Source organism: Musa acuminata, chromosome BXJ3-7 (genome assembly GCF_036884655.1).
Source record: "Musa acuminata AAA Group cultivar baxijiao chromosome BXJ3-7, Cavendish_Baxijiao_AAA, whole genome shotgun sequence".
NCBI lineage: Eukaryota > Viridiplantae > Streptophyta > Magnoliopsida > Zingiberales > Musaceae > Musa > Musa acuminata.
Genome location: NC_088355.1, coordinates 37647529 through 37782472, shown reverse-complemented (window position 1 = coordinate 37782472; position 134944 = coordinate 37647529). Strand labels below are relative to the sequence as shown.

The following is a 134944-nucleotide window of genomic DNA, read 5'->3' as shown; positions in this document are numbered from 1 at the left end:
CTAGCGAGTACCATTATTATGAAATTTTCATCTCTTAGACTCACCAACATAAAGGGTGTGGTGAGCACATAATGCAAATGCGAGATATTGCGGCTCAACTTAAGAAACTTGAGGTTAATATGTTAGAATCCTTCCTGGTGCACTATATTCTGAACACCCTTTCACCTCAATATAGCCCTTTTAAAATTTCATACAATACACATAAGGACAAATGGTCAAGCAATGAATTAATGACCATGTGTGTTCAAGAAGAAGATGTTAGGATCGAGAGCACTAAGAGGGGGGGGGTGAATTAGTGCAGCGGAAATCTTACAGCGATTAAAAAACCAAAAGCTGCGTTCGTTCAAAAACTATTATGATGCAAAAGCAAATTCTCAGTTTGTATCTAAATGCAGTTTGCGTTTAAGCGCAGATTGCGTCTAAGCGTAGTTTTGCGTCTAAGCGCAGTTTACGTCTAAACTCATATTTACGTCTAAACGCAGATTTACGTCTAAACGCGGATTTACGTCTAAACGCAGTTTTACGTCTAAACGCAGATTTACGTCTAAACTTTGAAACTTGTTTGTATACTCGCAGAAGGCAGTATGCAGTTGAAATCAAGACGTAAACGTGAACTGAGATCTGATGATTGAGCGAGGAAAGCCGATTTACGTCTGAATGCAGTTTTACGTCTAAATGTTGAAACTCGTTCGTAAAATTGTAGAGGACAGTTTGCAGTTATCAATAGGATCAAAATGTAAGTGTAAACTGCAAAGAAGCTCGTTCGTAAAAGCATGGAAGATAGTTCTGCAGAATCAAACGTAAACGTAAACTGTAATGTATGGAAATACGAATTTACGTCTGAATGCAGATTCGGAAGAACAGCACTTAGAACTTGTTCGTGAAAGCGCAGAGAGCAGTAGTGATGAAGGAGGTTTGCAGTAATGATAAAGTGCTCGAAAATAAACGCAAACCAGAGATTTAGAGTGGTTCGGTCAGCCTTGACCTACTCCACTTTTGGCTTCCTCCACCGACGAGGTTGCCGACGTCAACTAGGTGCCTTCCTTCAATGGGCGAAGGCCAAACTGCCCTTTTACAATTTCTCTCCTTTTGACAGGCTCAGGAGACAACCTTTACAGACCTTTCTCTCCTCACTTTACAACTGAAAACTTGAAGAACAGAAGGAGGAGACTTAAAGGCTTTACAACACTTTTGAGCTCTTAGAATCACAGAAAAGATCAAGATTTCGGTGTAGGTCTGTATCTTTTCAGTGCTGAATGGGTGGGGTATTTATAGGCCCCAACCCAATTCAAAATTCGAGCTCAAAACGATCAAATCGATCAAATCCCAGAATTCTGGGATCAAGCGGTTGCACCTCTTGACTGGAGAGGTGGCACCGCCTGGCAGAGCTCGAAGACTGAGCTCAGGCGATTGCTTCTTTCTGCCAGAGCTCGAAGACTGAGCTCGATGGTTGCATCACCTGGCAGAGCTCGAAGACTGAGCTTGGTGGTTGCATCACCTGGCAGAGCTCGAAACTGAGTTCGGTGGTTGCATCACCTGGCAGAGCTCGAAACTGAGCTCAGGCTGATGCACCTCTCTGCCAGAGCTCGAAGACTGAGCTCGGTGATTGCATCACCTGGCAGAGCTCGAGACTGAGCTCAGGCTGATGCACCTCTCTGCCAGAGCTCGAAGAATGAGCTCGGTGGTTGCATCGCCTGGCAGAGCTCGAAACTTGAGCTCTGGCGGTGCTACCTCTTGGCAGAGGAGGTTGCACCGCCCAGTCTAGCTCGAAGACTGAGCTCTGGGCGGTTGCACCTCTTGGCTGGGGCGGTTGCACCTCCCAGCCTCGCAGCCCTGGCGGTTGCACCTCCTGGCTGGGGCGGTTGCACCTCCCAACCTCGCAGGAAGACATAGCCTGGGCGGTGCTACCTCCAACCCTGGCGGTGGCACCTCTTCACTATTCCAGCTCACTTGGTTTGGCTCCAAACTTGGTCCAAACCAGTCCGAACTTGGGCCTAATTGGCCCCTACTTGGGTTATAGGATTAACACCTAATCCTAACCCTAATTAACATGCTAACTATGAATTTAAAGACATTTTCTAAGCTATTACAAAGTCCGCAAGTCAAGACTTCTTCTAGCGAGCTTCCGGCAAACTTCCGGCGGTCTTCCGATGAACTCTCGGAAACCATTCTGCGGACTCCCGGCAAGCTCCTAGACTTCACGATTTGTTCTTAGCGAGTTCCAACGAGCTTCTTCGGCAAGCTCCGATCTTTCTCGGCGAGCTCCGCGAACTCCCAACGAATCTTCGGACTTCCGTCGAACTCTCGAACTCGCAACAAATCCTTCGCGCTTGACTCCGACACTTTGTTTCGCTTTATGTCTTCATCGTTATCATAGTTAATCCTGCACAACAAAACTTCGATCGAGACAATTAATCCTAAGCAATTAACCAAGTTGTCCGACATGTCATTGGTCTCTCGACGTTTCGTCCGATTCTTCGGCGCATCGTCCTCTCCTGCAGCCTATTGCCCAATCGGCCAGTTGACTCCGCAACTCCGATATCCTTGGTACAATACCTGCTCTTCTTGGCCGAATGCCTGAGTTCATGGCCCGAAGCCTTCTGTCGATACGTCGACCGATCCACCGGCCCGACGTCCAATCTTCTGACATGTTCCTTCGGCACAACATGATTATCCTGCTTTAATTGTCTCATCCTGATCAAGGCATCCTGCGTCACTCAAAACGCAGATTAAATCATAAACATATATCAAGTAGTTTCATCATCAAAATACGAGATTCAACAATCTCCCCCTTTTTGATGATGACAACTACTTGATGACGGAGTTAACCTTAACTCCCGGAGTTTAAACAAACTCCCCCTATCAATATGCCATATTGATAGAACCTTGAATTCAAACTGAATTCAAGTCATTGCAATATTCATCATGAATACTTGCAACACGTCAACATGAACATATGCATAAACTTTATGCATCACATGTCATGTCATCAACATACTTTCATTAACATACTTCTCCCCCTTTGTCATCAACAAAAAGGAGAAGTACTACAATCAAGTGTGTGTGATATTGGTTCAACTCATTGCATGAAAAACATAGTATCAAGTTTTATCAACATGCAATCTTGGAGCTAGAAGATTTAGCAAGTGTTACATCATGCTTAGAACATTCATGCTATCAAGTTTTAGATATGCAAGTTTTATAGCATATAAGATAGCACTTTTGGTAATGTTCAAGATAGTAAGTTCTACATCATGCAAGCTAGCAAATTAGAGATGTTCAAGAAGGCAACTCTTGCTTCTTGAAAATTTTGCTCACTTTGCTAGATGCGTAAGTTAGCATTTTTGCCTCTTGAGATAGGCAAGATAGCACATTTGCTTCTTTTGAGATAGCAACTTTTTGCTTCTCTTTAGACCAACAAGCTAGCAATTTTTACGATATACAAGTTTCACAATATATAAGCTAGCAAAAATTTCGAAAGCAAATGCAAGATAAATTTCTTGTGTAAGCTCATGATTCTTGCTTCCTATTGCAATGTGCAAATTGCAAGTTTTGCTTCTTGAGATATTCAAGATAGTGATGTTCAAGAAGACAATTTTTCTTCTTGAAATAAGCAAGTTAGCAATCTTTGCTTCTTAAAATAGGTAAGCTAGCAAATCAAGTTTTTGCATCTTCTTGACTTGTACAAGCTAGCTATCTCCCCCTTTGTCATTGTAAAAAAGAAAGAGAGAATACAGTTTTGTAGTTCTCTTTTCCTTTTACAACGATTTCAAAATCATGACAAATGATGAATAATCAAGTTATGAATGTCAAGATAATTTTTCATCATGAATATTTTATCATAGCATGCATCATTATCATAAATTGAAGTATTACATGCATGATATCATATCACCATTCATAATTACATTAATATTTCAATATAACAATTTCTTCTCAAAATGTGTAACTTGGCACTCATAGCATTTTAAATCATGATTTACATCATATGCAATACATCACATCATAATTAGAAAGCACAAGTATTGCATGCATAATTGTACATTATAAATGTTTCATATCATGATGGTATCAATTTTGTCAAATTATATCCTACCATGCATGATCAAAACTTCTCCCCATTTTATCATTGAAAACAAGAAGAAAGTAGGGGGAAGAGCATAAAAGTGTTAAATATTTCAATCATTTCAAGGCATTTATATCATAGATCAAGTCATGATTCGTAATTCATCATAAAGCAGATTAGTTTTCAATCATCACATAAGGCATTTAAGGAATTTTTGAAACATAGGAGAATGATTAAATTAAGCATACAATGTTTCAATCCATTTTAAGTCATGAATATCAATGTTTTCATATTGTGAGTATCAATTCATGACTACCACAAGATATTATTTGTGACTTCAATTTTGCAAGATCAAGATTATGATTTAGATAAAACTTATTCAAATTAAATCATTAACTTGAAGTTCATAATCAAGTCATTAAAATTAATTTCGAGATTCATAAAATATCATGAAATCATTAATCTCGATCAAATGGGAAAAGCATTTTTTAAGAGATTCTTTTTTATCTAAGCATGCCTTAGTCTTTATATGCCAAATTAAGATAAGCATAAGGCAAAGAAATCTTGTATTATAAGATATATGATATCAAGGCTTATGATTCATTTGAAAAGATATAGTAAAAGGAGCAACTTGAAACATTCTTATCAAAGATCACATTTTAAAATATTCCAAGTTTCAAGATATCAAAATGACACTTCATTGAATTGCATTTCATTTGAAAAACTCCTTTTTGATAAATGTAGGGAGCATAATGAACGATCTTGATTTATAAAGAGCTTCATGTTATCAAGATCATGATTTTAATAATTATTCTCTTGAGCAAAGAATCACAAAAGCACTTTATTTTTGCATAAGAAATCACATTGTGTTATGATTTATAAATTCTTTTTCTGTACACGAATCATAGGAGATATGAATGTGAAACAAATCTTTGAACGCAAAAACACTATCATTCATATTTCAAGATGGAGTTTATAAGCATGAATCATTTTATCAAATCCATTTTAGAAAAATATTTTTCATAAGTGTAGGAGAAAATCCGATTGTTAGGATACCAATTGTTAACTGAATCCGAAAATGAAATTAACACTTTCATATATTCAAACATGATTTTTGCTATAGATCTTGAAATTAAGTCAAGAAGATCAAACAAGCTCATGATCATGGATAACTTAAAATCACATGCATAAAATTGTTAATAACCATTTCATATTACATCTTTATGCATTACTTTAAGTCAAACGTGATTTCATTCAACAATGTTAATCAAACATGATACACATTATTACTTCTTAACCATGATCAAAATCATTTTGTTTGTTTATCATAATATTATTTTCGAAATTATCAGCATGATCATAATTTCTGTATTTTTATTTTTAAACATGTAATTTTCAAGAAAATTAATTCTAAACTAAAAAGAAAATATATCATGAAAGCATCAAGTAATTTCAAAATAAACCAAAGGCATTTTAATTACCTCAACATCGTAGGCTGGTAAGGCGTATTTTGTCGCATCGCTTTTGTTGACTTTCTCGTCTTCAGATGAGCTCGATTCATCCCAATTTTTGTTCTTCTTCTTGCGTTTAAAGCAAGTAGATCCATTCTTTTTGCTTTTTAATTTTCGTTTCATTTTAAGTTCACCATCACTTGAGCTTATGCTCGAGTGGTCTTCAAATGTTCTATGTCCCAAATCCTTCCTGTTCTTTGGAAGGTTGGTTTGTTCATCATTGTCCTCATCACTTGAGTCATCGCTCAAGTGGCATTCATTTGTCCAGAGTTCCAAATCCTTCCTGTTCTTTGGAAGGTGGTTCTCAAGTTCTTCACGTGCATTGCACGTCATTTCATATGTGATCAATGAACAAATTAGTTCTTCAAGTGGAAAATGGTTCAAGTTTTTTTATTCTTGAATAGCAGTTACTTTTGAATCCCAAGTTTTAGAAAGTGAGCGCAAAACTTTGTTAACGAGTTCAAAATCCGAAAAGCTTTTACCAAGTGATTTTAAACCATTGACGACATCCGTAAAACGGGTGTACATGTCAACAACGGTTTCGCTTGGTTTCATATGAAAAAGCTCGAAATCAAGCAGTAGAATATTAACTTTCGAGTCTTTGACTCTACTAGTTCCCTCGTGCGTGATTTCAAGAGTGCGCCAAATATTGAAAGCCGTTTCACACGTAGAAATCCGATTGAACTCATTTTTGTCCAATGCGCAAAATAAGGCATTCATAGCCTTTGCGTTTAAAGAAAAATTCTTCTTCTCCAAAACCGACCATTCGTTCATCGGTTTGGAGGGAAGTTGAAAACCGTTTTCAATGATATTCCATAAATCCAGATTTAGAGAAATTAAGAAAACTCTTATTCGAGTTTTCCAATAAGTGTAGTCCAATCCGTTAAAGAACGGTGGACGAAAGACCGAACAGCCCTCTTGAAAAGTCATTTCTCTCGGGTGTAAATCCGAAATGAGAAATACCCCGCTCTGATACCAATTGTTAGGATCGAGAGCACTAAGAGGGGGGGGGGGGGTGAATTAGTGCAGCGGAAATCTTACAGCGATTAAAAAACCAAAAGCTGCGTTCGTTCAAAAACTATTATGATGCAAAAGCAAATTCTCAGTTTGTATCTAAATGCAGTTTGCGTCTAAGCGCAGATTGCGTCTAAGCGCAGTTTTGCGTCTAAGCGCAGTTTACGTCTAAACTCAGATTTACGTCTAAACGCAGATTTACGTCTAAACGCAGATTTACGTCTAAACGTAGTTTTACGTCTAAACGCAGTTTTACGTCTAAACGCAGATTTACGTCTAAACTTTGAAACTTGTTTGTATACTCGCAGAAGGCAGTATGCAGTTGAAATCAAGACGTAAACGTGAACTGAGATATGATGATTGAGCGAGGAAAGCCGATTTACGTCTGAATGCAGTTTTACGTCTAAATGTTGAAACTCGTTCGTAAAATTGTAGATGACAGTTTGCAGTTATCAATAGGATCAAAATGTAAGTGTAAACTGCAAAGAATCTCGTTCGTAAAAGCATGGAAGATAGTTCTGCAGAATCAAACGTAAACGTAAACTGTAATGTATGGAAATACGAATTTACGTCTGAATGCAGATTCGGAAGAACAACACTTAGAACTTGTTCGTGAAAGCGCAGAGAGCAGTAGTGATGAAGGAGGTTTGCAGTAATGATAAAGTGCTCGAAAATAAACGCAAACCAGAGATTTAGAGTGGTTCGGTCAGCCTTGACCTACTCCACTTTTGGCTTCCTCCACCGACGAGGTTGCCGACGTCAACTAGGTGCCTTCCTTCAATGGGCGAAGGCCAAACTGCCCTTTTACAATTTCTCTCCTTTTGACAGGCTCAGGAGACAACCTTTACAGACCTTTCTCTCCTCACTTTACAACTGAAAACTTGAAGAACAGAAGGAGGAGACTTAAAGGCTTTACAACACTTTTGAGCTCTTAGAATCACAGAAAAGATCAAGATTTCGGTGTAGGTCTGTATCTTTTCAGTGCTGAATGGGTGGGGTATTTATAGGCCCCAACCCAATTCAAAATTCGAGCTCAAAACGATCAAATCGATCAAATCCCAGAATTCTGGGATCAGGCGGTTGCACCTCTTGACTGGAGAGGTGGCACCGCCTGGCAGAGCTCGAAGACTGAGCTCAGGCGATTGCTTCTTTCTGCCAGAGCTCGAAGACTGAGCTCGATGGTTGCATCACCTGGCAGAGCTCGAAGACTGAGCTTGGTGGTTGCATCACCTGGCAGAGCTCGATGGTTGCATCACCTGGCAGAGCTCGAAACTGAGCTCAGGCTGATGCACCTCTCTGCCAGAGCTCGAAGACTGAGCTCGGTGATTGCATCACCTAGCAGAGCTCGAGACTGAGCTCAGGCTGATGCACCTCTCTGCCAGAGCTCGAAGACTGAGCTCGGTGGTTGCATCGCTTGGCAGAGCTCGAAACTTGAGCTCTGGCGGTGCTACCTCTTGGCAGAGGAGGTTGCACCGCCCAGTCTAGCTCGAAGACTGAGCTCTGGGCGGTTGCACCTCTTGGCTGGGGCGGTTGCACCTCCCAGCCTCGCAGCCCTGGCGGTTGCACCTCCTGGCTGGGGCGGTTGCACCTCCCAACCTCGCAGGAAGACATAGCCTGGGCGGTGCTACCTCCAACCCTGGCGGTGGCACCTCTTCACTATTCCAGCTCACTTGGTTTGGCTCCAAACTTGGTCCAAACCAGTCCGAACTTGGGCCTAATTGGCCCCTACTTGGGTTATAGGATTAACACCTAATCCTAACCCTAATTAACGTGCTAACTATGAATTTAAAGACATTTTCTAAGCTATTACAAAGTCCGCAAGTCAAGACTTCTTCTAGCGAGCTTCCGGCAAACTTCCGGCGGTCTTCCGATGAACTCTCGGAAACCATTCTGCGGACTCCCGGCAAGCTCCTAGACTTCACGATTTGTTCTTAGCGAGTTCCAACGAGCTTCTTCGGCAAGCTCCGATCTTTCTCGGCGAGCTCCGCGAACTCCCAACGAATCTTCGGACTTCCGTCGAACTCTCGAACTCGCAACAAATCCTTCGCGCTTGACTCCGACACTTTGTTTCGCTTTATGTCTTCATCGTTATCATAGTTAATCCTGCACAACAAAACTTCGATCGAGACAATTAATCCTAAGCAATTAACCAAGTTGTCCGACATGTCATTGGTCTCTCGACGTTTCGTCCGATTCTTCGGCGCATCGTCCTCTCCTGCAGCCTATTGCCCAATCGGCCAGTTGACTCCGCAACTCCGATATCCTTGGTACAATACCTGCTCTTCTTGGCCGAATGCCTGAGTTCACGGCCCGAAGCCTTCTGTCGATACGTCGACCGATCCACCGGCCCGACGTCCAATCTTCTGACATGTTCCTTCGGCACAACATGATTATCCTGCTTTAATTGTCTCATCCTGATCAAGGCATCCTGCGTCACTCAAAACGCAGATTAAATCATAAACATATATTAAGTAGTTTCATCATCAAAATACGAGATTCAATAGAAGAGAGGCTAGTGATGGAATTGGGTGAGAGTGCATTGGTAGTAACCACTCGAGGGAAGAACAAAACTGACAAACATCAAGCCAATCAGAAAGCTTATCAGCAGGGAAAAGGTAAAATACCACCCCAAGCTGATATCAAGAAAGAAGTAAGGTGTTTCTTTTGTAAAAGAAAGGGACACGTGAAGAAGGAATGCACGAAATTCCAACAATGACTTGAAAAGAAAGGTAAACCAACCTCATATGTATGTTATGAATCTAATATGGTCAATGTTAATATTAACACATGATGGATTGACTCTAGATCAACAATCCATATTGCAAACTCTTTGCAGGGTATGCAAAACCTAAGGAAGCCAGTGGGAAGTGAGCAAAGCATCTTATCAGGAAATAAGATGGGCTCACATGTGGAAGCAATTGGAACATGCATTTTAACTTTAAGTAGTGGTTTTGTTTTAAAATTGGAAAGAACCTTTTATGTATCAAGTTTCTCACGAAACTTAATTTTTGTTTCCAGACTCGTACCATTTGGGTATTCCTTTAATTTTAAAGACACATTATTTCGTTTATTACATAAATCTGATTGTGTTGGGAATGGTATTTTATCTGATGGTCTTTACCGTATTTTATTACAAAATGATAATACTAAAAGTTCAATGCATGTTCACGTTGGCATTAAGATGTGTAATATTAATGAGGACTCCTCTATATTATGGCATCGGAGATTAGGACATATCTCCATAGAGAGAATTAAAAGATTAGTTAAAGATGAGGTACTTAGTACTCTTGATTTTACTAATTTTAAGACTTATGCAAACTGTATTAAGGGAAAGGAGACCAATAAGTCCAAAAAGGGTGCTAATAGGAGTTCAGACTTATTAGAGATAATTCATACTGATATATGTTGTCCAGACATAGACATACATGGTCAGAAATACTTCATCTCCTTTATAGATGATTACTCACGATATATGTATATATATTTGCTTCATAACAAAAATGAAGCATTGGATGCCTTCAAAGTCTTTAAAGCTGAAGTTGAGAATCAATGTGGTAAGCAAATTAAAATTGTGAGATCAGATAGGGGTGGAGAATATTATGGTAGATATACTGAAAATGGACAAGCACCTGGTCCTTTTGTTAAGTTTCTTCAAGAACATGAGATTATTGCCCAATACACTATGCTTGGTTCTCCAGACCAGAATGGTGTTGCAGAAAGAAAATTCGAACATTATTAGACATAGTGCGGAGTATGCTTAGCAACTCCAGTCTTCCTAAGTTCTTGTGGACTGAAGCACTAAAGACGGCTGTGTATATATTAAACCGAGTTCCAACCAAGGCTGTCCAAAAGACACCATTTGAACTATGGAAAGGTTGGAAACCGAGTTTACGATATATGCGCATTTGGGGATGTCCGTCTGAAGTCAGGATATATAATCCACAAGAGAAGAAACTGGACCCGAGGACTGTTAGTGGGTATTTCATTGGATATGTCGAAAAATCCAAAGGTTACAGGTTCTATTGTCCATCTCACACAACTAGGATTATGGAATCAAGAAACGCTAAATTTCTTGAGGATGATGTGATTAGTGGGAGCGATTATTTCAAGAACATAGTTTCTGCACATGATCATATAGAATCTCAACCTTCCACATCAAATGATAGATTGGTTATAGTTCATAGCACTCCTCAAGTATAAACTAGTGCTGAACAACCAATCATTGAAATTCCACAAGTTGTTGATAGTATTCTAATAGATCAAGCAGTTCAGGAATTACAACAAGCTCCTGAATAACTAGTTGAACCATAAGTTCCTCAAGGAACCATTGGTACAACATTAAGAAGATCTACTAGAAATAAAAGATCAGTAATTCCTAGTGATTATGTTGTATATCTACAAGAATCTGATTATAATATTGGAGCCAAAAATGATCCTGAAATATTTTCACAAGTCATGAGTTGTAAAGAGTCAAATTTATGGCATGATGCCATGAAAGAAGAGATGAATTCCATGATGAGCAATGGAGTTTGGGATCTTGTAGAGTTGCCTAATGAAGCAAAGGCTATTGGTTGCAAATGGGTCTTTGAAACTAAGAAAGATTCGTTAGACAATATTGAGAGATACAAGGCAAGACTTGTTGCAAAGGGATTTATTCAAAAAGAGGGAATCGATTATACGGAGACGTTTTCTCCTATATCTAAGAAAGATTCTCTACGTATAATTTTGGCATTAGTTGCTCATTTTGACCTTGAATTGCAACAAATGGATGTGAAAACGATATTTCTTAATGGAGATCTAGAGGAAGAGGTTTATATGAAACAACTTGAAGGTTTCTCCTCTAGTGTTGGTGAACACTTGGTTTGCAAGCTTAGGAAGTCTATATACGAGTTAAAACAAGCCTCCCGCCAATGGTATTTTAAATTTCATGAAGTGATTTCTTCATTCGGATTTGTTGAAAATCCCATGGATCAATGCATATACCAGAAGGTTAGTGGGAGTAAAATATGTTTCCTTGTTTTATACGTAGATGATATTTTGCTTGCAACCAACGATAAGGGTTTGCTGTATGAGGTGAAACAATTCCTTTCTAAAAATTTTGACATGAAGGATATGGGTGAAGCATCTTATGTCATTGGCATTAAGATCCATAGAGATAGACCTCAAGACATTTTAGGTCTATCATAAGAAACCTATATTGATAAACTTTTAGAAAGATTTCGAATGAAGGATTGTTCACCAAGTGCTGCTCCCATTGTGAAAGGTGATAGGTTCAATTTGAACCAATGCCCAAAGAACAACTTTGAAAGGGAATCAATGAAAAACATCTCATATGCTTCTGTCGTAGGAAGCCTTATGTATGCTCAGGTCTATACAAGACCTGATATTGCATTTATTGTGGGGATGCTAGGTCGATATCAGAGTAATCCAGGTATGGACCACTAGAGAGCTGCAAAGAAAGTGATGAGGTATCTACAATGAACCAAAGATTACATGCTTATATATAGACATACAAACAATCTAGATGTGATTGGTTACTCAGATTCAGACTTCGCCGGTTGTGTTGATTCTCGTAAATCAACATCATGATATATTTTTATGATGGTCGGTGGAGTTATTTCTTGGAGAAGCACTAAGCAGACCTTGACTGCTACTTCTACCATGGAAGTTGAGTTTGTCTCCTGTTTTGAGGCTACTTCACATGGTGTATGGATTAAGAGTTTCATTTCTGGGCTTAGAATCATGGATTCTATTTCTAAGCCATTAACAATTTTCTGTGATAATTTAGATGCTGTCTTTATGGGTAAAAACAATAAAAGTGGAAGTCGAAGTAAACACATCGACATTAAGTATTTAGCCATAAGAGAACGTGTAAAGGAAAAGAAAGTGGTTATTGAGCATATTAGCATTGAATTAATGATTGCTGATCCTTTGACTAAAGGCATGCCACCTTTGAAATTCAAGGATCATGTAGAGAAAATGGGACTTGGTTCCACTTTGTAATGATATTGAAACTCTTATATATTATGCAATTTTCTCAGTGCACATTATTTTGAGAAAATATATTATTATTGGACCAAGAATAGACATAAGGTTTATTCATTAAGTAATATTATCATATTAAGATTAAGAAACTAAATACATCATGATACATGGATGATAATACTCGCTCTTAGAGGACTTATCGCTATGATTCGTGTATTTATTTCTTAAGAAAGTTGTTCAAAAAAATTAATTCAAATTATTAAGATAAACGTATAGACCAAGTGGGAGAATGTAACCGTTATTATTAAATATCTAATATAATAATAATATAATTATTATCATTAAGATTCATAATTCATTATCATGAATTTCTTCATTAATTATGGTTTAAATGATTTCAGTTTTTTATTCTTTATACATGAAACTATTATTATTAAATTAAATATTTAATATCATTAAAGTTCTTCATTATGGTTCAAACGTTACAAATTTGAATTAATTCTTGAACGTTATGAATCGGTAATAATAAATGTTCTTGATGGGAGAACATCTATATATATGAGAATTTTGGTCCTTGGGCTCAATCATCTCTTTGAAGCGAAAGGCTTTTCTACACCATCTAAAGCGAGAGTTCTGACCCTACTAAAGTTCAAGAAGAAATCTCTGTAGAAATTCTTTGCGACAATGGCTAGAGGTACGTTATTTTGTTTCCGCATCAGTTTTTATTGTGTTTCTATTATAACAATTTAGAAACACAAGTTAGTTTAAGTGATTTCTAACGTATTTGAGTGTCATGCACTTGATTAAGAACAGGAGTGTGATATGCCAACGAGTACGTTGGAACGAGGGGCAGCAATATATGAACATTAGAGTATTAGTTGCGAAGATGAAAGGTTAATTCGGAAGATAAGATTTATGAGAGATCGTGGAAGAAGATTATGATGATATTCGTTTCTTCCACCTTATTCTCAATGTGGGCAGCCTTACATATTCGAGATCAAATCGAACCGTGCTGACTCTTCGACCATGGCATAAAGACTCATCGTCAATACCAACGATTATGGGTGATGTCTATTTTGATGTAACTGAGAGAAAATGATCAAGTAAGGCAAATTGAGCTCAATCTTCTCTCTCTCTCCAACTACTACTACTCCGTGCGCAGAGGGTATACAGCCAATAAAGGGGGTGAGGAATTGGTTGGGATGATGCAGGAACCATCACTTGGCTGTAACGGCGAACGTGAAGCATATGAACTGGAACAGATAAGGTTGGGTTCCATTAAAGAACAAAGAAACAGTGGTGGCTTGATGCCTTGGGTCCCACTCCTTTCCTTTTCTGTTTCCTTGGATTAGGTTGAAGACACCTACGCCTTGCTGTAGGTAGATGATAACCCTAATAATTAATGGCAGCCAACAGCTATCCTTTATGAAATAGGGAATCACAAGCAAAGATAGGATTCGTGCATGTCAAGATTGGCACTCATCCAGAGAAGTGAGATGAAAATGAAGATAATGTTGAGATACATACATTGCCAACCAGCTGTTAGGGTGTGTTGTGCCCCATATATTTTTGTGTCAGCAGATGCTGCTTCAGAACAAAAGAATCATGGTGTCTATCCAATCTGTAACCAGCTTCAACAAGCCACCAAGCATGAAGACAATTGGGTTATTACAGACCAACTCATTGACCTCTTGTGCTGTGTTATCCATGGAAAAAAAATAAGACCAACAAATAGACAGGACCACAACACAACACCGACTGCTTCAGAATACAGGCAACGACAGCTTCCTAAGTCCATTCTGATCTTCTTTCTCTGCTTCGTGTGTTTGAAGGAACTCATTCTTCCGCAGAACTCCACTCTACTGCCATCATGACACTTCCAGCTTCCAGTGGAGCCTCGAGCTGATTTCGCTAAATAGGATCATAAGAGGTGCTTTCTTCACCAAACAACTCACATCAAGCTTTGTCTCGGCTTCACTTGCCACTTCCTGTATCAAAATCTAAGGTGCCAGTGTCAAAACCAAAATGACAGCACCTTCAGCGATATGACAGAATAAGATTATCTGCAACATGACATCCGAACAAACTACTCCATTCTTCAAAGCTATCTTGGGCCAAAGTCTAGATTCTCCCACTTGAATGGCTCAATAGAACCAATCTGTGGTGAGCCTCGGAAAAATAAGCAGACACAAACACAAACTGCAGCAATTGCAAGCATCGAATGGACATAAGGGCGTTGAAGCAGCCCCCTAGAGTATGTCGTTCGTCTAAGAGGTCGAGCCCCCATTAAAGCGCATTGTGCACAAGATGTTAATTGTGAAGTTTGAGAAGTCCCATGCCTATTCAGTCCTACCCATGGCTCGTCCATGGATATCTCTCCGCCTACAACCGATATGGTCACTTGACCATTTGTCCTGTCAGCAAGCTTCCTGGCCACCAGTCTGTTATAAGAAAGATTGTTCCTCAAAGTAGCATACATATAGGGGGACTGATCACTGTCATCCAGTATCGAGTTCCAGCAATTGATCCCAACCTAACAAATTAGAGATAAATAGATTAGTGAAATTCCATGCGAACGGTTCAAAAGTAACTTAAATGACGACATACACAATGGAACAAATGAGAAAAAAGCAACCTTTAATACTGCATCATTCCAAAATTGGCACACAATTGCAGTTATTTAGTTCATTTGCAGCATGGCACGTGCTGTTGTATCTAAAAATACAAGTGCAGGAGAGGATTTATCTGGCTACATAAGAATTAATTTTACCTCTTGTGGATCATTAGTGAGTGCATCAACAATGTCCTCTGCGTCCAGCATAGATGCAGCCATATGCAATGGAGTCATTCCACCAGGGCCAGACATGTTTGGAGGAAATAGATACACCTTCGTTGCATCTTTTCCATGGCATACACAATAATGGAGAAGCAAATCTATCATTTGCTTGGACTTTCTGTTAACTGCTCTGATCAAGAGGTGAACTTCTGAAAGCATTTCCAAAGACTCTTGCTCTAAGGCATCATTCCTCATGCTTCTTTCCACTAGAATATCTAGAAGAGTTTTGATAAGATTACACCAATCTCGCTCAACTGAAAATGTAAATAGGTACTTAAACCGTGTGATGGAGAAATCCAGCAAGGTCACGCTCGATGGTGCATTAGTCCTCTGGAACAGCCAACCAAGTTCATTTAGGAAATGCATAACATCCTCTCTCGACCTGGGTTGCACACTACTTTGAACTTGTTCCTCTGGGATGGCATCTGCCATCTGAACATCTTCATCAATATCTGATTCAAGGGCTCTCAATTCCTGACAGATACTAGCATCGGCGATGATAACAGGAAAGCTGTTCCCTTTGAAACCATTTTCGACCTGAGTATAAAATTCAAAACTTAGTCTAGAGCAAGGGTTATTGAACAGCATATTCCAAAAAGCAGTAAGGTCATGTTTTGAACAATTTACTGCTATATCATCTAGACCCAATTGAAAGTGATCACCTCAATAAAACATCGACCAAAAACCCTTGGAGATCCTCCTGGAAAGTCAAACCTTTCCACACAGGAATCATCATATATGGTGCCTGGATATGCTGAGCAAAGAACTTTCGAAATGTATTTACCCATATAAGCACAGTGGATCCTGCATAATGAAACTAAATTATGAGCAACATGAATTGGGTAGTACAAGCATTTTAATGGACAAACAAGCATTGTGAAGCTCAACTCACTTGGTGCCAGGAACAGTCAAGTTGCGACCTTTTAGAACAAGGGAAGTCTCCTGCCCACCAACAATGGCAACAGGTGATATTGATGTCAGCTCTGGAGCACTCCAAGCTCTCCAAGATTTAGACAGGCGAATCTTCCCTGTAAAACATACCAATTATATAGTTATTTAATTTTGACAATTTAACTATCATGGTCATATTTTTAATCTGACAATTAGAATACTTCAACAAAGATGGTTCAATGAGCATTACAATACTTGAAACTAAAAAAAAAAGATGCTTGAATAAAGATGGATTAGGGAAGCATACCATCCTTATGTGACACCAGCTGTTTATTTGTAGAGACTAAAAACCTCCCATTCCGCCAAAACTCAGTATCAGAATATTGAACTAGTGAAGTGACACGCTGAAGAAGATCATCATCAAGCTGAAAACCAACTTAATCTTTAGAACACTAAAGGCTGAAGTAAAGTGTGAAAACAAATGAATCATGAAAGAATAAGACACTGACTTCTTCCCATGCAATCGATGGCATTGATAAATAAATAGATAGAACCACACAACCAGGCCGAATGTAGCTCTCCATCTCTGATGGGCTGTTTGAGAGCCAACTAAATACCTGCAATAACAGGAATTATAAGTGTTTACTTTAGCACTCAATAGAGGCATGTTCATGGGAGACGTATGTAACATCGCCGTACTGTGACATACCACCTGGCACGGGTGGTATGTACCGATCCGATAGGGAACCGATATAAACAGTACATACTGATTTGTCAGTACATACCATACCATGTGTCAGTACATACCGTACCAACGGCTGGTCAGTACATCGGTACACAACGGTAAGACGAACCATGTTTCAAACTACCTGAGTACGAAGTGTATCCGGAAAACAACTCGGATCCTTGCCGAAGAGCTTAAATGTTATTCGCCCAGTCCGATCCTGTTTAGCCACGTCAGTGCAAATATGCAAATTAGATGGAATAGTATAAACATTCAAAAATGCATTTTTAGAATGTATGTTACCTGAGCATCAGAATTTGAACTAGAGGGAGAGTGATCTGAACCAGAAGACTTGTAACCTGCTCGATGCATGACACTTGGAACTGCCCCATCTTCAAGTAGTGTATCTGACTCCTTAAAGAGCTGAAGCTGTGCACTTCGACCATGGCTAACACTTAGCTCAATGGTTGCATTGTCTTCCTGACATTCTGATGCTTCTGCATATTTCTGCCTTTCCATGGTTGAATGTAAAGGGAATAGCTTCTTTGTAACTGGGGGAGAAGATGAAGGAGACCTCTCCTCCATAGGGTTGCTACTTTCAGAGGAAAGATATTTAACCATAGATCCCAGTTCTGTGGGACTCTCATCATCAGCAGGACCAAAAAGCTGCAAAGGTAAACTTTGACGGGCTTTATGAACAACCCGACAAGGCACTTCCACCCCAGACCGATCAGTGCATTTTTTTGTAAGGACCCCCGCTGAAGGATGGATATGAGTTGATTTATTATGTGAATTAACATCAGTGGGTGGTTCGGCATTTTGGATCTTGGCCTTATTATTGCCACTACTTTCACTACTCCCTTGTGAGAGAGAGACAGGGTCATTAGGAGCAGATGCTGCTAGCGCGGCAGAGAGGGCTGTCAGCAGGTCCGTTGTGGATGGTGCATTTTCTTGACTATTTTTCTTCAGTGATTGTTCAAATGACTCCAGTGCTGGAACTTGAGATACATTCAAATCAAAACTTCCAACAGGTATAGATGATCTTGAGGAAGGGTTCGCATTGTTTGGAGCACTTAGTTTACTAATTAGTTGGACAAGACGATCTTGATCAGGCAGAGGAGGGATGCTACCTGGTTTAACTTGATTATTACCTGCAGTCAGAATACCAAAGATGAAGCAAAAATCTCAGCATGACATGGAATGCCTATCTCCGAAGCAACACAGCATACCTTGCAGGTGTGCAAATATCGCTAACAAGTTGACAATATCAAGATTTCCATTTGTCGTACTCTCTTGGATTCTAGGAGGCAATAGTTTAGAAGAAGCATCCTCTGGTTGTGTCTTCCTTCTGCGACGATTGTGTCCTGCTAGCCGCCTCCTACAGCTTCTCTTCCCCTCATCAAACTCAGAAAGGGGGTGAAATCTAAAACACATAATATCACAAGATCAGATGTCTACAGATGGTAAAACTGACAACTTATAAGACATATATATAACTCTATGGTCGCATAACAAATGATGCAAATTCCAACAATCTTATAAATGCCAACAACTTCCAAAGGAGCAAAGGAACAATCGTGTCAATCCTATTTCAGAAACTTAGCAACAGGCTGAACAAGTTCCACGGACACCAAATATCCAAGTTCATAGTTCAGACGAGCCAGATACACCTGATATGAATTACAATGATAACCAGAGAAAACGCAAAGTTCGAACGGATCCATCTTACCTGCTGCACTGCTGGCAGAACCTCTGCATCTGCTTCCCCACAAGTGCCTTGGCAGTCTTACTGTGCACCTCGCACACCTTGTGCCGCTTATGGTAATCCTTGGCGCTCGACAGGTCCGCCTTGCAATCATCCACCTGGCACATCGGATAGTTGCCACTACTCCCTGGCAAGCCGGACCTGACCCTCTTGTTTGGCCTCGCCGCCGGCTCGTCTCCCGTGTAAGCTCCGCCTCCCAGCTTCAGCGATAGGTTCTGGTCATCCTCTGCCAAGTTCCTGCCAAAAGTCGAATCTTTCGGGCCCTCATCCCCTTTCCTCTGGTCGACCACGGCAGCAGCCGCATGTGACGGCTGGGACCCCAGGTGGAGGACCTCCGATGCATCGGTCGAGGGCTGCGCCGTGAACCTCACGCCATCCCAATCCCACATCCTGGGGTTCCAGTTACCGCCGTGGCTCGGAAGAGAAGAGCCCAACAGCCGATGCCGCTGGATCTCTTGCTCCTGGCCGTGAGGAAAGTTGGGATTGTTCTTCCACGGGAAGTCTCGCTTCTTGGCGAGCAGTGGCGCCTCATGGAAGGATCCAGGGAGGGCCTGGTTCTGGCGAAAGAAGACGGAAGGTGCGACCTGCGCACCGACCTCTCCCTCCATTTCCCGCGACCAAATCAAACCCTAAGTTCCTCCTCGATCGCCACCCAATAGAGAGCAGGAAGAGGGCAAAGAGAAGGACCTTTCCTCGCCTTCGCCTCCGATCCAGACTTCCTCCGCCAGATTCCGACCTAAGCAACTGCAAGAAAACCCAGCAACGCATCAAGAAAAGGATCATCTATCTCACAAAACCAACCAAATCCTCCCTCCCCCAAAGATCACCCTTCACTTACCGAATACTCTCTTCTGCCCCATAAATTCCAGAGAAGCGCCACCAAATCTACATAGATCGGTCCGCACAGCCCGAACTCTCGACCCACGCGAAGGGGAAACAAAGAATCGTTCTTCAGTTACTCTTTCTTTCTCGCCGCGGGGTGGCAGAAGCCGTAAATTGGGGAGGAGACGAGGGCTTTCGGCGAAGGCCCAGAGGAGTGGAGCGAAAGGTAAGGAGTACGCGTATTACTGCCGCTATTTGCGTGTCTATTATTTGGGTGCGGTCCCAACATATATGCTTTTACCGATCAGCCCCTCTTCGTTTTTTTAATTATTTTTTATCAATTAAAAATAATAATATTTCCCTCCACATATTTTTCAAAATATATTTTTAAATTTATAAAGAGAAATAAATTAAAATATGCATTTAACTTAGATCACACAATAAATATATTAATAAATATTTGATAAATAATATAAATTATAAATATAGATTCTATAAATTCTGAACATGATAAAAGGATCAATCATGATATTCTAATTTTATATTATCATATTTCAAAAATAAATATTATGATATATTTTTTTCAAAAATTTTAAATGATGAAGATTAGATTTAATCTCATTACTTTATAGCCCTTAATAAATGGTGAAAAAATTTGATAAATGGATTTGATAATGGATTTAGAATATCATCGTTAGATCAATATTTTAGATTAAAAAATTATTAGATAAAACTTGAACTCAGTCTAAATATTATGATTTTTTACCAACTTGATTAGATAAAATTTTTATAATAACTAAATCTCGTAAGTAGATTCAGTATGTCACAGACAAATCAATATAAATGAGATATCGACTAAGTTTAATACACCAACACCAGCAAACAAATATTGTAAATAGATATATCTAGATTTTTATTTATCTTACTTTAATTGTATTTTTCTCTTTAATATTTCTCTCTTTTAATTTTAATCTCATTACCATTGTGTGCATATTATTTTTCAAAGTCTTATGTAATCTTTTTTATTATTTAGATTTATACATTATTTTTATATTTTATATTATTTGTTTTTTTTTTTAAGAAGGGTCTTACTAAATTTATGATATATTATGTTAATTTTATGAGTTATTTATGATTTTACCTAAATAAATAAGCTTTGGAGTGTTAAATTATGTGACATTTTATATAGTTATAATTAAGTTAGATATATTACGAATATGATTCGATAGTTATCGACTTTGATAGAAAGAACTCTCATAATTATTTATCCTAAATTCTCTACTCTCGTTTATAAATAGATATGACCTCCTATAAACTAAAACACAATGTACAAATACGTATATACACATATAATAGGAGATGGGAGTACATGTTATTATTGAGAGATTATAGATTTTTCTTTATCTCCATTTAGTTATGTGAACTGATCAATGAGATATTAGATATTTTCTCTTATCTCTCCTTAGTCAGGTAAGTCAATGAGATTATATATATTCTCTCATATCTCATTTGTTCTTAATCTATTGTTTATAGTAGTTTTGTGAAAAATAGAAAGAGAGGAAAAAGTGAGTCTAGTTCTCGTTGTTGATCGACATTACTATATATTTCATATCCGACGATGGTGCACCCACAAATCAAATAATAACTTTCTGAATAGCATCCAAAGGTATGTATCATAAACTTAGATTTATTGTTATTTGATTTCATATTTTGATATTAAAATTTTTCATATAACAATAGCATAAGGATGGTTTTTATACTTATAATTAGTATAAGAGTCAGGTTTGAAATCAAATACTCTATATTTATTTATTAGCACCTTTCGTTCATCTGTATTATCGATCTGCTTTTCTATCTAATATGTCCTGTTATCTTCTTGTAGGCAATGCAAGGTTCCTTGTATTTGATCGATGGGCCACTATCGACAGTATGTTGTTGGTGATAGTATTATTGAGGGTGCTGGCCTTCGATGATCGTCAGCCCAATTGCAAGCAATGGTTACATACCTAGTACAAGCATTGTGGGGTGTAACAGCATTGTGATGATTGCACAACATCGCTTTATGTGGCGACTGTAATGGCTATGTGCATCAGTGCTTGTGGCAGCTACACAGCACCACCATGTGCAACAGCAATGGCAATGCTTGCTGGCTGCATTTAACATCAACTAGATACCGAAGGTCGTGGTTCCCAATGATTATGCAATAGGATGTATAAGCACAATCGCCCACAGCGACGACCATAGAGGTTGCTAGTTAGAGACAAGGGCATTCGACTATCGAGGAACATGACTGTGACATGTGGGCATGACAATAGCTACGAAATAAAATTAAGATTTTTTTTAAGAGAAAAAGATATTTTTACCCCAAAAAATTATGAAAATTACAATATGTGTCTTTAAATTTAACTTTAACAATTATGCCCTCCATAAATTAAATATTTTCATTATACCTAAGATAAAATTATAGTTTTACCCTTCAAAAATTAAAATTTTCTAAATTGTGTCCTCTTTTATAAAATTAATTAATTTGTTTTATTTTAATAAAATACTTTAATATAATTTAATTAAGATTATATTTTGATTACTTGATTGGATTAGGTTCGATCAATTAAGTTTTGATCAAATTCGAGAAAAATCAAATTTATCTTAATATTATTTGTAACTTATATCCCTATGTTTTATCTAGTTAGTAATTGTCAAAGTGGCTTAGAATGATAGATTTATGGAATATAAATTATAATAAAAAATTTATAATTTATAAGATATTTTAAATTATATTTTATATTATTGTATTAATCTTGTAACCATCAAAGTAGTTTAAATCAATAAGTTATAAAATAATATTAAAAAATTATTTCTTAAATAATATTAAAAATAATATTCATAATGATACGTATAATTATGAGATCTAAATAATATTAAAGAAGAATTTACTTTGAATAATTATGTGATAAGATATGATGATACTATTTTGAATATCCTTATAGTCCAGGATTACATACCCAAAGGTAAGGTAGTAATACTATTCCACCATGATGATATCAGTTCTCTATTAATATTTTTGTATGAATAGTAGATATGCCAATATTTTATCCAAAAGTAAAATATATATGATTTTAATAGTTTAACATTTATTAAAAACTAAAAATATTAATATTATTTTATTTTATTATAGTGATATTTCCTTCATTATATTCTAATTTCCTTCATTATATTTTGATAAATGTTCCTATATTTTCTATATTAAATCAAGATTTAAAATTTCATATCGTACTGGTATACTGAACTTTTGTTGGTACGGTAGGATACGACGTGCCGAGCGGTACGCTAAATTTAGACATAAAATCCTCCAAAAATACCTAAAAAATAGAAGAAAACAAAGTTAGGATAGAATTTTTAAGTTAAATATATATATATATATATATATATATATATATATATATATATATATATATATATATATATATATATATAGTAAAAGTAATGTAAATTAGGTAAGAATAGTATTACATATTTTTTTCATGAGGAATAGTCTTATGTAAGATTCACAATTTTAGTCCATTATGGATCATGATTATGTTAATATTAGATTATTTTGTTACAATATAAATTTTAAGATTCAAATAAATTAAATAATCATATATGTAAATATACATGATTATTGATTGTTCTACTAAAACAAATATATTATATTGATATGTATTTGTATATTAATATAATATGTTTATTGGACTAAATCATAAAATTGATTTCACGACATAGTACATTGATACACCGCATGCCATTGGTGTATCAATGTGGTGATGATTGTAAGTTGATCGTCATATATTGCATGTGTAGGTGGCTCCTAAGGTATATATTGGTGAATATTAAAATTTCTACTTTCGCTACTAATCTAATGTTCCATTTTGTATTATTACTCAAAGAAGTATGACTAACTATCACATACTATTGTTGGTCATAAGATTCTCCATATTATTACTTTGTAAAGTTTAGGAGAGTACAAAATATAAGAATAAAAAAGAGAATATAAGAAAAAATGAGTTTGAGATAGTTTAAGAGAATGTGAGAGTGAAATGGAATAAAATAGGAGGAAGGATGAGCTTAAAAACTTGTGAGAAATAGCTTCAATAATCAAATTGATCGTTAGAATACTATTATAGATTGGTAACGATCGATTTTGATTGTTACCGCTCGATATAGCCCCATATCGAACCAAGCATATCACTCAAATTTTAGATATTTTATTAATTATCCAAAAAATTTTAAATGGCTATAGATTTTATTATTCGAATTATAATATGAAAATAGTTAAATATAGTAATATAGGATTTCTATAAAATAACTAATCAATATGAGTGAAAAATCTTAAAATTTAATTTTAATATTCAGGAAATACAGGTTGATATTCCTTTATCATTTTATATTTGAGAGATTGTTATTTCTTAAATTACTAATTTATAATATAAATTATAATAAAAAATTTATAATTTATAAGATATTTTAAATTATATTTTATATTATTGTATTAATCTTGTAACCATCAAAGTAGTTTAAATCAATAAGTTATAAAATAATATTAAAAAATTATTTCTTAAATAATATTAAAAATAATATTCATAATGACACATATAATTATGAGATCTAAATAATATTAAAGAAGAATTTACTTTGAATAATTATGTGATAAGATATGATGATACTATTTTGAATATCCTTATAGTCCAGGATTACATACCCAAAGGTAAGGTAGTAATACTATTCCACCATGATGATATCAGTTCTCTATTAATATTTTTGTATGAATAGTAGATATGCCAATATTTTATCCAAAAGTAAAATATATATGATTTTAATAGTTTAACATTTATTAAAAACTAAAAATATTAATATTATTTTATTTTATTATAGTGATATTTCCTTCATTATATTCTAATTTCCTTCATTATATTTTGATAAATGTTCCTATATTTTCTATATTAAATCAAGATTTAAAATTTCATATCGTACTGGTATACTGAACTTTTGTTGGTACGGTAGGATACGACGTGCCGAGCGGTACATTAAATTTAGACATAAAATCCTCCAAAAATACCTAAAAAATAGAAGAAAACAAAGTTAGGATAGAATTTTTAAGTTTATATATATATATATATATATATATATATATATATATATATATATATATATATATATATATATATAGTAAAAGTAATGTAAATTAGGTAAGAATAGTATTACATATTTTTTTCATGAGGAATAGTCTTATGTAAGATTCACAATTTTAGTCCATTATGGATCATGATTATGTTAATATTAGATTATTTTGTTACAATATAAATTTTAAGATTCAAATAAATTAAATAATCATATATGTAAATATACATGATTATTGATTGTTCTACTAAAACAAATATATTATATTGATATGTATTTGTATATTAATATAATATGTTTATTGGACTAAATCATAAAATTGATTTCACGACATAGTACATTGATACACCGCATGCCATTGGTGTATCAATGTAGTGATGATTGTAAGTTGATCGTCATATATTGCATGTGTAGGTGGCTCCTAAGGTATATATTGGTGAATATTAAAATTTCTACTTTCGCTACTAATCTAATGTTCCATTTTGTATTATTACTCAAAGAAGTATGACTAACTATCACATACTATTGTTGGTCATAAGATTCTCCATATTATTACTTTGTAAAGTTTAGGAGAGTACAAAATATAAGAATAAAAAAGAGAATATAAGAAAAAATGAGTTTGAGATAGTTTAAGAGAGAATGTGAGAGTGAAATGGAATAAAATAGGAGGAAGGATGAGCTTAAAAACTTGTGAGAAATGGCTCCAATAATCAAATTGATCGTTAGAATACTATTATAGATTGGTAACGATCGATTTTGATTGTTACCGCTCGATACAGCCCCATATCGAACCAAGCATATCACTCAAATTTTAGATATTTTATTAATTATCCAAAAAATTTTAAATGGCTATAGATTTTATTATTCGAATTATAATATGAAAATAGTTAAATATAGTAATATAGGATTTCTATAAAATAACTAATCAATATGAGTGAAAAATCTTAAAATTTAATTTTAATATTCAGGAAATACAGGTTGATATTCCTTTATCATTTTATATTTGAGAGATTGTTATTTCTTAAATTACTAAATTATTTAATAAAAGTGAACAACAAACTAATATTTAGTGAACTCCCGGATATCATTGCTAATAAACTTATAGAAGTATCATGATTGTTAGTTTTGAGAATATTTTAGAGGGAAAGGTGACATGCTATTTCTAATTATTATATGACATATATATAAGAATTAAATTATGATATAGAAATCAAAAGAATCTCTTATTGTTTTCACAAGTTATGAAAAATAATAATTCTAAAAAATGATACGATTATGAAAAGACGAGTTAAAATCAATGGACGAGAATGATGTCTGAAAACTTTTTAGATTACTCAATAACTATAGAAGAGTTTGTTACATAAATATGATTCAAAGAATAATATCATAATATCGAATGATATAAAGTCAGGTTAGTGGTAAAAAATTTTATTCATAAAGAATACATCAACCATAATGAGATATTTTTAATTTTTAAATGAACTCGTTAAGAATCATCATAATAGTAGTGCTTCGTTATGATTTTGATTATATCATATGAATATGAAAACAAGTATTTTGAATGAGGATTCATATTTATATGGGTTAACCTAAACAATTTATAAAGAAAATGAAAGAAATATAAAATTTAGTATGTACATTTAAAAAATTTATTTATGACCTTAAACAAACTTCTAGATAATGGTATATACAGTTTCTTGATATTATTATTTTTTTAGATTTAAAAAATTATTGATCAGTATTTATATCTAAAGATCACTAAACTAAAAAAATTTTCACTAAGAATTTTAATATAGTTGATATGAATGAGGTATATTATGTTATTGGCATTAAGATATTCAAAGATAGATTTTAAGGATTATTATGACTGTGTCAAAAAAAAAATATTAATCGAGTCTCGAAGAGATTTAGAATATAACTTTATTTAGCAAATGATAAAAGTAAAAAAATTTAGTAAAATAAGTATTTTTTAAAATAACTTTAAAAAATTTTAATAAAAAAATCTTCTTTATGTATACATAGTTAAAAGTATATTATATGCTTAAGTCTATACTAGATTAGATATTAATTTTATAATTAAAATACTGGGTAGATAATAGAGTTATCTAAGACTGAAAATACTAAAAGATTATAAAGAAAATAATAAGATGTTCAGAAGAAGTGAAGGATTATATGCTCATATATATGAAATTAGATTAGCTTAAAATGATGATATTTTTCAAGTGTTAATTCTATAAATTATTTTGATAATAAGAAGTCCACTTTATGATATATATTTATATCACTTAAAGGGGTAATTTATAGAAAAATATAAAGTAATATATTATTATTTTATTAATAATAAAAACTAATTTATAATATGCTTCGAAGTCACTAATTAAGCTTTATGATTGTAAAATTTTAGTCGCTAAAGATATTTTGTGACATATCACATTAGTTTTCTTATTTAAGAATGACAAGTATTATTGCAGCTCTATCCATTATGATTTAGAATACTTGATGATTAGAGAAAAAAGAGTCCAAAAATAATTAAAATCAATTAAGAACTTGAGTTCCACTATATTTATTGTTGATTTTGACTTATAATCTAAGGTGCTTGAGATGATATATTTTTATATATTAGATTTGTTCGTAAAAGATATGATGATATATGTTTGAGTGAATATTATAATTAATATATATATATATATATATATATATATATATATATATATATATATATATTATGGTTGAATGTGAATAGCCTTGATAAGATAAATTATAAAAATTATTTTGCACTAAGGACTAGTGTTATGATATATAGAATAAAATATAACATTAATATTATACAACCATTATAACTTTAATAGTCAAACTTAATATGATATTATGTTTATTAGACTTATTGGCTTATTTTATAAAATTTGTGTATACATGTAAAATACTTTTTCAAAATTTTATACTCTCATTAAATAATTATTTTTAAATATTTTTTTATTTTATTTATTTTAATTTTAGATTTATATATATATATATATTCTCAATTAGTGAGTCAAGTGGGAGAATATTATATTATATGATCCTATCTAATTAGTAAGATATATTATGGATATAATTTAATTTTATTATGTTTATTGATAAATAGAAATGAAATCCATTTATAACAGGATTCCTTATGAGATAATCTCTATGAGAAGGATTCTCTTAATTATTTATCGTAAACCCTCATGCTTATATATAGACAAGATCTTATAATAACTAAAAATATAATTTGCAGATACATAGATATGCAGGAGACATGGATACATGATATTATTAAAAAATTATAGATTTTTTTTTTTATTTTCTCTGTGTTCTTAATCCATCGCTTGTAGTGAAGAATAACAAAAAGAAAAGAAAATGAGTCTAATTCTGAAGGACAATGATATACCTGAAGATTAGAGAAAAAAATTTCTGAAGGACATCAAAATATATGTATTATTATTTAATCTTAGATATTGATATTAAAAATTTTTATATAACAAAGATTATTTTTATTCTTACAATGGGCACTTAAATCTCTACAAGGCATTATCATCATGGAAAACATGATGAGAGCTAAGTTGACTTTTCTTACCAAAGAAAAAAAAAAATATAGTAACATCTCATGTCCATTGTGAGATGTTTGTGACGTGATTGAATATGGATGAAGAATAAAAATTATAATATTGCTTGAAGAATAAAAAATTAGAGATTGATCTGAAATTTTTTCTATAAATTAAGAATAATAAAATCTCAATTCATAAAATCAACATTGGGAGATCAAATCCTGAACATGATTTATAGTTGCCCAATAAATAATATTTATCATGGTATCATGTTGTCAATTTAGATTGCACATCTATCTTAATATGTTTCATTTTTTATTTGGTTTAGTGTTCATTCAACTAATATTTGGGTTATAGGTGAGAAATAATGTTAGCAATTTATACAAATTAGAAATCTTTTATAATTAATATTGTTTCATCTGAATCAATCACTATCTCGTGCGTGGGCCCTATCATTCTACATCGTGAGAGGGCAACAAGATCCGAAAAGGTGTAGGAAGAGATCTTTCACATGCAACACATGATTCTTGTCATGAAATAAGATCATGTGTGACTGAGCATTGTTGGTTTAAGCTCTCATTATGAATTTTTATATAAGAAAGCAAATGATTTCTATTATTATTATTATTATTATTATTATTATTATTATTATTAGTACACGAAATGGTTTGAAATTCGGAATCAAAATCGATGATTTAAGTTCGATTTGAATCAATCAAATAAATAAAAAACTTAAACATTTAAATATCGTCTATCTTTTTCAATAACTTAATAAAGAGAAAATTAAAGATATATTTAAAAAAAATTAAAATTAAAAATTAAAACAAAACTGTTTGTAACCGATTCGATTATAATTCTATATTCAACAAAATCAAGATTATCGATTCCGAAACCGAGATCATGATTTATCTATGTCAGTATATATATATATATATATATATATATATATATACATGTTCTCGTGAACTTGGTCCAATCACTTGTCAACTTATAAGATAAGGCAGTCCCACTTAGCTTAATCATGGTCACCATGGGATTAAAGTTAGGTTATGGCCATGGTACTACTCCTAATCCTAATGGGCCTCGACATGGATGATGATGGCTTCTCCTTACGATCTACACACAACCAAGAGGTGATACTTGTAGAACACACAAGACGTTCGTAAAAGTTTCCAGGCCCGAGCAGCTGTCCAAGGGAGGAAGATGAAGAGTTCCTATCATGGCCTACGTGCGTACCAACTCGTACAATCCCCATAATAAATCGCCATTATTAGAATAACTTAGTTCCTCAAGTTGGTCATTGGGAGAGTCTAAGAGTTAAGCAATGAATTAGGTTTCAGGCAGTGGAAAGAACACCTCACTAGAGTTGACCAATGTCGATTCGAACTTAGATGATTTGTCTAAGTCATCTAATATACTGAAAATAAAAAAAATATATAAAGCAAGATAAAATTGGTGGTTGTAAACTTAACTGATTTATCTAAGTCATCTAATATACTAAAAATAAAAGAAATATAGAGCAAGATAAAATCATAAAATGACACAAATATTAATGCCAGTTGAGTATCTTTTATGATTTTTTTTATACTATGTAATAATAATAATAATAATAATAATAATATGATAAAAAGGAGTGGTATGCATCTTAATATAATATAATATAATAATATCTTTTATCAAGCAGCTGCTCCCACCCACATGGCTTCTTGTGTCAGCTAAATAATCTTTGTACTAGAAATATTTTATTCTGTCGGTCAGCTTCCATTTTTCATGCTCCAAATAGAGAGATTTGTTAGATTATCAACAGAAAATTAATAATAATAATAATAATGCAATGGTAAAATAATACGTCCTTTCAGATCACTTTGGTAGCAGACAATGGTTTGACAGGGAGCTGTTCCCTGCTTTATATTATTTCAGCCCCTGTCCATTTCTTATTTTCTTAGGCAAAGCTCGTGTTGGTTTCCAACTCAGTTTGTCCTCGTGAGCATATATATGCAAGGAGAGGTGGCTGAAATATATATATATATATATAATGCTAAAACTTATGTTTGTATTAAGAAATTCTAATAAGATTTAAGTAACAAAATATTATCAATCAAAACATGTCACTACTATAGGATGAAAAGATGAGAGAGAGGATGAGGTCAGGCATGGCACTAATGAAAATATAATTTGATCAAAGAATTCACCCAACGTTATTTTATCTTTCATTTAATTAAAAAGGATTAATTTTCAGTCACCAATTTCAATATTATTTACATCTCTCTAACCAAGATACAATTGATCCTTTCTTTTTCTGTTTAGAACAATTCAAGCTACATTAGATTATATTCAATGATTGAATGTTGTCAATTTTCTTGAATGGGGTAGCCATATGGGTTAATTGTTTTAGACCCATTAGGTTTGGCATCAAGAACAAGCAGTGTGTGTGTTTGATCTTAGCACAAGATTAGTGCATTGTAATTTAGATACCTAGATAATAGCGTGATCCATAGATGCTCAACTGTAAGATGACAAAGTAATTTTAGATACTAAAACAATAGAATGTTACTTATCTCACCCCACCAGAAATGAAACAAACACACACAAAAGAAAAAGGAAATCTGAATCATAAATATTGGTGGATTTCATTTTTGTTTTCTGCTGTAACAAATGGGGAACATTCCCCTTTCTATGACCTCCTTGGCATGTTCTTTTGTGCTTCAATGTTCTCATCAGACACTTTATTCTTATCTATATGTTCACAGGTCACGTCCATGATAACCACATCAGGGCCAGATTGGGATAAGAGTTTTCTATGATTGATTTGGTGGTGCCTTCATCTAGCAGGTTGTGGGCATCCATCACGCACATAAAAGTCAACTTCGATGGTTTGCTCACGAAAACAATAGAATAGAAAGCCTAAGGCCTTAACTTTCTGCTGAGTTAAAGGGGGTGTGGGCAGCAAACAAGACTCGATTCAGTCCCTAACTTGGAGGTCACGCCCTACCCATTTCGGAGTTCCCTAGTCATATAAGAATCAACTAATGCACATCAAGGAGCATTTTGTGATGGCTATGCAAAGAAAACGTTTGATCTACATAAACAATCTTGCACAATCTAGGTTGCGAGGTGTCTCTCCTAACAAAAATTATGATCCCCTAAATAGAGTACATTAGTCAGCAATGCTAATTCCAAGAACCAATCACTACTACAGTGAACTAAATCACATAGACTTATTTCATTGCAAAAGTATGGAGGAGGAAAGAAAAGAAACACACGAAAGAGGTTTGATGAATCTACTTATAAATCATTTGGAACGCAGGAAAAGATACTAAATATGCCCTATGATAATGAGCTCAAATAGGTTACTGATTGTCAACATTGAATCAACAAATGCATTACTATCATTGAAGACCTCCAACCATGAATCAGAAGTAGTGAAAGCAATCTAAAGAAGGATAACCAGCCAAGTAGTGCACAGAAGAATGGTCGTCACTATATTAATGACAGCCATTCTTACCCCCTATAGACCTTTAACTTATAAATATATGTTTATGTATGCATGTGATATGAATATGCTCAAAATGCAGACTGTGGGAAAGTGAGACCGGAAATGGAGATGTAGTTGCCTGCCAGAAACAGTAAGAGTACTACCAGAACTGTTAGAAGCACCCACATCCATGTAGCCATCTTTCGCTTACCCTTCTTACGAAGTGGCAGAGGAATTGACTGTATCTTGTTATACTGCTTTGCCGTGACGACTGGCCGTGAAGGTCTGTTTTTTGTTGCTGTGACATCAGCTTCCCGAGCAGCCTCAGGTGGACTAGTTTCAGTAGAGGGAGCAGGGTCTTCCTCAGCGCCACTCACTGTAGTGTCTTCACCAGTCACACCTTTCTTTTTGTGCTTCTTTGCTCTCTTCTGCGAAAAGGAGAGGATTGCTTCTACTTATGAAATGGTGAATACAAGATTCATATTCAATTATATATTTGCTTGCTTGGTTTTGTATTGAATAAGCCAAGGAACGTTAACTTTATAAGGAGGTTCAAAGAATAGAATGGCGTTACCTTCTCTCTTAGTTCAGCTTCCTTCTGTGCCCGGTATTCTGCTCGGGCATGTGCCTTCTCAGCTTGTCTCTTTTTCCTTTCTTCTGCCTCTTTGGCTTTAGCTCTCTGCTCTAACCGGCACTGTTCTTTGAACTCAGCCTCAGCCTTTTGCTTTCTTAATTCCTCTTCCTTCTTCAACAATTCTTCTTCCTTCTTTATGCGCTCCTCTTCCTCCTTTGTTCGACTATCCACTTCATTATTTTCAACTTCTCTATCCAAAACCTTAGCAACAACAGTTTCCTTGGTCTTGTCTGAAATAGGCTTTGCAGTTTTTTTCGGTTTAACAGGCTGATTCTTTGTTGCTGCTTGCAGAGTTGGAAACAAATCTACTCCTTTGGATGCTTCTATTTTTGCTTCCAAGGCCACAGGTGGAACAGAATTACTGATGTTGGCCAGTGGCAGAGGAAAGCTTGGACCCTTGCCTTGGTTGCTTCGAAGAACAGGTGGCTCCTCATCTGGGCCAAGGGATCTTCCATCAGATGTCTTCAATCTTCTCAATGTGCTATTCATGTTGGATCTAACATACTGCATGCGGAACTCATCATCATTGTTCCATAGATTCATTACCTTTTCCACCTGGAACAAATTAGATAACATCAAATACCAGTATGTTGCAACTTCCCCGAGTATGAAAGAAAGTAAAGAATGCACACATACCTGTTTGCTACAATGTAGCTGGAGTCCCTCAAAATCTTTTGAAGATATATAGTTTTCTGCAGATTTCTGATCATTCTTGTACATGCCAAAATGTTTGTACTGTAACAACATAATTGATATTGGTCATTTCACTACGAAGTCAAGCAACGTCAAAGTTATTTTTAATAAAGATGAAACTGACATAATGCAGATGTAAAGAAATATTATTGTCTTGCAGAAAAAAAATAATTAACTAGATTTTTTTTTAAGGTATACATGATGGTTTTAGTGAAGACTGATGTAGCAAGTTGGAAAGTGTATGACATCCTGTAATTTAAGGATACATATACAGACCAATTTGATGTTTGAAATGTTCAAAAGAAGTTATCTCAACTATAATCATTGAGCGGTAGGCACATTGCTGAACTGCTAGATGTTTCAGTTCTTAGGTTGAGGCCTGTTTGGAGCATGTCAACCAATGGTATGAGTCGATGCAGAACACCAATAAGAGAGTTCTATGATGTTGAGAAAAAGGTTTGGTTAAAGTGTGCAGTATTTCTTAGTAGCTAATAAGAACTAATATTGATACAAAAAATTCCTATATATTTCTGACAGTTAGCAAGAATCATAGATCAGATATTACAACTGATCCATAGTTTCCTCGAATACATTAAAAATCAGATTCAGTCAAAGACCGGCACAATTTTACTGCAGATTCAGACAATTAAATTATATCCTTAGATGTTACATTCTATCTAGAGTTAAATGGTATTTTATCAGTTAATTCAAACAACACTTGACAACTTTATACAAGTAGCATTCCACAGTTTAATTAAGTGGCAAAAATAGTAGAATATAATAATTTTTATAAGGTGAATTTGAGAACTTAACAGAAGAAAAACTGAGAGACATGATCAAGCTGATAGAAAGAGCTACAGACAAGTTTTTTCTTTAGCACAAAAAGTACTAGAAAGTTAAAACATTAATAAATATGATCAAGCAGGTAAAAAAAATTTAGAAATTTAATAATTTGAAATTTCTTAAGTGTTCTATTTTTTCTTATTACATGTTCCCAGTTAAATTTTGAAGTCCAAACAATGAATATTCCTATATGTAATTCATCTTTATAGTATACTGGTGGGTCCAAATATAGATCAACTAGGAGAAATTTTATTTGCAATAATGCTAGATCTGTTGGTGACATTGCTCTAGAAACAACATAGATTTTTAGCACTACAATAGAATCCTCAAAAGAATTTACCCTGTATTACCATAACAAAGAGAATCAATCTGTATGCCAAGGCATTTATTTAGACAGATATCATCCATTTGCTCCATCAGGCTTTAGATCTTGAAATTTTAATATGAAAAAGCAAAATGATAATAGATTACTAAAATGCATTCCTTGGTTTTTCAAATCACACAGTAAAGATTCAGGATGAATAAAACCAAATCAATTCTTAATCTGATGAAGTACAGCATACCTTTTCGATTAACACATTTTTGAGTTCTCGCCAATGCCCATATGCTTTCTGCCGAACAGCATCAGCATCTTTAAATTGTTGTTGAAGACCTTTCAGAAGAAGTTGTTGTTCATCATACTTCTTCCGGGCGGCAGCAGAATTTGCTTCAGTTCGCGACACTTCAGTTCTAAGAGGTTCTAGTTCCTTCTTCAAACTCTATAGGCAAAAACCATTATGAGTAAGTAAAATTGGCAAAAAAAAGAAAAGAACAGAGCGAATGACGACAAGTGGACCAGAAGTACCTTGAACCGCTCATCAACCTCTTTTTGATCAAATACCTCATCAATTTCTGCCTCTGAACCCATACTGGAAGTGAGTTGATCTACCTGTTGTCTCAACTGTTTAAGCTCACGTATGTATTGCTTTTCTTCTTTCAAAGGCATGGTTGCATGCTGAAGCTCGAACTCCATGGTTTGTATCTGAACGTGACAACATGTAATTGAAGTTGTATTAAAAGGAAGGGCCGGTAATTGAACAGTTTTCATAAGATTGCATGAAAGTCTCACCTTATCATGGAGTTCCTCAATTGAATGAGCATTTTTCAACTTGTTCATCATTAACTGGACAGAATCTATCTGTTGGCGCTTGGCAGTAACGGCAGCTCTTGCAGCTCTCTCTTCTGCTTTTGCAGTTTCAAACCTTTTCCAGAATTCATTACAAGTCACCTAAGGGTATGATAGTTCAATTATATGAGCACAAGAAAAATATTTGATGTAACACTAAGAGTATGTATCCACATTAGTTCATAAGCATGAACCTAAAAGCAATAATACCTTCTGCTTCTCAATAGCAACTTTGATAGAATCCCTTCTTTGTGTTTTCTCATTCACTTCTGACTGAGCAATCTGTATCTTTGATGAGAGCTGATCATCTACATATCTTGGTACCCTAATTATGTAAATCGCTTGGGGTTTTCCCGAGGGAGTGTCCACCTTCTCACCTCCCAAGTTTGACGCACTAGGATCTTTTGTTGGGACTTGAATCCCTTCAATAACTCCAGCTTCCCCTTGCACAGCTTCTTCATTGCCATTCACAGTCATACATAGTCCATCTTCAGTAGAACTGATCAAAGAAATGTTAGATTTGACTTTGTCAACATGATCAACAGCTACATTAAAGCCAGTTTCAGCTTCATGACTGTCACTTCCAGCTACATCATTGCCTAATTTGTCTTGTATGTCCGCACAAGTATTAGCAAAATCAGACATGCTTTCACCTGCATTTGCAAGTTGCGATGATTCTACTGGCATGCCACTATTGGTATCTAATGGGCTGGGCACATCTACTGCACTGAAATTACCACCTTCCATTTCTGAAGGACTTGCTTCAACACAAGGTTGGGTACAACTACCAATGGATTGATCACTGGCATCTAGCAGCTCTTCCATAGAAATAGGAACTTCTACTTCCTTGTAGACAACATGAGGCACATCTAAGCTGCTGGAACCTTCTGTAGGATGCAAATCATTAGAATGTTCAACGACAATAGTGTTACAATTCTTGATGGGTTCACTGCCTGCTTCAGCCTTATTTAACTTAGCATCACTGTCAGAGATATATTTGGCATTTTGACTTTCAGATGATTCACTGTCATCTACTGTTTGTAAAGTGGTTCTTTTATTGACATCTAAGACTGTCCTATTTTTATCCAAGCATTTATGTGTCAAAAGATTATTGGATCCATTCAACAACCTCATTTCCTTTTGCTCAACAGATGATTCAGATGGCAGAATCTCTGTTACCGAGGTCTTGGATTTCTGTTCTTTTGCAACTTCTGCAGCTGGTGTTGGTTCAGCTTGGTCCACAAAATTTGTCACTCCAGTCTTGAGCTCCTCCTCGGGTTCTACTTCAGTAGTTAATTCTGATTCTACTTGATCTTTGGTCCGCATAAACTGGGATTCAGAAATAACTGACTCTACTTGGTCATGATTGTTTGGTGTAGAAGGCATGGACCGTGGCTCCTTTGTCACTTCGGCCAAAGTAGGTGCAATCTTATCTGTTTCGCCATCATCATATCTAGTAGCAGCAACGATCTCCAGCTTTCTATCCATTCTGTCAACTACTTTCTGTCCCAGTTGATGGTAGATATTATTGACCATAATCTTTGCTTCTTGATCATTACATTCTACAGTAGATGATTTTGGTACCTCTTGTTGGTCAGTCCCAATGCCTACGATCTCAGGTTCTTGCTTTTTGTCATCATCATCAGAGGAGCCTGAACTCATGTGGTCATTAACCGCTGCAACTGCATTCTCCGGCTTCTTTTCAACTTCAACAGTTGCGTCTGATTCTACTTCAAGGTTCATCTCCTCAACTGTGGTCTCGCCTCCTTGTTTTTCTCCTTCCTCAATGGTGGCTGAGTCTAGTTCAACCTCACTTTTGTCCCTAAAGTTTTCCAGTTTAGCATTATCCACCAAGTGATCCTGATTATTCTCGGAGCTCAGCTCCACATTCACCTCCTCCTTGCTCATCTCCACTTCCTCCTCACACATTCCACCTTTTGCATCACTTTCCTTCTCCCCAAGCATATCAATATTGATTTTGTCTTTCGGTTCATCAGCCTCTGACTCAGCATGTCCTTCCTCAGCAACAGTTCCTTTTGAATCTGCTTCAACGTTTACCTCTTTCACATCGTCAAAGGTTGTGGTGTCCTTACAAACAGAAGCCCCAGTCGTTGCTAATTCTATCACATGATCAACACCTTCATGGTAACCATCCCCATTCTCCACAATCAATTCCCCGTTCTCTTCATTCCCTTCGCTCGTTTCCTGATCTCCGATGGCCTCTGGATCTACTTTGACGTCCAAATCAAGATCCTTACGCGGTGAATTATCGAAACCTCCATTCTCCACCACCACCGACCGCCCAACACGACCCCCATCCTTCTCCTCACCAACCCAGCACGCAATGCCATTTGGATCCCCACCCTCCTTCCGATCGCCCTCAATCTCTAAACCCAGACCCACCGTCCCCTCCAATTCGACCCCAGATCTAACACTATACTCGCCAGCATCAGCCGTCATTGCTCAGACTAACATCAAGCAAAACAACAAACGACAAAATCACTCATAAGAAACGAGGCCAAATCCGCTCCGCAGATTCATCTCGGATCAAAATTGAAACCAACAGATCAGAGGAGAAAGGAAGCAGGCATACCTCTCGAGACAAAAAAAAAAAAAAAAAAAAAAGATCTCACAGAACACCGGCCGTTCCGGTGGTTGCGCCTGGGATTGCTGCTGCACAACCAGAAATCCTCGCCGGAGATCCAAAATTCCGCTTCCCTCCGCCAGATCCCCAGATCTCACACTCCTACCTCTATCTCTCTCTCCTCTTTATCTCCCTCAATTCGGATCCGAAGAGGAGCGAGGAGATGCGGAGGAGAGAATGCAGCCGGAGATCAACAAAGCGAACGAGTGACGAAGAAATCTTAAAATGGGAGAGGGAAGAGATATATTCTGAATAGAACACTGGCGTTTCGGGATTATCAGATTTCGGTGTTATATTACCATTTGACGCCATTTAATGCTCTTCCTACTTCCTCGGCTCTACTCGTTTCCGATACCTCCCCTCTTGATACCACAAGAAGCTGAACCCCGGTGGAGCCCACTCTTGCGGATCACCGTCGTCTGAGACAGGCTACAAGTGTTCTTTTTTTTTGCCGATAAAACTACTCACAGCAAAGAGGATAACCTTTTTATTTCTGAATTATGAGAAAATAATAATAATAAATAAGGAAATATCTGCTACTGTTACGCGTTCGGAATCAATGTGAAGCCTGGAACCGTGTGGCGGTGGATCCGCTCCACCGTCAGCTCAGTACCAAGACTAACGTCACGATTCACGAACCGAGTGGACTGCGTGGCGCACGGGCGACGAGCATTCTTCGACTTGTGGGGGATGGGATGATAACAACTCCGGAAGCCCCCCTCAACGCACCCACGGTACCACCCGCGCCCCACTAGAGCGCCACCTGCCCCTCCGGCGGCCGGGACCCACCGGGCGAGCGTAGATATTAATTGCAGGCGATTAGGAAGGCGGGGCGCGCCTCGCGTACCGGTACGGATCCGTTATTTCGGAAACGTCGGTCGTATCAGGGGCCGTTGGAAAGCGTCACGGCATGGTCCACTGCCGATGGCCGTTACGCTCGTCTGTCGTCAACCATTTCGGCTGCAGTAAACCTCGATCCTTTCAGACGACGGGTTCGGCTGTCCCATGCAATCGGTCTCGATCGGTCACGTCGACCCGGTTCGACCCGGTCCGATCCGTTGAGGATTCGAGAATTATGAACTGCAAACGTGTCGGAACTAACTCGGGCTCGGTCGATTCGGCTGCATTAAACCTCGATCCTTTCACGCGACGGGTATGGCTTGCCCATGCAATTGGCGTCGATGGGTCACATCGACTCGGTTCGACCCGGTCCAATCCATTGAAATTTCGAGAACTAAGAAATGTATACCCGTCGGATCTGACTCGGTTCGGTCGAAATCTTGCAGTAGAATTAATCTAAATCGATGCCAAGAGACTGATACATCGCATGTGACCGAAAAAGTCGAGTGTGATATGGACGTCGCAACACACTGGAAACTTCGTCGAGGTCGGAAGGAGTCACATCGCTTACACCATGAATGTGTGTGTGTGTGTGTGTCTCTCTCTCTCTCTCTCTCTCTCTCTCTCTCTATATATATATATATATATATATATATATATATATATATATATATATATATATATATATATATATATATATATATATATATATATATATATATATTATACAAAAAAGGGCATATGAATGGTGTATATAATTAAAAGATGCATATGTTAATCCACAAGGAATTAATCAAAATTTAACTCATTTAATTAATATGATTAAAGATTAAATCCAAATCTTATATGGTTGTATTAGTTGAAGTTTCTAAGAGACTTAAGAATTCAATTATGACAGTGTTAAGTATAGATTACTTCATGTAATTAACTACTTTTAGTATTTTCATCTTTATACTTTAAAAAGTTATATTAGGATTTGTATATTTACGAAGTGAAATATTAATATGTTAAAAAATCAAGAGAGGAATTTTGTTGGAGTAAAGGGGTTAAATATTTTATTTTCTAACTACATCCATATCAATGTAACTTTTAAAAATATAGAGATTAAAATACTAAAAATAACTAATTATAATATCTAATTAACCCGTTATAATATGATTTGATTTATCATAAGACAATCACATTAGTCCAAAATGCTTAACATGAATGTCGGATTTAATAACTAATCATGTAAATTTGGGTAAAAATAATTTGTGTCAAACTCCTGAATCCAAATCCAACTCATTATATAATCAGGTTAATCATGTCTATCAATTCATGATCCAACTGACTCATGTTGGGTCCATAATCTGAGAAACACAATGACTCTATTTTCATTGAGACTAACTTAAGAGCTTGATGGAAGTGAATGAATGTGGATCTGGTTGTAGAAGCTCATTGGATCAAGCATGAAGTTGATCATCATGTAGAAAGGAGGGGATGAATGAAGAAGGAAAGAGATGCCGAGCATCACTGATCTCAGAAACTTACAAATGCAAGTTAATCATCATGAATTATTAGAAGTTAATTTGGAGGTCGGAAGATGTCACATCATTCATATTATCTTATGTGTAAATGAACAAAGAACTAAGGAGTTATATGAGTTTTCTAGCCAAGCCTTCTTTTGAAGCAGTGGATTGCCATCATCTACTTGTCTCCTAGTCCAGCTTTCTCCCAAAGATGAACATCAAAGAAGAAGAAGAGGAAGAAGAATCAGGTTTGAGAAATCAATTATTTATAGTATTTCAAGCATTCTTTGTAGTAGCTGCAGCCTCTAGCTGATGGTGAGTGAGATTGGAACTACATTTGATCACCTTACCAGTATGATAGGGTAGCAATTTATTTCTATGATTAATTATCATGATTTTTACTGATCTACTAATTTCAATTCATAGGTCCACAAGAACAGTATAAATGGGTGGCAATCATCTCTTCTAAGCTGTAACTTGGAAATGTTTTACTCTCAAGTGTGATGGCCAAGAATCCAGAAGGCATAATTCTGGTCAAAGGATATTGTGCTCTGAACTTTTGTAATGCAAGTTGAGATGTCTCTTTCCTGAATTCATTATCTATACTATTAATAATACTTTTAGCTGACTGAAGAACATGTAATCATGAAAGAATTCAACAATTTGTCTGTGAAGGCCACATCACCTACATAATTAATCTCCATTCCTTTGTAACTTCTTTTTATTTTCAGGCATATACTATTTGCTAAGTTTGTCATACATATTGATAACAAAATATAACCTAATAAGATAGTGCTTTGATCAGAATCATGCTAGTGATGGCTTCCCAGAACCTATCACAATTGTTTAGCAATATGTTTGAATCAAGAGTCTAGTCTTTGATGTTTTCAAGTGTGGGGTTGTTCATAATGTCAATGTTCTTAAGCTTTAAGAATTCCATGCAGTAGGTCAAAGAAAGCAGTATCCTACCAATACAAACCAATAGTCTCCACACATCCAAGTACACCACATGGATCAAGATATGAAGTGCATACATGTTTTGATCAGAAATTTGATGAGAAAGGTATGAAAATAAATCATTACAGGTGCAAAAACCATCTGAAAATAGAGAGAGAGAGAGAGAGAATGGCCCATGCAAGAGGATATCTAGTCAAGTTGCTGCTATAGCAGACAGTGAGCTCAGATATAACAATACTATCTGCTTTCCTTGAGTTCATAGATAATGGAAAACCACTTAAAAGATAGATGTATGACATGTAAGTAGGTATTATTGCAAGGTTAATATGGTGTAGAAAAGTGACAGATTACACACACATGTATATAATATGTTTTAGATGATAAAGCTATCAAAATTTCAGTAATCATGCAGTCTATTTCTCTCTCTTACAGTGCAGTATAGGGATAAAAACAATGGAAGCAGATGATGAGAATCTCTCCATCTGCTTTAATATTTCATGTGAGCCTGTCTTATATGTGCACACTGAATAAAGAACTGCACTTCATACTCTCTTCACCAACACTCTCACTCTAACATTGACTAGTAAATCTAGCTAACTACAAAATGAAGGAAAATCCACATGCATAGATGACACAAATATTTGGAAGCTGTGTTTCTTCAGGAGTTCAAATCCCATATGATATATATGTAGACCAAATCTAGCAATTGAAATCAAACAGAAGTACATGACATTGAATGGCGGAGAAGAAAACAAGAGGAGTCATCAATCTGAAGTAACATCTAGGAATGGACTTTGAATCCACTCACCTTGGCAGATATCCCATCATCCAATCTGGTCTTCCTTCTCATTACCTTCGACTCCGACTTCTCTTGGATTCCAGCATCAGACCAGAAAGCTTCTGAGGTAGTAGTAAATGTAATGACTTCTCTCTGTGATTGCACATTGAGGAGCTCCTCCGAGAAACCATCTTGTAACATCACACACAAACCAACAAGAAGAGTGGAAGCTTCTCTTCTTCTTTGTCTAACAGCAATGGGTATTATAAATCCGGCAGAAGAGTAGAAAGCTTGTCTGTGAAGAATTAGAAGGGTGGCCGAACCCCGCCACCGCCCCATGCAAAGGCATCACCGGGAAGCTGGTAACTCCCCATGTTCCCAGTTAGGTTATAGAATGGGACGCCACTGGTGCCGCCGCTGCCCCCGCCCTCACCGCCGCCTCCGGTAATGCCCGAGGACTGCGAGACCGCCGGTTGCTGACCCTGCACCACAGCCTCCGCCTCCTCCTCGTCGCCTTCCAGTGGCAGCCGCTCGTAAACCGCATTGGTGAAGGACGCCACCATCAGCACCACCGGCCCCGTCGCCACCAGCGGCCCCGCTACGCTGCCTCCGATCACCTGTCCTTGTCCTCCGGAGAGGAACACGGACAGCCCCCCGGCGCCTGGCGGGGCCGGAGGAGGAAGGACGGTCCCCGTCAGCGAGATGATCTCGAACCGGCCTCTGAGCGTCGCCACCACGCTCCCGGGCGTCGACGCCCCGGGCTGGCGTAGGGCCACGTTGGTGACCGCGCCGGTGCCGCTGAGGACGGAGACGCCCCGCCCCCGCCGCCGAGCGTAGTCGGAGACGCATTCGAATACGTCGGCGCCGCTGGCTACCTCGAGCACGTGGGAGCGGAGGGCGTTGGGGCTGTCGCGGGTGACTATGATCGGGGGCTTCGGCTTGTTCTTGGATCCGGGCGGGCGGCCGCGGGGGCGGCGGACGGGGCCCCCGGATGCGCCCGCCGGGGGGGAGTCAGACGGCTGGTCGCCGCCGCCGTGGTCGGGCGAGACCTTGGGGCTTTTCTCCGGGGATGGCTTGGAATCCTGCGGCGGGACGTGGGTCGACGGCGGCGGCGGGCAAAGGAGGTGGTGGAGGTAACGCGAAGAGCCTCCGCTACCGCCGCTTCCGCTGCCGGATTCCATCCCGGCCATAGTGGACACATCGACTCTCTCCCACCACTTGTTTGCCAGCTTCGCTTCTCCCCTCTTCACCTATTACCCTCTTCTCTTCAAATCTTCTACCGTCCAAAGACTTACCCCTCAAACCAAAGCCAAAGCTGAGATCTTTCCTCGTCTTCTTCGTTGTCGGAACAGATCGAAACCACTTGGAAGAAGACACAGAAACAAAAGCAATAGAAACCGAGATGAGGATTGTGTGTTCTACCACCTTTTACTCGGTGTAATCTCCGGTAACATCAAGAGTAGCCTTGTCTCCTGACAGCACCATCAAAAGCTGCAATCTGTTTTACCATACAGATCTGCTTTAAGGTTGGTGTTGGTCTACAAAAGCCAAGCAACCACTCGAGAATGCTTCTCCATGATGATGCCGTCAAGAATCCAAGAAGAGGACGAACGGTGGTCTCAGAGCTGAGCTGTGGATGGAGGGTGGGTTCTGAGAGGAGGAAAGAAAGGATGGATGCAATGGCTATTTGTTGAGAAGGAGAGAGAGACAATGAAGGATTGGACTATCTTGTGGAACTTATTGTATGCAAAGATGGAGGAAGTCATAGTTTAATGGCCATAAAAGAAGGGTATATTATATGGACTTGAGTGCCTTTATTTGCGTACAATGTAAGGTAATGGGTATTCTTTTACCATGTTATCATGTCATGCTAACACATAGATGGAAGGTTGGAAGGTGCTATCCATGGGTGGCAACGACAAGGTCATCTGTTTCCACTGACCTATAATGTTGGGAGGATTGCCGATTCCATCTGCTGTTCCATTTAAGGCTGCGAGATTAATGTGCAACGCATCAGTGAAAGAACTAGAAGGCGGCAAGCATGATCTTATCATGCAACAATATTCCTCACCATTACGCATCAAAGCTTGCATCTTCGAGGAAGGATTACATGCTCATCTGAAGTCTCTTCTGCTGGGGAAGACGACAGATAGGGCGCGCGCGCGCGCGCGAGAGAGAGAGGGTGTGAGATGAGATCAAGCACGTGTAGTCAAGTGGTCAAAGCAATGCCGCTATCGGCCGTGCAGCTGTCGGACACGTGTCGGTCGGGCATGGAAGCGGGTCAACAGCTTCGCTTTGCGGTGGCCATTACTGGAGGAGGAGGAGGAGGAGGACGTCCTGTTCTCGGTTCTCTCCTCCCTTCTCCAGCCTGTAGCCAATTCATTCACCACAGTGCTCATAAAGTAAATGATCTTGAAGATTTCCAAACACCAAACAACTCAAGATGCAATCTTTAATCTTCCATTTGAAATGCAGTGTTAGTCTAGTAGTCAGCTACTAACTCGAGCTTCAGAACAACTCAAGAAATTACGAATATTGATAGGAGTCTTGGATTGATTTAGTAAGATCTAAGTTAATCGTAGTCATAAAAGTGAGAAATGTGAAACAGAGAGAAGATTGACGAAGAAACCAACTCGGCTGGAATGAGTAGATGGATCGAACTCCTTCAATATGAAACAGAGAGAGCTGCTTTCTTACATGTTCATGTATTGAGAAAGCATAATGCAGACTCAGTTTATTATTAGATGTCCAAAGAATGCAACCATAATGTCATAATCTCTCACAGAGGGTTTGACGGAAATGATGTAATCATTGATGAGAAGAGTGTATCAATAAGGCCTCCTCATGGAATAATTACTCATATAAATGATTCCGGTCTTAGGTTTCCTCAATCACATAAAAGGATACAATATCACAGATGAAGAATAAATAAGAGAATGCTGCTTGCATTATCTGACCTCAGATGCTCAGCTGCATTAGATTTATGTGATGCATCATGGAACCAAAGTGTTTCATTCATGAGATGAATGGAGACTAATGGTTTTCAATTCAGATGTGTACTGAATGTATGCAGATAAATTGACAGATTCCTAGTCTTCTTACATAGCCTTGTAGGGGGGTACTAAATTAATGTGTCTGCAGAATCTAATACAACATGAGGGCCTTTCCGAAAGCCATTGATGCCAAAGCATACCTTCAGATCTTGGTAAGAGAAAGCATGGGGATCAGTTCTTTGTGGGTGCTTTCATGGAGTGTCATCAAATCATAATCTCCAACATGTCCCAGTAATATTGTAGCTTGTGTGACAGACTGTAACTCTGGGGTTGGAGGCCAACTAGAAGTCACCACCTGTTTGATGAAAAGCCCCAAAGATGACAGGTGTTGAGGACGGAGAGCCACCAAGATCGATGTCGTGATCGAGGCCGACATGGCTCGAGCATCCACGTACTCTGATCCCATGGGGCCGAAAGCACGGGGAGGGGGAGGGGGGCAGGTGATGCAGTGAGGAGCATAGAATAAGCAGCGCGGCGCTTTGTCTTGTCGGAAGCCGGCCATGTGCGTCCCATCGCCCGCCCGCTCTCGTCGTGCTCCTCGATCCAATCCATTGCATTCACCCACACAGCACAGCTCCTCTCCATCCCCGCATCGATAACTCCAACCGGCCTTGACTTTAAGCGAGGTCGATCGGTGATTTGTTTATGGGGATTGAAATGATGGCGTGCTCCTCGGTTGCCGGTCGCCATCCATGAGCTAATGTTGGGAGGGTTCTCTCAAAGTGCTCACTTTTGGTGGTGTAAGCATATGAACATAGGCAGATTGCATTGTTTAATTTGGTCGGCTGTAAATTATGATTAGGGCCACACATAAAAGGATTCGGACCCCACAAGATGCCAAACCCTTCAAAAAGTTTAGATTAAAAAAGATAAAAAAATAATAATCAAAATCCGTAATGGTCGAGATGCATAGTTACGCGACCGTTCAGAACTAGCAAAGTTATTCATCTCCACATGTCAAGAAAAAGAAAATATTTTACTACATCAGAGGTTCATTATGAGTTCATTTTCTTTCTATGCAGATCCTACATGCTAGGCAAAAATAATAAATTTTGAGGAACAGGAGAGATGAAACTTTAAATCTTTGAGTGTGATGAGAGAGGGGAAGAAGAGGGAGGGGTTGAGCTTGATGGGTATCCATGGGTGCTTCTTCTACCCTAGTAGAGGATCAAAAGTGATGGTTGGCAACTGTTGCATGGGAATCAGTTCTGTTTGATCTGAAATTGGGCAATAGGACAAAGTTCTTTAGGGGATCTCAACCTAATCACCATTTCACCAATGATAAAAACATATGATCTGGATCAGATCTGATGGCTGAAGCTACCAAATTAGTGGACTGTGGAAGAAGAGATGCAATGAGTGGTGGTCAGTGATTGTATTTGGTATGTGGTTTTGTGAACAATCTGCAGGATGTAAGAAAGGCAGTCTGGTCTAAGTTTCAATGGAAATTGAGTGAGAGTTGTATGAGAGATGTACAAACAATTTGTCTTGGCAGATATACTTATCGGCAGAAGATTCATCTATCCCTGCATGCATGACAAAAATGAGATCAAATTTGAGAAGCTTGACAAGCAGAAAGGCATGCATGAAGGGCAGAAAAAGCAAAAGGATTGCTCTTTATTTATCTATACAACAACATACACAGTCATGAATGTCTATGGAGGTATCAGTTCAACAGTTTATGGCACTTCCAACAAAAAAAAGTTTTTAGTTTTAAGCTAAGCAAGAAGTTGCCTGAAATAAGATTCATTGATGTCAAAGTGCAGAAGATTCTGTGACTAGATATCGGTGTTTTCGGATGAATCAGTTCCCAGAGCTCTTGGTTTCCTTTCTCTTCCCATATATCAAACCAGTTTCCTGAGCGCGCAGGAGGAACGACCATTATTCACATATCAAACCAGTCTTCTGGCGCTAATATATACGAAAAAGGTCCCCATAAATAACACATCCTCATTTCTAAAGACAAAACAGACTACCTGAGGATCAGGAATGGGTTTTCGTTTCTCGACATAGCGGTAAGGATCTGACGCTGCAGCTGCAGCAGCTCTCTCCTAAAGCACAAGAAGACTCGAATGCATGAACAATAAAACTATAAAATCCTTCTCCAAGAACTACCAAATATAGGAAATCATTTAGGCTGATAGAATTATAACCACATCACATACTTGTAATTTATAAATGTTTTAGATAGAACACCAATGGTTATAAAAGGCTATGATGCCGGAACAAAGTAAATAAAAGCTCATGTAAATAAAACTTCAGGATGGATGATAGGAAAGCAAAAGGCATTTTGAGGCAAAGAAATACTAACAGAAGGGCATATGGATCAGATATGTGCATGGTGTTACATGTCATTTTGACATATAAGGCAACTATTATTCCGGAAAGGCAATTCTGATTTTTGACATGGTTACATGTCAGTAGGTTAGCTGTTTTCCACTCTAAATGCAAATAGATACAGTGACGGGGACATGCCTATCATGCGAGCTGTTTTTCACTCTAAAGATGTAAGAGCATAAAAGGATTAGCATCAATCTTTTCATTAGAGCTAGCAATTTAGCATATTCTGCAGCTATATGACATGGAAACAATTTTTGTAACAATAAGTTACTGGTTTTACATGTCAAACCCCAGGCCCCATATTGATAGAAGTCTCGTGCATTGGGCTGCTCTATTTGTATTTTTCTCTCTGAAGCCTCAAAGTATAAAGTTAATTTTGCTAAGAGTCAGGATTCCCAATGACTTGGCAACATATGACCAACCTGGGCAGGGTCATTGGTGATGCAAGGATCCTGAGTTATACATAATAATCAATGACCACATCAACATTGTAGCTTGGAAGTCGAACCCAACATGTTACCGAATCAGACAATTTATGATAGACTAGCAACCAATGACTGAAGACAACAAGTTACCTAAGAGTCTATTTAGTGTCTAGAGTCTATGCAGTATTGCTTAGACAATTTGTTCGCTATTAGGAATCATATTTTCAGGGTTATAAAAGTAGATTAGGTTCCTGTTTGACTAGTTGCCTGGTAGCTACCCAGCCATTTCATAGTGGTCATCCTCATTTCATCACATTGACCAACTTTAAGGACCGATTCTGCTTCAGAACCACAACATATTTAATTTATTTAAGTTATTCCCTCAACATTGCAACGTCAACATCAACAAAGCGATTGGCTTTGCTAGGATGAAGTTTATATTATTTATTTGTCTAAAAGACTATTGCCTGAATTCTCAATTATACTAGAGTCATGCAAGGTGTAAATCTTAAGTTCAAACCTAATAACATTTGTGATGGAGAAACACGATGATGAAGTACCATAATAGAGACTGCTTGTTGATGACTTTATTACATCATAATAATCAATAACAAAGTAGAAACTTATTCAAAATTAAAGATAATTTGGAAACTAAGATATTACTACTTATTGTGGACTGATCAATATGGTGAGAAACATCTGAAATGTTGTGCAACCATTGATAATCACTTCAAATGGGAGGAAAATTTCACTAGACAAGAAATTAACTGTGCTTTTATGGATGGCAGTGTTGGACAATTAAGAATTGATGTATGAAAAAAAAAAAAAAATAGTGTAGGAGAGATGAGTGTTGAATCTCGTATTTTGATGATGAAACTACTTGATATATGTTTATGATTTAATTTGCGTCTTGAGTGACGCAGGATGCTTCGATCAGGGTGAGACAATTAAAGCAGGAAAATCATGTTGTGCCGAAGGAACATGTCAGAAGATTGGACGTCGGGCCGGTGGATCGATCGACGTATCGACAGAAGGCTTCGGGCCGTGGACTCGGGCATCGGGCCAAGAAGAGCGGGTATTGTGCCAAGGATATCGGAGTTGCGGAGTCAACTGGCCGATTGGGCAATAGGCTGCAGGAGAGGACGATGCGCCGAAGAATCGGACGAAGTGTCGAGGGACCAATGACATGTCGGACAACTTGGTTAATTGCTTAGGATTAATTGTCTCGATCGAAGTTTTGTTTTAAATGTGCAGGATTAACTACGATGAAAGTTAGACAAGCAGCAGGAGTTGCGCCGGAGTCAAGTTCATGATCACGTTGGGAGTTCGAGAGTTCGACGGAAGTTCGGACGGTCGTCGGAGGTTCTGCGGGAACAAATCCGAGAAGTCCAGAAGCTTGCCAAGCGAAGCTCGTCGGAACTCGCCAAGTGGATCGTCGCAAGTCCAGGAGTTTGCCGGAAGTCCGCAGAAGCATCACCGAGGATTCATCGGATGATCGACGGAAGTTCGCCGGAAGAAGCGATTAACGCATCGGAGCAAAGCTGCAGAAATTGTCTTAGATTTAATCGTAGTTAGCACGTTGATTAAGTTGGAAAATGGGAGGTGATCCCATTAGCTTAATCTTGGGGCAATTGGGCCCCTGAAAAGATTGAAATTGGGCCGAATGGAGCTAACCATTCGGACCCTGATTGCACCAGGAGGTGCAACCGCCTGGGCTAAGTCTCCCAGCGAGACTGGGCGGTGCAACCGCCCCAGCCAGGAGGTGCAACCGCCTGAGCTCAGTCTTCGAGCTAGACTGGGCGATGCAACCTCCCTGACAAAGAGGTAGCACCGCCTGAGCTCGGTCTTCGAGCTTTGGCAGAGAGGTGCAACCGCCTCAATCAGGAGGTGGCACCGCTTGGGGCTCAGTCTCCGAGCCAGACTCAGGCGGTGCAACCGCCCCTGACAGAGAGGTGCAACCGCCTGGGCTCAGTCTCCGAGCTCTGCCAGGCGGTGCAACCTCTCCAGTCAGGTGGTGCAACCGCCTGATCCCGGAATTCCGGGATTTGACGGTTTTGAGCTCCAAATTTGAACTGGGTTGGGGCCTATAAATACCCCACCCATTCAGCACAGAAAGAGTAAGACCTACACCGAAATCTTGATTCTTTCTGTGATTCTAAGAGCTCAAAATTGTTGTAAAGCCTTTAAGTCTCCTCCTTCTGTTCTTTAAGCTTTTGAATTGTAAAGTGAGGAGAGAAAGGTTCTGTAAGGGTTGTCTCCTGAGCCCATCAAAAGGAGTGAAACTGTAAAAGGGCAGTTGGCCTTCGCCCATTGAAGGAAGGCAGCTAGTTGACGTCGGTGACCTCGTCGGAGGAGGAAGCCAAAAGTGGAGTAGGTCAAGACTGACCGAACCACTCTAAATCTCTGGTTTGCTTTTATTTCGAGTACCTTATCATTACTGCAAACCTCCTACATAACTACTGCTCTCTGCGCCTTTACGAACAAGTTCTAAGTGCTGATCTTTTCGAATCTGCATTCAGACGTAAATCTGTGTTTTTCGTACGATCAGCTTACGTTTGTGTTTTGATTATGCAAAACTGTCTTCTGTGCTTTTATGAACTAGCTTCTAAGTTTAGATCCCTTTGAAACTGTTTTAGACGCAAACTACGTTTAGACGTAAAACTGCGTTTAGACGCAAACTGCGTTTAGACGTAAAACTGCGTTTAAACGTAAACTGCGCAAACTGTGTTTTAGACGTAAACTTCTTTTAAACGTAAAACTACGTTTAGACGTAAAACTGCGTTTAGACGCAAACTGCGTTTAGACGTAAAACTACGTTTAGACGTAAACTGAGTTTAGACGCAAAACTGTGTTTAGACGCAAACTGCGCAAACTGTGTTTAGACATAAATCTGTGTTTTAGACGTAAACTACTTTTAGACGCAAACTGCGTTTAGACGTAAAACTGCGTTTAGACGTAAACTGAGTTTAGACGCAAAACTACGTTTAGACGTAAAACTGTGTTTAGACGCAAAACTGCATTTAGACGCAAACTGTATTTAGACGCAAATTCAGTTTAGACGTAAACTGTGCTTAGACGTAAACTGCGCTTAATCTTAAGTAATCTTAGAATCGGCTTTTACATCGAAATCGTTTTTATCGGACGAACGCAGCTTTCGTTTTTAAATCGCTGAAAGATTTCCGCTGCACTAATTCACCCCCCCCCCCTCTTAGTGCTCTCGATCCTAACAATGAGGACATTGAGATGGAGATCTAAAATAACAAAAAAGACAGTAAAAATTGACAAATATTAGCAACAGTATCGACTGGGCAAATGAGAAAATATCATCTAACATATTTGGTTACGTCCATAAGCCAAGGTAAGCCAATGCTGATTATATTTGCCAATGTTGATTATATTTGCTGATAATTGGCCGAATACCAAAGAAACATGGTTGTGGCAATATTAAAAAGGGATGTCATATACTCAACCGCAGAAGACTGTATATGTAATCAACCCAAAATTGTCAAACTACAGCTTGCTGTTTATTTCCTGAGCAACAAGGTTAAATCATGGTTTAACCATTTCCTCGATCATATATGTGATTGGACAAGAGATGTCTAAATTCTACTAATGGCTGGTTGCTTAACGTTTTGGTAACTATGACCTATTTGATTGGAATAGGTGATGCATATTTAAGAACACAACACTGTCAGATGCAAGTTATCGTGCCGAATAAGTAGTAACTCAATGGCTTCTAAGCTGCATAGGAAGAATTAACAACATATACTGCTATACTCTCACTGGAGAAACAATCTTAGATCAGTCATAAAGAAGTTATCGGTGACAGCGCTAATGGTATCTATCATACCAACGAAGAAAATGCCTGTTCGTCGGAGTTTCAATGGAAAGAGGCACAAAAATGCATGATTGTATCCATCTCCGCTTGCGGATTGCTAATTGGGGCTACAATACAATCGCATCTAAAGAAGGAGGATAAGGAAAAGGTTTTGGTGTGTTCTAATAAGGCATTTGAAACCTAGAATGCATGCTTCCTCTCGAATTACTAACTTTTCCGTCTCAATCTATGGAGAACACCAAAATCCCAGATACGAAACAGAGATAAACGAATTAAGATGGGAATTACCTCCTGCTCCCTCTTGAGATCTTGAGCCGGCTTGACCCACAGGAAGTACGCCAAGGTGCCCGCCACGACCCACGAGGCGAGGTTGGCTCCCCCTCGGAGGCCTCCTGTTGCGTTCCCTACGAACGTCCTCAGGTTCCCTAAGCTTCTTCTCCAGCTCGCCATCCCCTCCTCCTCCTTCCCCCAAAACACCCAAGCGATCCCGGCGATCGTTTCCCAGGGTTCAAAATGGGTTCTTGATCTCCAGCCTGCGGTCGGCGATTCTGATCTTGAGGGCTGCTAATTGAGGGCTTGACCGAATCATCGCCCTGGAACATGTCAGGGGTGATGTCGCCTCCCACGAGTTATGGTTTCCGACAGGCCACGTCGCCCCTGATGTTTCTCAGGAGTGATTCAGTAAGGTTTCTAAATGACTATACCGCCCCTGAATATTTTAGGTAGTCCCTCAAAATCCCATTTTCTTTTTTTTTAAATCATATAACTAAAATTTTCTTGAATAATTTATTTTCCTAAAATTATTTTTTGACCATATTTTTATATATTTTTCCCATCCATCTCGAACAATGCAAACATAATATTTGTATTTATGGAAGACAAGTAGTAACAGAACGATTTTAGACATCGAAATGATAGAAATTGGATTTGGATTAATTAGTTTAATCAGTAATGATAAAATGACTAAAGACACTTAAGTAAGTCAACACCATGATCTTTAGGGTTTCCACAGCCATCCAACCCAACATTCAGCAACTAAAAAGGAAAGAATCACCTGAATTGATAGAATCTTGAATAATATGGTAAACACACCAAAAGAAGGAAGAACATGAATAATAGAACCTTGAATAAGAACATGGTAAACACACCACAAGCCTGAAGAGGTCATATTACAAGAAGTAGGAGAAAAACCCACAAGGAAACCAAAGAGATAAACATCCAATGCAGCTTCTTCTCATGAGGTACCTCAGATCGTTTGTTCGACATCAGGGAAGCCATTTGAGGTACTTTTTGAGTTTTATTTAGGAGGCAGACTTAGATAAATCTTTGGTGGATCTGTTGTATTTCATGTGACTCTTCACGAGCTGTCCAGCTGCAAGAGCCGAGAGGAGGGAGAGCTCCCCGGCTAGAACAGCGCCTGCCACGACGGACGCCAGGCGTCTCGCGTTTGCCCCAGGAGTGTCCAAGCTTGCACCCTTCACACCAAGTAGGTCCAAGCAGGCAGACTGGGAGGCCAGCTGAGTCCCACCACCAACTGTGCCAACCTGTATGACAAAGAAAGCAATGTCAGCTTCTTTTGTACATGATGCACAAACTTATCCCTTGAAATAGGTCATTTGTCATTCAGCACAACAGCAAAGATGAAAAGGATGATTGTGTCAAGGAGTCGTGAGGCGGACACCACAGCACTCTAGCTGTTACTGTAATAATAGTAGTTGTAATAGTAATCTGCCAAGTGGACTTGTGGTGTTAATGTAATCAGGGATGGACCTATCTCCTCATTGCAATGGTACATGAATTATACAAACGAAGAAATGATTCCAACCAGTCTGTGGAATGCAAGTAGCTGTCAGAAAGATAGAATGGTCTATCAAACGTACTAATGGTGTTAAAGAGAAAATAAAATAATCTCCCCACAGCTGCACTTTAATTTGTATTTGTACTGTTAAAGATGAATTATTTGGCTTGGACAATTTTTGTTCAAGTCAGAGACAAAAATCAAACAGATAGACAACAACATCCATTAACAACATAGCAAGATTCCAAATTTCTGGTAATCGAGCTACTTGATTACCACCTCATAGTAAACAACAAGACCAAGTAATTCAGTATGGTGTCAAAAAAGAAAAGGGTCTCCAAAAAAAAGTTATGATGGAGAAGATGGTACAAAACAGGAAATGTGATGCATGAAATTCATGTGTGCTACCAAACCAAGATAAAAGGAGCGAAAAGGGCAACCGGGAATGCATATGTTAGGATTGACATATGTAACTTGGGTGATGATGTCAGCATTCATGACAGACAAAAAGTTGGCATTATTATACGAATTCAGAGATACGAGAAAGTAGAAAAATTAGCACGATGCATGGTCTATAAGTAAATAGCAACAGATAGAGAAGATAGATCTAGTAAATCAACCACCTAGATTGATATACAAGTATTACCTCAATGGATGGCATGGTCACAGAGACGTGAAGATCCTTTCCATCATTGACAGCTTCCATCATGGTGATACAATGAGAACTCTCCACATTCTGAGCTGGATCTTGGCCGGTGGCTATGTAGATGGCAGACACTATGTTGCTGGCATGAGCATTGAACCCTCCAAGAGATCCAGCAACCGCAGAGCCAGCAAGGTTCTTGATCATGTTGAGTTCCACAAGTGCAGGTATATTGGTCTTCAAAACTTTCTTTACCACCGCTTCCTTGATGACTGCCTCACAAACCACTGATTTGCCCCGTCCTTCAATCCAATTGACAGCAGCCGGCTTCTTGTCGGAGCAGAAATTACCTGACCAGTGGCAAGAGAAGTGTAATGAAACACAAAGTCACAAGCATACAAATTTGACATCTTACCCTAATGTTACACATGATATAACGATGGTGTCAACTGATTGCACAATAATATTCACGTGATCTCAGTACGTCACAGAAAATCTACCATTGAAAGGTTGATCTCTAGTAGATTACCATGAAAAAATCATGTGAGAAATAATCTCTGAATTAACTACTGGCAAGTCAACAACTAAGCTTCAAAACATGAAACATGCACAGAATCTACGACGATGATGACAGTACATGGTCAATCCTGCATGTCACATATGGCTCAGCCATTACAGCAACTACTGAGTGGTTTTCCTTGATCAAGAAAGGAATGGACATCAGTTGACAAGCATGATGGAACCGCACATTTCACCACAGAAAAATGGCCAAAAGAAAAGGAACATATAGCTGTGAAAAAAGAATACTAATGGTCAAAACCTGGAAAAAACAAAACAGATTAACTGTTTACAAGAAATTATCGTGGTTCGTATCCTGAAATAAGAACATTGTTGGGGTCTTCGTTCGTTGATACTTCAATGAGAAAACATATCGAGCAAGCAAGTTTAGTTGATCTCAGGCAGAACAAAGAATCTAACCTGAGATACTGATTATGTCCATATCGTCGAAGTCCTTCTCAAGGTAGTCCAAGACATTCTGTACACCTTTGGAAACCATGTTCATCCCCATCGCATCTCCCGTGCTGCAACTGAATCTCATGTAGAGGTTTCTCCCAGCGAGTGCACAATGGATTCCCTGTAGCCGGGCAAATCTGCTGGACCTGTGGAAAATTTTGCAATTCAACTAGATATAATTTCCATATACTACAAAAGATACAAATAAGTCAAACACAATACCGTAACGGAATTAATGATTGTTGCCTGGATAACAAAGCAGGAAAAGGAAATGGTTGGTCCATTCACAACTTTGACCAGAGTAGGAAAACAACAAACTGTTTGCCTTGAGATGCACTCATCGATGACAAGAATTGTACACAAAAAATAAAATCACAACACAAAGAGATTCGACATTACAAGCGCAAGAGATCAACAAACACAAAAATTGTTAGAGAAAAAGTCACATTTTTTTTTTAGAGAACAAGATATATCCACAACAAGCTCGTCGCCAGAGTTCCAAATATACACAATCAGCCAGCCGAAATCAACAATTTCAATGCCAATGAAAACATAATTGTAAAGCAAGATATAAACTTTAATCAAAGCAATTCATGGGCAATTCAAATAAGCTAGATTCTGATGCAGAAGAGTTCTCTAAAAGCCCTTATCACCATCTTGGCCTATTTAAATAGGAACACAATGCAACTAAGAAGAAAATACCTGTTGAACACCAAGGCGATGGTCTCGAAATTGTTCGGCTCCTCCAGGAAGGCCTTGAGGTCAGCAGCCCTCCTGGCCGACGGAAACCTCACAGCCGGCGCCCTCGTCATGCCATCCCTCAGCACCACGCTCGTGGCCCCTCCAGATTCAGCGATAGCCTTGCAACCCCTGTTGGTGCTAGCCACAAGACATCCCTCCGTGGTCGCCATCGGCACGTAGTGTTGACTTCCGTCGAGCAGCAGCGGCCCAGCGATCCCAACCGGCAGTTGAACGTAGCCCACAGGGAGCTCGCAGCATTGACCCAAGATCGACGCGTAGTCGAACCCGTCCAGCGGCAACCCCTCAAAGGCCCTTCCGGTGATCCTCTTCAGGGCCTCCCGCCGGATACCGGCGGCTCTCCTGCAATCCCCGAGCCTCGATTCTAAGGCATATGATGGGGTCTTCCCCGCGACCACGGAGGAGATGATCTCCTCGTCATCGGCGGTGATATTCGGATTCTTCTGGGAGGCGGGCGCGGCGGCGTCGGTGCAGAGGAGTGGGCAAATGGCGGCGGGAGAGGGCGAGGAAACGGGAGCGGCGGGGGCGGCGCCGGAGAGAAGGAAGTCGTCCTCCTCATCGTGGGAGGAGACGACGGACTGGACGAAGGCGATGCCGAAGAAACTAAGGAGGTAGATGAGGGAGGCGATGAGGCCGACGATGGCGAAGATCTCGGAGAGGCCGAGGAGGTGAAGCGGAATGGAGGAGCGGACCTTCTCGCGCCACCGCCGCATGAGGAAGACGAGGGAGCCAACGAAGAAGGCGGAAAAGAGGAGGTTGGTGTGCCGGATCGGGAGAGGTAAGGCGTCAGACGCCTGGACCCGAGCGGCCGGTGCCGCGGATGGGCGACGGGCTAATCCGCCGTGGGAGGGTGAGGCGGCGGGGGCTCGCGGTTGGAACCGCCGGCGGACCTCCATGCTCACCGGCGGCGGGGACGCAGCGGAAACCGGGGAGGAGCCCTGCACCGAAGCGAAGGGGGAACGGTGGGCCTCTTAAAAGCTGGAGGTCGCGTTACGATCACCGCATGTGAGATTTTGGCGAAGCCTATATTCCATTCTTAGGTGTATTCTATATTTTTTATTTATTTATTTATTTATTTTTATCGTATTAATTTTTTTTCTTTGTTATTTTTATGAGAGACTATTTACTATTAATAATTCCTTTTGTATTAATTTGAAAATTATTTTATATCCTCCCTTATTTCCTAATGCAATTATCAAAATAAATTTCTATTAATTATTAAAGTAGTTTACACACTCACAATTCTAAAAAACCCATAAAAAATTACTCTTAGTGAGCCAAAAAATAAATAATAAAAAAAATACAGGTTTTCATTCACAATTAGGAAGAGTATTGATGGTTGAAATCATAATGCTTTTTAAGGACATTTTTTCCAGTGGTTTATTATGTTTGACTTTTGCTCAATTTTAGGGTTCTTATTTTTATAGAAAAGCTAATTGGAGACGACTCTTCCTTTGCCGTTCAAAATAAAAATCAAATTGTTCTCATGAAAAATAATTATTAATTTTGTTCTTTGAGAAAATATTTTCAAATAAAGTAATATTGGAGATACCAATTTGCTTGACTGACTATTATAATAAGGGAGAAGATGGATTTTTAGCTTATATCCATCCCCAAACAAAATTCCATAGTTATTCCAGAGTTGGAAACATGACTATGATTTATTTAACATTCCAACTCTTAAATCTAATAAAAATATTTATATAATTATTGTTACATAATAATATTTAACTTATGCTTTAAGAATATATTTGTATTTTTAATATATAATTAGAGAAAGAGGTCTGAGTGACAATCATGAAAATTTTAAGTACTTGATAAAATTTATATCTTAAATAATAGATAAAATAATAATAATAATAATAATAATAATAATAATAATAATAAATTATTATTAAAAATATTAAATATTTTGTAACAAAATTATTCTTATAATATTTTCAAATATTTATTCAAAAGTGAATCCATATTTTATGTTTAAATAATATAGTCATAAATAGAACATAATAATTAAAAATATATAATTATATAAATAACTAAATAAAATTTTATTTTATAAAAATATAAATCATATTGGTTTCCCACCTAACCATTTTAGTGATATTATAATTTTAATCATAAAATATTATTAAAATTAAAAAAAATTATATTAACATCTAACAAATGTTGAAATTCTAAATTATAGCATCAACATTTAAGCATTTCTAATATAACATATATATTAAAATATAATTTTAAAAAATTATCAAATATCTATTTATATTTAAATTGTGTATTAGGTCCTCAATAGATATTTCAAATATTTATATTTCTAAGCGCATCCTCAATAGAACCAAATCGATCTAATTTAATTATTAGATAGGATATGTTAAAAAAATTAGAATGCCAATTGACCCGATTGATTTTTGGATAATTATATGCATGAATCTGACTTTGTATTATAACAAAAGATTACCTAAGTATCTTTAACTTTAACCTTTTTATTATTTATTTAAAATGGGATTTACATCAATCATGAAATTAGGGTTGACGTTAGAGAAAAATTAAGAGTATTTATAATATTGGCTGATATTATTATTATTTTAATCATTTTTATACATATTTTTTTATTTTTATAATATATATTATATTATATTACATGCAATTTGATTAGTTGATGTATGGGTTCACCAATAACTATTTGTGAAAATTAGATAGAGAACGTCAAATCAAATAAATAGTTATGCAATAGTTATTTTTAATATGACCATAAGGAAAAAGATATTCCCAATCCCATCTTCTATCTAATCAACCTTTATAAGAAATAAAGAAGACTATCATTTCATATGATCAATAGCATATTGTTGTTGTGTGTGAAAAAATATAGACTTCGAATAATCAATCGTATGTGCATTAACATAATTTAATAAACACAGAGTGAAAAATATAAATATAAATAAAAATCAAAGAAAATCTTTAATTGGAAAAGAAGATGTCATTTTAAGTGTTATCTCTTCTTTTTGGTGATAATGGACTTTTTTTTTTTCACTGGATTTAAGTAAGAAAAGAAAGAGTATAAAAAAATAAAAATATGACATTTGGAGGTTCATTACTAAAAAAAAAGGATAAAAACGAAGAGAATATTAGCTGTTAAGAAAGTCCAATTAGAATATTATTATGGATGCTTATCAACCCCCCCCCTCCCCTTTTTTTTTTTTTGGACTTATGCATTGAACAATATATTCTAATTCTTCATGTTGAGCATGTGAAACAAATGACTCTAGGCTTTTTTTTTTTTCTTTTAAAGAAAAGTAAGTGACAAAGTAAGATTCGAGATAAGATGTCATGATAAATGATTAAAATCTTTATCAATTAGACTAGCTGATATATTCATAATCGATTTAGCTCCCTATGATTCTTTGAAAACTTTAGTTATCATAATCGATTTTACTAATTAAATATATCTTTTGGAATTATTGTTTTTAGGCTTAATTTTTTTTATTACTCAGTTCACTAATAATCAGAATCAATTCATTGATCGAACCGATGTAAATTTAAAAAAAAGTAAAAAGGTATAATTATATATAAAAAAATATAAAGTTATTATTATTTTTAATCATATTTTATTTTAGATTTTAGATTTTTATAATATATATAATAAATTATTTAAGATATTAAAAAAAATATTTTTAATTAACCATGCAATTTGACTAGTTGACCTATCGGTTGGATCAATAACTCAAAAGGCTCGTTCGATTCTGATACCAAAATCAAAATAAAATCGTGCTTGTAATGCATAATAATAGGCAGCGAAAGGTCAAATCAAATAATTATGTGATAGAATTGTTTAAAAATATATTTATATTTTACCGTGCAGTTAAAAAAACAAAACAAAATTCATTCCCAAACCCACCCTCTATCTAACCAACCTTTATAAGAAATAAAGAAGACCATCATTTCATATGATCAATAGCATGATGTTGTTGTGTTTAAAACAAATTGGAATCATCATCAAATGTGCATCAACATAGTTTAATAAACATAGAGCGAAAAAAAAAAGAAAAATTTCAAAGGTAATAATTGGAAAAGAAGATGTCACTTAGTGTTATCTCTCCTTTTGGTCTCTTGATTATTTAAGTAAGAAAAGAAAGAGTATAGGGAAAAAAAAGAAGAAGAAAATATTAGAATATTATTATGAACAGTAGGTTGTGAAGGATGCCTTTTCTTGACTTGTGCAAAGATGATGGTTGCTTTGGACAGACACTATAATCTATTTCCACGTGTTTTGATGCATGTGAAACGAATGACTCGAGAATTATTTTGAAATCGACACCTTTTGTAAAATTATTTATTTTTGATTATTTCTTGCTATAGTGTTCAGAATCGATTTTATTAATTATATTTATCTTTTGAAACTATTATTATTATTATTATTATTATTACTATTATTATTACTATTATTATTATTAAGCTTATTTTTTTATAAAAAATTATTAAGTTCACTAATTATCAGAATCAGATTAGTTATCAAAACATTGATTGAATCGATGAATCAATTGGGTGGATAGTAAATTTAAAAAGATTAAAAAAAAGTATAATATATATATAAAGTATAAAAACATAGAATCCGCACAACGCGTAGAAAAGGGTCATGCAAAGAGAGGGGAGAAAGCGACTTTTACGTGCATGGAAATGCAGCGAATGAGCGCTGAACGTCATCACCTGCAGATCCAAACACCGGAAGGTAAGGTAATCTTAGACAGCGAAACTGAAGCTCACAGGTCACCGAGGTGGCGATGGGGACGGAGATGTGGCAAACGATGTCCACAGGTTTCGCTCACCGTGGCGTCGGATGAGACTTGCAATGTCATCCGTGCTCGGAGTAGGGTAGGGTGCACCATCCTTCCCTTAATGAGCCAAACCAAATACTATTAGCAATCGCGGCCTGTTGTCAAAGAGGAGGTGACGTGGGAAACCATATCAATTCATCCCAATCCAAGGCTGACATGTTGGGTAAGGTAGCTTCTTTGGGATATCGGTAGCAAACTCGATGAGAGTTCTTGGGTAGCAAACTCCAAGGCTTCGTCGACGCATGACTTCGACGTGTGAATAAAATCTGAATGCAAGATAAGAAAGATCCAAGTCAAATGAAAAATGGATACTACATAAATAATTTTAATTCAATACTAGGAAAGAGGGAGTAGATTACCATCGGAACAGCTGAATCAGGTCGGTGGCTATGAATCCGAGAAGCTAAGCTTTCCCAATGTATGATATGCTTTCAACACGTTGACTCGATGAGCATCTTCCTCATGAACTGCAGCACATCAGCTTGGCGAATACTATCGCAGCTCGAATCCAACGGAAGGCAGGATGCTTGTTACCTCTACATAAACCGTATCCAAACACATTTTGGTGATGGCATCAGTAAGAAAAAGAAACCTTTCCGGCTGGATTCAGTATCGGACAGATAGTCTTCTCCACTTAACAAGGATCCAATAAAACGAACGCATTACAATCTGCATCATCTGTGAATAAAACGGGAGGTCCAGCTCTTAGGTCATCACCATCTCATGCATCAGTATTGGAAGAGTGGACGACAACCTTTGATGAAACATGCAGAACTCGATAACTCTGACCACCTTCAGCCCTGGAGCTCTCGTTGTCAGGCTCATGACTTGCTGCAAAATTTGGCTTTGGTCTGTTGGTGATCACTCCGTCCTAGGACTTTTATTTGTCATATGGACAATTCTATCACCAAAACAACACCTTCAAACAATAGTAGTACACAACGCCCTCTTAGAATAGTGAGGACTAACATCGAGACTGCAGTCCAAAGAGGGTGGGGTTCCAATGAATGAATGAACTGAATGTCTATGGGGTGTGATAATTAAACAAAAGCCAACCGGAGCCAAAAAAAGTCAATTACAACAAAGTCGCGTCACCAGTAGAGATGGGTTCAATTATGTGAACAGGGTCAAGACATCCCTCCTGTATCCCCTAACTATCAACATCCTCGGCACGTTCTCAACCAACAGATCCATGTACTCCATGTAGAAGTAGGCAGGGTGGTTCAGAGGTGGTGGTGGGAGGCTGACGAGAACAACCGCTGCCATCCTCGAGTATCTGAGTATAGTTGAGTTCAACTTCAGGGTGGTGTAAAGGAACTTATCGACCTGTTGCTCGTTGACCACCACCTGCTTTCCGTCGGCCATCAGGGGCATCCCTTCTTTTCTGGCCGTCTCCTTCATGTCAGCAAGGTAGGAAGCAATTCGGCGTTGTGCACCGGTGAATGCCTCCACCGAATCATCCTGTTGTTGAACCCCAGTGTCAATGTGTGACTCCCATGACTTCATCGTTATAACAATCACCTCAGCCTGCATGCGCAGGTCATAGAGGAACTTCTTGACATCAGCCTTCAGCTCTTCAGCCTCTGTGTCCTCTTCAGCAATGCAGAAGACCTGAATCTTGCAGCTTTCGAAACTCTCTTTTGTTAAAAGTAGCTGAGATAGGAGAAGCATAAGGCCCCCATCCCTCACAATCCAATAGAGGTCAATTGTCCCGAATTGTCTCTGATATTCACCGGGCCATTCATCAAGGCCCTTGACGATCACAACAGCCTTGTTTGCGATAATGCAATCATTAATAATGCTGACAAAGGTAGATGGAATCTGGGTGAGGTTTTCGCGCCGCCAAATCTCAGGGTATCGCATGACTACAATATTGGGCTTAAGGTTGCCTAGTCCCATGGTCTGTACAATGCCACGGAAGCCATCAGACATCGTGGGAGCAACTACTATCTCAGCTACCCCTTCACAGCGTTTGTAGTCTATGTAAGTGCTCAACTGACGGCAAGCTGTCTTGGCATCCTCAGCCAATTCATGATAGTCGCCATCGATAATTGAAACAAAGATCGACATCCCACGTCCTTTCTTTTTCATGCAATTGGCAAAATCTGCAAGCTTTGGATGACAAGGAACATTTTCTGGCAGCTTTCCCCATGGTCGGCAGAAGATGAGAGGAATAGGGTACCAATTTTTAGGGTGAACCTGATTTGCTGCAAGACGGGATAGATATAATAAGTTCATCATGAGATATAAGACATCCAAACCAGATTCATAACCAAATTCTTCCACGTTAATCAGTGAACACTTGACAGTTCTTATATGTGCACAGAGTGTAAATAGTTGCCAATATGGCAGCTTAAAACCTAGAGATAATCAGATCAGGGATAAGACTGGCAAGTTTAAGGCAAAATTTAATATTTTGAGTTACCCAATAGCATACGTCACTAAGCAGAGAAATGTTATGATATATGTATAAAGACAACTATCCTATGCAGTTTTGTACTTCCCAAGATCATTAAATTTATTGAAGAAGCTGGAACACAAGTACAGACACAGAATATGTAGAAAACATCAGAAAATGAAATAGGGAATGTTAGCTAAGAAGCAATAGTGAAACCGACACAGCACAGGATACGAAGACTGGAAGAGGGGAGTGTTTCTTGGTTGATCCTCACATTAATTACTACAAGTTCTCGAAGGATCATTTGAGGTGCCTCATGACATGCATCGACATCTATCATAGTAATATCGAAAATTTTAAAACATGTTCTTTTTTGTCAGGACATGTTTGTGAAGTGTGTGTGTTCAATCTAAAGATTAGATTTATTTTGTAATTCGACACATCCTGTATGCAGAATTTGAGTCTAAAGGCTAATGTTATGGTGCATCATTGCATACTGTACTTTGTCTCACATATTGTTGTTACTAAATAATACAGTTCCATGGTGTACCGAGCAATCATCGACAAACATTATATTTCTTCAAATCATCAAAAGAGTGGCATAACATATAGGCATACCTCCTAATGACCGAAGACTGCGGAGAGCTAGCTGAAAATAGGCACTCTTGAAACCATCTCCCCAATCTCCAGCCTTCCCTTTTATGCTCACATAGTAGTATATGAGGCTAGCAAGGGCCAGAGACACCACAGTGAATGACCAGGAGATGAGGAACATGATCACTGCATGGATAAAAAATATCTTAGATACATAGCAATTTAGTGGACAAAAACACTACTCCATTCAAGTTCTACAGCTCTGATTTTCAACTGTTAAGATTCAGCATCTTATATATTTATTTTGTAAATATCCCAAAAAAATAAAAAGTACTACATGAAGAAAAATACAGCTTAGGAATCTAGACATGCCTTACTGAATGCTCTTAGCCATGCCTCGAGCTAGCTCAAGATATTAGTTATACTGTTCCACCTTTAGCAGGCCCATACAAATTCTGGCATTATGCCATCGTTAATGTTTTAACCATTGATATCAGATCATTAATGTGACTAAGAAAATTTTCATCTCTTGTCTAGCAAGTCCTTGTATGGCATAATGATCTTTTGCACAACTGCTTACAACCTGATAAACAAAAGCGTAATGAAGTCTATGGGCATCAGAAAATTGTCCACAAGGCAAGTACAATTTCCTTCATCATTTGGAATACAAAGAAATAATTGAGTGATACATCCATCAATGTCAATTGTCAAATAATAATAGAAAATATTTAAATATTCACTATCCAAGGAAAATGAAACCTACACTGTAGGCTATTTAAATGTAAGTTATATTTATACTTGCTGCTTCCATATTTAATAAGTTGGTACACAAATGCCCAACTGGATTGTAATATTCTTAACAAAATAAAGAGTTGTCAAAATAAATAAGATGTAAAGTTCTTAACAAGAGAAAAATTACAAGAGAAAAATAAACTAATTACAAGTTATTTTCTAAAAATGAATGTCCAACAGTATTAAAGAAAGCTTCTCAATGACATCTTACAATTGATATTCTAAGAACTACGTACCAACTCATAGATTAAGAAAATGAAGTGATATCTAGGTAACTAGACTTATTGTTACTAAATTAACAAATGATTTCAATATATGGTTATAATACAGCCATCTAATCCGAAGCAGCCTTTTTAAAAGATTGATCAATAATCTAGGTGCAGAACAAAATAAGTGGAGGTTTTAGTGAAAATAATACATTAGATATATCTGAGCAAGGATTCCAGTGGCTAAGTCCTTAATATCTACCAGACCATGGATACTGGCAAAAAGTAGTATATATTTAACAGTGAGTTGATAATAGAAACACTTATGACAAATGCTGTCAGGAGGTGTATTGGTAAATCATGCCACCAATTTTGTGTAACACATACACACACTTGAAATCTCTAAATAAAGGTTTCTTGTTAATTTTAATTCTACCATGCCTAGCATCTCCTGTTCTGACAAAACGGAATCAATAATGTGCCTGTACCTGAAACATCAGTTTGTAACACAACCAAAAGAAAAACCAATTGCTATCATATAAATGACATAATTATCAGCATAACAAAGGTCCAACAAATAATAATAATTTATATCAAATATCCAGAATTTCCCACATTTTTCTCCTGTCATATCCACATATTCTTTTCCTAATTGTTCTGCGAACCAGCTTAAGAACTGGCCCTAGATTTGCTTACTTTTGCCTGTATGCTACACCTTAGTCTAGCATAGATACTTCCATTTTGGTACGGTTGGCATGACTTATACATATTTATAATTTGGACACACTTCAATATCTAACTAGCTTTATGAAATATATGATATAAAATGCAGTGGTGATGGCAACATACCAATGCAAATTAATGCACCAAGAAGTGAGAGCATCCAATGGTGAAAATTCCATCTAGGGCGCCAGCTAGGAGCATCGAGAAGATCAAGAAGGAAGCAAGATAAATTAACTCCCGCATAACATAGAAGGAAGAACATAGTTATAGTGGGTGTGATTAGGTCAAGGTTCCCAATCACGACACAGACAATACAAATAAAGGCAGTAAAGAGAGTTGCCAAATGAGGTTCCCCGCCTTCTGTGACCTTGAAATAATTAAGAACAGGGAGAATGTCATCATTTGCTATGGCTGCAAGCAAGCGTGGTGCACCTGTCAAAGTCTGTAATGCTGCACCTAAAGTGGAGAGAACAATTCCAAGATATATAATTGCTGGAAGAGGCCAAGCAACCTCAGCAGTCAGAAGCCTGCACAGAAGTTCTAAATCATGAACTCAAACAAAGAAATACAACATAGCAAGTAACTTCAAAAGTAGATGCTGCCAAAAGATCAAAAGTCAGAGCCAATGGACAAGAAATCAACTGTTGCTTATATCTGGAAACAGTTTTCTGTTAGTTTATGCAAATGTTTTTGTCAAAAGATTGCACCAAACATACGCAGAAAGAACCTTCTGAAATTGTTTGTTGAAACTTGAAAGGATTCCACAAATTCTAACCTTAAAAGCTCAACGAACTATATGAAGCATGTATAGGAAAAAAAGTAATGCAAGGATACATTTATAGAATCATTGACAAAATGACTTGTCTACTGACAAATAGAAGTGAATCTTGGGGATGGATGTTGATGTAAATAAGTTGCAAACATGGTTTACACCTCTGAGAAATGATGGGTTTAATGGAGTAAAGGAAATGATAGAGGAGTTCCAAGAGAAACAGTAATAAAGAGAGAGAGAGAGAGAGAGAGAGAGAGAGAGAGAGAGAGAGAGAGAGAGAGAGAGGAGTGTTGAATTAAACACTGAACAAAAATGAAACTTCAATTTACCATACCGTTCTGGCCAAAATCATTACTTCAAGTTGGTATGCATTAAAAATCAATTAAAATATAAGTTTCATTCAAACAAGTCTCCCATACGATAGATACAGGGTGTTCTATGATTAAATGCGCACAACCAGAACAATCCTTGCTTTAGAAGGTGTGCATGCCTTGCTTCGAGTTGTATTAATGATTAAGAATCTAATTTATCGAGAATCAATAGGATTTTATTAAGTTGTTAAGACCGAGTTTTGAGAGTTCTTAATGTATTTCTCTTAAGAGAAACTTCTACCATATGTTTTGCCTATTAAAACATCCTAACTCAATTGGGATCAAGATCCTTGGGGGAAAACTGATTATTAAATTGATGATTAAGTTAATCATATATTTTTTCTTTTACAAGGTTTAAGTATTTCTCTTGTTTTGTCTATTTCTCTACTTCGCTAGTTCCTCAATGTTCAGTAGAATGATAATTTCTTCCAACTGTCCGTTCAACACATCATTCAATAACTTCTGCTGCTCCTAACAGCAAACATCAGTCTACGGTAAGGTGTATCATGCTGATTTATGTCAGACCTATCTACTAACAAAACATATGACCAAGCCATCTTTCTGGCATTCTGTGTAAGCTATTGCTGCAATCCTAATTGGTGGAGGCACCAGATAATCATAAAGAAGCAGCAGCATGATTTGGTGGTGGTGCCAAAGTACAGTACACATTCAGATCAGAGAAAAGTTGGACAAAGAAGCACAATTCACAGAAATTTATAGCCAGTGTGTAAATTATGATCACTCAAAGGAATGAAAAGATAGAGAGAAAATAATGTGGGTACCGGTTTGTCAGTAACTCTTCTCTGGTGGCCAAAGCTCCAAATAGTAATACTGATATCAAATACAAAAAAGAGGTGGTAAGTGTTGCAGCTAGTGTTCCAAGAGGTATAGAACGTTGTGTATCCTTTAATGATGCAGATCGGTTTGAACCAGCCATGATTCCTGTTACAGCTGGAAAGAATAGACCCACCAGTGCACTACGGAAGGATAGAAAATTTCAGAATGGATATAAGAACAAAGTTAAAACAATAAACTATATATATCAAGCTGCAGGAATGTGTCTTGGCTCATTCCAAGGCATATGTCAACACCTGTTGTTACTATTACATTTTCCCAAATCAAACACAATCAACTAGCAAATGTAATATTTTCTGTTTCAAAATTGAATAAAATGTAACCCAAATGTTTTGACTTGCAGATAGTTCCAATTTTATCGAAGGTCATCAATTGCACTGATACTAAGTGAATAATAACACACACACACATATGCAGTCAAGGCTTACTTAAAATTCCAATATATAGGTCCTTCTGCATCAGGTATTCCAGCATTTGTAGTATGCTGATAAGCAGAACTCCAATTATCTTTGAATGTTTGTGATCTCAACCCCGTTATGCCACCTGTGGCAGACTCCAAAAAGGGAGCAACATATGAATGAGATGCCACAAAATAATTAAAGTTCAGGTATACCACTTCATGGAAAGTGAAGACCAGAAAGACTGAACCTTAAATTAGGAATATAAAATCATATAAAAAAGGTATTTAATAAAGGGATCTTACTTGAAGCATTACTCCTTGGAGCTGAAAATACCCCAATGAATATGCAGAAAAGTGAAAACAGGACAGGTATTAAGAAAGCTGGAGCTACCCTGTTTATAATCTTGACACCGCCAAATACGATAAAGCAGAGAAGAATAGTCACAATAACTCCATAGACTTGCAAGTCATGCAAGCTTGGAGTATATACAATTGTTGTTACTTCAGATATTGTACCATTAGTTGCTGTGCTATTGGTGACAAGTATTACAGAATCTGAAAAGAAAACACGCCAAGGAATACCATTTAACATGGATTTGCTGATAAGCAATAATAAAGTGAATGAACATTCATGAAAGCTGTACAATGCATTAAAAAGAAAATAAATCCTGAATACAACATTGCACCTAAATTGCAGCAATTAAAGTTTGCAAACAAATATTTTTAAAGATCGTTTTAATGGAAAAATTAACATCATTGCTAACACAGTAAGAGAAATGTCATGAATCTCAACAACGTCACTGCCCCTTTGCAAACTCCCACTGTTGTTTCCTCTAGAGTGGTGAACATTTTATCATATCAGTGATAAATGTACATTGTATAACATCTGTACAAGGAATATTTTCATCTTTTATTCCTCACAGCTCATGTGGCATTTATCAAAGGATTCACCCTGATGAAACCGAGATGGCTAAGATTTGAATATCGTGACTACATAGTGATCATCAACTTAAAGTTTGCTCGACCGATCATCTGTTAGGTGGTGTTTCATAACTTACGAGTTTCTTACTACTCTGATTTGAACTGCCAAACATCAGAATTCATGGAAAATGGATATTATCAGTGTGCATATCACATTCAAATTGCAAATTGGTCTCCGCTATTGTGCCTTGGCATGTCATCAAGCACATGGCCGAAACAATATAGTGCAGCACAATAAAACAGAGTACCCTTCATGCACTACCACACCAGCAATGTTCCAGATGTGTGATGTTATAAAAGGAATGAATAATACCCTTAAAGGTGTAATGCTTGATGGTCTTTACTATCTCATACCTCCACTTATAGTCCGCTGACAACATGATTAACTATCCAAGACCATACAACTGTTTTTTGGTAAAAAAACATTTAAATAGTATACAATTCTTTGACTTTTGATGTACGACATTGCATGTTCCTTTAGGTGAGTTCAGAGTTCGAAAGCAGATTGAATGCAAAGGTGATTCATGCATGCTAATAAAACTATAAGATAAGAGTATTATTTAAAATTAAAAAATCAAGCCTCAAAAAAAAAAAAAAAACAACACATGACGCAGATGTTATAACCTTTTCCTTGCTAATCTATACATATTTCATGTTGACATAGAACTGCCATTATCCTACGAATTCTTCATGACAAACTTATCGGTGATCTGCCATTATCCTGTATAACTGCCAGTAGCACCTCACCGGTCATCTGGCATGTCCAATCTCATGGTTTGCTCTACAAAAACTAGATCCCCAGACTACCAAAATTTTCCAACACCAAAATCTTGAGATGTTTCTAAATCTAAGTTTTTCTTTTCTCAATGCAAATAAGTCCAATTGTCATTGGTACAAGTTGTATTTCCTGGTCCAATAAATTTGCCAGTACATGGACCAGTCCAAACCAAATGGTACACCCATTACAGGGTTGCTATAGGGTGGTACAGGATCTATTCCGAGCAGTTTCTTTCTTTTTTTTTCAGTCATATTTTAAGTTTTTTTCCAAACCAATTATGTACTTCAAACACTTGGTTCACTGCTATGGACCGGTACCATACAGATCTGAGTTTTGATCGGTACAGTACATGGCACAACCATCCAAGTAGCTCACCTGTGAAGAAGCCAGCACTTGGCACAGCATCTAAGAAGGTTTCAACAGCTCCCAAGACATACCTGAAACAATTAAAGTGTTAATAACAACTAAATTTCTGATAATCGGCTACCAAATTGGCACAGAGGTAAGACAACTTGCATCCAATGTCCAAATCTGAGAGGTAAGATGTATACTTTAAATACACATGAATAAAAAGAAAGAGATATATGGCTTAACCGTTCTCATGGCACCACTTAAATGGAATCAGCTCCTCTCTATTCATAGAGCATGTAGTTCATATTCTTTGAACATTTCCTAGTGTTCTTCCCTCATCTTAAAAGTGCAGCAGTTGCTACCTCCAGCTTGTCACCAAGACAACCATTCTTCTGTTGTTATCATACTCATGCATGTCAAAGTCCAAATAATCAGCGATATTATATTTTTCTATTACGTACCATCCTGTTTGTCCTATTATGATTCATTGAGGCATGAATCCTTCCTTATTTTCTTGAAGTACCTTTCTCTTATTTTATGTGGACTCTTTTGATCTCTTCTTGATATATGCCCCAGTTAAGAACTTTTTTCATTTTGGCACTAATTGGCCATCTAATTTATGTTTCATTTATTGATTTCATGTTGAGAGTAAGCTTTGGCACCACAATAAGATTGCTTCTCCTGGCTACACACACACACATTTGTTACAAGCAAAATTAATGCTGCTAGCTGTGAAAACAGATAAAACATTGTTAAAATCTTTATCTGCATCCATAACCTAAGTGTTTCAATGTATACTAATATGTAAACTACTAAGTTCTTGAAAAGTAGTGTCGTTGTCAATCTAGATGTAATTTAATAAGTACAAATAGTAATCCACTATATTTTAAGCAGAACAATGCTGCTAGCTACAACAATAGATAACATATTGTTAGAATCTTAATCTGCATTAAATATAAAACATACGTGTGTGTATATATATATGATTGTCCAATAAACACACAGAAAGTCATGAGACAATGATTGTACTCATCTTGGTCATTGTATATGGCTAGAAGCAAGGTTTGATGTACAGCCTGAAACGAGCGGTACATGTCTGTCTGCCAGCTGACCAGTACACAGACCTGCCCGTTTCAGACAATACACAGAAAATTGGCTGGTATCGGTCAGTTTGGGTGGTGTATTGGGTCAAATCTGGCCCTAACAGTCAAACTGAACGTTGGGGCATCTTTTTGGAGCTTTAAATCCCCTCCTCCCCCTTTCTCACTCACTTACATTCACTCACTATCTCACAGTCACTTGTGACTAAAGTTCCTAATCAGCTAGTAGTGATAATCAAGCTCTAGATTAGATTAGTGATTAATGTTCTTAGTTGAAAAGAAAATTTCAATTTTCCTCCTTATAACATAAGTTTTTTTATGCATTTAAGGCTTAGATACAATTTATTCTTACCTATATGTAATTTATATACCAATAAATTAGGAGGGAAAACCCCTAAAAAAGAGTTTTCTGAGATTCTGGTCATTTTAAAAAAAAACCAGTACATACAGACGCACCGACATATATACTTTGGTACTGATCTGTATGTACTGGTCCATACAGTGACCGATACACCCGGTTGGCTAGAAGTATGAACAAAGTGCAAGCAGAATGTAAATGTCAGCATGCCCAAAAGAATGAATGCGTGAAAAAACCTGATTAGAATTCATATAATACTGTGGTGACTTGGAAAGTGCTCATTAGAAATTGATATTTGACAGTGATGCTCTTACAGAGATAGTGCCATATAACTAGAGTAAAATAATCTGATAGCAGTTAACACAAAAAAGTGAAAAAAAAAGCATTTAAGAAAAGGACAAAAATTTTCCAGCTTCAGTTCATCTGGACATCCAAACAAGGCAGAATTCAATATATTATGTAAATTAGTAAACAAAATTCAGTGTAACTTCACCTGATCCATTTCCCCTTAATGCGCATTTAAGAGCTTATGGTTAATATCCATTTCAAGTATTTCAATCAAGTCAAATTATCTTATTAGCATTTGTTACAGTACAAATTGAAATCAAGAAAACATAATTTTAAATTTAAGCAAAATAATGAAAGGGAATCCATTAGATATCACATCTAGCAAATGACATCAAGTTCCTAACTAGGTAAATATAACAATATACATGCAGGTTTTTCATCAAAATTTTGCAGCTTAAGCTCATCTAAGGGGAGAATAGGATTTCAAAATTATATTGACCTTGAAAAAGCCAAGATGAATGGAAAACAATTTTTTTATAATTTCATTTCTAAGTAACCTAGGCCAAAATAATCAAACAACAAGTTTTTGTTTGGCTTTCCAAAGATGTCCCTATTTTCATAAAGAAACTAGAATGAACAATGCTAACATTATTCAAAAAGGAATTGATTTCTTAAACAAATATGGCATATTATAGAGGAGGTGATGTATAACACGGTAGAGAAATAGAGAGAGAGAGAGAGAGGAGTGAGATTAGTGATTATAGAGGAGAGAAATGATAGAAGAATAAAGATGCAATTCTTTTTTATTCAAATATGAAGTGTTTCATCCATTTGACAAGCTCCACTATTTATAGAGTTTAGGAACCTTTATACAGTTTATGTAGACAATGATTCTCAAGGGTAACCTCATAGGGAACTTGTATACCTTTAAAAACACAAAATATAACTTCTAAGAGACCTAAACAGCTTTAAAACAACTTATCACAGCTGAGAAGAAAAAAAAGAGTATAGTAGAGTCTCAAGGTTAACACCTAGAAAGACCAAAAGACTCTTCATTTTTCTACGCAACTCTTAAAGTTTCTATGTCAGAAAATTGACGACATTTTGTTAATTTCTTTGCCTAGAACAAACCCCTCTAAAATCCTTTATATACCTTGGTTCTCCATCAGAAGGATTTGAAAAAATTGATCAGCATGAACACCGTAATGATTGCCTCTAAATCTTAGTATTTGCAATGTGGATTATGTTGAAACCCACACAAAAAAAAGCAACAGCTCTCTTGCAAAAAGGAGCATAATTAAAGATGACATTCAGATGTTTAATCTAAGAAATGAGTTAACAGACAGATCAGAATATGCAAACAGAAGACCAGCACAGTAATATAAAAAAATTGACAAAAGGCAGACTTACATAGCACCAGCAACTGCATTACCAAGGAAGAAGCATAACCCGATACTAACTCCAACTTCTGGACCCAGAGCACGACCAATGAGATAATATGGCCCTCCACCCTGAATGTACAAAGTATGAGAATATAGTCTAATCCATAACTGAGCTGATATGCTGGAAAGCTAGTAACAAGAGTTCCTTAGATCACCACATTAACTACTTATAAATTCAGCACAGTTAAGCCCATAAAAAATGTAACTCAGTATCCAAGGCATTATAGCATATTCTGTTTGATGTTTAGGTTGACTTTCATGGTCTGGCAAGTTATGAAGGCCAGATTAATTTGTCAGTTCTCAACCATGATCAACTGCGAAGACTTGGTCTGACTTAATTAATAATTTGTAATAGCTAGAAAAGAATATTCACTAGAAGCATCCAAAGTAGTGGTTATGGTTACAAGCATATTGTTAGCAGCTTTCCCAACCGGTAGTTTCAAGTCCAGTGATTTCAAAAGCGCTAGGCACCAAAAGGCGCCAAGGTCCAAAAACGCCCGAGGCGCTAGGCGCTCGCCCGAGCGAAGCGAGGCGCTAAAATATAAAAACATAAAATATAATTAATAAATATAATTATTTAAAATTTTAAATAAAAATATAAAAATATATAATATAATTAATAAATATAATCACATTAACAGTATAAACCTGCTGATGGAGAAATGAGGAAGCAGCGGCGAGCGGCGGCAGCAGCGGTGGCAGCAACGGCGGCGGCGGAAACGGCGAGCGGCGGCAGCGGTAGCGGGAAAGGGAAAGGGAGCGGAAGGCGCGAGCAGCGGGAGGCGCGAGCAGCAGGAAGGCTCGCGGGAGGGCTCGCAGGAGGCGAGAGGGCTCGCGGGAGGCACGAGCAGCGGGAGGGCTCGAGGGAGGCGCGAGCAGCAGGAAGGCTCGCAGGAGACGCGAGCAGCGAGAGGGCTCGCGGGAGGCGCGAGCAGCGGGAAGGCTCGCGAGAGGCGCGAGCAGCGACAGCGGCGAGCAGCAGCAGCAGCGAGTGACGAGATCGCGATCGGGATCGGGATCGAGAGCGGTAGCGGCAGCAGGTTAGTGTTGGGTTAGGGTTAGGGTTAGGGTTGGGGTTATATCGGTTTAGTTGGTTCGATTGAACCAACTAACAACCGAACCAGGACCGAACCAGACCTAAAATTCTGGTTCGGTTTACCCAGGCGCTCGCCCGAAGCGCCCAGCGCCTGGGCTCGGGCGAGCGCCCAGGCGGCGCCTGTTTGAAGCGCGCCGCCTGGGACATTAGCGAGGCGCTCGGGCCTCGCCTCGCCTCGCCCGAGCGCCTAGGCGAGCGCCCGAGCGCCTTTTGCAATCACTACTTTCAACCATTCCAAAAAAAGACTACAGATCAGAAAACTCTATAAGTGACAGCCAAACTTAACAGGTCTACATCCCAAAATTAAAACAATGGATGTCTTGGAAACATACCTAAACAGTTCTCAACCAACAAAATTCATAACCAACAATAATGTTTACCTTCATTGCCCCATTTGTTGCGATTGCACTTAAAGATATTCCTGTTAGAAAGGTGCAAGACCCACAGAATGCAACCAATAAAAGAGACTCACCAATGCCAGCCATACCCACAATCCTACAGAAACAATAACCAGATATAACTAAGTTTGAAGGAAAATGAAGAGAATGAAATTGTGAAGAGTGACAGAATTATGACAATGATCAACAAAGACCAAAGATAACAAATACATAGTCAACAACACAACAGGATCAGTGACAGGTCCAATTTAATTTGTTTGTAAAGGGATCGGATCTCAAAAATATGAATATCCGTTCAAATTGATCTTTGCTACAAAGACACTTCTTCAATATTGTCTCATGTAGCTGCCTAGATGTGTAGGTGATCCATGCTGATGCTTTTTAAGTTTTAACCAACTCCACCTTGTAGGCACAAGGCCAGATTACTGCAAATGTAGGCACGAGGCTTTCACCAATTTTGCTGCACATTCTGCCAATGCAAGATCTGGAGAGGATTAACATATACAACCATACCTATAACTTATTGGAAGTGCTTAGATGGGGTTTACAAGGTCGCATAAGTCCTTAAAGATCAATTTTGTCTCCTATACAATCATTTATATCATTACAAACAATCATTACAAAAAAGTAATATAATTTAACTAAAAATTAATCATTAGAAGGATAATTATCACTTTGAGTAATGCAATATGAAAATGTACTATAATTTATAATAATTAGAATTAATCTACAAACTTTTACAGCGAACAATGAGAACAATGAACATATTTTTTGCTTAATTATGCATATTTTCAAACTATGATGAATACATTATTTATGTTATTCATCTACTTTTCCCTTGGTCCTACTATAATTTTTGTTAATATTTTAAGAAGCACTTTCCAACAAGAATCTGGAAATGATACATTGAATGAGGACTAAACAAGCCTTATGACTATAATTAAAATGGCCAAAAAGAAACAACAGTGATGAAAAATCCATCTCGCATAATAACATAAAAGTTAATGAAAGAGGAACACATACAATAAAGTGTGTCTTCATAAACAAAGGACCAAAATTATAATATATAAAATATAAGATTTAGTTATTCAAGTATAAGAATTTAAATGATTTAATACTGACAAAAATATATTTAAACATTTTTTTAAAATAATTGTTATATTTGTTTCCACATTCTTTTACTCTCCTTCCTTTTCTTTTTCTCCTCCTCTTCTCTCTCCTCTTTTTCTTCTCCTTTCACAAACAAAGGAAGGCCAAGATATGTTGTACGATGATGTTATGATCGGTGATTTAAATAGGCGCTCGGGAGCTCGCCTAAGCGCTCGGGCGAGGCGAGGCGAGGCTAAGCTCGAGTGCCTTGTGTGTGCACTAGGCGACGCACTTCAATGAGGCACTGCTTGGGCGCTGACCCAAACACAGTCGCTGGGCACTTCAGGCGAGCGCTCGATTTAATTAGGCGAATCGAACCGGTTTAAGGCTGGTTCGGTTCATAATTTTTTACCTCAAAAGCCACGCTTCATGCCCGCGCGACCAGGAACCCTAGTGTTGCTTCTGCCTCCGCTGTTGACGCCTTTTGTCGTTGCCTTCACTGCAAACGCAACGGATCGAGCCTTCCTCTATTGTTAATGAACGAGTCTGACAGTTCCCGTAGCTTCCTTTCGTTGTCGTTTCCTTCCACTGTTGTGGGAGCTGCGGTCCTCTCCCACCGGCAGACGCCATCTGGAGTTTCCATCGCTACCGCTGTTGCTGTCTGTACCTTTCGCCGCTGTCCGCAGCTTCCATCGTTGTTGCTACTGCTGTCCGCAGCTTCCCTCGCTGCCACTATTGTTGTCCATAACTTCCACCGCTGCAGCTGCTGTCATTCGTAGCGCTGCCGCAACTATCTTAAACTAATCCTCCGTTGCCACTGTTATCTCCCTCTGTTACTGTTAACATTTTTTCTCCCCCTTCCAACTTTAAGTAATATACTATTAATAGTATATTTTTAATTTAATATCATATTTTTAATTTAAATAATTATATTTTTAATTATATTATATATTTTTATATTTTAATATTTTAGAGAATATTTTTTCCTCCCCCTCTAACTTAAGTAATATACCGTTAACAATATATTTTTAATTTAATATCATATTTTTATTTAAATAATTATATATTTAATTATATTATATATTTTAATATTTTAATATTTCAGAACGCCTCGCTTCACTCAGGCAAGCGCTGCTCGCTAGCCTAGCGCCTCGAACGTTTTGGGACCATGGGACCATGGCACCTTTTGGAGCCTAGTGTTTTTTTAAATCACTGGTTATAATATGTGTCGGATTAGATCTGACATTACAGCATACAAATCCCATTATTTCTGTAAAATCACCTCTCCCTCTCTCTCTCTCTCTCTCTCTCTCTTTGTGTGTGTGTGTGTGTAAGAATTGGTGACTTTCAGCCTCCATAGGATAAATCTGGTTGAATTAGGCTGAGATGGTCGGTGCCTGCCTAAGTCTAGCCAAATTTTGACTGCTTCCAATCAATTATAATTACTGAATTAGCAAGGTACAATTACTCCAATACTTGGATTCACAGGTTCATTAGCCGAGAAATCCTTTTTATATTGATATGGTAATCATTTGCTTCGACGAAGCTTTTATAAGGTAAAAAAAAGTAGTCAAAGTGTGCTGTACTTCACCAGGAAAAACGGATATAGTATATGATTCCCAGGATGTTCTGCAAACAAGGTACAAAAACACCCATCATGGTTCCCAACTTAAGGCCAGCAACCTGCAGACAAAAATCAAGTCCAAAATATATGTTAGTAACAGTATAATCGTATGTTACTTGTAGTCAAAGCAATCACCTTAATATTTGGCAATGAGAGATAAAACTGTACAACAGAAACTTATGCAAAAAGGTGGTATGCTCAATATATCGCAATTTTCAAATTGTTGCTTTTGATGATTCTTCTGCTATTGCTTCCTTGCTCAAGATCCAAAAACTGCGACAAATCTATCACAAGAAGAAGGCCTAGGTAAAGGTAAAGAAACTAATTGGTTGTATCAATATCCTCCCATAACCATCATCATGATGAAAGACTTCAACCTATTTTCTATTAAAACAAGGTGCACTATGATAATTAAAGAAAGTCACCTCATTTAGAGCACCTAGCAGCTTTCTTACCTCTAAATCAATCATTGTTCTGACTTCTGAGTCTTCTGACCATGTCTTGCGTTAGTAAACCATTTTATTTTCTTACCATCATTTGTAATTCTTGCAGCTTTCTTGTATAAAACAAATATTTTTCTAGTTTTTGTTTGAGAGTAATTTACTAGCTGTCTTCCCTAGTTAGTTTTTGTTATGTAAATGATTATCCTAGCCAAGAGTAATTTAATCTACTAGGCTATCCCTGTGGTAACCATCCTCTGCCATTCAGAAAGACCAACTTTCCTTGAAGATTACATGCCTCGTTAACGTGAACTGAATAAGGTGGAGCACAGGATTGACTTTAAGAAGGGCTCATGAAATCATCTCTGACCCACAAAAATAAACAAATCAGTGGATCACAAATTACTCAAAAGCACAAGCTTAGAGGTCGGACACATATTCTTGATGTTGGCAACCAAGCCAGGACTATCCTAGCAATTTTGACAGGGATCTCTAATTCCTTGAACCAAGGTTCGTCGTCTCGTACCAACCAGGTGTATCGATCTGACGAGGGAACAATACGTACTGAATACTCAAAGAGAAAGGAGGCGTGGAAGGAAGGAATAGATGGCGGTGGAGGAAGAGGAGGAAGGAGGAAGGAAGAAGAGAACACAGTGGAGGAAGAGGAAGGAAGAAGAGGAGGTTACGGAGGAAGAGGAAGGAGAAAGAGAACGGAGGTGAAGGAGAAGATGAAGCATACCCAAAATCAACAACAGATGACAGAATGCGGGCAACAGCAGCGGCTTGCAGGTGTGTGTCCAGGGAAGAGGCTTGTGTTCATGTGAAATATTTTTTTCTCTTACTTTTTATTGGATTGACCAGACCATCAAAACAGGGGCAGTACACAGAACGGTTCACACTCGAACCAGTATATACCACCCATTTTGTACCGATCCGAGAGAAGCTGCAGTCCATGCCTCGAACAATCAATTAAATTGAAGACAGTTTACAACAGCATTTATAGAGTATAACAGTTTCACTCATTGTTAACCTTCATCATCTTCAAACTGTCCTACTACTTTTTATAATTTCTCCAGTTAACAAAATTAGAACACAATAGTTTGGCCATTAAGTCGATTTATCCCAGAAAATAGAAATTCTATACTCTAGATTCAACTTTTGACTAGATAAGCCTGAACTTATCCAAATAGACAACTAAATCACAACTTGGATATTGCAAGTATTCTTACCGAAAATAACATGAAAATTTATGAAAAGAGATCTTCTACTATAACAAATATAAAGACCACACAACTAAGGTTCACCATACCACAATGTACCGCTCGATACATACCGATCGAATAGGGGATTAGTATGGGTGGTAAATACCAGTCTATTGGTACATCCCACCGTACCGTGTTGTCACGGACTTAACTGGAATTATCTAAGTCGTGAGGCACCCTTACGGCAAAGTCACAGACTTAGCTAGAGTTACCTAAGTCGTGAAGCACCCTTACGCCAACTCCTCGGACTTCATTGGGATTGCCGAAGTCATGAGGCAACCTTGTAACATATGCATCCGCAAAGGGTCAGCCTAGTTGCAACCTCGTATAAGTCCCGAAGGACCTGCGAAACAAAAAGTTGATTAGTTTGAAAACAAGCGACAGACAAGTCCCGACGTCCCACGAAGAGGAAAGTTTTACAAACAATTCAACGAGCACCTTAAGTGGAAGAGAGAAAAGAGAGGAAGGAGAAAACAAGGACTTTAGAAGGTAGAACGAACAGTTGCAAGTCCGCAAACAACTGCTCATCGGGTATCGAGCGCGAAGGCAAATTTCTGTCAAGTTAACGTACGAACTTATGAAGATTGTTCAACGCCCGACACTATACCGAAGCCCCAACCAGCCCTGTGCCACCCGGGGGGTTCTAGGGTGCTAAGATGGCTGACGTTTTACGTGCAATTGCGGTCTACAGAAAACAAGTCGTGGCCCTCGAAAACGAAACCATTTTGGGGCAGTTTGGCCCAGCGCGGCGAGCGGTTGCACTGCAGCGCTGCGAACTGTCGTTGCTTACATTTTCTAAACAAAAACACACAAAACCAACGTAAAATATGCTGCCATGTCTCTGTACAAGCATGCAACAGCGATGAACGATTCGTTGAACGAAGTTGTTGCGGGTGCGCAACGACCGTTCGTGACAATGTGTCGGTACATTGATATGTACCAGACCGATGGTTGGTCGATACACCGATACAGACCGATAAGGCAAACCATGCACACAACTAGAGTTTTTTTGCATTCACATCATCACAGTAGTTGAATTATTGCCTCTATATATTCTTATGTTTTACATTTGAAGTAAGAGAAAAAAAATTACTAAGATAACAATGAAATAACATCACAGAAGAATTTAACTCCATATATAGGGTACCCTAATCAATGCTCTAAGATTAACTCTATATGTTTATTAAGGCTGATCCAGATTTCTATATATTGGTAATGAGGCAAAGCATAGAGTATAAGTTGGAAAATGCATGAGGAGGTGATAGGAAGTTATCAACATTTCATGCATGTGTAACTTCTGCAAGCAAGTTGATAAAGTTTTTCAACTAAACAAAAACAAATACAGAGTAGCTGTAACCAAAAACCCAGCAAATGTACCTTTGGGCTCCCAATAGTAATGGAAATGTCCTCACCATCCCTTGGACTTGAGGGTGTTGGGATCTGTTCTCCTGTCATACTGTAATGATTCAATTAATTAAAAATTGAAGAAAAGATATCCAGACTGTATCTTTTTACATTAAACCAACTGTACCATACTGGCCAAACTGGGTCGTGGTATGCCAGTATCATAGTATATTATCTAGATACTGAGTTGAACTACTACTTAAGTATCTATTTGAAGTCTGTGTTGGTGTCATAGCAACCAATACATACTTGTCGAGCACATAACCAGTACGGTTCTGGGGAGAGCCAACATAGTGACTTTTCCGTGACTTAAACCTCAACAAATATATAATATAAGTATCGGACTATAATATGACTTCAACCAACAGACCAAAGAAACACATCTCATTATGAGTTTAAGAAGAGCATGAATTACACAATTTCACCGGCCATGAAAGAAATGAAAGAAAAAACTAAAATTGAATGAAAAAAGTAAAGAATTAAAGATGAAAAAATGATCACTTACCTTTTGAGTCCCAATTTGTTAACAAGAGAATCAAAACCAAATAATTCCAATTTTGATTCCCTCTGAGAGTTATTCAATTCATCATGGCCATTAGAAGGTCCCTCCATTGGATTGGGAACATTCTCTGATTGTGACGGAATCCTAATTTTCCTACAATAAATATAAAAAAATTGTTATTTTGTCAGCCTTGTGCCAGTAAAGTAGTATAACAAAATAAGTGATGCTAGGAAAATAAACAGCAAAAGAAAAGGTAAATACATTGTAGAACATTTTCTTTTAAAAATTCCAATATATAAATTTAAAAGCCATATTTAATCAATTATATTAGTATACCTGAAATAGTAAGAAAATCCTGTATTTGAGACAAGGAATAGAAATTTCAGACAGAACCATATAGCAAATAAAAGAAATAGAAGAACTCATATAGAAGTACCCTGTTAGCACCGTAAAAGTCACACTTGCATTCACTTGATTGGTGGAATTGGAGGACCGAGCCAAGTTATGAGCCAAGCAAAACCTCAACAATCAAGTGTTAATCCTAATAGAACTCTAGATTGAAGTTTTACGAAAATTTAATAATATCCTTTTAAATGGATGCCAACCAAAATTGATCTTAGTAATGAAATTCTTCTTTAAGCATAAATGCAACAGGCACGTGTTCATTCCTGAACCAAGAGAGCTTAGAGATGCAGGCATCATTACTAATATTTCCTCTAGTATAGAAGTGTGACAAGTTCAAAATTATGAAAATTCATGCAGCTGACATGCATTGCCCCTTATCCTATGGAGACCAGAACTCTTGCTGCTCCCACAATAACATGCACCTTGATAGACTGTGTTCCCATATTATGTAGAGAACTGATAAAAATAGAACTCTTTTTACAGTTTCAAGCAAATAAAAGAAAGAATAAAACATAACCAACCGAAACAAAAGATCATGAAAACTAATACTTACATGAAACAAGAGACTCAAATAATGTAAAAAATATTTAAAAAAAAATTCAAATAAGGAACTCACTGTTTTGGCATCTCAGTAGGAGGTCCAGACTCCATGGAAGTCATTTGGACAATGGATTGTTCATGGGAAACCACCGGCCTGTACTGCCGTCCACCATGTGAAGGCATTTCCTCATCTGCACTCTCGATTTCACCATTGTCCATGGTCAACTAATTTATTGATAGTTTATCAAATCCTGTGGCACATCAACAGAATCAGGATAATTGAAACCTATTCATATCAGCAACAAATTGTAATTATTTTTAGTAAGCACAAAGAGACATGCATTGCAGTGAAATATAACACCACGTCAAAATCAAGAATTCAGCAGTCCCATGCCACCCATCTGTCACCCACCCGATAACATGCAGCTCCTATTGGAGACCTGTCGAATGTGCATTGTAGCTACATTATCAAAGTCCTGCCTGAGGCAAACAAAGGCATGAGATGCACTGAGGCTCAATCTTGATGCATCACCTTATCAGAGGGCTATAGCATATGAAAGGCTATACTGACCTTATTCACCTTTTCAAAAGGCTATAGCATATGAAAGGAATGCATCTGTGAAATCATATGCATGCTATTTTCTTTACAGCATAATATTTTCTTAACCTAAATGAATGCATGTGTATAACATAGAATAATAGTGCAAAGACATTCATCTTGGAAAATCAGAGGTTTGTTTTGAATTTCATTTTGAAATTGCTCTTTTCTTTGAATTTTTTTACCCACCTCATGGAGGAGTTATTCGATCTATTGAGTCACTCGAGTAATGAAGTATGATTTGGATATAACCAAATTATCCAAATGCATGATTTGGAAAATGCTAAAACATAATCGATAAATATGTCAATTTAAAACAAAAGATATATGAAATAAATTTAGAATATTAAATTTTCACTAACTCGTTAAACGCTTTATATATTTTCTTGTTCTCTAAACAAATAAGGTAGTCCTCCTAGAGACCGAAAAAATAAATAAAAAAAAAGACAAAAAAAAAACATTTACACAGATATAAATCGTATGTTATATCCTACTGGCGGAAAAAAAAAACAAAAGAAAGACTTGGAAAAGAAGGTGCTTTGCATGGACATATAAATATTTTCTACACTCTTTGGTGGGCATCAGGTAAGACAACTAAGATTTTGCTATACCTTGGCTAATAAAGACATTTTCAAAAACAATGAAAGAATGGTTTAAAATACCAGACAAACTAATACATACCCACTGATATTAAACAGTCCGATTGCCCTTTTTTAATTCAAATCACCAATTGCATCCGATTGCACCTTCATGCTTCTGAGTTGTTGCATATTTAGTCTTGGCCATGTAAGTACTAGTATAGTTTTTAGCAACATGACTCTGTCCAGAGCATGATAGCACACATGTGGGGGCAACTCGTACCGGAGGATATGTAGCACGAGTACAACAAAACATGTTATAGAATAAATTTACCGATCATTCTACCCACGCTAAGGCATTAAGGCCTCTCAGAGACTAGGGCTACTTGCTCTGAAGTTAAATCGGGCTAAACATGACTCCTGTGAAACAGTGAGAGTTACAATTGAAGTATTTGTTTGTTGCAGAAGTAGACTCTGAAAAACTTAAATTTCAAAGAGTTTTGTTGTCTGTTATGGCATAAGTGATCAATAGAAGGGACAATGCCTTAGTGTCCAATAAAAAATGAACTAGATTGAAACAACAGAGCAAAAATGCCCATTAAGTGTGCACCTAGTCATACTTCCATTGACAATAAGCAAAAGTTACCACTACAATAAAGAAAATAAAGTAACAGTATAAACTTTTCAACCATATCATGCTTTTGCCTTTCGACCCCAAGCCCAGTCATTTCTCTTGGTAGCTGTTTTATATTTTGAGGGCTTAATCTCCCTCGGACATACCAGTAGGTGAAAAGGGATATTTAGCTCAATCTTCTTATTTATAATTAACATCTTTTGGAGCTCACACTAATACTATCTCACAAGCAGAGCTGACCTGCACTTTCTCGATGGGTCAGGCCAAGCTCTTTCCTGACTATTTGACCTGACCAAGGAAGAGGCAAGAGAAAGAATAGCTACAGCTTATAGATTACTCAATTCTCAATTTGCAATTTAGTATGCATGCCATACTTACGTGATTGCATATAATCTATGACTCAGCTTGTTTAGAACCATTATCCTCCACCTATCACCCACAATGGTCCATGACTTCCAAGAGGTTCTTTAAAAATATATACACAAATAGCTATAAATTGTAGGTACTAAGTCATTAAAACTAGAAACTGCTACCAAAATCTTAACAATCAAGAATATGGAAATATTACATAAAATAGCTCCATAAAGCATGGAACAAAACATTATAAATAACATAATGTACAGATAAAACGTTCAAACATGTTTGGTAGCTTACCATGAGTGTCATCTTGATTAGTGGAATAATAATAAGAAAATCCTAGCTAGGTGATTATTCTTTAGACCTATGAGACCTTTAATGTCCTAGGTGTTCCATTTTTACTACCTCATTCGTAAATTTAGATTGTTAGACTTCCTTCGTGAGACGCAAGATCTTTCTTCAGACAGTATCATGTTCTTGCATATTCTTTAAACAGTTGGTCCTTCATTGGATATCCCGGAGGATTTGGGGTTTAGGTTAGCTCAACAAGATCAGCCGGTCCGGATCTGGATCGACATCTGACGGCACGAGATTCTTTATATTAAAAGAAAAGAAAATGGGTATCAAGCTTCGCCTTCATTTCTTCTTCCCGGTGAAGAAAGAACCAAAAGAAAACCAAGAAAAGGGAAGAGAAAGAAGACTCACTGTTGAAACCACCAGAAGATCGCCGACGCCCCTCCCTCTGCCTCGGAATTCCTCCTCGGATCTCCGCCGCCACTAGCGAGCACGCCTTCCGCTTCTTCCCCGTTATTCAGATCCCGGGAACCCCAGTGCCGCCGCTCTCTTTGTCGGCGGCCTCGTGGCGAGGATCGGGCGGAGTCCCGGCGGGAAAGGACCGAGCCCTCGCTGAGTCGGTGGGGGGCGGGGGAACTCGGGAACGGGAGCCGGAAGAGGAGAGAGGAATTGGACTTACGGAGACCCGTGTGCGGATGCGCGTCTTAGAGCAGCAACCTAAAGAAACGCCGACGCGGTTCCCTCAAGAACCTGACCGGACCCGTCTGGACCGATTCAGATGGCGGTGGACGATTAATCGGACGGGAAAGGACCTTTTGATATGGTTTGACTCGATTAACGACCGAATTAAATTAATCGATTATATCAATCTTTAAAATTCGTGTGAGGACGGATCTTGACTCACATCTTGTATGATCAAGAATCGACGTCTCGGTTTGTCACACTGCGGGGTTAAATTATTTTCAGATTTAAGATTGTATAATATCAATCGATGTCCTCGTCCACTATGGAGGTTGGAAATCTTGTGCACCGGATGGTACTATTTTTGGGTCGATGCGTCCATCATAGTTTGTATAGGTCAAATTTGGGAGTTTTCTTAATCCATAAGGCCTGTGATTTGGGAACTTAGGGCTTAAGAAATTGTGCCGATAAAACGGGTGACACATAAGAAAGTCTTTATAGTGGTTTCCCCCCAAGACGTGTATGATCTAACAAAAAAATGGTGCAAGGCTTTGCTAGAGTTGTAATATTATAATGAGGCAAGATGAGCAGAGTTTGGAAGTCTATGTGAATCTGACCAATAGCTTTTTAGTTGCTAGATGAGTCGAGAGATGGGAAATGGTGGCATAATAAGTTATAGTCTTATTAAAACCCAAAAAAAACTCTCCTAGATTATTTTTTTACACTTGATTGGCAATTTATTAGTGACTGTACAACTAATTCCCAAATCAATCTTTGTTGCTCCAGCTAATATAGGGACTAATGAGGCTTAATAAAAGATGAAAATGGAGGCATCAAAGAATTACGTCAGGTGCTTCGTCGCTCAAACTCCATAATATCCCTCCCTCAAGCCTCAAACACCATTCCACGTATCCAAGGCTTCCGAGCACAGCCGCTCATTCATGAAACGGATGCACTTATTATGCATCTTCTCAGCATGTAAAGGCAATATCGGTTCCATTTTATCTCAATGAACCAAATTGTTTGTTCTTTTATTCCGCTCCCAGCAGATATGTAAGTGTGGGCTCATGAGTGGCGACATATGGTCAAAATTGGTGGATACAATGGAAAAAGAGATAGAAGCATTAGAAAGTCAAATCACTCTCAGGTACTTCCTAATAAACCTTAGGAGTTTGGAAAAGCTGATTAAGGAGAGGGAAAAGGAAACATGCAGCCTGGTAAGATCTTCCAGTGAGAATGGTTGTTTCAGAGGGGTGTCTACCCATTGAGCGAGGAAGAAGACATGACAGACAACACATCTGTCACGGAGGCCATAGAACTTAAAGCTGCTTTCAGGACTTCTTGCGGACATCCTGGCTTCACAATGCTCCTGACCTGTATAAAACTAAAGGCGTCAGCATAGGAATCATAATAAAGCAGATAACATCATATAATTTATGCAAAATATAATAAACAGCTAATGCCTCAGCACAAAGGAAGTCCAATAACATGGTTTGGACGGACAGCAGTACCAGGGCCCAATAGAAACACAGATGACAGTCGTACCCTCGGGCAAAATGTTTCAGAAAGCAATGGAAACACCCTAAAGCAAAATGTTACAACTATGGATCATATTTTGTTACAAAGAAGCAAATTCGAAAGAAGGTAATATAATTTGCTAAATCTTGTGTCCAAGTAGAAGTTAAACATTCTAACTAGAGGTTATAACCGTGATAGAACATACAAATGAAGAGCACCAAATGTCCTTGGCTTATATACGATATATGTTACTGAGTGGATAATAAGCATTAAAACCAGTCATCATGACCTATGTTGAAAATTCAAGCTTTTGATGTGAAAAAATATCTCTTAAGCATCGAAAGGAATGGATGACAATATTCAGATTACTGGTAATCCAGAAAATCTTGAAGAAGCTATTGATTCTTGCAACAATTTCTTTTTGATGTGATTATTGCATATTCAACAACACTGATATACAAAAAATAAAAACGCACATGAGACAAACTAATGACAAGATATAAGTACCTTATCTAGATACTCCTGCAGCAATTTGATCCGGCCCATGTAATCTTGATCTTCAACACACAATGATATAGCCTTAGCATCTGCACCTGGACCATCAAACTGGAGTGGTCCTGGGTTTCTATATATATCATCCATCAAAAAACTTGAAGCACTGCGCCTCAGCAACCTGGATTCCAAATTTGAATTACTTAAAAATGCTAATTAATAAGAATATTAAACTAACGCCAGCTAGGTAAGGATTTGCAATTAATAAGAAAAGAAAATTATCCAGAAAACAAATGAAGAAACAGAAAAAACTGAGTAATAAGTGGCTTAGTTGCCCAGCAAGTAGACCTAGAGAAGTTATGAGCAGCAAAGAAGTTATAGCTAAATGTTGCTGATGAAAACATACTCGTATGCTTTTCCCTTCAAATCAACTGTGGCAGGGTGGATGGCAGGTTTTCCTATTGGCATGGCTCCAGGACCATGTGACCAACGCTTCACAGTCATCATTGCCTAGCAGTAATCAAAGTTTCTAGTCAAATAGAGCTTGTCATGGTTTGTACAAAATAAGCAGATCCCTGCAGTCAGGCTCTGAAGAAGCCAGTTATTCATAATACTAACACACAAGGTACACATCTTACTGTAATTGGAGCAGCTCCACATCGCCACTTATTCACTGGGTTTTTCAGATTTGTAATAGTTGCCATGTAACCATTTAAACCGGCTGCCAGTATGTGATAGCACACATGCCCAAGAACCTAAAACAGTACAGTTAAGTTGATACATGTTCACCCTTCATGCCAAATGAGGAAGCTAAAGATGAGTTGCTATTCATAGGACTTACAAATGCATAGTCACAATCGAATTTTGATGGTAAAGACCCTCGAGCTTGATACCCGAAAAAGTGGCATATTGCATTAAATTTCTTTCCCTTGTAGGTGCCTTCCTTCTGTTAAGATAGGATGAAAGATGTGTTATATAAATGAATAAAAAAAGGTAAAAAAAGAAAACAATTTCTTACATAAAGAAATAGTTACTGATACAGAGCCTCGTCCAACAACAGAGAACATACAAACACAATAATTCTAATTCTCGATCAATTTTATTGATGAACTAGGGAGTCTTAAAGCTAGATTGAACTTACCAACCGCTTATTCATTTCTGTCTCCACCAATTGAGCTAGAAGCTTTTCTGTCTCAATCTAAACAGAGAAGCATGAAAAGAAAGTAAGACTATATAAATGCTTGAACTATTCTGAATATCTGCCAAAATGTTTGAGGTTTACCTGGGAAAGCTGGGCAGAGTCATCAGATTCTGGATGCAGAAGCAACTGCAGGGCACTTATAGAGTTACTAATAATTCACAAAAAATTTAATAGCATCCAGTGAATAAACATCTACAACATATTCACCAAAGAAAAGTACTCGAAACAGAACCTGTTTCCTGATAAATGGTGGCAAAAAAACAAACAGTGCAGATGCCCATGGGGAAAGCTGAGAAGAAATATCCTCAACAGACACTCCTCGACGATGAAGACCATGAATTTCCTATAGCAGTTATAACATAATGAAAAAGAAAGTCAGATCATCTTTAATTGTAAAGCTAAGAACTAATAATGAAGTTGTTTCGCCATGCAACATATCAACTACCTGAAGCAGTGCGTATAATTCTGGTATGCTCTCTACAAGACCCTCTGGGATGAGGATGACACCATGATATTTGTCTGTGCAAAAGCAAAATAGTGCATCAGGAAAAGAAAACATATCAGTAAAAGGCGAATTAACAGCTCCTCATGTGACCTTTTTCTGCCCTGGCTTGGACTGCATCACAGATCTGCTGTGTAATGTCAAAAATTGTAAGTTTTGATGCTGCGACTTCCTCACCTAGAATGACCTAAGATCAGTTGAAGTGAACTCCAATCAGCAATCGAAGCATATTCACAATGCAAATGATTGAAAGAGAAGAAAAAATGACATAAATCTGACAAAAGAACTGACCATATTTGGGTGTGACTGGAGAGTACACTCCAAGGCTACATGTGATGCCTTGCGGCCCATCAGGCGAATAAAATAATAATACTGCAAATTCATTTTCGTCTAATTTGGTTAGAGGCATGAGCAAAGAAAAACATGGCAGGAAAGTAAATTGTTATAAGCAAAAGCAATTTTCGTCTAATTGTTTAGCAATATTAGCCTTGTAGCAAAGTATTTTATAAGCAAGACTGCATGATAAGATGAAGATCCCAATGGATTACTGGGTAGCATTTTTTCAGTTTTCTCAGTGTCTTAAGGAAAAATGAAGTAGCCAGTTTCCAAGATTCTTACATAAAGATTTGACTCCTTGCATGTCCATAAATTTCACAGCTATTTTCATACATAAATATTACTTTTTCTCCCCAGAATCTATGAGTTAAGTCATTACCTTTTCTGCAGAGAGAGCATCTGTGCATACATTACTAATAAGTTGTGAGTTGACCTGCAAATAGGGTGACAAAAGTAATATTCATTAAGACATTGAACAGTACAATATTAGTCATGACCACGGTAGAGGAGAAAGCTGAATGTTAATTCTAGAATCCAGGATGCACATTTATTGTCAGCAAAAGCATAACAAAAATAATAAGAGTGTTGGTCTTTATTTCATATTGAGCAGAAACAAAGAATGATGGCACATGTTACAATGCACTTACTAGAATTAAGTTTTATCCAGAGCCATGAAGAAAGAACTTTAAGTGTTATGCCATAAACACAAATGATCAAGATTCTATGAAGAAAGACAAATAAAAAATACCTTGCAAATTGTGTCAAATCCTACATTTGTCTCAACAAATTGATTTTTTAGATCCCCGTTCAAGGTTACAGGAACTCCAACCACCTGTCCATAAACTTCTAGTGTTTAGCTATTCAACCTGAACAGATCATATAAGAAAACAACCTATACTCACAAACATGTCTGATTCACAAGCTCATATTGCACCATCGATCAAAATAAATCCTTCTAAAACCAAATTAAATGCTAAACAAAAGGAATTAATTTCTCATGTCTTTTTGAAGCCAAAATAAATACCTTTGTGGAACATTTCAACTCAGCAAATGTCTCTGCAAGTTGAGCAGCATCAGTATTGGAGGTAACTCCTGGAGAAATGCAAGGAAAAGCAGGTAAACAACATGATTTATCTTTGCAACCTACACTGACAAAGATATATGTATAATAATACAGGTACCTCCAATAATGACAAGACCATCCAACTTCAATTCTTGACAGGCAGACATTGCAGCATTCACTTGCTCAGTTGTTCTTATTTGATCCTTTGTCCGACCAAGTAAGTCATATCCACCTGGTAAAGCCAAAGAGTCACATATTTGGAAGAATTATCTATAAAAGTAGAACAAAAGAATTGAAACCATGAATACTTTTAGCAGACCTTGGTTTTGATATGTTGAGAGGATATCATTTGTGATTTCCAATGTTTTCTTTGCAAATAATCCTTCAGTGCCACCTGCAACAACATCAAATAGAAATCAGAAAGGGATATATATGCAATACAAGTGTAAAAATATGTGTTTATATGAATATATCACATTCAGAGGCTTATAAACACACTTAAAAATAGAGCAAGTGAAGACACACAATGGAGAGATAGAAACAGGGAGATGGAGAGGAAAAACTGGTCGAGAGCTGAGGGTCATGTATAGATTAAAGTCATATTCCTTTTCAATGCTATTTAAGAAATCAGAACCATAATATAACGGAGCAGCTTGACTTGATCCACTTACACTGAATTACACATTAAAAAAAAATTAATTGATAAATATTACACAACTTGATTGAAGGTCAAGGAAGAAGTATAAGAAACATGTAGCATCATATATTAAGAGGAAGCAAATTATGCAAAGAATGCCCATGTAAAAGCTAGTGTTTCGGTGTAATATTAGGCATAAGCAGAGAAGATTCAGAATCCAAGTGAACTCTCTGAACTTAGCCCCAATCCATTAAAACCAACAACAAAGAAGTGAAATTACTCTTCTCAAGCAACAATGTGCTCATCTAAAACCCATGATTTTTATCTTATAAGTAGAATTTCTAGGTTAGGATTTCAGCAAAAATGTGATAGAAAATCTCAATCTGTAACAAAGCTATTTCTTTGGAATACCATGAATGCCATTGACTCAGTGATGCATCATAAAGAATGGTGCAAATGCTAACAGTTGACAACATAAAATGTCAGAGAATATTGCCTCAAGGAAAAAGAAAACACTGGAGAAAGGGTGATCCATGTGATAAATCCGCTGTAAAACATAGACATAAGATAAATCTTATAGTTCTGCTGAAACTGTTATGTTCCTATTATCATGGACACTGAATCATTGTAGTCGGCCGACAACAATGAGAAAGGAAGAAAACAAACACAAACACAATAAGACATTATGAAGTTCTAATGAAATCGCAAGTGAAGAAAATAGCGCAAAAGCATCATTTCAAGTAAATGTAGACAAATATTTAGGACTGACCAGATAGATTCAAGAAATATCTAGAATAGCCTAAAGTATACAAATTAAATGACTTCTCATTTTAATAACAACATGATGCAAATCACGCTATGCTACCGTATTGGCAACATTGAAATTGACATACATAACACTAAAGGAAATGAAAAACATGAAATTTGAATCACATCAATCTACAATATGTTTCTAGCTAAAGACCAAGACATTTTAAAATTTGAAATCTAGCTTAGACACTTTAAAATTTTTCTAGCTTCATGGAACTAGGAAACAAAGTATTCACCACCTAGAAAGACTTGGCGAGAGTGCATTTTGCTCTCTTCAAGTATCCTCACACATGCATGCTTGTACGCATGCACGGACAGCTCTCAGACATTGCAAACTGTAGTCCCAGACCAAACTCAACAGAAAATAAACCTAGTAGTTATAGCTGGTGAAAAAGATAATTCTAGAGGGGCTATGCTGCCAATCCAAGAGGCAGAATATCAGACATTTAACTTGGGAAATAAACCTACTTGGAGAAAGGTATAACGACAAATTATAGAAATAAAAAATTATATTGTTCAACTTGAAATAGACAAGGAGAATATAGAAAATGATTTAGGGTGTCATATGAGCTGTCATCACCATCAGAAAATAATGGAAAAAAACTAATTTTACATCCTTATCTGAATAAACAGTATATATTGCTAATACTTACCAACAAAACCAAGCAATGTACTGTTAGGGTTGTGAGATTTAATGGCACTATGAAGACCCCAAATAACATTATGTCCTCCTGGAGATTGTCTGCCACAAAATACCACACCAACCCTGCAACAAGAAGGTCTGCTGTTACATGGAACATGCTTTGAGTCAAAGAAATTGCTTACTGCACCCAAGTGTAAAGAAACCACAACAAAATAGACTAATGACCATTCCAACATAATATTACCTAATCAAATTTTTTCTTAATTTATCATTGGATTGTTCTTTGAGAAAATCCTTGGATAGACTAGAAGTTTCACCAAAATGTATTCTCCTAACATATTAAAACACATAATTCTCTAGAAAGGTTCCTTTACTACTAGATGCATATTATAAAACCATGGGACAGGAAGTCACATACAAAAGTTCAAAAAAATGTCATATAGATCTAAGAAAAAAATTTTGGATTACATACATATAAAAAAAGAATAATTCTCATGGAATATGCCAATTAAAATTAGATAAAAACAGAACCGAATGATGAATGTAGACCTTATAGCCGGTTGCTCTACTATGATCTGTGCATCAGGAACTTTGGCTGTTGGCCTTAAAAAATGAGCCAAAGGTTGCCCATATGTGTGTGGGAACGCTTGGCTTATGACATGTGCACCAGCAGGATCAGATGTGGTTGTTGCATCACCAAACTCAACTCTGACTGTCGTGCCCTGTTTAAGGAAAAGGCAAGAGTAATCTCTCAGAGTCAGAAGATTAAAAGACAAAGAAATATGTTAGACAATAGTTAAATATCAAAAGTTGCACAGACAAATACAAGCAACAAAAAGGACCCTGCATCATTGTTAAATATAGAATTGTAATTTGGCAGAAAGTCTAAACCAAGAGATGAGGGGTCGCCCAAAGAGCCTAATCCAACTACCACTCCCTAGTACCAGGTATTTTAGTCCCAACAATATTAACAACATGAACGGTTCACTATTTTGTCCACCTCAACCATTTATGTCAGTCCCATCAAGCTATTGATGGGCCAACCTTGTCACTATTTAAGAGTCGTCCAATCCTTGTTCATCTTCACACATTGAGATGGATCTCCATGGACAGTCCATTGGGTCAGCCAACCTCGAAACAGATAAATGAGGTATATAAAAGGATTGTCTGGGTAATACATTGACACTAAAATCAACTATATTTACTTTTCCCAACCACCATTTGCTAAGCATTTGTGTCTCTCCCTATTAAAGGTTTGACTCGAGCATTGAAGACCACCTTGGGCCAAATCCTGAGATCTTTTATATCCTCTTGCATGTCGGATTTTTGACCTTCAAGGCATACTCGAAGCAGGTGCTTGGCACTCCGAGCAGTTATGTACTAACATGATAGAAGCTTGAGGTAAGAAGAAGGGTCACATTGGATCTGATTTTCACCTCGACTGGGCGACCAGAAAGAGCATCGCCATCAAGGATTGTTTAGTTGTCTGAATCCACCAAAGTATGGTTTCTAATGAGTGCTATCACGAAATTGAGAATGTACCTTTTCAAGTTCAGATCAGCCAATGTTGTATACTAATTCGTAATAAGGATTCTAAAAATTTAATATCAAGAAACTGAGGACCTCATCTTTCCAGTTTCTGGTAGCAAGTGTTTTCATAATGAAAATTGTGAATATATGATACCATCAAACCGCAGAGACGCATGATTCTGATGGGATTCAATTTAAGCCAAACATCATTCGCCGCTAAAGAAATGCGATCTTACCAGCGTACCCTTTAAAAGGTTCTATTAAAATCGGAGGTAGAAGGAACCACCGTTTACGTTTTATGTTTCAGCAAATCTCATCCTGTAGATCCTCAGTTGGGAGACGAACTGAACCAACACCCATGTGAAAGTCAACTGTTCCTGAGAATCCTCTTGAGGACTCCATGAGAAATATTTTTGCCATCTCCCGTATCAAGGCCATGAACCCCACAAACCCATGAAAACCTGTTCTTGGAATAGAATAAACAAGCCAAAAAAACGAAAACGACAAACAACAAAGCACAAATAGTCCTATGATAGACTCTTCGGCGTGCGACTTGGAGCTCACTCCTCGTATCCGAATTCGAGCACGTAAAAGTATGCAAGGAAGAGAGAGTTATAAGACAACAAACTCATCCAAACAAGAAAAGCATCACAAAGTTCCGATCTCCTAGACGCAATGTCTCAAATGTTGCAAACAACCAGAAACAATCCAGATCCGACCGGAATGAGCACCAAATGGGATAATCTAACACTTCACAGGGAAACCCTATCGATCAAAAGCATAAGGCATAGATCTCGGGCAAAGAAGCAAGGGAGTGGCAATGGCGACGATGAAAACCATATCAGAGGTGGGCGAAAGGTAGACCTGAACGCATGGAGGGAGCCCCGGCTGGTAGAGGGCGCGCAGCTTCTGGAGATCTGAAAGCTCTCTTAGGACGCCGTAATCGGAATCCATTCTTCCTCTCTCTCTCTCTCCCTCTCGTTCTCTCCGTCGCCTCTCCTATTATAGTGACGAGGATCATATCATAACAACGATTCTAACTATTGTCTCTCGGTCAAATCTCAAACCAGAGAACGATGCCTTCCCATTGGTTTTGGTAATTGGACCATCTGTAAGACATCCAATAAGAAGCTGAAAAGTTACAAGCTGGTGTCTGAACAGGGACAGGTGATTCAGAAATCACTTATCGAGTCTCGCCACTAAACCCTTGGCTCCTAATCTTCGGGAAAACCCCAGGTATTGGGAACTATTCACAATAGGGCCATCGACAAGGACTGGATGCTTATCAGAACCTCTTGAAAAGTTTTGGTGCAACTCGATTCTGTCCATACACGTGTCCCCCAGGAATGTGCCTGATCCATCTTGATTTGGACGCGTCTGTCACTTTCGTGGTTTGGGTATTGGTGTTAGCGGGTCGGATTCTTGGGTCCGATAGAATAGGTATCCAATGAAGCCAAAAATATCTTTAGCATATAATATATATGAGAGTAAAAAAAATATGCTTAGTTCTGTTAAAAAATATATTATCCAAAAATATTGTTTAAAAATATATATTTAAAAATACTTTTAACTTTGAATTTTAAATTTTATTTCTCAAATTTATCTTTTTTTAACAAATTTCATTTTTCATTAAACAGTTTATTCGAATGGGTTTAAAATTTGGTGCAAAACAAGTTAATAAAAAGACCCAAAACAAAAAGTGAAAAAAGATTGAAGAATAGGAGTGAGAAACTCCTACATTTTAAAGGGTGAAATTGAAATGACAAATTATGACTTTCCTTTTTTTATTTTTGTTACCCCCTATATCTAATGAAAAAAAAATTTTGGATGAGCTAATCTATCAACTTCATTTGGTTTAAATCACTGATCAAAATACTTAAACTAAAATTAATAATAGTACAAACCCTTATAAGTCAATATTAATTTTACCTGCCTTGGATGTGAGACTAATAAGGGGTGTTATATTTTCCATACTTAATATAAATCATATTGGTTATAATATTTTTGAATAAGGTTATGATATCCTTTACACATTCATAAAAATATTATAATCCTATACAAAAAAAATTACAGCTAAGAAACAAAAAATTCAATAATATACTATGCACTAACTTATATTTTTTAATAAGGTCTCAGATATGTATTCATATTAGAATTTCTAGTGTTTTTGCCACGCAAATAAAAACACTATGACTCTTAACATTTTTTGGTTTGTCAGTTGAAGGTATTTTGGGATATTGACAAATAAGATAATGATCAAGAAAAATAAAAATGAGAGCTACCAACATAGAAAAAACCCAAATTTTGATATTTTTAAAAATTAATCCAAATTTAAAAGTTTAAAACACTATAAAAAATAAAAAAAGGTGCTTTTTGAGAAAAAAACATAGAAATATCAAAGGTTATATATATATATATATATATATATATATATATATATATATATATATATAATTGGTTTGATTGAGGTTATGTGTTTATTTATATAATACGAAATATTTTTTAATTATATTATAATATTTTTATTATGATATCTAAAATACTGTAATAAGTTATTTTAAAATTTTATTTGATCAATATTATTCTTAAATTATTATAAATACCTATTTATATAATAATATGATATATCAAATGATTTTTGGTATGTTTTAATTTTATTTAACTCATTTTAAATTATGTTTATTATAATGATCAAAAAATTATAACATGTCAAAATAGAAGCATACATACATGCATACATACATATATATATATATATATATATATATATATATATATATATATATATATATATATATATATATATATATATATATATATAATTGGTTTGATTGAGGTTATGAGTTTATTTATATCATACGAAATATTTTAAATTATATTATAATATTTTTATTATGACATCTAAAATACTGTAATAAGTTATTTTAAATTTTTATTTGAGCAATATTATTCTTAAATTATTATAAATACCTATTTGTATAATAATGTGATATATCAAATGTTTTTTGGTATGTTTTAATTTTATTTTACTCATTTAAATTGTGTTTATTATAATGATCAAAAAATTATAACATGTCAAAATAGAAGCATATATATATATATATATATATATATATATATATATATATATATATATATATATATATATATGTATGTGTGTGTGTACATATATGTATACACATATATACATATATTTACATACTTGTATATATGTATTTATATGTATATACATATGTAAGAAAAGAGTGATATAAAATTTTCCCATGGGCTATTTGTGAATATCCTGGTTATTTACCATATATAAAACGTTTTACTGATTTATTTTTATTTTGAGGGAGATCTCGTAATAATAATATATAGCATGTACTAATTACGGATTCAAAATAACATATTTTTAAAAAATCAAAGTCATATATTATCCTCGTGATATTTTTGAATATCTTGGTTAATTTACCAAATATAAAATATTCTTGGGAGGAGATCTTAGAATAACAATATATAATAAGGTAATAAATCGTGTCTTGGAATTAATTAATATATATATTTGAAAAATAAATCCACCAATAATACTACAAAAAAAAATTGATACCAAAGTGGGGGGAGTGAGTGTCCGTTTATATGCCATATTACTAATTTTTGGAAAGCGATTTGGGGGTTTTCTTACTTGCCTATTGTAAAAACGCATGTATAATAAATACAAAATTTTCCAGTGAAGCACAGTGGTTTGCATGTGAAATCAAAAGGGAGAATTCTGAATTCTCCACTCCGCCCACAAATTTGTTGTCTTTCTCCGAAGCGGGGATTCTTCCGCAAGGTTTTTCTAGGGTTTTCACCTCGCACCGCAGGTGCTTTCTTCTTCGCCTTCCCCGGTCCTCCCCTTTCGTACCAAAGAGGATTTTTGCGTGGATTCGGCCCACCGGATCTCGTAATTTATATTTTAATTTCTTTTCTAATTACCTGACATTAGGGGTCGGGATTTGTATTTTCTCTTACCTAAAGCCGGCCTTTTCTTTCATACCCGGCCGTCTACTGGTCCGGTTAGTGGTTTTGAGCCTTTGGTTTAGGGTTCTTATCGGCTTCCTCTTGTTAATTATATTTTGTTTCTTTTTAATTAGATATTCGAAGTATAAAACTACGATTTTGTTGTTTTCTTTTGTTTTCTTTTTAGGAAAAAGAATTGATTAAAATTCGAAGAATTTCCCCTTTTAATACCTGAAATTTATAATATAGTGTAAAGTCGAGGTTTTTGATCAGAAGGGCATCATAAAAATCTGTTTTTTCTTTTATCTTTTTTGGCGGCAAGCAGTGATCTCTCTTCGTCGTCTACGGTTGGGATTGTAACAGTGGTAACACATCAAGCGTGTGGATCCATGGAAGCAAGGTTTCAGCCTCCTGTGTTCAATATAAAGGTTGTCGACGGCTCGAACGGGATTGCGGCATATGAATCTGTGCCGCTGGGCGGTGGTAGTGTTCCCTCACAGTACCAAGGAGCGGGCGGTGGCAGCAACGGCAGCGTCGGTGCTGGTGCTGGCACCGGAGAGCCATTCAAGAGGAAGCGTGGCCGGCCAAGGAAGTATGGTCCTGATGGTAAAGTGATCCTTGCGGTGAACCCAGTGTCCGCAGGTCCTGCAGCTCCTCCGACCACTGGAGCGTTCTCTGCTGCTGCTAATGCCGCAGCAACAGCTGCGGCAGAGGGCGTGAAGAAAGCGAGAGGCCGTCCACCGGGTTCAAGCAAGAAAAAGCAGTTAGAAGCTCTGGGTAATCTAGATTCTCACCCAATTGCAATTGGATTTCGTAGTCACATGCTTCTACTTATTCTTCCAACGAGGAATGAGTCTGATTCTGTTAGTAGATTGTTGCAAAGAATGAAATATCAGAAGTTGCTTTATGACCATTCTGATAAATTATCAGAATAAAAGAAATGATTGTTTACATAAGGCAAGGTTTGCTCCTTGCCATCTATCACTGCATGCTTTTAATGTGACACATCGTAAGCCGTAGTTCTTAGTTATATGTTGGTATTAATTTCTGGAATAGTTATAAGCCTCCCCATGATATGGTTCAACTTCAACTAAAGCTTCATGTGGTTCTTCCTTGGCAATTTGTGTCTATTTCTTATTGAATTTACAGATTTTTTTTAGATATAACATGTTAATTGATTTAAAATTTGGGTTCTGTATACCATTTCTGTCATTCTCAATAAGATTATATTAAGCCTTTCTGTTATCATCGTTTGATTATTAATTTGCTCTTAGAAACTTTGTTTCATAATGACTTTCTTGTTGTCTGGATAACCTCTACTGGAATTGTTGTCTTTTGTAAATTTTTCATTGGCATCTTTAGCATTTTTTGTTCTTACAAGGACAACTGCTTGCAGGTTCAGCAGGGGCTGGATTTATTCCACATGTTATTACAGTTAAGATTGGAGAGGTACTTATTTTGTTTTGTTTTAATGGGACACCTTTACTCACAGCACTTTATTTATGGTAGAGACCACTTTATTTGAGTTCAGATCCTTGTTAAGCTAGAAAACTCATATTCTCACGGGAGAGATGCAAATTATGGTATACTGCCTTCTGGAGTCTTTGTGCATTGTTTTATTTCATTTGCTTACTATTCTTTGCTTTTTGAACTATAATATATTATTATTAGCAGTCATTAGTAAAAATCCAAAATTCAGCTTCTGCTTATCTGCATGTTATATGTTTACTATATCTTATATTGCATCACCCTTTTTTCTTGTAGCCCATAACTTTTTTGCATGCAATACCCAATTGTAGGTCAAGATGTAACAACTTGAACTTCATAGTCATATTTTGTTGGTAAAATTCTCATCCAGAGTTTTAATAGAGATGACTGATCAAGTGAATATCCATATATTGTCATCAAATAGATAGCTGGCATCTTATCTGAACCCATGTATGAGCTTTTCATTTATTTGGTGCTGAGTTAAATGCAACAATTAGATATTGATTTATCATTGCTTGTCACATATAATATAATCGCAATGCGAATCATTAGATCTGATCATTGCAATTTCAAGTAACCACGATCAAAGGGAGAGGAATATATGGATATACATGAAAAAACAGAAAGGAGGTTCTCTGCATTGAGAAATTAGGTAAAAGAAATAAATGGTATAAAATTGATTGTCCTAATCTGATTCTAATAAATGGCTCAATTAACAGAGACGCATAGCTCAATTAACTTATGACATCTCAATTCAAATATTCTGCAGAATGGAATCCGTACTTTAAATAGTCACTGTCACTTGTTTTATAGATTTACCCTGTGGGCTCTGCTACAGCTATCCAATTCTTGATGACTGGATCTATTTGGCGACCTACTTGTGAGATGCTCTTTCCTACAAATAAAGCCTTCACATACCTCACGACCTAATTCTGGAAGTCTGTTATGGTGCTTGTATAATGTCTAATGGCAAGGCCACCAACAGACACCCTGCATTCACTTTCTTTGTGCCATTTCTCATCAGATATATCTTTTACCATTCTATTTGATTTCCTGGATAGATCAACTGCACCCTGTTGGTATCTTCTGTGTGGATGATTTTCTCTTTTTGTCTTGGTCACTCTTCCTTTTGTTCTAAATAATCATTCTGATTACTCTTTCGAGAAAGAAGTCAGTCACAAGTTAGTTGGGATTAGGTTGCAGGTTGTATTGCATGTAGTTTTAAAATTTATGTTCAGCTTAGTCAATTCTAAACTGTAACTACCTGCTTGCTATATTTCAGGATGTATCAGCAAAGATAATGGCGTTCTCACAGCAAAGCACCCGTGCAGTTTGTATTCTGTCTGCCAATGGTGCAATTTCAAATGTGACTCTTCGTCAGGCTGCAACATCTGGTGGTACTGTAACATATGAGGTCTGATTTGGGAACTTGCCATCTGTATTTAAATTATCTTTGCAGGCTTAGATCCTTTTTTGCCACCAAGCTTTGTCTTCATAATTCGTGACACATTATAGCCAGTTTATCTGCTTTGATCTTTCATATTGCTATTGCTGATAGATCATCCTTGTTTTTGGTAATAATTTAATGATATCATAATATTATCTGCTTCAGTATACTGATGATCCGAGACATACGGATTCAATGAGTCTTCACAACTTTACCTATTTTTTGGTTTTTGTTTACATTTTCTTGAACCTTTAAAAGCAGGGGCGTTTTGAAATATTGTCACTATCTGGATCATTCCTGCTGTCTGAGAGTGGTGGGCAGCGCAGCCGAACCGGTGGTCTCAGTGTTTCATTGGCTGGTCCAGATGGTCATGTTTTAGGTGGTGGAGTGGAAGGGCTTTTGACAGCAGCCTCCCCTGTCCAGGTGATTCTTGTTTGAGATTCTTTAAGTGAATGGATCAGTTCTGACACATAATAGAGTGACTGTTTCAATGAATTGTTTTCTTTGTTATTTGTGGAAGTTCATCACCCTCTTATCTTCAAAACTTAGTATCGGAATATATAACCGAGATGTTCTCTACACAAAATTTTGAGGATTATTACCTGTTGTTCGGATTCTCACATCATTTACTATGATTAAACATATACAGCCCTTACAAAACTTAATACTCCTTGAGAGTTAAAAACTTTCATTGGTTTAAGTGATGAGTCAATGAACATCTTATTGTAAACCAAACTTATTGTTGAATTGTGCACAAGAACCAATGATGTTTCCAGTATAAGAATTGTGCATTTTCACCCAGCAGGTTTGTCTTAGCAATCTTTTTACGTGATACTGTTTGAAAGGATGTTATATTGCTGTTGAAAAAGGTCGCGATATCTTCTTTCAAGCGATTTTACCTATGTAGCTATTGAACTTGAGTATTTTGTCCAATTCTTCAACTCAGTGATCTGTTGGTATCACAAAGAATTGGTCATTGCAGATCATTGTGGGCAGCTTCACTGCTGAAGGGAAGAAGGAAGCTGAGCAGGCTCATGCTTCAGAGCCCGCTTCTGGCTCTGGAAAGCTTTTGATGCTAGGAGAAACCATCGGAACGACAAATCCACTCACCGGGAGCTACTCAGCTTGAGCATCACCATCTTCATCTTATCGTACGGATGAATACCAAAGTGGAGCTTGTCAAGCATGCTGTGAATAACCTTAGCATAGCTCTGTAACGTTACTAGTCATTAGTATGCAGTAAATCTGGAAGCCTTTGCATTCATCTCATCTTTATATCTCATGTATACTTAGTTTATGCTCAGGAAAAATATTTATGTCAAACCACCAGCCTTTGGGTTGGGGTTGTCATCTATCTGCTCTGTGTTTAATACAGGTTGTATACAAATGTTCTATGTATAGACATTACATAATTTATAATCCAATATTATTGAGCTCTTGTTTTGGCCATTTATGAGGTGACAATGTTGTTTCTCCTAAGAAGATGACGGTCATTTTTGGTTCTTCTGCCAACGCTTATAATTTCTCTATACTGATAATAATACGCTCATGAAGTCTTTATAATTCTATTTAAATCCTTTTCCAATTCAAATGTGAAATTAAATATGGATATTATATACTGATTGTCATACAAGTTCAAAGCTAATAATCATAAACAACAAGATGCCAACACAATGACAAGCTGCTATTAGTAGTTTAAAGCCTTCTTCTCCATATCAAGATAGATTCAGTCTGATAATAGACCATGAGAAATCATAGTCAAGATAACAAGTATATGAAGGCAGATACATTGCAGAAAAGCTGTAGCAGCATCTCAGTAGACATTTAGTTAATACCAAACAGCTTTAGCAGGTCTATTCCAACAACTGAGCAAAATAGAAAAAAACCAGCTTCTTTAGAACTAAATGCTCTAAAGTTATGAGTACTACAGGTCTCTTAAGTCATTCTCTGCTATAGAACAACTACAGCACAGGAGGAAAACACTAACAAGGTGGTGGTGAGTCTGATCTCAATGCAAAGGCAACCAACAAGGGCTAATAGGAACCGTTTAAAAGAGAGATTTACTAGAGAGCATTTCACAGAACAGTCTTGCGCAGTTCACTCGCCCCGTGGGCGAAGTGGCATCGATCACCAAATGTGCAAGAGCCTTTGGTAAAATTATCACATAGCTTTGTCTTGTAGTTACTGCCCAAAGCATTTGGGGCTCCTGCAGCAGAAGTCTTTGGTGGTAGCGACGTGGCAGAACTAACATTAACGATGAGTTCTCTCACCATGGAACTGGCATGTTTGATTTGATCAAATGTTCCCTCCAGCTCAATGTTCCTCAAGTTGGGGTCTGACTCATGCTCCCTTATTGCCAGCTTAACGCCTGTAATGCGGCAAATCTGCTTGGTGTTCATCCCACCCTTACCGATAATGGCACCTGCAAGAGAAGCATCAACACTAATTTTTGCTGTGGCTGAGGCACCAAAGCTTGTTGCAGCAGCAAGGCCAGTCGGCTGAGGCGGTTCCATGTTGGCTGCAAATCTTCCACCCATTGAGGGTGCCATATGGCCATCATGGGATGGAATAATAGGTTTTCCAAGCTCCCATTCCCCATGTGCAAAATGGCACTTCTCCCCAAATTTGCAACCATCAGCAGTATTATACTTGTTGCACATGCGCGTCTTTACGGCAGAAGAGGGCAGACCATTGGGGATTGTTGAAGGAGGCATAAGATTTCTGGCAGCAGCGACTGTCGGGTTGCCCAAATTGGTCATCTGTGAAACAGCAGCAATGCCTCCAGGTACATAGTGCAGGAAATGACACCCTTCACCAAATGGGCACCCAGCAGTGCTGCATCACGTAAAAGTTTTGATGAAAATATATTCTACTTGGACAGGGACCAATGCTATTTAAGTAAAGAAACAAGAAACAGAAGAGCTGGCGTGTTACATAAAGACAACACACAAGTAAAGATACTAAAACACTATCACAATTCCAGGTAAATCTCATCATTAAAAAATCAACTCAGGCAGTTTAAGGCCAGTTCCAACTTCTGACACGATCATGATTGTTAACAATATACAAAAGTAGATAAAATAATTTCTTGAGATGTTAATCAGAACACCTTTCAAAATACATACTCATCATTGGCATTTAAAAGGTCATAATGAAATATAAGTATATCACAATCATGAAAAATATGGATTACACATGACATAGTTACTATACATGAAAAAAGCAATGTTATACTTACTACACATTACAATCAATGAAGGATGCAAGCATCATTAGAAAACAAAAGCAGCAACATTTACAAAATCAACTATGGAGAAGCAGCAGGCAGCTGGGAGCCAAAGATTTTTTTTTTATTTTAATTTCATGCCTTTTATTTCTAAATCACAATGACAATTCAAGAGATCTCATCTGGCTATCCATAGCTGATCCCAAAATAGAGGCTATTCTTCAAACTGAAGAAATGGAGACCAATAAAGAACACGTGCATGTCAAAGATAAACAAGAACAACAAAACATCAAAGTTAACAATCCACTTGAGGTCAGTTCGTGGATCCTCTTTTGCCACTGAGCTCTATACAAATCAATATCCTTAGTTAAAAACTAAGGATGGCTGTACTCATTTGACCTAGTATTCTATCTTATTTTTGTTTTAAAAAATCCCAAGTTAAAAACAAAACACGTTTCAAATTTATAAACAAAAAACCTACAGAGAGAACACATGCTTGGAGTCAGGTAAAGAACTACCAAGGTTTTATACAAGCAAGAGTGAAGTAACAACCTCTTTGAAGGGGAAATGAAATCAACCTCAATGGATATATTCCTAGATCGGAAATTTATTCCTTTTAACAAATAATCAGAACAATATATTTTCAATACAATACTAACCATAAAGTCTTTGTTTCATCTAAAATCACCTCTCAGTCCTCTTATTTTTTTAATAATTCATGACTCATGGAATGGTGTCACGATTAGTAAATAAATGGCATAGGTTATCCTTAGCATTATCAAATCATCTAGGACAAACAGTGAAAAAGCCCTATGGCATTGACTTCATCTATCACAAAATGGACAGCATAAGCAATAATTCATTTTCATTCCAAACGTACTATTAGATTAATGCTTAATTTAAAAGGGTATATCCAATTAATGAACACAAAACCCATTGTCTACCTCAGCGGTTTATTTCTGATAGTACCACTATTGGATTTCTAAATATTTTCCTTTAGATATTTCTAACTGAAAGCTCATCCCCTACTGAATGGTTTAGGTAATGAAGATTTAGTACAAAAGCATAGACCTTAATAAATAGCCATATATTCTCAAATTTCCTCTTCCTGCACATTTTTATGGTTCTTTGATATGCAATACACCTAGCTAGTTACCAAGGTTAACAACCAAACAAATAAAAGGGATGAAACTTAGTCAGATGGGCTAAGAAAATATACATTTATTTTAACATCAAATCAAACACAACTTTAAGTGGACAAATACAGTATCAAGCATCTGACATGAGGTCAATCTAAGTACCTGATGCAACATGAACAGTAATATAATTTTCAAGAATGCACATGAAACTATAACTTGTTATAGATTATGATATTCATCTTGGTGTTGTATAAATGCATAATATCAAAAGATGAGTCTAAGTAATATGCAAATACAAAAAAGTCAACCATGTGATGTTCTTAGAGTATCTTTTCCTAAACAGTAATAATGATAATATCAAACTCCAAGTTCAACCCAACGTCTAATAACTACAAAGTGACACTTGGAGTACTTCTACATATATAAGACAGATGTGTGTCCATGGCACCCTCGTGCATCAAGCAATATTCTAGCTACTTGTACATTCAGACAATAAACTGAATGACATTGTTTGTTTACAGGTTTTTTGCAACACTTGTAGATGAGAAACATCTGAGAGTTGAAAGATCATGACTTGATGACGCGGTCAATGCTTGGGCAGCTGGTTCTATTGAATCTTTACTTATTTTTAGCATATGTAAATTGAACATAGATGTAATATTCAAAATTGTAAATTGAGACTAACGTCACGTGACAACGTTGAATAAAATAATACAAAAATAAAAACCAAATATATGTATTGGTATTGTGCTATCAATATTGATGATGGCACTTGGTTGGACTGGTAAATACAGGTTGTTCCATAGCAGAAAAACTGGAGTTTAAAGTTGCCTGCAGGTGGCAGCCATGAACCAGGAGTACAAGCATGTATCACAATTTTCTTGCTAATTATTTTATCATTCGAAATGATTTTCTTACAAACGTCTGTTAACAATAGCAACAATTTTCTTACAAACTTATCTTACCCCACAATTGTCTTACAAAATTATCTTAACAATAACAACGATCTTCTTACAAACTTATCTTACCATTCTTACTTAAAGTGTTCTTACTTAAAGGTACCGGCTTCAACAAATGACTATCTTAAAGTAGGGAAACTTGCGACAATTCAAAACATAAAATTACTTCTGTTGCAAACCAGAAAATTACACAGATACCAAATGAAAATGCAAATGAGATGCTGAACGACAAAGCTTCAAGGAACAGTAACCATTATAAATAGCAAGTATTAGTCCCTGTGATATAACATAAGAGACAAGGTTGTAAGAAACCAGCTTTATTCCTCTGCGCATCTAAAATATGATATGGAACATTCTCACCTTCAAATCTGTAATACCTTGCAAACTTTTAGCTTTGTTATAAGTATAAAAAAAAAGCTATTTGAGTATGATACACATTATTGAAACAATTTTAATTGGTTAACTTTTACAATGGAAATCCCTAAAACCTCCCTCCGCCCAGATGGAAGTTTGATATGCATCATATAAATCTGTTATGAAACAGAAGATTAGGCACAACAATGTATTTTAAAGAAACAATTAATAATATCTTCATTACAGTAGGTATTCTTCAAGGTTTCATTGAAGCAGTGAAGTCTTCATGTCTCGTGCACCTCCACAAATACCCTATTTATACTTTTCAATAAGCTTCTTAGGTTGGTTTTACCAGCAGGGCCTGTGCCACAGCTTAGACATCTGATTCATTAGCTTTGATAAAGTTATAATAACCTGTAATGACAGCTAGCATGACCAATTCATTAGCCTTAACAAATTACACAATATGAAATTATCAACCAAATTTGCTGGTTAACTAAGATATAATGATTAAAAAAAGTTCATCTTGAAATTTATCCTGAACAGTTTAGAATTAGAACCTGAAAAACTTGGTGCATGGCTTCGATTTGCTTCCTAGACCAGATGGATTCGAGTCCGTTTCTGTAGCATAACATTAATTATGTGTTCTCAGTTAAAATTTCAGTGATCAGTTATCTTCATGCTTCTGACATATCTGAATTATATTATCAATCACAAATCAGGAATCTTGTAGTCATTAAAAAAGATAATTTTGTGAATATTGATGTAGTGATTTCGGAATTTCAAATGGCTGCATTTGGTAAAAATAGCAACAGAAGCATAGAAATATGGATTGAGAAGTATGTGTGATTGTTGCAGTGTAATCAGATTTATGACTCCAGAAAGCAACGAGAATATACTAGTGACCTGCAGTAGTAATACCAAAATAATTTCTAGTTTATAGTGTGTCTTCAATGATGGTATCCTAACTAGCTTACAATGTGAACAAAAAAGACTCATATGAGCTTCAACAAACGCTCCCACTAGAAGAGCTTCTTTTTAATGTACATGATCAACCAAAACATCTGAACAATCAAATAGGAAGATTTGCTGATCATGAGGATTCAGCATACATAGATCAACTGAGTATCATTCTTACCGTATGACAATGATTCATCAATCTACAATTAAGGCAACAAGCAGATGGAAAACATAGGAACATCTGATAGACATTCCCCAAGTAAAGCTATAGTCTGAAAACAATAGCATCACAGCATATTCGCTTTTGGATCCACCTCTACGGTACGAGATTAACACCACCGAGCAACAAGCAAGCCGACAGAAGGGGGCCCTAGATCACAGTTAGATCCGGACCAACTAGGTGGATCTAGCAAGATTCCTACACGAGCTAAGCAGAAAACCTCAACTTGGCGTACCTCTGATCCGCTTCGGACCGGTGGCGCCGCTGCCCCCGTTGGTGGTTCCGTCCGCCCTCGCCCTCTTGCGTGCGTCCATGGCGACAGTAACTTCCGCGGACCGAAGGATTGCGGAAGATAAGGGGCTGAATAAAACCCTAGATCGGGAGCGGAGGCGAGGGGAGGGGAGCGCGCGAGAGAGACAGAGGCGCAGCAAAAACCCTAGCTTGCCCGACAAGAGCTGGCAAACAATGAATAAAAAGGAGGTTGGAGGAGATGCAGCAGTGGGTGCGGACGTCAACCGTGTGATTCCAATCTAGTGCGTTGTGGTGGCGACGATCCCGCGAGGCAAAAAAACCCTAAGAACCCACTCAGTCATCCACCCGTTCCTTGAATGGACAGATGATGGGGCCCGTGCGACTCTCAATCGGTGTAAAAATTGTGGGTACCTCAAGACTTTGTTATTTGGTATCTGGCCTGAGCAAATGATCTGTTCGCAATGACTAAACTGCCCCTCTCACGAGCGTCCGCATCATTGAATCCAGCTCGAAGGGGTCGTGTGGCGCGCACGTGACTTCTGATGGACGTGGCTTGGAGGATCTAACCACTGGATTTGATTTGGGATTCAAACAAGTGCGTGTATCTGAATTTTTTATTTTTATTTTTATTTTTTACTATAAAAAATAAATGGTGAAGACAAGTTTTAATTGTAGGATAATTTTTTTAAGACTATTAATACCTTCAAAATTTTTGTTGGTAATCAACCTTTAACCTTCTTTTCCACTCTGCCTTATTGTGGTTATCTAATTAAGTTAAGCATCATTGATGGTAAAAAAGCTACATGAAATCTTAAAACGGATTCACTGAATCATATGTAGATTTTCTACTTACATGGTAACGTTTTCCCGATTTGCAATCAGAGAAAGAGCCTAAATATAGAACATATCAGTAATATATATTGACTGTAACCAGAAAATAAGAGTGGAAATTTATTAGCCCAATCAGGATATATCATCAATCTGATCAAATGCAGAAGATTCGGATCAGATATTTGCAAAAGAAGACAGTCTGAGAACAAATCTTTTACCCATTTATCTTGCTAATGAGGACAAGTGTTAAGTCCAGAAAAATAAATCAAAGTGGCAAGAAAAAGAGATATAATATCTTTGTTATTCTCACCAACCCTATAGAGAAAATAATGTTAAGGTAACTCAAGGAAAAAGAAGGTTTGTGTGTTTCTTACTCTCACCAACCAGCCCAAAAGTTGCTGATTTGGTGAGCAGAATCCACTTGATCTGGTCCACCCATCATAGTACAATTAGGACACTTCTGCTCACTGATCACTTCCCTGGGTTTTCTTGTCTCATGGACTGGTAAAAGGCTTTATTTGATCATGTATTTTTCATGTGTTCTACTGAGTTAGATGTTTTCAGCATGTTACAAAGTTAGATGCCATATAATTAATTGTAAGGATAGTTGATATAATATGTATATCTGGTTATACATGTGTGTATATATTGGGCTGAGAAGGAAAGGAGATACTTTCTTCTCTCTTCACTTCTATGCCTTCGTTGGTGGCCTGCAGCAGCATCCTCTGCTCATATGTTGGCTCAGAGGTTTATCTTTCAGTGAAACTTTTCTTCTTCTTGAAGTCTAGTCCTGGTTCTTTCTTTTATGATGCAAGGCTTGACTGATTCATCCAGTGATCAGAATCTGAACCATTAATTCTTGCCCATTTCTTCTTCCTCTTCTTCATCTGAGTTAAAAATCCGATCTTGTTGGGTTGTTTCTCACTTACCAGGTTGGGGCGGATGGGATTTCGGTGGTCGAAGAAGATGCGCTTCTGTTCCTGTAAGGTCAGTTGTGAAAACTGTAAGCTGTGGCAAATCTTCTCGTCCTCAGACGTCTTTCTTGCTTCTGTTTTGGGATTTGATATCGTAAAGATCGTTTCTTTTCTTGGGGTTTCTTCAAATTATTGAGATCTCGATTCAGCCCGAGTGTCTCTGCGTTTCCCCCAAAATTACAGATCATGCACTCTATGCAATATTGAGGACCGACCCGAGTGATTCTCGTGGGCTCTCTTGAAGGTCGAGTGTTCTTCAAAAGGATAATATTTGGTCGTTCTTTGATCAAGAAAACAACTTCTTTTTTAGGAGACGGAGATCCTTTCTGTTCCTTTCTTTTTTTGGAGGTGTGCTGCCGGCAACATCTAAACCCTCATTGTTAGCTTTTCTTGGATCTAATCATTCATGCAATCTTGTCGTCTTGAAAGATCTTTCTCGGCTAATATGTAGTCTTTCCAGAAAAAACATTTGTTGTTTCGAGAAGTTGCATGCTCAATATTTGTGTCTTGCTGCGCAATCTTGAGCACATTCCAAGATCATTTTGGTAAACAAAATACCTTCAGCTCTTTCCAATATTATTTTAGCTTAGTATACAAGGTTCTCGATTGGTGTAGTACCTAATAATGAATCATTCCTGTTACTCACCTTTATGCTGAATCATTTAGCAGTTTATGGTATTGGATTTCTTCGTCTAATTTATGTATTTAGCCCTTCAAAGTTTAAGCCTTTTAGAGCATTGTATTGTAGATATGAAGTCAATTATGAAATTGCAGCATTTGGAACTAATTATTCTCAATAATGTTTCCTCTTTTTGCCAGTGTATGTGAGTGTTCAAGTTGTTTCGGTTGCTTATTTGTGGGTTAATGGGAAGAGGCAGAGGAAAGGGGAAGAAATTGACAGCAGTTGCAAGTCATGAGGATCTGGATAATGATGGTGAAGAACCCCTTCCTGCATATAAAAGAAGGGGAAGGCTGCAGAAAACCCTGAAGGATAACATAGATGAAGATGATACTGAAAAGAATGAAGAAGGGACAGATGATACGAAGGTTACAGTGACAAGCAAAGAGCTCAATGGTTCGATGGGGCAAAAAGGGAAGAAGAGGAAGAGGTACTCTCAAGTAAAAGAAAATCCTGATTTAGTTTCAGAGGAGAATGGCGATGAACTGAAACCAAAAACTGAAGAGTTAACCAGGTCCAATGGTTTTCGACACAATGGAAGCCGGCGGAAGAGCAAGCCTCGACGGGCTGCTGAGGCATAAATCATGTTCAAACCGACATTTTAATTTGCTATCTCGCTACCATTACAAAACCAGACATGGTGAACACCTCAAGTCCTTATCAGTTCACCTTTTTTTTTTCAGTCGCTTTGTTTCTCCTCTCCTTTGTTTTTCACAAGTGAACCATATAGGAAGCTAGGGACTAGATCATACTGCTTCCTGATCTTTGTGGATGTCCAAACGGTGTAAAAAATATCCTTTAACTTTCATTTTCATTTTCAATGCAGAGCTTTGAGCACATCATTATCTTATCTGTTTCTCAATAACATTTTATTACTGATATTTCATGCGACATCCAAATAATTCTTCTTTATAAATTTTGTTATCTTGATTTCTTTGAGTTGCAGTTATTTGTGATTCTTATTTGTTAAAATATCGTAAGAAGAAAATTTAGCTGGGTGCATTTTTCAGTTTTGTTTCTGTTACTATATTTATCATATTGCTCAATATTTTGAGTTTATCAATTATTTATTTTGTGTCAAGAGACTTTTGTTTATATATTTGTGCCTTTGAACAATCATTGCGATTGAAACTTGAAGTTCTTGAGAGATTGGTTCCATTTGTATCTTCTTCCATTTTCTTTGGTTGTGAGTTTGTATGCAATTGGGTGAATCATGGAAGAAAACTAACGGCAATATGTGTTACAAATATTTGATGGTATTCAAAATTTCCAGCTTCACAGGTGGTAACTGTCGTTAATTGTTTGAATTTTGCAATCATTTGTTGCATTTTATATACACTACTTTTGTTTATTGGTTTTCATATCGAATTTTCTTCCTCTCCATGATTCATGGCAGTACGTGTTACAATCTTTGGTGCTAATAATTTCGTTCCAGCTTCGCAGATGGTGACCCTCTCTAATTATTTTAATTTGGCAATCATTTGTTGCATTTGATGTTCATGGTACATTTGAATTTGAAATTAGTGATTTGAACAAGTACTTTGATTGCTTCAAATTAACTAAATCATATTATCTGTTTCATTACCATATGGTGTGTACTTTTCCCATTTAACTTGTGTCATGCTTGCCTATATCATGTGCTTTTTGGCATCTCTCTAACTTGCTTCTGAGTCTGTTCAATGGATGCTCATCATAAATACTCGTCGCCACTGCTTTGTGCTTTTCAGATGCACAGAAGTCGCTAACCTTCTTCTTAGTTCATTTTTCCATGTATGTGAGTCAGTAGGACTGTTTAAGTTTCCGACGTCATCTAGAAATGTATTTTCTTCTTCTCGACTTTGATTACGACAGCTTATTTGTGAGGCCTGTTCGCTAGGTTCAGTGGTAATACCTGTTGTGTGAGAAGAATCTGTCTTTCTTAAATCTTGATCACGCATTTGCTCGATTTTTTAGTTAAATACCTTGCAATGAGTTAATTCCAAAGTTCTTTAGATTCTGTCTTGTTGATTGGGAATTATGCTGCTGACACTTCAACTGCTTATGGATTTATTAATAATTTAGTGTCGAATGACTTTTTGAGATAGAATGACATAACATCATCTGGACTTTATCTGAATTTGGATTTAGGAGTCTATGAGGTGGCTTTTCGGTTTATTTGTCATAAAAGAATAAGAAGTTAATTTTCCATGCCATGCTTGATGAGAAATGACAAAAGAACTGCCAATTATCTTCTCAGTGCTTATCGACATACAATTATATAGAAATTAGCTGAAGTGTCATTGACGATAGACTACTGACAATTTAGTATTTCATCTCATGGTATAAATTTCTATCGGATCACAGAGTATAATTTGCTTAGAAGTTTTTATCCCACACGCAATATATTTGCATTAGCGAAGACAATGTTTTGAAACATGTTTCTTTGATTTACATTCCCTCGTACCGAAAAATGGATGTTGGAATTTAGTTTTCATTAACACTATTAAAGTCCTTTCCATGACATCCATTGTGTTGATTCCAAGCCTTCCTCTGAATGCATTAGCAAACTGTGTTAATGTGGATAACATAAATTGTGGCCAGACATTACATATCTATTTTCCTCCAGAATCTGTAATCTCAGGCCTTACATATCTTCAACAAGTGACAGACTCGATATGTGTAGGAATTGTTCTTCTCAACACTTCACTAGTGAGTTGAGACTTCATGAGAAGTCGATGGATTTGAGATGTTTCATACCGAAAAATCTGAGTAGACTTGAGCTACTTATGATTTCTTTTTTAGATAGGTTTGTTGTCAAGATAATTCACTGCAGGAATGTTGAAGTGTCTCACAGTAAAAACACGTATTCAAACATATTACATGCATACAAGCATCTGCATTTGAATTGTTCTTTATGCAGCTGTGTGTGTGTGTGTGTGTGCTCTGCTTATGTCAGATAATGACTGCAAACCTGCTTGTAATACTGAGTTAGGAAATCCTGCAAGCAGTGGGCTTCAACCCTACTGCATATTGCTGTGGCAGTTAGCTGCTTTTGGTGGTACAGATGGGAGTGATGGGAACCCAAGAGAAGGAAGGAGAAGTTGAGCTGTTGTCTGCAATGCCGCGTTTTCTTGGTCATTGCCAGCTCCAGTGGGGGTCGAAGTGTCGCGGGAGACATGGTGGAGAGGCAGGTGTCAATGGCGGTCCACGGGCGGCACTGCGTCACATATCGGAGGGGGACCAACTGGAGCTGAATCCAGGCGGAAGGAGAGATGAGGTCAGATGCATGCGGTGTTGGGAAAGGGGATGAAGAAGGCAGACCCAAGACGTGGTTTTTCTTGGGATTTATCATTGCCACCGCGAATCCAAAGGTGTGTGCTCCAGCCACAGGGTGTTAGGAGACGGTGATCTCTGCAGTGGTCTCTCTTCTGCTAAGCGTTTCCTTCGCCATTGATGTGCTCTGCGGTCCTTTCTGCGCTGCTGCTCGAGTGCGTCCTGCTCTCGATTGAGTCCTTTGACTTATGCGCATGAAGCATTTGACGTCCTCATGATATCGATGAGATAATTGATCTATTAACTTCAGAAGCTCAAGTGTTAACAATAGTATCAGCATCTCCGTCGAGGCATTGAGGAGGAAGAAGAGAAGCTTTTGGTGGTGGTGGAGGCCTAGCGGCAGTCTGGTAACGGTGATCGGGGAGACAATAACAGGTGAAAGGATAGGATAGCAACAGGTGTTGGAGGTGGGACAATAAGAGGACCAACTTACCAATGGGAGGCAGAGCAGGTGAAGAAGGAGAGGCCAATAACAGGTGATGTGATGGAGGTGGGACGACAGGAGAAGTTAATGGTCGAAGGAGGACGAAGAAGCTGTATGTGCCGTTGGTTTAGAAGCATTTGGAGACCAAAAAGAATAGCTGACGTTAAGAGGGCAAAACGATTTCCCTACAAAATATCTATTTTTATTATTTCTTTTGGTTTTTTTATTTTTAATTAGTACCTCTTAATTCAAAAATAACTCAGATTGCCTCTAAAAAAAATTAACTGTATTATTTTAGTTGTTTTGACTTATTATATTATTTTTAATATATTATTATATTTTAGTCATCATAATAAAAATACTATAAAAATATCATAAATGATGTATATTGACTAATAACATCAATCAACTCAACTTCAATAGGTATAATATTTTTACTTTTTAATAGCTTTATAGTATCTCAATAAAAATATTATTAAAAGATATTGAAACTACACATTAGAAACCATTTGATATATCATATTAGGATTCAAATGAATATTTGATAATGGTTAAGAATAACATCATTCAAATAAGAATAAAAATTAATTTATTATAATACTTTGACCATCAATATAAAAATACTGTAAAACCTATTTAAAAATATTATAAATGACTTAAATTGACTCCTAATCTCAGTAAACCTAACCACAAACATAAAGATATAACTTCATAATGATCTTCAAGACATAATATAATATTTTTTAATAGTTTTATAGTATTTTTAGTATCTCAATTAAAAAAATATTATAAATGAATTAGATAAAAATATTGTAATAGTTCAAAATTGATAAAAAATAATAATAAAAAAAATTTTGATGAGAAAAAGTACTATTTAGAGAACTCTTTTGAGAAAAGCTTATACTAAAAATTTATTTATTTATACTCAAAATCACTTACTATTGATAAACCTTTTTAAAAAGTATTTTATTATTTTTATAATTTTTATATTATCTATTTTATCTTTTTTTCTTGAGAAAAAAACAATTTAAAAATATTTAAAAATTTAAAAAGAAAAATTATAAAAAAAAATTGTAAATATTAATCCCCTTATCACTTTGATGAATTGAAAAGGAGGTCTAAAAATGGCTCGAATTCGTTTTTTTTTTTGGGACAATAAAGATATTATAAACTGAAGAAATCTTCCAAGTGAAAAGAAAAATTGCTTCATCTCTACCTAAAATTAAGGAACCAAAGGTACCATCAAAATCTATCACCCTGAAATGTGTTCATGACAGTGTATCCAACTTACAGCAGCCTAAATGGCAGGTGTCAGCTTTATGCCATGCAGAAAGACTCATTCACCCTCCTTCTCGTCACCCCTCTCTCTCTCTCTCTAAGGAAGCCGAGCTTCCCCTGACTGTTCCTCCCTCTCTCTGGTCTCGGAGTCCACGGTTGGGCTGTAGAGCTGTACAGCGAGCTGCAGCAAGCAAATGGAGATGAGTTCAAGCTCTGTTGGCGGTTCGGCAGCCCGCGGCTCCAATAACTCCCTCCATGGCCTTACGTTCGGCAAGAAGATTTATTTTGAGGATGGGGTTGGTGGTGGAGGTGAAGGTGGCAGCAGCAAGGCACCGCCGGCTCCGCCAACGGCAGCCCCGAAGAAGGGGAAGACAGTGCTTCAAAGAGGGCAGCAGCAGCCACCGCCCAGGTGCCAAGTGGAGGGGTGCGAAGCGGATCTGACTAAGGTCAAGGCCTACTACTGTAGACACAAGGTCTGTGGAATGCACTCCAAATCCCCCAGGGTGATGGTTGGGGGCATGGAGCAGAGGTTCTGTCAGCAGTGCAGCAGGTTTGCTCTGCTCCCTGGTTGTTCTTTGTGCTTCTGTGGCTTTTGCTTCTCTTGGAGGCTGGCAAAAACTCCTTGATCTTTCAGTGTCTTCCTCTCTAAATCTGGTTCCGATGATGCTAAGTATGTGTCGGGTGTTTTGGAGTGTTGTAATCATTTGTAGCCTCATGCTCCCAGATCTCATCCAGAAAAGAAGGATGCTCTGATGAGATGGTACAATTGAGTTTCCTTTTCAGATTTCTCATATATCAAATGAGCCTTTTGGTTTCTTTTCTTTTGTCTAAGAAATGAACCTGCCATTGTTCAGATGTTCTTGGTTTCTTGGAAATGCCTGATTTCTTTTAGTGTCAGTTTTATATTATTTGTTTGGTCTGGTCTATGCACTTGACAGTATCTTTTGATTGATGAGTAGGCACAGTCACTGTTTGGCATGTTAGATTCCTATTAGCACTGAGACTGCTCCTTTTTTACTCTGTTATTGGGTGTTGATGAGTCAGTGTTCTACTACAGGAAGCATTTCTATTTTTTAATGCTAGCTAAACTCATTACCACTGGCAACTTAGTGTTGTTAGTTATGGTTTTTCTTTGTTTGTTTTATACTGATCTAAGAACTTATAAGATTTGAGCTTCTAAATCCTTTTGGAAGAGATTTGTATTTGTGCTTTGACTTGTGGACACTATTATCTTTATGCTTGGACTTTTCCATGTGTCTTATATGCTCATTCATTGTCAGACATTTGTTAGGACAAGTTGATTCTATTCAGTAAATTCTCTCACTCTTTCATGATTATTTCATTCATATGAAGCTAACCTTGTGCAGCTCGGTTGGTCGATTTCTGCTTAAGATCATTCACTGCAATTTAGGAACTATAGCATTAAATTATGGAATGGTTCTGAAGTTGTTCTTGACACTTGTTTGGTGTATTTGCAAACTATCCTAGAAGTAGTTAAAATTTAGAAATTGGAATTTCTTTGGTTTTTGTCGACTATATTATGTTCTGTCAATATTATAATTGACTCATTAACCGGTTCTCTTTTTTTATTGACCTATTTTGCAAAAAGTTATGTTTACATTTTTTACTTAACTAATAGAGCAGTGGTCTAATCTTAAGCGAGAAAAATGCTAGGATGAGCTTGCGAGCTAATTCTTGGTTACAACATGATTGAAAAGGATAAGATCTCTTCTTAATCTTTCATCCTCTTAAGAACATAATTAAGGAGCAATGTTGTGAGCTATTTCCCCAGAAATATACTAGTATTCCTTGCACTGGCTGCATTTACTCTAACAGAGTATATTAGAAGGTTTTGTTAACGTATGGCATCTGCTGATCTTGAAATCTAGGGTTTTTCTTGTGTTTGAGATCTCTTGTAACTTAATGTGGATCATGATCTAATTAGAATCTCATTATTTCATCACTATTGAATTTTCCTTGAAACTGCTCGAATACAAGGTATAATATCATCAACGTGACAGTAAACGGGGCATATTGCTCACGTAGTAATGGCAGTAAACTAGCATTATCGATAATCCAATAAGAGTCCGATGATCAACAAACACGATGCCATCTTACTAGACAATAACATGTAGTAAGCTACATAGGAGGAGGTTGTCAAAGAAGAAATCTTCTATGCCCTCTAATGTTCGTTTAAGTCATCTTAAAGAGTTGTTTCTTGCTTTTTTATTCTCTTTATCTTCATTGTTTCGAGTGTTGAACGATAGTATCTATGTGAATTGCTTGTATGTGTCGATTCATCATGTATCGACTCAAGTGGATTTTTATTAGGGGCTTAGTCTGAAATTGATGTTGTAAAGTAGCATTAATATGTCACCGCCTGGCACAGTGGTTTATGGACACTTTGATGTAAACACTCATACGGTAAACTAATATTGTTGCTGTATGAGTGTTGGCATTGTATGATGTCCGATGTTTCTGATCGAAATTACGGTGTGATGTCTTCTTTTACAGAATCACTCAAATATAAGAGCAATGTTCATTATTTAATTCTTATGGTTACATAATCACAGGTTTCACCAGTTAGCTGAATTTGACCAAGGGAAACGCAGTTGTCGTAGACGTCTGGCTGGGCATAATGAGCGTCGAAGGAAGCTGCCTCCTGGTTCTTTCGCATCACGCCACGGCCTATCCTTCCATGGTCAGAAACATCTAACCAATATTTCACATTGCATTTATGCAATTGAATTTTAGTTCTCTGAATGTTTTTTTTGCAATTTAAACAGGACCCGGTAGATTCAGAAACTTTGTAATGGACTTCAGCTGCCCAAAAATTTCCAGTACTGCAAGAAATGTTTGGCCGACTGCTAGGCCCGGCGATCAGGTGGCTAGTAACCAATGGCATGGGTTCGTAGATTCTTCGTCGGATGCAGCTGCAGCTGCAGCGTGCAGTGCTCATCGATACTTGCAGGGTTCTCCAGGCCAGATTCTCTACTCTTCCCCAGAACCTCCGCTGGGCGAGTGTCTCGGAGGAGCCTCGGATGCTAGCTGTGCTCTCTCTCTTCTGTCATCTGAGCCATGGGGCAGCCGCACTACCAGAAGTAAAGTTCCACCAACTGTTTCGCCCAGCAGCGGCTTTAACTCCGCCTCCTCGGCTCACTCGATCGTCTCCGCTAATCACACAGCCGAGTCATGGGGACTCAGAGATCATGGAAGCAGGAACAGCTCACAGGAACTCCGGCATGAGGCAGGAACAGCAAGGGTCAATTTGGCCGGTGGTGCACTTTTTTCCGGCCAGCTGGAGTTGGCTCTGCAGGGGAACGGGCAGTGCCTTGGCCATGGCTCGGGCAGGGAATACGATCACTCAGACCATGTGATCCACTGGTCTCTCTAGCCTCTGTGATCTCTCTTCTCCAAGAATTTTGAGTGCAATGTGTTGAAACATCAGCATCAGGCATCACATGGAGTTTCTGCATTTCAAGTTTGTTTCCTCGAAGATGTTGATCACATGCTATCTATTTTCTGTAGCTTTGGTGCTTCTCTTCATGTGAGAGACTTGCTGTTTTGGTTTGCTTGATGATTCATCATCCCTTCATCTCTTTTGTTCAACCAGAGAACTACAAATGGTGGTGGTGTTCATTTTGTTTAACCAGATAAGAATAATTTTGATGGATAAGATCACATCCAAGAATCCTGCATGTGATGTGGGGTATGGAGGTGATGTTCATCCATGTCGTGACGTAGAATAGTTGTATCTATAATGTCATAAACAATGAAAAGGACATCCCATGTATTTGAGCTAGTCGGCGAGATGCTCGACCCAACCACAGCCTTTCTCCAAAGCCATGATTGAGAACCCAACTCAATCGTCTCTCTCTCTCTCTCCAGAGTCAAAGTGGGTCGGTGTGCCATCATTTGCACCAATGGTGGACCAAGTCTTATATCAGACACGACGAAGGTGAAGCCATCGTCGTCTAGCTATTCTTTCTCTTCTAGCAGAGCAACACCAGGATGGAGCTCGGAAAAGGTGGTCTTCTCTTCTTCGTCTTCCTCCTTGGTTCGTCTTCGCCATGCGCGAGCTCCGCGGAGCTCGGACGGAGCGGCTTTCCGCGGGGGTTCGTCTTCGGGACTGCCTCCTCGGCTTATCAGGTTGAGATCATCTTTTGCGAGTGTCGGGAAGAGGTTTTCGTATGCTTTCATCAGGTTTCTAAGTAGCATGGTATACATGGCAGTATGAAGGTGCCTCTAGAGAAGGTGATAAAGGGCCAAGTATATGGGACAACTTCACCCACATGCATCCAGGTCTCTCTCTCTCTCTCTCTCTCTCTATAGAAGAGAGAAAAATAAGTTTCATATATAATCTTAGAGCATTATTAGCAGAACAACATGAAGTACAACTCTCTCTCTCTCTAGTCAACTCTGTAGAAACTCTTTAACTCCAAGAAGAAAAGAATGAAGATAATGATGCATTGATCATGTTGGATTCATATGGGAATGCTAATTTGATATGTTGGGGAGAGACAAATACTCCATAATTTATTGTCCAGTTTAGGGGAGAACATGCATTCAATCTCTTTGATGCAAGTGATATATGATTGGCTTGCAAACTGCAGCGGTGAACTAACACTGTAGGCAATGAAACTGTGTCATCTTCGAACCTATTCCAATGGAGACAAAGTCAAGTGACCTCTATTTTGACCGACCACATCATTTCTCTGTCCCCAAAAGGCACCGTAAGTGCGAGCAAAAGCACTGGACATAACCAAAAGTCAGAGAATAGTGCAGGCAAAGTAATTGATAGTCAAGTTGAAACTTTCATGCACTTATTCCCTACTCCACACGTAGTTACAAAGCAAAATATGCACGTCATGCTTCAGATTTGATGCTCACAAACATGTAGTTGTTTCTGCTCAGAGAAAATAGCCGACCGGAGCAATGGAGATGTTGCAGTCGACTCTTATCATCGGTACAAGGTGTGTATTCCCAAGCTTCATGCTCACAGTTCAACCATAATTTGGATTTCTTGTTTGTGATGGTTGACCCTATACGTGCTGTCGCAGGAAGATGTAGCGATCATGAAGGACATGGGTTTGGATGCTTACAGATTCTCTATATCCTGGCCAAGGATTTTGCCCAGTGAGTAGCAAGCTCAGCTTACTTGAAATCATTGTAACTTTCAGGGTGGGTTGTACATTGATCTAGTGAAACAAAGACGTGGAAGAGGATAGGATCAGGAGACTATGCTCCACCAGTCACCAACTTGCAGAACTTTATTATGAGGGTGGTGGATCATCTAAGTGGACAACATCAATAGTCTTCGTCATGTTCAGAAATAGACTCCAACTATTTCTTCTTTGCTGTCACTATTCAACTATATATGGTAGGGCTCCTTTTATTTTGATTCATCTGTGCTCATTTTTGCTGTGTTTTCTGTTCCATTCTAATGGCAGATGGAAGATTAAGCGGTGGAGTGAACCGAGAAGGCATCAAGTACTACAACAGCCTCATCGATGAGCTCATCGCCAAAGGTCATCGTTCTATCGTTCACTTCGACCTCTAGATCTATTGCCAGCTTATTCTGTACTTGTAACTCGTGCAGGTCTGCAGCCATTTGTGACTTTGTTCCACTGGGACTCTCCCCAGGCCTTGGAAGACCGATACGGAGGTTTCCTGAGCTACCATGTGGTGTAAGTATCTTGTGTATGAAGTGGAACGCAACGCAGCTCATGTCTCCTTTCACTTGTCTGAGGAACTCGGACGAGTCTTGCAGGGGCGACTTCCGGGACTACGCGGAGATCTGCTTTCGGGAGTTCGGCGATCGGGTGAAGCACTGGATAACCTTCAACGAGCCATGGAGCTACAGCGCCGGGGGGTACGCCATGGGGATTCTGGCTCCGGGCCGGTGCTCGCTGTGGGAGGAACCCGGTTGTGGCGCCGGCAACTCCGGCAGGGAGCCTTATGTTGTGGCTCATCATCAACTGTTAGCTCATGCTGCAGCTGTAGCAGTGTACAGAAGAAAGTATCAGGTGAGAAGCCGAAGCTTTGGACACAATGATAACTTGGAAGCTCATGTAGCTCTTCAGATGGACAGATACAATTTGTAGATATGAACTCTTTGCATGCAGTCATTTCAGAAAGGGAAAATAGGCATAACACTAGTCTCCAATTGGATGGTTCCATACTCTAATTCAAAGGCCAACACGGACGCAGTGGAGAGAGCTTTGGATTTCATGTATGGATGGTGAGGCTCGACCAACTTCAAAGCACCGATAAGTCGGAAGAAATCTATTAGCTGATCTCTTCTCCTTCGACAGGTTCATGGATGCTTTAACAAAAGGTGATTACCCATTCAACATGAGAGCACTCGTCAAGGATCGATTACCTAAGTTTACCAGGAAGCAATCGAGATTGGTCAAGGGATCCTTCGATTTCATCGGACTCAATTACTACACGGCAAGATATGTTCATGATCTTCCGAGGTCTAACAGAGTTCACAAAAGCTACAGCACTGATTCATGCACCAACGCGACAGGTAAACTGCCTGCTTGTGCTTGCATGACAGCAGCGTTAAACAACAGTCATTTCGATGCTTTGATTACTGAAGTTAAATTCTAATGGAACAGTGACCCGAAATGGAATACCGATCGGACCAAGGGTAAATACTTCTTTCCTGCGTCCATCAAATCAATCATGCATGCTCTAGTGAAACTGGAACAAAACGCTTATGCACCTGCATGCTGCTAGTTTGATTTGTCTTTGAATGCAAAGATAAGTTCTTAGAGATGGATCACAGGCAGCATCGTCTTGGCTTTACATCTATCCAAGAGGCATAAGGGATCTCCTGCTCTACACAAAGACTAAATACGACAACCCTGTAATCTTCATTACGGAAAACGGTGAGACGCCCTTCTACTTCTTGAAATCTTTATTCAAGCGTTCCTCAGAGTTCTTCCGAATACCAGGAGTCAGTGAGCTTGACAAGACTACATCGTCACTTGAAGAAGCCCTCGAGGACAAGATGAGGATAGATTACCACCGGAAACATCTGTCTTTTGTGCAGGAAGCTATCAGGTACGTTCACGAAAGCTTATACATCGATCATATGGATTGAATTTTCCTCAAAAGGATATGCTGTCTCTGTGGCTGACAGGGAAGGAGTTGATGTGAGAGGATACTTCGCATGGTCACTGTTGGATAACTTCGAGTGGTTCGCTGGATACACCGTTCGATTTGGGATCAACTACGTCGACTACAAAGATGATCTGAAGAGATACCCCAAGAGTTCCTCTCTCTGGTTTCGGAAATTCCTCGGAAGTTAGACTTGGTTGTGGTGAAGAACAGTCCGCTGAATCTTACTGCTTCTCTGCCTTTTGAAGAGAATCGAAAGCCCATGCATTCAATAATTATAATCCACAACTTTTTTTTGTGGTTATTCCGACAAGAACATCTCGGTCGATGGTTTTTTTGGTCAACGTAAGACTTCGAGTACATTCGGAGTGACCAAAACACCCTCCAAATGTTCGCTGCCAGTTATAATTCCGTGGGTAATGTAGGGCTATTTTCGTCAAAACAGAAGTGATCGAATGCTGCTATTTATTTGCAACCCCTTTTTTTCCTACCCTGCGGGATACATATGGGGTCCACGTTTTCAGAACCAACCACTGGCAGGTATATTAGCGGGGAGTATCTCTGCCGACGACTAAATCCAGCGGCGGCCTCGGCTACGCTCACGTGCCGGACGTGACAAGACAGGGGGAATCGGGAAACGGTTGTCTACCCCCTATCTCGGAGAGAGGGATCAGTATGTGAGGAAGAAGGCAATCGTAACACCGGCATGCTGCTTTCTTCTCGTCTAAATAGCCACCATGTTAGAATTTTAAAGAGTCATGTATAATTAAATGTGTTAAGTCATTATTTTGATTAGTCAAAATTAAAATGATTCAATTAAAATAAAATTATTTGGCTAAGAGACATAATTATTATGAAAATTAATTGTGTTGACACCATCATGTTCCTAACTTAATGACGAGATAAGTTAGGAATATGAAACTCTTGAGACATAATTATAGATTCATCAATTATGAATACAATCATAATTGTAGATTCATCAGTTATGACTATAAATAAGGTTATGGTCCCCGGTTGCAGTATCGAATGAAGTTTCTCTTCACCCGTCAAGGAGAAATCTAAAGTTCAAAAGGTACTCTGCAATTGGAAGACCAAATCACTGATTTATTCAGAAAATATTCTAATGGATTCATCAGGTACGCTTCCGTGTTAATATGTTTATCAATTGTTGTAGGATTTCATGCATATTATAGTGGATTAAATAAAATTATGGAAATATTCTTGATCCATTATTTTGGATCTATAAAGTATGTTTTTGAATCAAGATGATGGTTTTGGTTCTATAAAACAATTGTTTGATCCATATTTGATATATTAAAAAGAACCCCAACAAGTGGTATCAGAACCATCCTATAATAATTGATGAACATTTAAGCTTTAATGATGTTTTCATCAATATTTTAAAGTAATTTGGTTCTATCATCGTTGGGAAAGATGACAGTTTTATGTAATCATGCTATTTTAAAGTGATTTGGTTCTATTATCGTTGGAAAAGATTATAGATTTATGTAATCATGCTACATGCTTCACATTCAATTCAGTATCTTTTTCTGATGTAATATCAGTTTAATTTTGGATTATCTTTTCCACTTGGTGTCTTTTCCTATTCATCAATATGCAAAAATTCATTTTTGCACTATAAGACATAAATTTCCCAAATTCTTTTTGGATTTTATCTAATTAATATGAATTTAATTAATTAGATATTGTTGCAATATTATGTTGGTTTAATAATATTGTTATAATATTATGTTAGATTAAACATAATATTGGTTCTATAAAGTTGTTTGTTGATATAAATTGAATGATTTACATGTTTTAAATATTTTAGTCAACAAATTAAGATCAAGCCAATTTGACTAATATGGTCTAAATTCAATTAATGATTGTTTAATATTAGATTGAGTAATTTAATATATGAAATCGCTAAAGTGACCTCTCATATATAACATTTCTCATGAAAATATTAAATGTAGTGTGTATTTACATCCATGCAGTAATTATCCGGCCCAAAGGAAGGTTAATGACTGGCAGGATTTTATACATACCTGTAATGATAATTATAAAGTTATACATGTAAATGATAAATCAATCCAAAGATGGTTTTTCATTTGACATGCCTTATTATCAGTATTTGATCATTACAACAAGACTACCACTAGCAATTAATATTGAAGTCCAAAGACAAGATATTAATGTTGCACTTGGTATATTTAGATGGGTTAAATCATTATTTGAATTTACTTAAGTTTATGGCAATAAATATGAGCATAATTTCTAGTTATCTGTTGTTCTCTTATTTAGGTTCTCTTATAAAAATATCTGCTAACCTCAATTTAGTACTGGTTTTAAACGAAACCAACTTTAAGGGTAAGAAAAGAAAACACAAATGTGGAAAGAATGAGGCTGATAAGGGTCCAGTACAGAAGAAACAAAATAAAGATGATACTTGTTTCTTCTGTAAGAAATCTGGGCATTTAAAGAAGGACTATGCTAAATATCATGCTTGACATGCTAAAAAGGGAACATTCCTTACTTTGGTTTGTTCAGAAGTTAATTTAACTTCAGTACCTAAAAACACTTGGTGGTTAGACTCCGGTGCAACAACTAACATCAGTGTATCAATGCAAGGTTGCCTAAGCTACCGAAAGCCCAATAATGCTGAGAAAAACATTTATGTGGGGGACGGAAAATCGGTAAATGTGGAAGCTATAGGCACATTTAGATTGTTATTGTGTACGGGACATTATTTGAATTTGAAAGATACTATTGTTATACCGTCGTTTAGACGAAACCTAATTTTTGTTTCTTATTTGAACAAATTTGGTTATTCTTGTTCATTTGAAAACAATCAGTTTACTTTGTCTTTAAATTCAAATGTGATTAGAACTAGTTCACTTATGACTTATGACATTCTATATTTGCTTGATACTATAGCTTCCTATCATGAATCCATGAATGTGGAATTACGAGGTACCAAACATGATTATGAAAGAAAGAGTATGAAGTAAATAAATTTCTATAGAATACTTGGGAACAAACTTTATGTTGGCAGATACTCTCACAAAAGGTTTACTGCCCAAGGTCTTTCATGAGCATACTACTCATATGGGTATATCAGAATTTGAGGAAACTTCAGTTTAGTGGGAGCCTGTCATATGTTTGTTATATGTTCTATGCCAGATTCTATATTTGTACATATATTTTCTGATTAGAAATAAAGCTTCAGTTTATTATACTTTGTACATTATGGTTATTAAAGTTATTAATGATCTCATGAAGATAAAGTTGGACCAATTGAAAATTGACATGACGTTCATGTAATTTTCATGTTACACATTTCATAATTGATCTATGTCATTTGGTTATGTTAATATTAGTGATCATTGATAGGTTTAGCTATGATTGATATAGCGAAGACCGCTTTGGTCCTATATTAATATGGCCAATGGACGAGATTGTTTTGTATGTCCTGTTTAATAATGGCAACAGTTTTGAGCTCATAAAGTATATCACATTTATAAGAATACATATGTGACTCGGTGGGAGATTGTTAGAATTTTAAAGAGTCACACATGTATAATTAAATGTGTTAAGTCATTATTTTGATTAGCCAAAATTAAAGTGATCCAATTAAAGTAAAGTTATTTGGCTAAGGGACATAATTGTTATGAAAATTAATTGTGTGGATATCATCATGTTCCTAACTTAATGACGAGATAAGTTAGGAATATGAAACTCTTGAAGCATAATTATAGATTCATCAATTATGAATACAATTATAATTGTAGATTCATCAGACTATAAATAAGGTTATGGTCCCCGATTGCAATATCGAATGGAGTTTCTCTTCACCCGTCAAGTAGAAATCTAAAGTTCAAAAGGTACTCTACAATTCGAAGATCAAATCACTGATTTATTCAGAAAATATTCTAATGGATTCATCAGGTACGCTTTCGTGTTAATATGTTTATCAATTATTGTAGGATTTCATGCTTATTATAGTGGATTAAATAAGATTATAGAAATATTCTTAATCTATTATTTTGGATCTATAAAGTATGTTTTTGAATCATGACCATTGTTTTGATTCTATAAAACAATTATTTGTCAAAAAAAAAAACCCCAACACACCAACGCATTGGCTTTCGGCCTCGTCCTGTCAATGCTGTTCCTCTCATCGTCTCTTCTCGCCATCGCTTCTCGCTCCAGTACGCGCATCCCCTCCTCGTCTTTCACTAAATGCTGTCCTTCTCAGTCTCTTGTCTGGCGTACTGGCCTTTCTTTCATGGTAGGTCATGAAGCCCAAGAATACATCAGTGACGCACGAAAAGTTCTCAATGGTAGGCAATTTGCATACAGGTGATACAAGGGAAGGAGCGGGTGGTGGATGGAGTAGCAATGCAACAGGTTGGATCGCCTGTCAACCCAACCGGCCCGGCCCCATTCATCACCACCAGTCTCCCGTTCGCCATTGCCATTGACCCCTTGTTCATCCATGATCCTTGTGATGGGTGGCCAAAGCTTCCTCCTTTTTGTTCTTCGCTTTTTCTTCTTCTGTAGTTGGACGGTGGAAATTGCGGTGATATGTTGAAGAAGATCTACTAGTCAGTTTTGGTAGATTACATGGTTGACATTTTATGAGGTTTTAGATCTTTTGGGGGGAGTTTAAGGGTTCCGCTGCAATCCTGGATATGGTTAGGAACAGTTTGGAAAGAAGAGTTGGGCATTAGGATACTGTGAGCTTTAATCAGATGCAATTTGATAGGCTCTTAATTTAATTTGTTCTAGTAAAGCAAATTATCTTTGATTTGGACATTCCCCATGCGATCTATTTGTCCATTTGTGGAATCATTTTGACATAACAGTAGATTTCAATGGGAGAAAATGCTTTATTACTTCATCATCAGCATCTACTGCTCTGTTTACTGGTTTTGTTTCACAAAGGAAACACCCTCTCATTTAGGAAGAATGATTTCCCATGTTTAAGGCCATCCATGTTGGCAACATAAGCTGTGAAGAAAACAGGATTGTTTTGAATGCAATATGCATCCATATAGATGATCAATTTTTGGTGCTGTCCAATGATACTGAGCAAATGGATGCACATAAATCTGATGAGGAAAATTTTCATCTTCTTGCTCATTATTCTTGTTAATTGAATTGCCAGGACTCACTTCAGGTGAACTAAGCAACATTATCTTTTAACAGATATCTGAAATGGATTCATGTTCTCTGATTACTAGTTCTCTTCATCTGTTACAAGTGATTTTTGATCTTGTTTCCATTCTCCAAGCCTTGCATCTGCATGTTTTACTGTTCAGACTCAATAGTTCTACATGCTTAGTCCACAGCAGATGCAGTAGAATCAATGTTCTAAAGTCTGTGATACATGCAGAGACAGATGTGTTCCCTTTTCAACTCTGACCACAGCTTCTCTTCAATGCAGTATATACATATGCATGTTTCAAGTTCATCCAATTCCTGCTAATAATTGAAGTTGGTCAGAAAGTGACACCTGCTTGTAGAATTGTTGCTGACAGCTCCCAGAGCTCAGATTGTCCTTCAGATCAGCTCAGATTGTTCTTCTTCTTCTTCTTCTTCTTCTTCTTCTCATGCTGATGCTGCTGTTACTGATGAATCGAGTTTCTGAGCACCTCAAGAATAGTTGATGCTGGCGTGGATGCCACGAGCGGTTGGGTCGGCAGTGAGCACTCAGGAAGCTTCTTCAGTCCATGGCAGCACCTTCAGGCTGGGAATCATGGAACTTTTTCGAATACCTTGTGCAGGTTTCATCTGTGTTCATCCATTTTACCAAGTTATCACATATAGGCTGTACACCATTCTTCGGATTCTACTTTGGTGATCTGGTCCCAGTCCACCACCACCCATGAATTCTATCTGTATTGGAAGAGAAGTACCACCACTATGAACTCCATTCTGCCAAAGTGCCTTCCTTCTTCCTTCTTCGCTCTCCACCTCATAAAGCATTCTTCGATTAGCAGCTCGGAATCTGATTTAATCGGTAAAGACAAGCCCAATGCCACTATTTATGGGTCTCTTCTCTTTAACTCCATCTGCCAATTCATCAGCCACTTTGGTAAATGGCAGATACCGCTCCACTGACTCTATCTATCCTCTTCCATCTTCCTGAGTTGATGTTTTCCGAGTCAAAGTTAGGTGGAGGTTTCCTGGTTTCAATTGATCTGCAATGCAATCTTTCAAGAGATTGTTTCATGTCTTTTCTCTTTGGTATGAGCTCATGCAGTGGATGTGAATGAAAGATACTGGCTTGGATTAAAAGCTATCAAGTGTTTGGTGTGGAGGACCAGAATGAGCTACAAAGTACAGATAACAGCTCTTCCCCACCACAACACAAACATGACTTTCATGCTACCTGCCTCTCCGTTCGCCCTCCTCCCTCCTCCTCTACAGAGATGATGCTGCAACGGAGCCTTATCTTCTCTACCACATTGTGCTATTGGCTACAGCTTCCCAATATCCTACTCCAAGATCGTGTCGTCGGATCCTTCCGATCCCTAAAGCGATGTGACATGAATCCGGACTCCATCATCGCTCACATGGCTACAGTAAAAGAATTCTTCTGGTTCAGGTTCTATGTTGCGTCGAATGATTTCTTTGTTCTTTTTTGTCTGCATACGTAATCGATTGTTTAAGCTACTGAGCTTTTCGATTCACAGCCACTTGGCCCTCAATCCCACGAAGAACAGGGAAGAGCAGGCCGCCATTTCTCTTTGAAGCAAGATTCTATGGTCGGATGCACTGAATCAGGCAAACCAAGGCATGACACAAGTACAACATCCAAACAGGCAAGTTTTGACAATGGATTCAAGCTTAGATTGCTAATCATGGCAAGAAAAACATGGGTGCCCCACCCAGATCAGCTACCTGAGACATGCTTTCATAAGCCAAATGGCCATTTATGGCAAGGTCTTCCCCCATTGGTCATCAACCCAGCAACACACTCCACCTTTTTGCGTGCCTGTGTGTGTGTGTGGCCAAGTGGTTGACGAAATGACTAGTATGTGGAACGAAACGCAAACACTCGAGACACTGTAAGCATATAGCTGTCGTTGATGCGTTTCCTTCGCCTTCCCTGCTTCGATCAGTATAGCTTGTGAGTGCTGGCCGAACAACTGCAGCTCGCCCGGCTTTCCGACAATGCCTTCAAATGACGAGAAGAAGATCTAATGTCAAGTTGCACACGAACAGAATGTTTCTGCAGGAGAGTTTAATTAATACCTTTACTTGTTTCTGGAGATTCTTGATGTAATCCAGCGCCAAATCCAGCATGTCGGCTGTATTGGTTTGCTGTCGATGTTCCAGCACGAGTTAGAGGATTGATCGAATTACTGTTCTATTGGAAATGGTTCGAGTTGCTACCTTATCCATGTTAGGGACCAGTTCTTGGAGCTTCTTCATCCTCTCGCTGATCCGAGTCCTCCTCACCTGATCAAGACTGTGCGGTATTACATCGACCGCAGCTTACATATGAAGAACAAGAAACGGAATCAAGAGAAGAGATACCCTCTCGGCGATGCTTCGCGGGTGGGTGGCGCAACCCCGTTTAGCTCTGATCTTGAAGGGGACTGCATCGTGGATCTGCAGGAACTTCTCGATGGCGGTCATGACCGGCGAGGACTTGGGCAAGCTAAGCTGATGGGGGACGCCTGAGGCGTGGTTTCTCCCCTCACCATTCTGAGGCATGGTTTGTCCGTTCAGAGAAGTGCTTGTTGACAGAATGGAGTAGAACAAGGAGGGAGTGGAGTTACCTGAGGTTCCAGTGAGATGAGACCTGCAGTCATCTTCTCCTCGACCTCTCTGCCTCTTTCCAGGCCCGAGAAGCTGTTGTTGAACAGAGAGGACTCGTCCCAAGAGGCGACCGAGAATGCCGAAATGAAACTCCGGCCATCGCCGCTGCGCTCTCTGGGGCTGCTCCCCTCCATGGCCTCCTCACTCTCCATCTCGGAGATATGCGACAAGACAGAGTTTTGCCTCGATGGGAAGCTTAGTTGGCCCTTCGATCTGTGTGTTCCATCCATCATGAAGCCACTTCCATCTCTGAAACCACCCATCCCTCTCATCATGCCATAGCCTGCGGAACGAAGAAGAGTGCTTTGCCCATCAATAATCAGTACAAAGATTCTATTTTTCTTTGCAGCATAGTCAATAGAAGATCCAACAACGTAAAGAAGAGAGGAAACTGTCACCACTATTAGCGTTCAAGTGAGAAAGAAAGCCAGCAGGGGAGCTGCTTTGCCTAATGAGACTGGAGGAGCTGCCGGAGACCGGAAACGAGCTCTCCACCGAGCTATGGCTCGGCATCTGCTGCGGTTGCTGCTGCTGAAGGTGGAACATCGTGTGCGGAGCAGAGGAGAAGCCTCTGCTCTGCTGCTCGTTAACCTCCGGCGCCGCAGGCGGCGGCGGAACGTGAGGACTGCTGTGGCCAGCAGAAGAGGCGGCGACACCTGAGGGCTTGTCACGGACCTCGTCGCGGGGATCCGGCGCCAAGAAGCGGGCGTACATGGTCTCGGTCTCGTGGCTGGCGGCACTAACAGGGTCGAATTCCTCGCAGACTTCACCGAGCAGCGAGCTTGGGGCCGATCGATACCGGAGGAGGCCCGAGCTCATCTGCTGGTGGTGGTGGTGGTGGTGGTGAACGAGCAGATCGGATCCAGGTTCCTCTGTTCGCTGCACACCGAAAGGACCGGCGGACGGGTAAGGAAGGTTGAGATCTTTCAACGGCGGCACCGGATGAGATCTGTACATCGCTTCTCCTCTTCCTTCCACCAAATTTGGCCTCCTGGAGCTACTAATTTGCTGAAAGGCTCTAACAGATCGGAATCAACACGATAGCAGAAGCTTCAATGCAGCTGAAACCTCACGCTTCCTTCTCTTCGTCATTGCGGAAGCTCCAAGAACCAATCTTTCGTACGAAATCACCGACATGCAAAGTAAAAAAAAACCCCATAAATAAGCAAAATTCCCAGATGGGAGCGCAGGAAATGAATCGGCCGTCGGACGAAGAGTCACTTACCGTCAGAGATCGTGAGGGAAGAACCGACAAAAGCCGTTCCTTTCACGGCTCGCCTCGCTCCTCGAAGCCATTAGATTAGTCTGCTCGCATCTTGAGGACCACCGAGAGACAGCTTCTTCGTTGGACCGATCGATCGATGTAAAGCGAAACCAAGGAAGTGGTTTTCTGGCGTCGGTCACTACGACTCCGCGAGAGAGAGAGAGAGAGAGAGAGAGAGAGAGGGGGAAGCAGAGCGCAGAATAACCACCGCAATCGGGGCTATTTATAACATCGAAGTGACGGAAAAGCCCTTCAAACCAATCGTCAATCCCCAAAACGCCACGCGTTTGGTGGCTCGGAACCGTAATAGTATTGACTTGCTCTCTAGATTTTAGTTGCTATATTGGGACCATCACGAAGTATTCTCAAGTGTGGGGCCGACGTGTTCTTGATCCACTTTTAGCATCGCACTTACATATGGGTTCGGATTTGGGTCCACCTCGATTAATCGAGTCAAATTACGAATTTATTGCTTGGAATTGGCAGGATCGACATTAATGGACTTTGATCGATCAGATGTTTGAAGTCATCTGGAAACATAATCTCAAAAGGACCTTTTAGGATTCCGACAGACAACTCCCACATGCCTTCGTTTTCATATTCATAAAAATAAATAATTATTTATTAGATAATACCTCAGGTAAGGTCCATAATTCTTTATTATGAGATAAGTGGATAAGTACATTTGACCTAAACATCAATCATAAATTATATTAATCTATCTAAAATATTATATAATAATTTATTTTTAGAGGTTTCAAAACTTCGACTCTACTAACTTCAGTATTAGAAAGGTATTTGTTATAACAATGTTTATTGACTCCGAATTGATTCTGTATCTATGGCATACGAATCTTATAAAAAGAATTAGTATCAAACGAATTATTATTAAAAATATTATAATTGAATTTGATAATATATATTTTTTTGCCATGTGAAATCGAATCCAAATGCACCCAAAAAAAAGAAAAAATATTATATAATTATTGATTAGAAACAAGAAGAAATAAAAATGAGTAGATAAGAGTTTGTTACACAAAACATAATGTTTATGTGATGCCATGATAAATATTTCTGATCCAATAACCATTTTTTCTAAAAAGATATGTTTCAATTATTAAAAATACAATCCATTATATTTACAAACTTCAAAAAAAGTTGATATCCAATCTATAAATTTTAATAGTGCTAATCAAATAAGCTATGCAGATCTCAAACTACAAAAGTAGATCACATAGGGAAATGGATGCAACCCATGAAAGAGGATCCAATATATTTATATTTATCATATATAAATATAATTATATATCCTATAAATACAATTTTACAGTAGCCATTGACCACACCTTTTTATTATCAGTGTCACGTGCAATCCACGAGTCTTCCATGAGCTGATGTTGATGGGATGCTGACGTCACTGATGAGAGTGGCACAAATGATATGAATAATAATAAAGTCTGCTTCAATATTATATATATATATATATATATATATATATATATATATATATATATTTATATACACTTCCATATATATATATAATATATGTATGTATATAGGAAAGATGTGTTTCTACTAAAAGACAAAAACCCCTTTTTTATTCTTGTATTTTCTTTGTTTATTGATTTCATTTTTCTATAGTTCTATCTGTCTAGACTCATTCAATATCTAAATCTGGATTAAGGTTCTAAAGAAACCATTATGACATATAAATCACCACATCTAAGTAACTACCTTGATGAATTGTATTGCTTTTAGTAGCCATCAATGATGAAAGCTAATGTAAATGAATTAATAACATATAAAATCATTAATACAACTATAAAACATGTATTGTGAAATCTGATGATTGTCAACAACACTTGTTTTTATGTAAAGTTGAAGCTTCTAATGTCATGATATTCCTTCTTTACAAAAACATGGGTGAGACTATCAAAGGATATTTCATTGGTTTTGATTAATTAATCTGTTGGTGATTAACTATGATAGCATAAAATAACATTATAACTGAAGCAAATAAAATATTGCAGCTTATTTCTTAATTTACTTGCTAAAAATCATGGCATGTGTGATCACTGTTGTTCCACATAGCCTTAATATGCAAAGCATTGGTTTAGATGTCATTATCTTGAGCATTATAATGTCAGTGGCAGCAGCCATGAAGATAGTAAGAAAATATAGCATCAAAGGTTCCTTCCATGGCCTCATCAAGGAGGTCATCTGATAGCACAAGGGATGAGGGATCTCCCTGATTCCAGCTATGCATTGGAGGAGAAGGAATCATATTCTCAGATGCTATGCTTCGGTTTGTTCCTGCAGAATATGTACCCCATATTCCTAAGGTGGTCACGCATAAGAGAGCATAAAAATGACCTGAAGTATCTCAATTAGTGAGGTGTCACCATCTCAACATTCTTCAAGTTCATGCTGTAGAGATTGTTTCCTACATTCCCACAATGTGAAGTTTATCTGACCATAAGTATCATCTTCTCCATGTTCCCAGTTATCTGAAGTGTACATTAGAAGATGCAGTTTTAGTCACTGTCATATGAGGATCAAATATATGGCCACAGTGACAACAAGTAACCACTGTGGACTCCAGAAATGTTGCATCAGAGATGGGAATTAGTGGTTCAACATCTAATATATAAATCTATTGTAGTACATTTAACTGCATGGAAATAGGAGATGGCATTTGAACAGCTGCAAGTGTTTGTAATGATGGCTATCCTATCTGTTTCCTGTCTACATTTCATCTTAGAACAATGAGCCTTTTGTTTCACAAAGTTCGATCTGTCACTTCAGTCAATCAATCAACACAAATTTTTTTCCTTCTCCTCCTCCTCCTAAATCAAACAAGCTTAATCATAGAGGTGTAACATGATGAATTAAGTCTCAGATTATCTTGAGTGCTATTGGTGAAATGGGGAATCCATGTTTAATGCTTCTGAAAGATGGAAAATATCCTACTATCCATCTCTCTACCTTCCCTGTCAGAATGAGGAAGTCTGCGTCTACCATGGAATCCTGGGAAGATGTTGTAGTGCTCTTTATCTTTTTAGTGCATTATCTCTTTCTCTGTGGCACTTGTTCTTATTTATTATATAAAACTGGAATGGGACTGTGAAAATAGCTATGGAGAAGCAACCTACACTGCGCAAGAGTCAGATTCCCTATCTTGTGATGCTATCTTGCTGTCACTATCTCATGTGTTGAGGTGCTTTAGCATTGGATGTGGAATCATGGCACATTTTGAGCTGACATATGGATACCCTTTGAGCTGATGAGACATTGTTCCCATCATATGGAATCATTGTTGCAATAGTGTGTGGCTGCTATATATATACTCTACAATTGTTTAGTCAATGAAAGTTGGATGTAGTGTTGCAGTTCTAATTGTAGATAAATCTTGGGAAAAATAGTATTAGTGCCTAATGTTGCTTTTCTAAAGATTAAATATGCCACTATGTTTAGTATATAATTTGCATTGTTGAAATGCATTTGATGTCCATCTAAGATTCATTATTGCTCTTCTCAAGGGTAATATAGAGTGGTTTTGATATATTTCAGTAAAACAAA

At 37.5% G+C, this 134944-nt stretch overlaps 13 protein-coding genes across 18 annotated transcripts; 4 read left to right on the top strand and 9 right to left on the bottom strand.

Moving 5' to 3' along the window:
- Nucleotides 1-14104: 14104 nt before the first annotated feature.
- Nucleotides 14105-19834, bottom strand: LOC135642794 (squamosa promoter-binding-like protein 15). Its single transcript, XM_065159232.1, has 11 exons — nucleotides 19631-19834; nucleotides 18757-19536; nucleotides 18257-18450; nucleotides 17331-18178; nucleotides 17173-17247; nucleotides 16813-16920; nucleotides 16611-16728; nucleotides 16305-16440; nucleotides 16075-16216; nucleotides 15347-15949; nucleotides 14105-15109 (listed from the first exon to the last, which is right to left on the bottom strand). The coding sequence occupies exons 2-11, from the start codon at nucleotides 19398-19400 to the stop codon at nucleotides 14681-14683; spliced, it is 3297 nt and encodes a 1098-aa protein (XP_065015304.1). The 5' UTR covers nucleotides 19401-19536; nucleotides 19631-19834; the 3' UTR covers nucleotides 14105-14680.
- Nucleotides 19835-31649: 11815 nt separating this feature from the next.
- LOC135642813 (uncharacterized) lies at nucleotides 31650-38070 on the bottom strand. Its single transcript, XM_065159264.1, has 8 exons — nucleotides 37741-38070; nucleotides 35358-37615; nucleotides 35091-35249; nucleotides 34827-35003; nucleotides 34546-34740; nucleotides 33083-33181; nucleotides 32387-33001; nucleotides 31650-32240 (listed from the first exon to the last, which is right to left on the bottom strand). Exons 2-8 carry the CDS (start codon nucleotides 37605-37607, stop codon nucleotides 31902-31904), a joined length of 3834 nt encoding a protein of 1277 aa, XP_065015336.1. The 5' UTR covers nucleotides 37608-37615; nucleotides 37741-38070; the 3' UTR covers nucleotides 31650-31901.
- Nucleotides 38071-41725: 3655 nt separating this feature from the next.
- Nucleotides 41726-43592, bottom strand: LOC135642862 (AT-hook motif nuclear-localized protein 25-like). Its single transcript, XM_065159346.1, has one exon. The coding sequence runs from the start codon at nucleotides 43062-43064 to the stop codon at nucleotides 42180-42182; it is 885 nt and encodes a 294-aa protein (XP_065015418.1). The 5' UTR covers nucleotides 43065-43592; the 3' UTR covers nucleotides 41726-42179.
- A 2921-nt stretch (nucleotides 43593-46513) lies between these two features.
- On the bottom strand, nucleotides 46514-52105 carry LOC135642292 (uncharacterized). Its single transcript, XM_065158310.1, has 3 exons — nucleotides 51819-52105; nucleotides 46904-46978; nucleotides 46514-46784 (listed from the first exon to the last, which is right to left on the bottom strand). The coding sequence occupies exons 1-3, from the start codon at nucleotides 51978-51980 to the stop codon at nucleotides 46731-46733; spliced, it is 291 nt and encodes a 96-aa protein (XP_065014382.1). The 5' UTR covers nucleotides 51981-52105; the 3' UTR covers nucleotides 46514-46730.
- Nucleotides 52106-52639: 534 nt separating this feature from the next.
- Nucleotides 52640-56719, bottom strand: LOC103992389 (3-hydroxy-3-methylglutaryl-coenzyme A reductase 3). The gene is made up of 4 exons (XM_009412066.3): nucleotides 55688-56719; nucleotides 54950-55131; nucleotides 53975-54321; nucleotides 52640-53074 (listed from the first exon to the last, which is right to left on the bottom strand). Exons 1-4 carry the CDS (start codon nucleotides 56638-56640, stop codon nucleotides 52832-52834), a joined length of 1725 nt encoding a protein of 574 aa, XP_009410341.2. The 5' UTR covers nucleotides 56641-56719; the 3' UTR covers nucleotides 52640-52831.
- A 4789-nt stretch (nucleotides 56720-61508) lies between these two features.
- LOC135643379 (cation-chloride cotransporter 1-like) lies at nucleotides 61509-84980 on the bottom strand. Of its 2 annotated transcripts, none has more exons than XM_065160240.1 (14): nucleotides 84615-84980; nucleotides 81819-81993; nucleotides 80801-80950; nucleotides 80269-80347; nucleotides 77157-77248; nucleotides 74459-74573; nucleotides 72951-73051; nucleotides 69819-69880; nucleotides 67988-68239; nucleotides 67713-67827; nucleotides 67212-67406; nucleotides 65413-65813; nucleotides 63590-63751; nucleotides 61509-62780 (listed from the first exon to the last, which is right to left on the bottom strand). In XM_065160240.1, exons 2-14 carry the CDS (start codon nucleotides 81959-81961, stop codon nucleotides 61687-61689), a joined length of 2961 nt encoding a protein of 986 aa, XP_065016312.1. In that variant the 5' UTR covers nucleotides 81962-81993; nucleotides 84615-84980; the 3' UTR covers nucleotides 61509-61686. The 2 variants fall into 2 exon arrangements, with proteins under 2 accessions (XP_065016312.1, XP_065016313.1); XM_065160241.1 differs by lacking the exon at nucleotides 84615-84980 and adding an exon at nucleotides 82084-82160.
- A 914-nt stretch (nucleotides 84981-85894) lies between these two features.
- On the bottom strand, nucleotides 85895-94638 carry LOC135643380 (pyrophosphate--fructose 6-phosphate 1-phosphotransferase subunit alpha). Its single transcript, XM_065160242.1, has 19 exons — nucleotides 94481-94638; nucleotides 92636-92808; nucleotides 92097-92209; nucleotides 90316-90390; nucleotides 90115-90228; nucleotides 89958-90025; nucleotides 89682-89765; nucleotides 89313-89366; nucleotides 88889-88969; nucleotides 88691-88784; nucleotides 88541-88614; nucleotides 88328-88438; nucleotides 88177-88221; nucleotides 88036-88092; nucleotides 87736-87840; nucleotides 87533-87649; nucleotides 87301-87404; nucleotides 86910-87075; nucleotides 85895-86258 (listed from the first exon to the last, which is right to left on the bottom strand). The coding sequence occupies exons 1-19, from the start codon at nucleotides 94568-94570 to the stop codon at nucleotides 86142-86144; spliced, it is 1842 nt and encodes a 613-aa protein (XP_065016314.1). The 5' UTR covers nucleotides 94571-94638; the 3' UTR covers nucleotides 85895-86141.
- Nucleotides 94639-97394: 2756 nt separating this feature from the next.
- On the top strand, nucleotides 97395-101981 carry LOC135584671 (AT-hook motif nuclear-localized protein 10-like). 3 transcript variants are annotated; one of them, XM_065158842.1, is made up of 6 exons: nucleotides 97395-97541; nucleotides 97923-98374; nucleotides 98994-99046; nucleotides 100368-100499; nucleotides 100791-100955; nucleotides 101515-101981. In XM_065158842.1, exons 2-6 carry the CDS (start codon nucleotides 97987-97989, stop codon nucleotides 101659-101661), a joined length of 885 nt encoding a protein of 294 aa, XP_065014914.1. In that variant the 5' UTR covers nucleotides 97395-97541; nucleotides 97923-97986; the 3' UTR covers nucleotides 101662-101981. The 3 variants fall into 3 exon arrangements, with proteins under 3 accessions (XP_065014914.1, XP_065014915.1, XP_065014913.1); XM_065158843.1 differs by having other exon boundaries at nucleotides 97475-97653; nucleotides 100794-100955; XM_065158841.1 differs by having other exon boundaries at nucleotides 97475-97653.
- Nucleotides 101982-102303: 322 nt separating this feature from the next.
- On the bottom strand, nucleotides 102304-107864 carry LOC103992384 (zinc finger CCCH domain-containing protein 31). The gene is made up of 3 exons (XM_009412059.3): nucleotides 107626-107864; nucleotides 106771-106831; nucleotides 102304-103367 (listed from the first exon to the last, which is right to left on the bottom strand). Exons 1-3 carry the CDS (start codon nucleotides 107702-107704, stop codon nucleotides 102608-102610), a joined length of 900 nt encoding a protein of 299 aa, XP_009410334.1. The 5' UTR covers nucleotides 107705-107864; the 3' UTR covers nucleotides 102304-102607.
- A 1251-nt stretch (nucleotides 107865-109115) lies between these two features.
- LOC135586516 (uncharacterized) lies at nucleotides 109116-110976 on the top strand. The gene is made up of 3 exons (XM_065158639.1): nucleotides 109116-109220; nucleotides 109406-109460; nucleotides 110267-110976. The coding sequence occupies exon 3, from the start codon at nucleotides 110312-110314 to the stop codon at nucleotides 110705-110707; it is 396 nt and encodes a 131-aa protein (XP_065014711.1). The 5' UTR covers nucleotides 109116-109220; nucleotides 109406-109460; nucleotides 110267-110311; the 3' UTR covers nucleotides 110708-110976.
- A 3904-nt stretch (nucleotides 110977-114880) lies between these two features.
- On the top strand, nucleotides 114881-118749 carry LOC135642467 (squamosa promoter-binding-like protein 14). The gene is made up of 3 exons (XM_065158638.1): nucleotides 114881-115690; nucleotides 117714-117841; nucleotides 117927-118749. The coding sequence occupies exons 1-3, from the start codon at nucleotides 115335-115337 to the stop codon at nucleotides 118532-118534; spliced, it is 1092 nt and encodes a 363-aa protein (XP_065014710.1). The 5' UTR covers nucleotides 114881-115334; the 3' UTR covers nucleotides 118535-118749.
- A 345-nt stretch (nucleotides 118750-119094) lies between these two features.
- LOC135642591 (beta-glucosidase 24-like) lies at nucleotides 119095-122998 on the top strand. 2 transcript variants are annotated; one of them, XM_065158865.1, is made up of 13 exons: nucleotides 119095-119289; nucleotides 119373-119442; nucleotides 120055-120113; nucleotides 120201-120276; nucleotides 120591-120668; nucleotides 120740-120827; nucleotides 120911-121166; nucleotides 121266-121372; nucleotides 121455-121672; nucleotides 121764-121795; nucleotides 121934-122036; nucleotides 122103-122211; nucleotides 122291-122998. In XM_065158865.1, exons 1-13 carry the CDS (start codon nucleotides 119152-119154, stop codon nucleotides 122457-122459), a joined length of 1503 nt encoding a protein of 500 aa, XP_065014937.1. In that variant the 5' UTR covers nucleotides 119095-119151; the 3' UTR covers nucleotides 122460-122998. The 2 variants fall into 2 exon arrangements, with proteins under 2 accessions (XP_065014937.1, XP_065014936.1); XM_065158864.1 differs by having other exon boundaries at nucleotides 119097-119289; nucleotides 121266-121381; nucleotides 122291-122989.
- Nucleotides 122999-129082: 6084 nt separating this feature from the next.
- Nucleotides 129083-131548, bottom strand: LOC135642389 (transcription factor bHLH130-like). 2 transcript variants are annotated; one of them, XM_065158515.1, is made up of 7 exons: nucleotides 131327-131548; nucleotides 130500-131215; nucleotides 130062-130384; nucleotides 129817-129987; nucleotides 129673-129738; nucleotides 129532-129600; nucleotides 129083-129454 (listed from the first exon to the last, which is right to left on the bottom strand). In XM_065158515.1, the coding sequence occupies exons 2-7, from the start codon at nucleotides 131056-131058 to the stop codon at nucleotides 129395-129397; spliced, it is 1248 nt and encodes a 415-aa protein (XP_065014587.1). In that variant the 5' UTR covers nucleotides 131059-131215; nucleotides 131327-131548; the 3' UTR covers nucleotides 129083-129394. The 2 variants fall into 2 exon arrangements, 1 of the variants encoding a protein (XP_065014587.1); XR_010497962.1 differs by lacking the exon at nucleotides 129083-129454 and having other exon boundaries at nucleotides 129583-129600; nucleotides 129673-129748.
- Nucleotides 131549-134944: the final 3396 nt, after the last annotated feature.

Excerpts from the sequence above, each read along its gene's own strand:
- LOC135642862 (XM_065159346.1), bottom strand. The coding sequence starts at position 43,064 with ATGGCCGGGATGGAATCCGGCAGCGGAAGCGGCGGTAGCGGAGGCTCT.
- LOC135586516 (XM_065158639.1), top strand. The coding sequence starts at position 110,312 with ATGGGAAGAGGCAGAGGAAAGGGGAAGAAATTGACAGCAGTTGCAAGT.
- LOC135642292 (XM_065158310.1), bottom strand. The coding sequence starts at position 51,980 with ATGGCGAGCTGGAGAAGAAGCTTAGGGAACCTGAGGACGTTCGTAGGG. Across the intron at positions 46,979-51,818 it reads ATCTCAAGAGGGAGCAGGAG|GAGAGAGCTGCTGCAGCTGC; the intron begins GTAATTCCCATC and ends CTTGTGCTTTAG. Across the intron at positions 46,785-46,903 it reads AACCCATTCCTGATCCTCAG|GAAACTGGTTTGATATATGG; the intron begins GTAGTCTGTTTT and ends CTGCGCGCTCAG.
- LOC135642467 (XM_065158638.1), top strand. The coding sequence starts at position 115,335 with ATGGAGATGAGTTCAAGCTCTGTTGGCGGTTCGGCAGCCCGCGGCTCC. Across the intron at positions 115,691-117,713 it reads TTCTGTCAGCAGTGCAGCAG|GTTTCACCAGTTAGCTGAAT; the intron begins GTTTGCTCTGCT and ends ACATAATCACAG. Across the intron at positions 117,842-117,926 it reads CCACGGCCTATCCTTCCATG|GACCCGGTAGATTCAGAAAC; the intron begins GTCAGAAACATC and ends CAATTTAAACAG.
- LOC103992389 (XM_009412066.3), bottom strand. The coding sequence starts at position 56,640 with ATGGAGGTCCGCCGGCGGTTCCAACCGCGAGCCCCCGCCGCCTCACCC. Across the intron at positions 54,322-54,949 it reads GGACATAATCAGTATCTCAG|GTAATTTCTGCTCCGACAAG; the intron begins GTTAGATTCTTT and ends GCCACTGGTCAG. Across the intron at positions 53,075-53,974 it reads TGACCATGCCATCCATTGAG|GTTGGCACAGTTGGTGGTGG; the intron begins GTAATACTTGTA and ends TTTGTCATACAG.
- LOC135642813 (XM_065159264.1), bottom strand. The coding sequence starts at position 37,607 with ATGACGGCTGATGCTGGCGAGTATAGTGTTAGATCTGGGGTCGAATTG. Across the intron at positions 35,250-35,357 it reads TTGCTATTGAGAAGCAGAAG|GTGACTTGTAATGAATTCTG; the intron begins GTATTATTGCTT and ends TCATACCCTTAG. Across the intron at positions 34,741-34,826 it reads AGGTTGATGAGCGGTTCAAG|AGTTTGAAGAAGGAACTAGA; the intron begins GTACTTCTGGTC and ends TTTTGCCTATAG.
- LOC135643379 (XM_065160240.1), bottom strand. The coding sequence starts at position 81,961 with ATGGACAATGGTGAAATCGAGAGTGCAGATGAGGAAATGCCTTCACAT. Across the intron at positions 68,240-69,818 it reads AAGTGCTGGCTTCTTCACAG|ATTCTGTAATACTTGTCACC; the intron begins GTGAGCTACTTG and ends TTTTCTTTTCAG. Across the intron at positions 63,752-65,412 it reads TGGTGCATTAATTTGCATTG|TGATCATGTTCCTCATCTCC; the intron begins GTATGTTGCCAT and ends TTATCCATGCAG.
- LOC135584671 (XM_065158842.1), top strand. The coding sequence starts at position 97,987 with ATGGAAGCAAGGTTTCAGCCTCCTGTGTTCAATATAAAGGTTGTCGAC. Across the intron at positions 99,047-100,367 it reads TTACAGTTAAGATTGGAGAG|GATGTATCAGCAAAGATAAT; the intron begins GTACTTATTTTG and ends GCTATATTTCAG. Across the intron at positions 100,500-100,790 it reads GTGGTACTGTAACATATGAG|CAGGGGCGTTTTGAAATATT; the intron begins GTCTGATTTGGG and ends AACCTTTAAAAG.
- LOC135642389 (XM_065158515.1), bottom strand. The coding sequence starts at position 131,058 with ATGTACAGATCTCATCCGGTGCCGCCGTTGAAAGATCTCAACCTTCCT. Across the intron at positions 129,601-129,672 it reads TGGTCCCTAACATGGATAAG|CAAACCAATACAGCCGACAT; the intron begins GTAGCAACTCGA and ends GAACATCGACAG. Across the intron at positions 129,455-129,531 it reads ATCTCCAGAAACAAGTAAAG|GCATTGTCGGAAAGCCGGGC; the intron begins GTATTAATTAAA and ends CGTCATTTGAAG.
- LOC135643380 (XM_065160242.1), bottom strand. The coding sequence starts at position 94,570 with ATGGATTCCGATTACGGCGTCCTAAGAGAGCTTTCAGATCTCCAGAAG. Across the intron at positions 89,766-89,957 it reads AGTTGAAATGTTCCACAAAG|GTGGTTGGAGTTCCTGTAAC; the intron begins GTATTTATTTTG and ends GTTTATGGACAG. Across the intron at positions 87,650-87,735 it reads TCGATTGTGACTATGCATTT|GTTCTTGGGCATGTGTGCTA; the intron begins GTAAGTCCTATG and ends GTACTGTTTTAG.
- LOC135642794 (XM_065159232.1), bottom strand. The coding sequence starts at position 19,400 with ATGGAGGGAGAGGTCGGTGCGCAGGTCGCACCTTCCGTCTTCTTTCGC. Across the intron at positions 18,451-18,756 it reads TTCTGCCAGCAGTGCAGCAG|ATTTCACCCCCTTTCTGAGT; the intron begins GTAAGATGGATC and ends TATGTGTTTTAG. Across the intron at positions 16,921-17,172 it reads CGGATACACTTCGTACTCAG|GTATTTAGTTGGCTCTCAAA; the intron begins GTAGTTTGAAAC and ends CTGTTATTGCAG.
- LOC103992384 (XM_009412059.3), bottom strand. The coding sequence starts at position 107,704 with ATGGACGCACGCAAGAGGGCGAGGGCGGACGGAACCACCAACGGGGGC. Across the intron at positions 106,832-107,625 it reads CGGTCCGAAGCGGATCAGAG|AAACGGACTCGAATCCATCT; the intron begins GTACGCCAAGTT and ends GTTATGCTACAG. Across the intron at positions 103,368-106,770 it reads CCATGCACCAAGTTTTTCAG|CACTGCTGGGTGCCCATTTG; the intron begins GTTCTAATTCTA and ends TACGTGATGCAG.
- LOC135642591 (XM_065158864.1), top strand. The coding sequence starts at position 119,152 with ATGGAGCTCGGAAAAGGTGGTCTTCTCTTCTTCGTCTTCCTCCTTGGT. Across the intron at positions 122,037-122,102 it reads AATCTTCATTACGGAAAACG|GAGTCAGTGAGCTTGACAAG; the intron begins GTGAGACGCCCT and ends TCCGAATACCAG. Across the intron at positions 122,212-122,290 it reads TTTGTGCAGGAAGCTATCAG|GGAAGGAGTTGATGTGAGAG; the intron begins GTACGTTCACGA and ends TGTGGCTGACAG.